At 47.0% G+C, this 117569-nt stretch overlaps 3 protein-coding genes across 3 annotated transcripts; 2 read left to right on the top strand and 1 right to left on the bottom strand.

Moving 5' to 3' along the window:
* Positions 1–1574: 1574 nt before the first annotated feature.
* UBE2O (ubiquitin conjugating enzyme E2 O) lies at positions 1575–54848 on the top strand. Its single transcript, XM_044299715.1, has 18 exons — positions 1575–1993; positions 9707–9766; positions 12682–12792; positions 16825–16922; positions 17024–17087; positions 18199–18342; positions 18488–18597; positions 23590–23740; positions 26942–27399; positions 28647–28801; positions 28901–29013; positions 29168–29296; positions 37158–37247; positions 37850–38534; positions 40886–41022; positions 41366–41569; positions 52914–52971; positions 53364–54848. The coding sequence occupies exons 1-18, from the start codon at positions 1625–1627 to the stop codon at positions 54065–54067; spliced, it is 3840 nt and encodes a 1279-aa protein (XP_044155650.1). The 5' UTR covers positions 1575–1624; the 3' UTR covers positions 54068–54848.
* Positions 54849–63223: 8375 nt separating this feature from the next.
* Positions 63224–91488, bottom strand: SPHK1 (sphingosine kinase 1). The gene is made up of 5 exons (XM_044299716.1): positions 90938–91488; positions 73303–73449; positions 68594–68688; positions 68388–68503; positions 63224–65148 (listed from the first exon to the last, which is right to left on the bottom strand). Exons 1-5 carry the CDS (start codon positions 91332–91334, stop codon positions 64392–64394), a joined length of 1512 nt encoding a protein of 503 aa, XP_044155651.1. The 5' UTR covers positions 91335–91488; the 3' UTR covers positions 63224–64391.
* A 7150-nt stretch (positions 91489–98638) lies between these two features.
* On the top strand, positions 98639–116729 carry LOC122940903 (trichohyalin-like). The gene is made up of 4 exons (XM_044297803.1): positions 98639–98712; positions 98794–99067; positions 106300–106481; positions 115947–116729. Exons 1-4 carry the CDS (start codon positions 98679–98681, stop codon positions 116249–116251), a joined length of 795 nt encoding a protein of 264 aa, XP_044153738.1. The 5' UTR covers positions 98639–98678; the 3' UTR covers positions 116252–116729.
* The last annotated feature ends 840 nt before the right edge of the window (positions 116730–117569 follow it).

The following is a 117569-nucleotide window of genomic DNA, read 5'->3' on the forward strand; positions in this document are numbered from 1 at the left end:
ACAAAACAAGTAGTACTCGCCCGGAAAATACACAGTTGTATAACCCCTTTAAAGAAGAGCTGTCACCCCTCCAGACATGTCTGTTTTAGTAACTACTTGCATCCCCCATGTAATAACATTGTGGAGCGGCTATTATTATGACTCTGTGTTGTGCCATTGCTTTATTATTCCTGCTATAAATTATGAATAAATTCCTAGCAGTTTGCAGTGAAGGTCCAGATGGGTGTTACCAGTTGATGGTGTGTCCCTGCACAGGCTGACACTATCCAATCAGTGCTGGAAGTGGCAGACTTTGCAGGGACACCGCCCACCCCCTTCCCCTAAAGGGGTTAACCTAATAAAACCAGGAGAAAACGTGCTGAAAAAAAAAAAAAAAAGAACACTAATTCACCTCTCCAATCCACTGCCGATCCGACACAGACTCTCTGGTGGTCCTCCAAAGACCGAGGAGACTGGTGAAGACTCTGGGCTGGATCGGTGAGTTGAATATTGCTTTTTTACGTTATTTTATAGCATTCCCTGCTGTTTTTATACTTTTGGTGACCTGAAATGTTATATGTGATGGTACTACCAGTCTATGTTCTATCCCAGCTTTAGGGCTTGTTCACGCGACCGTATGTACTTTGCAGTCCGCAAAACACGGATCCACAAAAAATACGGATGACGTCCGTGTGAATTCCGTATTTTGCAGAACAGAACAGCCGGCCCCTAATCGATCAGTCCTATCCTTGTCCGTAATGCAGGCAATAATAGGACATGTTCTATTATTTTGCGGAACGGACATATGGAAACGGAATATGGTCGGAATATGGTTTTGCATATGGTCCGCAAAAAAAAAAACAGAACGGACACGGAAAGAAAATAAGTTCATGTGCATGAGACTTTGTACTAGGCCTTCAGGAAGGATTATTTCAGTGTCCAAATATAAAGCTTGGTGACAACTAGAGATGAGCGAATTTCATATTTTGAATTTCGTTCACACTTCGTTTGTTGTTAAAAGGCGAATTGCGTTATGGATCCCGTTACCACGGACCATAACGCAATTCTATGACGGAATGCATAACGGAAAGCCTTTAGAGGCATTCCGTTATTCATTCCGTCATAATAGAAGTCTATGGGCCGCAAAACGGATCCGTACCATTTCCGTTCTGCAGGCAGGGGAGTCCTCTCCTGATCCCAAGTCACATAACGGAAATGGATCCGTTATGCATGCCATAGACTTCTATTATGACAGAAGTCTCTAAAGGCTTTCCGTTATGCATTCCGTCATAGAATTGCGTTATAGTCCGTGGTAACGGAATCCATAACGCAATTCTGCTTTCACCACCAAACGAAATGTGAACAAATTTCATGAGCGGAAATTCGCTCCTCTCTAGTGACAACTATGACAGTGTGCTGTCCTGTATGGAGGACTGGCTGTAGGATTGCGCATGCGCACAGAGGGCGCCCTTTGTTCCGAGCAGATGGTTCCCTGGTTACACTACCCAGGTTACCCCAGCAACAGCATCCCTGCGCCTTAGTAACGACGTTCGGCGCGGTGACGTCACTTCGCCCTTCCGCCGTTCTCTCCTTAGTAACCGCCCAGGCCGGCGGCAGCTTCTCTGTTCTCTTCCGGACAACAACAATGGCGGATACCGCGGAGCCCTTATCCCCGGTGACGGGCGCGTCCCCTGCGTTGTCCGGGACCGACGGCTTCCAGCGGCTCCTCTTCTCCCATGACTTGGTGTTCGGTACCTACAGAGGTCAGAGCCGGTTCGGCCTAGTGAGGCTCATCCATGGGGAGGACTCGGAGAGCGAAGAAGAGGATGTGGAAGCAGAGGAGGCCGGCGGGGGTCGGCGCAAAGGAGGCGGCGGCGGCGGAGGAGGGGGAGACCAGGGGAGCCCCGGCTCGGAGACCGTCGGAGAGGCCAGCAGGTTCGGGCCTCTGAAGAGGGGCTACGTGCGGGTGCAGTGGTATCCAGAGGGCATCAGACAGGACGTGAAGGAGACCAAGGTAATCGGCAGCGCGATCTGATCGCAAACGACCAGTCCTAGCGATGGGATTCCTGCTGTAATAGGTTGTAAATTATATAGGCCCCCTCTCTATGGGGAGTGATCAGTCATCCCCCCGAGGGTCTACACCCCCACGTCATTCAGTCTGTGTCCCCTCCGTGTCATCTCTTCCACATTAACCCCTGGCACGCTGCAGCCCTCGGGGGACACTTGGCGGGGCTTTCAGAGGCAATTAGCAGGGAGGATGAATCCCTGGGGGTGGCCACTGAATGTCAGCCTCTGGCTTGTGAATCTTGTATGATCTCCAATAAACGTAGGGGCAGGTGACGTACGGAGACGCCACGAGGTCACCACCCCGTCCCGTATGGCTGCAGCAGTGACAGATGGAGGAGACGCGCCTTGTGCTATGCAGACCTCCACTGGATGGCGGTGAGATGGTTAACAGCCTGGGTGGGGGATGCCGGTACATTGCAGTGTATACAAGTCAAGCGGGTGAGCGGTGTATCAACAAGGAATTGTCTCCCGTCACCCGAGATCATGGGGTTTTCGTGAATTTTTATTTTTTTTCATTAATATTTTATAGTCTCCTGGCATCTCCGCTCAGATTGTCTTACAAGACCACCCCAGTCTTGTGCCAGGGGATGTGGTCCGCCCTCTTAAAGGGGTTGTATTAAAAAAACTAAAAACATGGCTCTAGCCTGCATCATTGTTGGGGGGGGGGGGGGGTCTCCTCCATTTCTGAGATCACTGGTGTAGGGGACAGTCACACGTGTCATTGCAGAAACTGGGGGGGGAGAGAGAGAGAATTAAAGGTGTTGTCCAGATTTAGAAAAACATGTCTGCTTTCATCCAAAAACAGCACCACCCGTATCTACAGGTGGTGTGTGGTATTGCAGCTTTGCTCCATTGGTTCGCCTTCACTCGGCTGGTCCTGTTCTGCAGGTAGGTGTGGGTCCGAGAGGTGGGACCTGCACCTACATGTCCACAAGGTACAATTGTCCTAGCCGTGGGATGCCAAGGTGTGAGATTGGCATAACGCTTTCCTAGGCAGTGCGAAGAGCTCTCATAGACTGCAGTAGTATACCGTTGTCGTCTATGGTGTAAGCCGGGGATGCCCAACCTGCGTCCCTCCAGCTAAAACTCCCAGCATACCCGGACAGCCTACAGCTATCAGCCGAGCATGGTGGGAGTTGTAGTTTTACAACAGCTAGAGTGCCGCAGGTTGAGCATCTCTGGTGTAAGCAATCGATGATTGCAGGTTCACGGGACTAAAAATGAAAGTAAACAATGTTTTAAAATAAAAAAAAAGCACAAAAAAATGCATATAAACTCTAAAAAATAGACATAATTCGTACGGAAGCTTCTGAAAATGTTACATAGTTTATAAGGCCGAAAAAAGACATTTGTCCATCCAGTTCGGCCTGTCATCCTGCAGGTTGATCCAGAGGAAGGCAAAAAAACTGTGAGGTAGAAGCCAATTTTCCTCACTTTGGAGTCGGGAAGGAATTTTTTCCTCTAATCAGGCAATCAGAATAACTCCCTGGATCAACGACCCCTCTCTAGTAGCTATAGCCTGTAATATTATTACACTCCAGAAATACATCCAGGCCCCTCTTGAATTCCTTTATTGTACTCACCATCACCACCTCCTCAGGCAGAGAGTTCCATAGTCTCACTGCTCTTACCGTAAAGAATCCTCTGTTTGTGTACAAACCTTCCTTCCTCCAGACGCAGAGGATGTCCCCTCGTCACAGTCCTGGGGATAAATAGATGATGGGAGAGATCTCTGTACTGACCCCTGATATATTTATACATATTAATTAGATCTCCTCTGTCGTCTTTTTTCTAAAGTGAATAACCCTAATTTTGATAATCTTTCAGGGTACTGTAGTTGCCCCATTCCAGTTATTACTTTAGTTGCCCTCCTCTGGACCTTCTCCAGCTCTGCTATGTCTGCCTTGTTTACAGGAGCCCAGAACTGTACACAGTACTCCATGTGTGGTCTGACTAGCGATTTGTAAAGTGGTAGGACTATGTTTCTCATCACGGGCATCTATGCCCCTTTTGATGCAACCCATTATCTTATTGGCCTTGGCAGCAGCTGCCTGACACTAGTTTTTGCAGCTTAGTTTGCTGTTTATTAAAATTCCTAGATCCTTTTCCATGTCAGTGTTACCGAGTGTTTTACCATTTAGTATGTACGGGTGACTTGCATTTTTACTTCCCATGTGCATAACTTTACATTTGTCAGTGTTAAACCTCATCTGCCACTTATCTGCCCAAGCCTCCAATCTATCCAGATCCCTCTGTAGTAGTATACTGTCCTCTTCAGTGTAAATTACTTTACACAGTTTAGTGTCATCTGCGAAAATTGATATTTTACTGTGCAAGCCTTCTACAAGATCATTAATAAATATATTGAAGAGAATAGGGCCCAATACTGACCCCTGAGGTACCCCACTAGTGACAGTGACCCAATCTGAGTGTGTACCGTTAATAACCACCCTCTGTTTTCTATCATTGAGCCAGTTACTTACCCACTTACAGACGTTTTCTCCCAGTCCGAGCATTCTCATTTTATATACTAACCTTTTATGTGGTACAGTGTCAAATGCTTTGGAGAAGTCCAGATACACGACATCCATTGATTCGCCGCTGTCAAGTCTAGAACTTACCTCCTCATAGAAACTGATTAAATTAGTCTGACATGACCGATCCCTTGTGAAGCCATGCTGATATGGCGTTATTTGCTTATTTCCGTTAGGATGCTCTAACATAGCATCTCTCAGAAAACCTTCAAACAGTTTACCCACAACAGATGTTAAACTTACCGGCCTATAGTTTCCAGGCTCTGTTTTTGGAGCCTTCTTGAATATTGGCACCACATTTGCCATGCGCCAATCCTGTGGGACATTCCCTGTCAATATAGAATCTGCAAATATCAGAAATAAGGGTCTGGCTATGACATTACTTAATTCCCTTAGGATACGGGGGTGTATGCCATCTGGCCCTGGTGATTTGTCTATTTTAATCTTTTTAAGTCGCTGATGTACTTCTTCCTGGGTCAGACAGGACACTTTTAATGGGGAATTAACTTTTACGTTCTGCATGTCATCTGACAGTTTATTTTCCTCAGTGAATACATTGGAGAAAAAAATATTTAACAGCTTTGCTTTCTCCTCGTCGCTCTCTGCGACTCCCCCCTCATTACTCTTTAACGGGCCGACACCTTCAGATTTATACTTTTTACCATTTATATAATTGAAGAACATTTTAGGGTTAGTTTTGCTCTCTTTGGCAATTAATCTCTTGGTCTCTAGTTTGGCCGTGTTTATGGCCAAACTATTAAATTATGAAAGTATTTATCTCATCTGGTAAACGCTGCACTGGAAATATAATCAAAATGCTCAAATTGATGTTTGTTTGTTTTTTCACCTTGTCCCTACAAAAAATTGAACACAAAAGTGACCAAAAAGTGATTTGTGCCCCAAATGTTACCAATTAAAACTACACTGTTTTGCGGTACGCGATTGGGGGGGGGGGGGGGGGGGAAGTTAAATCGGTCCTTTTTAAAAAAAAAAAAAAAAAAATTACCACTTGACCCGCAAAAACAAGTCCTCCTACCGCTATGTCGTGGCTTTAGGAAGGCAAGAAGCTAAAAAAAAATATTTTGCAGCAACTTTAAAAAGGGTTAATATCTGGAACAACTCTCATCACGGGTTTATATTACATCTGTTATTCTGCGGACTGGCGGTTTTATTTCTCTTTCGAGTGCATGGTGCGTCCTTGTAGGCTGCACTACTGACGTGCTAGCGTGAGGGTATATACCCGGAGACTGGATGTCGAGTCATTTTCAGCTCTCTGTTCTGGAGCCTGCAGGTAACCGCAGAAATCAATGGCCTCTCCGCAATGCTTTCTTTATCCCACAGTGACATTGCACGAGCCGTAACGCTTTATGCTGCAGCTAAGACGGCCGACCACAAGGGGCCTCTGGCCGTGGTCCCCTGCAATCCCATTCTGCACCTACCCCAATATAAATATACTTAAACTAGGGGTGACCCCCCAAAGAGTTAAACTGGTGGGTCCTAAGTGCGTCCTCTGATTGGTTGGGAGCTGCCGTCACGTGTCTCGAGTGTCGCTTTTACGCTCTATTAAATGGTAGTCTACCCGCAGCATCTTGACCTCCTGGTTGGTCGCTGCTGATTAACTCTTGAATGGCTGCCCATGTCTAATGCACCAGCGCCCCTCTGGTGCCTCTCAAGAGGAAATTAATTCAAAATGGGTACTTCTATTGAATAGTGGGACGCGCAGCTGGCCGGTAGAGTAATCTAGCGCCAATTCAGTCACCAGATCGTCGGAGAATGTGCTGTTATGTATGACCGGGGAGCGCTACCAGTCACTTTCGTGAATATCACGTGCCGTCAATCATTGCACGTCTAGGTGCACTGTCGGTTACCCAACAATCGACAACGCCGCGCTTGATTATAAAATGGTGCCATGTGTTCATCACACCCCGAGGGATGGCTAGGACGTCCCTGTATATGCGTTCCAACATTCAAAAATACCCGAGCACCGGCCGGAGCAGGGAGATACTGACACGTTTAGGCTCGGTGCACATTATGACGGAGCCTTATATTTGGCTATACTCTGGAAAAGCTCTTAACATAGATCAAATGTATATATTGTGCATCTGTAATGCTCCGTCTCTCCAGTAGAGGTCAGTAGTGTCCCTTTGGCCTTCACTGCCCCAGGGTACATGTGCGCCTACCCGATTTTTAGCTGTATATGACTGGGTCACAGCAAAAAAGTGTACGGTATGGCACATCGTGTTTTTTTTGTTTTTTTTTTGTTAGTTTTTTTTGTACATTGGAAGCCTATGGACGAGTAAGCCTACCCAGAAGCATACTTCCGAACACATACTGCTGATGAAAAACTCAGATGTAATGTACAGAGCCTTAGGGCTAGCTTTAAAGGGGTTTAGAAAAACATGTTCAAACGGTTTTCCTCAGGATAGGTCCTCAATATCTGATCGGTGGGGGTCGGACTCCTGGCTCCCCCACCGAAAGCTACTAAGCTCAGCGCCGTACATTGTATAGTGGCTGTACTTGGTATTGCAGCCCCGGCCCATTCACTTGAATGAGACTGAGCCGAATGTGACATCACCGATGCTGATCGGGGGAGGGAGTCGGACCCCCACAGATCAGATATTGATGCCCTATCCCGAGAATTAGCCATCCGTATCAAACTCTGGGTGGAAAGCGGCTACGACATGAGTCTTGCTCAGGAGGACCTGGCACATCTGTGTATTCCCTTAATTCCAATCAGATTTGTCTAGTGCTTCAACCCACCTGTGGTGGCGCTGCAGGGGGTATTGAACCCATGGCATCTGGTACTCTATGATGCGGGGGGGGGGGGGGGGGGTGTGTCTCATACTCTATGATGCGGGGGGGGGGGGGTGTCTCATACTCTATGATGCGGGGGGGGGGGGTGTCTCATACTCTATGATGCGGCGGGGGGGGTCTCATACTCTATGATGCGCGCGGGGGGGTCTCATACTCTATGATGCGCGCGGGGGGGTCTCATACTCTATGATGCGCGCGGGGGGGTCTCATACTCTATGATGCGCGCGGGGGGGTCTCATACTCTATGATGCAGGGGGGGGGGGGTCTCATACTCTGATACGCTACTCATCAGAGCGCCATCTTTGTATCAATTGCGCCCACTATGGTGAGGTTACCGTGTACAACATTAGGTCGTGTGCACACACAGGGGACAGTATATACTGTATTCCGGCAGCGTTTGGGAAAGCGGCGGTTGCGCCGTTAACCCTTTGTGCTGGTGCACGTGTATATAGTGCAATGATGGGAGTTTTCTTTGTGGTTCTCCAGCGAGTGCAGGGAGGATTGGCTCATGTGATGCAGTGTCTGCATTGTATCCTAGGAGTGTTCTGGCAGGACGCCCATGTGTGCAACTCCTGCCGCGCTAGTACTTTCCCACCAGAGGAATACAATCTATTACTAACGCAGTCAGCAGCTCTAGAGAGGACCGGCCAGAGGATGACAACAGCTTTTGTTATCGGCCATAATAGTACCCTCTGATTTGTGTAGGACGTCATGGGCTACAATAGTGGAGGCCTGCATCGTATTGTCAGGCTGTGCTCTGTCCAGAGAGGTTACTATATAGCAGCACGGGAGAAGACCCCCACCCTCCCGGGGGACAATATGTGCAGAAGGCGCGCGCATCTGCCATGTATCCTGCACAGGCGCAATACACGGAGCTCCCTGGTGACATTGGGCATAACTATAGATTAACCTAAAAGATGTAGAATCTGCACCCAATATAAGGTTAGTCATCAGGCACCGATATGTGTGCGGATCAGAACCTCTCTCTGGACCCAGGAGGTATACCAGTGAAGAAACCGGGCAGCCTCAAGTTGTTAAATGACTGCTTCGGCTCTGCTACATGTATGTGCGTCACTACCCATGTAGAGAACATCACCTCGCGTCATATCTTAATGGGGTATTCCGATTTCAGACTGAGGTTGGAGCACTCTTCTTTTGCAGTGGCCGAGTGGGCTCTGCTACACTGTATCCGCAGCTCCCAGAGGGTAGCGCAGCCTGCTCTGCTATTTTTGCAACGCCGTCCACTTCTGGCCACCACATTATGATGGATCTTACGATAAATGAGATGGAATAACCCTTTCTGTAGTGGAAAGTCTGTCTATGGGGATACAGGATGTTAACCAAAATGTGGTTAGGAGTAGGAATTGGTATAAAATAAGGAACAAAAAAAAAAGATTACTTGCCCCTCAAATCCCCCATGATGACATCACCTACATCAGTCACATGACTGCTGAGTGTCCTCAGTGGTCACATGCCGTAAATGCAAGCCTCACTGCTGAGGCCAGTAATTGGCTGCTGTGGTCACATGAATGGTGTATGTGACCTCATTGCTGCAGGACTTTCGGGGACCCCCGAAGCAGCAGGGGATTTACGGGGTACGTAATGGCTATTTTCATTTCCTGACCATTTCTTAAAATCCAGGACAACCCGTTTAGGTCATAATAATAAACTACAGCTTGTAAGGGTCTACCCCCACCGATCACAAGATCAGGGGTCCCCAATTTGTGCTCATGAATATTCACTACCACTCAGTTCAGTCGCTATGGGACTGATGGAGATCGGTGAGAACAACGCTCGACTCTCCGTGTCGGTCCCTTAGACTTTGAATGGAGCGGTAGTGTGCAGACGTGACCGTGGCTGCCTGGGAACAAGGACCCCCCATTCTTGTGTGATCAGTGGCACCCTCCCCCCTCTTTAAAGGTTGTCCAGTTTAATGATCTGGCCTTCAGTATCAGCTTGTTGGGTTGAAGGGCCAGCGACGCTCATGAGAGCGCTTCATCCCATTCAGTGCTGACTTGCACACCATTTACATTGTGGCAGCAGTGCAGGTTAGTTACAGCTGTTCCTCCAGTTCACTAGAATGGGAGAGGAGACAGTAATTACCCCGTACCGCCTCTACAATGGAGACTGCACGCAGGCGAACACGGAAGAGGATGAGAGTCGTGGTCTCTTTCAAGCATCTAATTTTCATGATTGAGGATAAGTCAGCAATATCATGAAACCGAACAACCTCTAATTGTCATCCTTGGGACTATAATACACAGCTACGTATCTGAATAATCATTTTTCTTTTTTTCTTTTTTCTATCCTAGTTAAAACTGGAGGACAGGTCTCTGGTGCCCAGGGATGTCGTGCGTCGCATGAGCTCAAAGGTAACTACTGGTGCATGGTCACAACTGGATTTTCTCATTATATGGCCCCATGCACACGGACGTTGTGCGTTTTGCAGTCCGCAATTTGCGGAACGGCACGGACAGCCATTGATATAACTGCCTATTCTTGTCTGCAAAATGGACAAGAATAGGACAGGTTATATATTTTTATGTAGGTTATATATTTTTTGTGGACCACGGAACCTAGTAACGGATGCGGACAGCACACGGATTGCTGTCTGCATCTTTTGCGCCCCCATTAGAGTGAATGGGTCCACATCCAAGCCGCGGACCAAAACAACTGTCGTGTGCATGAGGCCTATATCTGTTCCCATGTAAGATATACGTCTGGTGTCCTCCCAACAGAAGACTGCAGTCTATTCCACTGTTTAGGCATACACAGTGGCGACTCTAGGAACAATATATAGGGGGGGCACAAAGATACCACAGTCAAAAATGGGGGGGCACAAACAAAATAAGTATATATCAATAAGATTACAAAATACGAGAGAATTGCGATATGCAGGGATACAGTTATAATAAAGCAATTTACTTACAAAAGAAGCTATTCAGTCGTCTGCAGTGCCGTCCTCTGCTTGCTTCCACGGATTCTTTCCCCTTCTTTCTGTCTCTCGTCAGTGCACAGGCGCACTGTTATGGTGGATCTGTGGAAGACACACTGTTATGGGGGCATCTGTGGATGACACATTATGCCTCTCATTAGCCCTCATTATGCCTCTCATATCAGCCCTTATGCCTCATTAGCCCCCATATCAGCCCTTATGCCTCATTAGCCCCCATATCAGCCCTTATGCCTCATTAGCCTCCATATCAGCCCTTATGCCTCATTAGCCCCCATTATGCCTCTTATTAGCCCCATTATGCCTCTTATTAGCCCCATATGCCTCCTATTAGCCCCCATATGCCTCCTATTAGCCCCATATGCCTCCTATTAGCCCCCATATGCCTCCAATTAGCCCCATATGCCTCCAATTAACCCCCATATGCCTCCAATTAACCCCCATATGCCTCCAATTAAGCCCCATATGCCTCATATTAGCCCCATATGCCTCATATTAGCCCCCATATGCCTCCTATTAGCCCCCATATGCCTCCTATTAGCCCCATATGCCTCATATTAGCCCCATATGCCTCCAATTAGCCCCCATATGCCTCCAATTAGCCCCCATATGCCTCCAATTAGCCCCCATATGCCTCCAATTAGCCCCCATATGCCTCCAATTAGCCCCCATATGCCTCCAATTAGCCCCCATATGCCTCCAATTAGCCCCCATATGCCTCCAATTAGCCCCCATATGCCTCCAATTAGCCCCCATATGCCTCCAATTAGCCCCATTATGCCTCCAATTAGCCCCATTATGCCTCCAATTAGCCCCATTATGCCTCCAATTAGCCCCATTATGCCTCCAATTAGCCCCATTATGCCTCATATTAGCCCCATTATGCCTCATATTAGCCCCCATATGCCTCATATTAGCCCCATGTGCCTCCTATTAGCCCCATGTGCCTCCTATTAGCCCCATATGCCTCCAATTAGCCCCCAATTATGCCTCCAATTAGCCCCCAATTATGCCTCCAATTAGCCCCCAAATATGCCTCCAATTAGCCCCCAAATATGCCTCCAATTAGCCCCCAAATATGCCTCCAATTAGCCCCCAAATATGCCTCCAATTAGCCCCCATATGCCTCCAAATGCCCCCATATGCTTCCAATTAGCCCCCAAATATGCCTCCAAATGCCCCATATGCCTCCAATTAGCCCCCATAATGCCCCCAGCAGCCACATTTTCTATAAAATAAAAAATAAAAACACTTACCTCTCCTGCTCCTGGACGGACGCCGCCTGCCATTTTCTCCTCAGTCGACTGTGCTCTAAACTGGCGCGCACAGCGTGAGGTCACAGAGCGACCTTACGCTGTGCGCAGCCCTGCACAGCCGACAGCCGAGGACCAGGAAGTGGTGAGTACAGAGCGTTCACCACTTCCTGGTCCTTCGGTACTAATGAGCGCTTCCATAATGGAAGCGCTCATTAGTATTCACTCTGGGGAATCAGCGGGGGGGCACCCGGGGGGGCAAGGGACAACATAGGGGGGGCAATTGCCCCCCCTCGCCCCCCTCTAGCGACGCCACTAGGCATACAGTGGGATACATTGCCTATACAGATCCCAAGGGAGGAACAGGGCTGGAGAATTGGGTGAGGGTGACAAATGGCGCCATTCATGGGGGCAGGGGCAGCTGTGGTCACCCCAGAGGTGCACAGAGGAGAATTTCATCCTGATGACCTCCAGTCCTGTGCTGCCCATGCTATCTCCAGCGATGTGGCCGTAGTATTCCCTCCCCCCAGAATCTCTACTAATCATTTATAGACAGAATAGCTTCCCCTGGCTGAGGCCTCGTGAACAGGACTGTATCCATTTAGTGATCCACCAATAACGGATCCGCTAAATACAGAAGCAGTCCGTGTGTCGTCTGCGTTTTATTTACAGACCCAATGTCTTCAATGGGTCAGTGATCCATGCGCTTTCTGCATCCGCACGTCCGTTCTGCTAATGAATAGAACAAGTCCTATTCTTGGCCACCCATGGTCAGTGAGTTTGCAAAAAATGCAGATGCAACACGGACCACAAAACGTATATGGTTGTGTGCATGAGGCCTAACACAACTCAGTCCCTCCATTGGCCAGTGTGGTCTACTACAATACCCCGTAAACCTTTTATATACTACATATACCAGCCAGCCAATAGGACATTCTTTTGGCCTCTGACTGGCGATGGACGGCTATAGATACATTAGAATGTATGGTGGGACCTCTCCTGGCATGCACGCCAAATGTAACAAGAAAAAGAAAATTTTAATGCAACTTTAGAAGTGTTTCTTGATGTGTTTTGATTGCAGGATAGTCAGTGTGGCACGGTCATTGATGTGAACATAAACTGCATGGTGAAAATCGTGGGGACCAACTGCTTCCTGAATCCGATCAACAGCAAGGACCTGCAGCACATATGGGTAAGCCTGGAACTTACATTCCATGCCTAGGTATAAACTTATCAAAGGGAAGCTCATTGGACGGCCTATGTAGCGCATATCCGAATATAACATCTGAATGCAGTGATCCATCTGGGACTCTTCAAGGTAACATCTTCTACCTGGGGATTAACGGAACTAGTAGTAGGAAGCACAAATCAGTGGACTGCAGAATAGGAATCTGTCACCAAGAAAGCCGACCATGGCTCACCTGATCCAAACTGACTGTATAATAGGAATTATGATACAGTCACTTTCTATCTAATTGCAGTGTGCTCAATAGCCTCGCAATCATAAATTGGGTCAGGGGTGCTGCGGTCGGCCCGAGAGATCCAGCCAACACATGGAACGTGTTTTTCGGGCCGATCATGGTTGTGTGAATCAGCCCTAATATGTGTCATTTATACATTTAAATCTCTATTTCTGATTTCACTGGGAGGTGTTACCAGTGATAGCGTTCTCTGTATACACACTTAAAGGGGTTCTCCAGGAATAAAAAATAAAATTAAAATACTTAAATATTATTTTATAATAAATATATTCACAAATACCTTTTTCATTGGCTTGTTTTGTCTAGGGAGCAATCATTAGGAGAAATAAAATGGCTGCCGTCCTATTAGTACATAGAAAAACCTGTCCTAATCTCACAGTAGAACAAGTTACTACAGAACTGAGGTAAAGAGCTGCCTCATCCTCCTCTCTGCTCTGCTCGTCAAGAATCATGATCCTGGATACAGGTGAATCTCTGTGGGAATGGAGACGATGGAGACATGAGAGGAGGGTGAGGTGTGGCTAATGAGCAGCAGCACTTGTTTACAGTCTCCATTACCACAGCCTGTCCTGTCCGTCCTCTCTGTACTTCATGTCTCCTCATGAACTAAATTCCCCAGAGATTCAGCCAAAGACTTTATCATCTGTGTTCAGGATCATAATCCCTGACAAGTAGAGAGGAGGATGAGGCAGCTCTTTACCTCAGTGTTATAAAGTAACTTGTCCTCATGTGTGATCAGGACAGGTTTTGTGTGAACTAATGGGACGGCGGCCATTTTGTTTCCCCTGATGATTGCTCTCTTGACAAAACGAGCTATTATAACTAATGAAAGGTATTTGAGAATATATTTATAATAAAGTAATATTTAAGTATTTTCATTTTCTTAATTCAGAGCTGAACCTGGACATAACCCCTTCTTCACCCATTCATTTCATGCTCCCCCCTTGCCCTGTGCTGCACCACGTAGGGCGAGGGCTGTTTTGTTTACATTTTTACACTGCTAGGCGGAGACTTCCATCTTGCAATGATCCCGGTGACATCACTGGCACTAATGGGTGGTCTATAGCGTTGTTCTAGCCTGTTTTACGCAGGGCAAGGGGGAGCATGAAATGAACCCAGACAACCCCTTTACATACAGCAGGCGATTGTTGGGAGGGAAGTGTCCCTGCAATCGCCTGCTCATTACTGGAGGTGACTGCTGCTTTAGATGCAGAGATCTCCTCCAGAGTATGGGGATGAGCGATCACGAATACCATTTGCTCGTCCCCATACTGACTAGTTGTTTGCCAGCAGCAGATCTTGATTAGACAGCACAATCTGCCGGCGGGAAACTATCATTTTTAAACCGGTTTAAAAATCTGATTATAATCAGCGGCAGTATTACACTGCCAGGTCATTGCTAATGAGCGTTACTAGGAATGCTTAGGATGCCAGATCATCGCTAATATCTGCCAGTCTAATACAGCCTTTATCACTGATAACACCTGCCATCTGAACAGTGAAGTCAGAAAAAGCAGAGATTTAAAGTGTACCTAAACTTTCAAATAAATTTATGAAAACCTATTTTTTATAAAAAAAAAAAATCCTAGCGAAATGGCTAACTGCCTGTAGCGCTTTGCAATCCATACACTGCTTAGGCTACTTTCACATTAGCGTTTTCAATTCCGTCATAGGATCTCAATGGGGACAAAACTGAACGAAACGGAATGCACCAGAATGCATTTCATTCCGTTTGGTTGCGTCCCCATCCGAGATGTGGTGCGGTTCAAGACGGATCCGTCCTGACCCACAATGTAAGTCAATTGGGATGGATCAGTTTTCTGACACAATAGAAAACGGATCCGTCCCCCATTGACTTTGGGCTCATGCACGCGACCGTATGTCCTCCGAGACATGTGGGCCATATGTCACGGAGCGCACAGCATCATAGGTTACTATGATGCTGTGCGCATCGGGCCACCCACGGGGCTATTGTCCTGCATTTATAAGATCATATGAGTGCGGGACAATAGCCCCGCGGGCAGCCCGATGTACACAGTATCAGTAATCTATGATGCTGTGTACTGCCGTGCGCACGATTTATGCCGCTCCAGGACATATGGCCCGCTCACGGACTGTATGTCTCGGAGGGCATACGATAAAAAAGGAAAATGTCAGTCCTGTGTCCCATAACACGGACACTTATCTGCGCTGCTGGTTCCGGTGTAGTGTGGTGGGTATTCACACTGAAAGTCAGGTAGTTAAAGGTTTGAAACCGCGCTGCTAATGGTTCAGTCAGGATGCTGCACAAGTGACAGAAATAGGGTATTAGCCTTCGTCCTCCTCTCTCAAGGATTCGATCCTCCTCAGACCGCCTCCTCTGTAGGATTAAATGACCAGCATATAGTGAAGTACCCTCTTAGTTGTTATTAAAAAGGTTTTATTCTACTCACAGACAATGGTAGATCATAGGCATATCACATATAGTAAAAACAACTCGATCTCCTGCACGATTTGGGTTTCGCTCTCTGGCTTCCTCAGGGGCGACAACTGCGCATGTCCACAGCTGGGCCCTTTAAATAGCCCAGTCTCCCATTATCAGACCGTGGGAATCACCTCCAATCAAAAATGTCTTAAATACATGTTAAAATACAATACTCATAACATATCCTTAATAGGAACATTCATCTTGCTATAAAACAATATCAGCCATACACCAAACTGTATCAAAAATCAATTAGAGAATATTTTAAATATACAGTATACTCTTCTCGCGTAGCTATGCCGCAGCTTTATCGTATATACAACCTTATCACCAATTTAACTTATCCCCTTACTCAACCGCATTTCTATATTAGCATGCTTCCTTTTTCCACATTTTTATGTCCGCAAAAACTTTTAATTCACAGTATTCTTACTTCTCCTATACACTTCACCACATGCTCACCTGGTTACATCTCCACCCACTGTTGGTCGGAGGGCATACGGTCGTGTGCATGAGCCCTTTCAATGGTGTTAATGACGGATCCGTCATGGCTATAGAAGACATAATACAACCGGATCCGTTCATGACGGATACATGCGGTTGTATTATGGTAACGGAAGCGTTTTTGCAGATCCATGACGGATCTGCAAAAACCGCTGATGTGAAAGTAGCCTCATATGTCCGCGGTGTATGGGAGTTCACATTCCACTGTGGGACCCAGAAGGCAATGTGCACGTCTATAGCCTGGCACAGATGTGCTATGCCAGGCTTTCGTGAAGCAGGCACAGGCTGGAGCAGCGATGTGCTATGCTGAATTCCTGCGCTGCTCGCTCCTCTTTGCTAGAAGCCTTGCATGTTGCAGGGTCTAGCAGAGCGAGGACATTGCTTACTGTGCCGCACAGCGGAGTCTGTACTCCCATACGCAGTGGTGTATGGATTGTAAAGCGGTATAGGCCCCTGAACTTCACATACCTATTTCACAAGAGAACGTAAAGAAAAAAAGGTATATTAGAAAAATAAATTTTAGGCAGGTTAGAATAGGTTTTAATAAACTTTTTTTAAATGTATAAATTCCAGGTTTTACTGAATCTTTTCCCACAGAACTGTGCATCACTCTGCTCAGCTCCTCCTGCTCTATAACATGCTGCCTGCAAATCGCACTGCATTTTGCGGTGACAGGTCCTCTGTAAGCTTATAGTCCTGTAAATAATTGCTTTTATGTACTGCACGTGGAACCTCCGCAGTCATCTGCTTCACCATCTACTCTTTCTCTTTAAAGCCCATCATGTACGGAGATTACATTGCATACGACTGCTGGCTGGGAAAAGTTTATGACCTTAAAAACCAAGTTATCCTGAAGCTGTCTAATGGAGCCAGGTAGGTGTATCGGGGTGCGGAGCATGCCAGCTTCTGGTGCAGCACTTGTCATGGTCCCTGCTATATTTCCTACTCACAAGACTCCTGTCATTCTCTTGCAGGTGCTCTATGAGCACAGAAGATGCTTCTAAGCTGTATGATGTCTGCCCCCATGCCAGCGACTCGGTAATTAACAGAGCGTAGTCTTCACGTTTACTATACTGCCTTTTGTTGTGAGTGTTCAATAATCCTTTAAATTTGTAGTAAAGGTGGAACCCCTCTGTGAGCCTGAGTGGAGGACCCCTGTGTGTCAGCTGTCGGCATCTATTCCTGAACTGGTTCATGCTCACCGCTGTGTTTCTCAGCATATGGACATCCAGTCATAGTCCATAGAAAATCGGCGTTGTTGTTCTAAATACTGGTGTTTTTCTGATGCCCACCTGCATGCCAGCTGTCAGTGACTCCTTGTTTGAGCGTCCATGCAGTCACCAGTTATTATGGATACCTGCAATCATTTTGTGCAGTACAGATGACCCACTCATGATAGACCGGAAATGGCAAGACTGCGCCCACGTCTTGGCACTAAAGGCAGTGGATTCAGGGGGGGGGGGGGGGGGGTTACCAGTCCCTGCATTCCAATTTTCGGCCTTCAGATAAATAAGGCTTTGCAACTTATTGGGGCTTTTTTTTTTTTTTTGCAAAACATTTTGATGCACTTTTACACCTCTTACTCCAGTTTTGAAATGTTGGTTTGGTTAGCCTGTCGAGCTGACGTACATCTGCATGGAGTTTGTATGTTCTCCCCATGTTTATGTGGGTTTCCCCTCGGGTACTCAGGTTTCCTCCCAAACACCTACTGATAGGGACCTTGGATTGTGAGTGCCATTGGGGACAGTATGAGAATAGCATTAGAGACTATGTCTGCGTTAGGGCTCATTCACACGGCCGTTGGACGGCAGTCTGCTGTGTGCATGAGCCCTTATATAAGTGAGTGTTAAAAAAAAAAAGGTACATTTATTAACTGTGACTTTATAAAAAGTTTCAAAAACTGTTGCAATATTACTCCAGTAAAGGGGGTGGTGTAGACAGTGGAGGAACATCTCAAGACATAAGTGTTAGCCTTAAAGGTGGAACCGAATTTATGAAACATTGTGTTAAATTTGGCGCAGATCATGGCACCATGGACTCGCTCGTGATAAATGTCCTCCAGCGCTTGCATGAAATACTTAGGCACCTGGATACCAAGATTCAAGAAACCTATGACTTTACGCTCATATCACTCTTTGTTCTTTCATAGGGTCTGTTTTTTGATGACTCTTACGGCTTCTACCCAGGCCAAGTGCTCATTGGTCCTTCCAAAGTTTTTTCAAGCGTTCAGTGGCTTTCTGGCATGAAGCCGGTCCTGAGCGCCAAGAGCAAATTCCGTGTGGGCGTTGAAGAGGTAAGGAATGCTTCCATTCCCCACCACCATCCCTTAAAAGCTCTGTGCTGCATGCTGTGCTCCTGAATCACTTACTAATGCGCACCTTCACATCACATCCGCCATACATTCATCTTCTCACTATATCCTGTTGTGCTCTGTCCAGGTGCAAGTAACAGAACTGAGAGTAACCTGGCTTACAAAGGGCTTTTGTCTTGGGGGTACAGATTCTATGGACCCACCACCGTCTGTCATAACACAAGAAAACTTGCACAAGTGAGTAAGCCACTGCTCTGCCGTACAGGTGGAATAATCCCACTAATACCTCACCGGTTTATGATGATCACATATATGTGACCAGTTATTACATGTGTATTTGCTTGTTCATAGTACTGCTAGCATATAGTTTATTGCTGCAGTCCATGTGCCTTCAGTCCATGCTCTCCCAATAACGTGCCATGTATGGCATTAACACCTTGATTTCTTGCCCTGAATCTTTGCGTTTCATCATTCACCTTCTCTCCTAACTCTTATATAATTTGTCTTTAATCTGTTTGTCTGCATGGATTTAGTAACTGCCTTCTGTGTAAAGGGGTATTCCTGGCTCATAAAGTGATGGCGTAGCACTGGCATATGCCTTCACTTTATCATTGATGGGATGCAACACCTAAACCCCCAGCAAGCATGATGATGAAGGGGCTGCAGTCCAGACTGAGTGCTACTGCCCCTTTATTGTTCTCCCAGCTGCACATTTTAGCCACCCGCCTGAACAGGAAACTACAGCATGGCCCCTTCACATGAATGGGTGTCCAGGGCACAGACTTCATCAGTTCTGCTGATCTTTCATTACCAGGATCAGAGTTTGGACTCCACCAATTATAAAGTGATGGCATATTTTCTAAATGTTATTCTCTTACTGGATGGGTATACCCCTTTAAAGGATATCTACTACCAGGACTGTGGAGTCCTTAAGCCAAAGTTCTGACTCCGACGACTTCTTCTTCATAAATGGACGATAATTTAGTAATAGCATTTCCTGTTGTGAAATGGTAACATCAAGCTTTTTCTTGAACTATATATTTTTTGGAGTACAATTTCTGAAACTCGAATTTTTTTGTAAGTTGGAAAAAAATTAAAATAAAAAATAATATATACTAGCAGAAGGACGCGGCTTTGCATGGGTATATTTCATTTATTTCATTTAATATTTCTGTGTGTCATTAAAAGATATATTGACAGTGTCCCCCATAACACAGTGAACTCCACAGCCCCTCACCTCTTAACACTGACCCCACCCCCCACACTGCCCCACCTCCTAAAAATGGGACCTTCACAGCAGCCCACCCCTTTAACAGTGAATTTCACAGCACCCTACTCCCTTGACATTGACCTCCTCAGGGTCCCCACCCCCTAACAGTGACCTATAAAGCCCTTTAACACTGACCTCCATAGGGGACCGTCCCCTTATCTGTGACCTCCATTGTTCCCTGCCCCCTTAAGAGACCTCCACAGCACCTGTCCCTTTAACAGTAACCTCCACAGCAGCCTGCCTCCTTTACAGTAAAATCCACAGTGCCCGCCCCTTTAACAGTGACGTACACAGCAGCTGCCCCTTTAATAGTGGCCCCTGCCCCCTTAACAGCGCCCTGCCCCCTTAAAACTAGGGTTATACGACGACATGTGTTGCATGACATTTTGTCGCACTGAATGTCTCGCAACAATTTTTATAATGATAGGCTATGGCAGGGATGCTCAACCTGTGGCCCTCCAGCTGTTGAGAAACTACAACTCCCAACATGCCCTAATAGCTGTAGGTTTCCAGGCATGCTGGGAGTTGTAGTTTTGTAACAGCTGGAGGTCCGCAGGTTGGGCATCTCTGGGCTATGGTGTCGCACTGCGATGGATTTTTCTGTGAATGTCGTGTCAGTCGCAGCATGTCGCGGTGCAACACCATAGACTATCATTATAAAAATTGTCGTGCAACATCAATGGCCCTGATTCTGTAGTTTACAGAAACACCCCATATGTGGTCCTAAACTGCTGTACAGGCACACGGCAGGGCACAGAAGGAAAGGAATGCCATATGGTTTTTGGAAGGCAGATTTTGCTGGACTGATATATTTATTTATTTATTTTATTACACCATGTCCCATTTGAAGCCCCCCTGATGCACCCCTAGAGTAGAAACTCCAAAAAAGGGACCCCAAATTAGAAACTACAGGATAGGGTGGCAGTTTTGTTGGTACTATTTTAGGGTACATATGATTTTTGGTTGCTCTATATTACACTTTTTGTGAGGCAAGGTAACAAGAAATGGCTCTTTTGGCACCGTTTTTATTTTATTTACAACATTCATCTGACAGGTTAGATCATGTGGTATTTTTATAGAGCAGGTTGTCACGGATGCGACAATACCAAATATGACTTTTTTGGGGGTTATTTGTTTCAGTTTTACATAACAAAGCATAAAAAAAAAAAACAGGCATTAACCCAGGGTGCCTGCTGATTCAGCAGGCACCCAGTTCTGATCATCGCCCACCGCGCGACGGGGAATCGAAAATACACAGGGCGTACAGGTACGCCCTGTGTCCTTAAGCACAGGTTAACAGTGCCCGCCTCTTTAACAGTACACCTCCACAGTGCCCGCCCCTTCAACAGTGTAGTTGTGCCGCCATACGTCTTATGACTGAATATTTAAGGACCTGCAAACTGCTAAAACCTGTAATCAGTGGTTATGGCAACCTGAAGTACCTGCAAGCTTCTATTGGCTAATAAGGGACATGTGACTGTGTAAATGGCAGTTTGGATTCAAGGCTTGTATTGGCTAATGCAGGTCATTTTGGGGGAAAATATCAGGAACGGTACGTCCTAGAGAGCTGAGACCCGGTCTAAAACCTTCCCTGATGCCTGATGTACCTGTGTACCAAATTTGGTGAATATCGGTCAAGTCGTTTGGTCGCGCATAAAGAACGTCTAGAGTTAGACAGACAAAATTTATATATAGATAGATAGATATTGTATGAGACTAGCATTGCACGGGTATATTTCATTTTATGTTTCCTTGTGTCGTAAAAAGATATCAACAGTTTCCCTCATAACGGTGACCTCCACAGTGCCTGCCCCTTTAGCATTGACCACCCCTTTAACAGTGACCTTCATAGTGGCCACCCATTTAACAGTGACTTTTACAGTGACCGCCCCTTTAAAGGGAACCTGTCACCGGGATTCTGTGTATAGAGCTGAGGACATGGGTTACTAGATGGCCGCTAGCACATCTGCAATACCCAGTCCCCATAGCTCTGTGTGCTTTTATTGAGTAAAAAAAAAAACGATTTGATACATATGCAAATTAACCTGAGATGAGTCCTGTCCCTGACTCATCTCACATACAGGACTCATCTCAGGTTAATTTGCATATGTATCAAATCGTTGTTGTTTTTTTACTCAATAAAAGCACACAGAGCTATGGGGACAAGTATTGCGGATATGCTAGCGGCCATCTAGCAACCCATGTCCTCAGCTCTATACACAAAATCCTGGTGACAGGTTCCCTTTTAATGACGGTGACTTTCACAGCGACCGCCCGCTTTTAATGACGGTGACTTTCACAGCGACCGCCCCTTTAGGCAGTAAAGAAAAATGGCTAGGTTGTTATGGAAACCTGGAGTAAAACTGTTTATGGCAGTTCGGATTTGAGGAGAAAGGCTTGCTGCTTCTATTTGCTAATGCATACATTTTTGGGAATATCTCAGGAACGGTGCGTGCTAGAGAGTCGTTTGGTCGCGCATAAAGAACGTCCAGACAGACGTCTAGACAGACAGACAAACTCATTTTTATATATATGAGATGAGAGATATATTATATGTCCTAGAAATGCAGAGAATCCTGTGCAAGTCTCAATGGAATTAAAAAAGGATTTGAGAGGTGGAGCTGCTATATTCAGTGCTCACTATGAAATAGTTGTCTGTGAATTTTCACTTTTCGGCACTTTTCACTGGTGTCGCAGCCTGCCTCCATTATGGAAGGATTCATACGCATCTTCTGACTGCAGCTCTGCGCACTGGCTCCCCTGTGTCTGTATTCCCGTTTGTGGCTTGTCTACTTCCTCTCCACCATGATCATCTGCTCCACTGCAGCCAATAACTGGATTCAGCTGTGATTTGTCCGAGAGAGACCTTACTATCGAAGCCAGTTGTTGGCTGCAGACCATCATGTCCATGCCGGGGAATAATTAAATAAGCCATGGACCGGAAGATGGACACATGGGAGCCGTCAAACAGGACTGGAGCTGCTGGTAGCAGGTAAGTATGAATTTTTCCATAGTGGAGGCAGGCTGTGGCTGCTGTGAAATGTTATTTATTCCCATACAACCCCTTTAACGCCATCTCCTTGTTCTGAGATGACTGCAGGAAAGCCCAGTAGTGAACATCCTCCTCTGGTCTTTAGCGGATGACTTACTACTGAGCATGTGCAAAACAGTTTTAGGCATTGTAACTAAGCACTTTAGAGCAGCATGAAGAGACCGTGCATAAAGCCTGTATTAAACAGACAGATCAGCAAGCGATTGTTGGGGCAGGGGAGGCGTTACTTCCCGGCAATCGCCTGCTCGCTAGCGGAGGAGACAGCTGACATTACATGCAGTGATTTCCTCCACAACGTGGGAAGGAGTGATCACTATGCCATCGCTCGTCTAGTGGTTTGCCAGTGGCAGATCGTAATTGGACTGCACAATCTGCCGCCGGCAAACGATAACTTTTAAGCATGCTTAAAAATCAGAACTGCCCGATGAACGAGCTCGTTCATTGGGCAATCGGCGGCAGTGTTACACTGCAAGATGATCACTAATAAGTGTTCATGCGATTATTGGCCGAAATATCGGCCAGTGTAATACTGCTTTAAGGGACAGAAGAGGGGAGAACTGATCATCAACAGTAGGACACAATGCTCATCACTGTTCTGGATAAATAATCTGGATAAACTTTCATATGAAAGTTAATAAATTGCTCAATATTAATAACAGATAATATTTTTCAAGCTGGAGTCTTCACATTTCTACCAACTCAGACTCCACCCAAAACTAGCTTTGACTCTGATGCCACAGCCCTGCCTACTACTGGGAAAGTCTGTTCAGATTAGAAGTTAATCCACTAAAAGATAGACTGCTGTGACCTTCCTATAGTCACGATGTTACATGTCGTTAAATAAGTGGGTATCCTTGTAATTTGTCAGAATCATAGGTTGTATGATCTTTGTTTTCTCCTACGTCAGGGTGAAGAGGCTCGGTTCGTTTGACCACATTCAGCGGCAGCTTGGAGAACGTTGTCTGTACATCATCCCAACCATGTTGGAACCCAATAAAATCTTATGTGAAACCTTGGAGAAGAGGTGTCTACTTGGGGAGGTGACTAGTTCTCGAAAGGTATGTAATGATTTAGGGGCTCATAAAGTGAGAAGGGGTTCCTGCACAAATCCAAATATTATATAGTACAAGGTATTTGCATGTCACATGCTGAGATGTTTTAATATATTAGATTTATACAAAATGCTTTCCACTGCTTCCACCCCTTTACCCTGGGTTCAGACCTGAGCGTTCTGAAACGAGCGCTCTGTATGCGCGATTGTACCGGCGTTTACAATCGCGCATACAGAGACAAGCGAACACACATTGTAGCGCGTTCCCGCTGAAGTCTAAGTACGGGAACGCGCGACAAACGCCCCAAAAAAGCTCAAGAACTTGTTTGAGCGTCGGGCGTTTTACAACGCGATCGTACGCGCTGTAAAACGCCCAGGTGAGAACCATTCCCATAGGGAAGCATTGGTTTCTCCTTGTTGAGCGTTTTACAGCGAGTAGGAACGCGCTGTAAAACGCTCAGGTGTGAACTTAGGGTAAGGGTATCTGCCGTACACGTATGGCAGATGTCCTGACTTAAAAGATGGCTCCCGCTTGGTTAGCTAAGTGGGAGCTGTGGCTGGTCGCTGCTGGGGTCTTTCTGTTTTACACAGCAGACACCCAGAAGAAGTGTCCATGAGCGGCAATAAATCTGGTCACTGGCATTTAACCCAGTGGATGCCGTGGTCAATTGTGACCATGGCATCTGAATGGTAAAACCCCTGGAAAACTGTGTTCCTGGGTCCAAATAGCGCTGACAACAAGGGAGCTGTTAAGCTGTTATGGGCAGCCTCAGGCTTCTGTAGGTTCCACTGTAACAGGCCTTGAAGTTCCCGTAAAATCCTGCCATAGAAACTCTGACTCTCTCCCATAAACTGCAGTGATTAAATCATTGCAGTCTATGGGAGAGAGCAATCACACAATCTTATTAAAGTTAGTGTTAAGAAGAGAAAAAAAGAAAACAAAAAAATCGAAATCGTCCCCCCCTTTCACCATATTAAAAATAAACATAATTAGCATTGTCAAAATTTTTTTACAAAAATGGAGTGGCTCTACTACTCCGTAGGATGGAGAGGTGCTCAATATCTAGGTGTGAACTCCAAACACCAGAAAGTAAAGAATTTCAAATAATATTGGAGATATGGCACTCAATATCTGGGAATTTTGCTCAAAACAAGTCGCTTTATTGATGCAATAAAATACTTAAAATGTCATACAAAGTACGTAATTTGTACAGAAATTAAATAACATAATGATAAAAAGTCACAATTGACAATATAAAAAATCACTTATAGTGTATATATAAACACACATCTGACAGCAAATGGATACTTGTCTGTAATCTGATTGAATGGGTCCAGAGAGTTAAATTCTCAGCACTAGAGCACTGAATGTGTTATTGCTCAATAGTTTTCAATGAGAAATTGATCGAATGTCACCATTAATTCGGTATAAAATAATCACCGATTATCATTATTGTAGTGCAGTCGCAGGATTTTCGGATTTAATAGTAGAAGTTATTCCGAATATGCATATATCACAGTTCATGGAACTTAACGGATTACAGTTCAGAACTGTAATCCGTTAAGTTCCATGAACTGTGATATATGCATATTCGGAATAACTTCTACTATTAAATCCGAAAATCCTGCGACTGCACTACAATAATGATAATCGGTGATTATTTTATACCGAATTAATGGTGACATTCGATCAATTTCTCATTGAAAACTATTGAGCAATAACACATTCAGTGCTCTAGTGCTGAGAATTTAACTCTCTGGACCCATTCAATCAGATTACAGACAAGTATCCATTTGCTGTCAGATGTGTGTTTATATATACACTATAAGTGATTTTTTATATTGTCAATTGTGACTTTTTATCATTGTTATTTAATTTCTGTACAAATTACGTACTTTGTATGACATTTTAAGTATTTTATTGCATCAATAAAGCGACTTGTTTTGAGCAAAATTCCCAGATATTGAGTGCCATATCTCCAATATTATTTGAAATAATTAGCATTGTCGCCTCCCAAAATGCCTGAACTATTAAAATATAAATGTATTTATCCTTTACAGTGAATACCCCAACAGGAAAAAAATAAAATAAAAGGCCAATACTCTTTTCATCGCTTTACCTCCCAAAAATAAAATCAATCACACTCCAAAACAGGATCAATAAAAACTACAGATGGCCCTGCAAAAAGTGAGCACGAGCTCTTAATTCTGTTCAGACAGCTGATGTATCACTAACCCCCCCCCCCCCCCCCCCCCCCCCCCTTTTCCAACCTGTGCCGGACTGTTACATCTCTTCAAGTACGTAGTAAGCGAGATGGGCTCAGGGGCTGTACCCGCACCATCACTTGCGGGGGGCCAACTGTATTTTATATAGCTGGCTATACGGTCTCGCTGCCAAGGTCAGAGTTGATTCTGATCCCTGAAGTTTAACCCCTTAGATGAAGCAGTAATCACTGCCAGTGGCATCTAAGTCGTTAGAGAGGGAAGGGGCCCTGCCCCTCTGTGATGCGTTCTTGGAGTGCTATGTCATTGTGACAATTTGTACAATAACTGACCCAATACATTGCAGTATGGAAGCATTTAAGTGTTTTATGAGCAATCAGAGGGTCGCATGTTTAAGTCTACTTTGGGACATAGGGAATAAAGTTAAAAAAATATCAGAATAATGAAAGGAAATGTAACTTTAAAAAGCGCAAAAAAAAGCACAAATTGTAAATTCAAAAAACTGCGTTTTATTTATTTATACGTTTAAAAAATGTACTAAAAATGTAAAAAGTAATCTGTAACCCAAAATGGCAACTCAGCCCGTAAGAAACAGGCCCACCTACAGCTCATTTGATTGGAAAAATAAAAATGTGCTGGGTATTTCAATGCAGAAATACAAAAATAAAAAATAATAATAAAAAAAAAGGATTGAGGATAGGTCATCAGTATACACCCACTGCACAGCCCCTTTAAAGCAAGCACAAAGGGTGGCAGATAAGTTGCTGAACCAGAGGAGAAAGGCTTGTGCAGTATATAACCAGTCCTGTCGGAAGTACCTCACTGGAGAGGCCCATTTCACTGGTTTACATTGAAATCAATGGGAAATCTGAGCAGAGCAGTTTGCATTACTAGCTCCCAGGGTTCATGTAGGCTTTTGTATGGGATTTAATGTCTGTCATATGGTGCTGTCTGAAGCCTAATCATATGTATTCCTTGTGTTCAGCAATCCGAAAAGCCGCGGGAGAAGCAAATTGTAAAGATTATCTCATGTACACAGGAGCCCACCAACCCTGCAGTGCTATTTAGGAGTAACTCTATTACTGCTCCACTGAGTGAGAAAGATGTCCTACAAGATGACGGAGGCCACGACCATGATGAGGAACTGAGGAAAGGACCAGATCCGGAACAGTGTTCTGCACAGGATCAGTTGCTTGGCAATGTCCGTGAGATGTTCCAGGATTTGCCACTTCAGCCTGGAGAGCAGGACACAGAGGATGAGGCGGCAGAAGACACTGATGACACTAGTTCTGTGACTTCTTCAGCAAGCTCTACGACCTCCTCAAAAAGTGGCAGCGGGCCCGGCCGTAAGAAGAGTATTCCTTTGTCCATAAGAAACCTGAAGAGAAAGCACAAAAAGAAAAAGAAGAGCAAGGTGTACAGAGAATTTAAGACAGGGGACAGGTTTGTAAGTGGGGAGACCCCATTTGTTGCACATAGATGACTGCCCTTAATCTAGGGCTGCACGGCGACACTGCTCGACGGCAGTCGTGGCCAGGATCTAAATGAATGGGATCGCCGTGACTATCTTAAATTTCTGTGAGATCACCACTACTCGTCAATCCTGGCCGCGACTGCTGTTTAGTGACCAGTGCCTCTGCAGTGAGCTGCTTCACAGCGCCTCCCCTCTGCGCTGAGCGGCATCTGTAGTTATCTCCTGGTTGGATGCTACAGCTGTCAGAGCTGAGGGGGAGGGTTGTAAAGCTTCGCCTACAGTGCCGTCGCAGGAGCGGAATCTGGTAGATCGGTGATCAATAGCATTGTATTGTAGAAGTGTGCAGAAGAGATAGCTGTCAGTCACTGGCAACTCCTCCCTCCTGTACCAATAGCTGTTCACAGGAGAAGGAAAAAAGCTAAGATATAAATGTATAAATTGTAAGTTTTATTGGCTCTTTTCCCAGAAAACTATATATCGATCTGCTCAGCTCCTTTTGCTCTATGACATGGTGCTGTCACATTGCACTGCATTTTGTGGTGACGGGTCCTCCTTTAATTTGAGTTTTGGGAAGATGCGTACACACAAACTGCTCAGAAAGGATGAAAGCGTATGTATGTTCTAGCTTATTTGCTCCCCCTCCCAGCACATTGGCCTGTGTGACCGCAGTAAAGTATAACTCTGCATGATGGTAACACTAGCTCAGGCAAGATGAAATCTGCAATCCGAAAAAAAAAAAAAATTGGAAAAATAGAATATGAATATGGTTTTAAAAGGGGTTTTCTGAGAATTTTACTGATGACCTATCAAGTATCTGATCAGTGGGGGTCTGACACCCGTAACCCCCGCTGATCAGCTGTTTGAAAAGACACTGGTGCTCGCAGTAGTGCTGCGGCCTTCTTCCTGCTCACCAAGCACAGTGCAGTCCATTTGATAGTGACTGTGATTGGAGTCACAGCTCAGCCCCATTCACTTCAATGGCTGAGCTGTGTCTAGGCCATGTGACCGATGAACGTGACGTCACATGGCCTAGACTAAGCTGAGAGAAGGCCGCGGCACAACTGCGAGAGCCGGTTCCTTCTCAAACAGCTGATCAGCAGAGAGGATATGTCATCAGTAGAAATGTCTCAGACAACCCCTTTAATTACTAAATAAATAATAGACATATAGAGATATATAATGGATTTACTAACCCTGGTGCACTTTCTCCCTTCAGGGTGGCTGTTGAAGTCATCACCACCGTGTCAACAGCAGATGTCATGTGGCAAGATGGAACTGTAGAAACCAGCATTCGGTCTAATGAGCTGATCCCTATTCAGCATTTAGATAACCACGAGTTCTGTCCAGGAGATTTTGTGGTGGATAAAAGAGGTCAGTGATCTAGAAGAGTGAAACGGCTTGCTCTTTCCAGTGCTGACCTGTTATGGCCATAACATTTTGTCTCCTTAATGATCCTTCGCTTTCTTGCAGTGCATGCGTTGCAGGATCCTAGCATCTACGGTGTGGTACAGTCCGGAGATCACACAGGCCGTACATGCGTCGTCAAATGGATCAAGTTGAATCTTGAAGGCGATGATATTGAGGTGAGGGGTCGTTCAGTAGTCCTAAGTGTATATTAGACTAGCAAACGTATGTATTATGAATGTGTAATAGGAAATATCTGTAGACCTTCGGTGACGCCCCTAAAATGGATGCCTGTTCTCTACTTGCTGTAAAAATGAAAACTTGATATTTTAGGTTGTGGGTGAAGAAGATGATGTGAGCGTCTATGACGTTGCTGACCATCCAGACTTTCGCTTCCGAGCCACAGATATCGTGATGCGTATCGTGAGCTCAGACCCTGATGCTCCTACTGATGGCAGTCAGGTAACAGACTATATTGCTGCCTTGCTTTATGTAAATAAATTACCAATTTTTTTATTTTTGGAGTGGCAATTGATGGCTGGCTGCTGCATATGCAGATACATAGCAGCCAGCCTTTAGTCACCAGTGAGCAGGGTGGGGGAGCAATACAGCAGACACAGAACTACGAATCTTTTTTTTTTTTTTTATGATATAATGGCACAAATTGTGCTTAATATTGCCCTGTAATACAGAGGACAATGTACGTGACAGTTCTGCTTTAATTAACAATATTAAAGGGGTATTCTGTTTTAAGTTCGGTTTCTTTTTAGAGGGTTTTCCAACTAGTAGTTACTGAGAACCGATCCTATCTGATTGTTGGGGGTCAGGGAAAGCAGGTACCTGAACTAATAAAGAGAATAGAGCTGGAAACACAGTGCCAAGGGTCTTCATCTCGAGCACTTTGGGAAAAGGGGAGCTGGATTTGGTCAGTGGTAAAAGATAGGGAATGTTCACTAGTTTCTTCCACGTTGGTGGCACATCGCTATGGTATGCCATTAGTTAGGTGTGGATTCCACCTCTCCAGAAAGGGCCCCAAAAAGGAGATTTTTGTATAACTTACCAGTAAAATCTCATTCTCGCCCATATTCATTGGGGGACACGGGAACCGTGGGTATAGCTATGTCCTCTAGGAGGCGTTGACACTAGTAAAAGCTGTTAGCTCCTTCCCTGACAGCTATATGGAACACCAACCATGCCAAAAGACCCAACAGGGTGCATACCAGCACTGCCACAACTGTGGTCGAACAACAATACTGGGTGGGTGCTGTGTCCCCCAATGAAGAGCGAGAAAGAGATTTTACTGGTAAGTTATACAAAAATCTCCTTTTCTCGCCCATATTCTTTGGGGGACACAGGAACCGTGGGACGTCCAAAAGCAGTCCACAGGGAGGGAAAAACCACAGACCCATGGAAGCGTACCTGCCGGCATCAAAGAAACTGCCGCCTGCAAGACCATGCGGCCCAAAGCAGCGCCCGCTGATGCACAAGTATGCACCTGGTAAAAATCGTGTGAATGTGTGTAAGAAGGACCAGTAGACGCCTTACACAACTGTGCAGCCGAGCGCGATTCCTCCGAGCCCAAGAAGTGCCCACCGCACTGGTGAAGTGAGCCGTGACACCTAAGGGCAGAACCCTGCTCCGGGTGCGGTATGGTTCAGCACTTGCAGACTGATCCATCGTGCAATTGCCAACTTGGAGGCCGCCAATCCATTGCGAGGACCCTCCGGAGGACAAAAAGGGGTGCCGTACGCCAGAAGGGACTGGAGGCCGCCAATAATGATCAGAGCCGTGACAACGTCCAATGATGTAACTCCCTTCTGTAGGGTGTGAAGGAAGGACAATTTTCATTGATATGAAAGTCAGAGACCACCTTTTGGGAGAAAGAAGGAATGGGCCGGAGAACCGCCTTATCCTTGTGAAGACCCGGGAAGGGTTCTCTGCAAGAGAGCACCCACAACTCTGACACCTGTTTGATGGATGTGATAGTTACCAGAAAAACTACTAGGACAGGAGTCGGAGTGAGATCTCCCGCAAGGGCTCAAGGGGAGAAGACAGGAGCGCTGAGAGAACAATTTTCAGATCCCAAGGCGGTAGAGGACGGTACTGAAGAACCGTATGTGCCACTCCCAGAAGGAAAGTTTTCATGGGCACCAGGGGAGCCAGAAGACGCTGGAAAAGCTGTGTCCACCAGGACAGAAACGCCTACACCTGACCCATCAAGGAACTAAGGGCTAAACCAAGGTCCAACGAGAGGACTGCGGGGAGAGAAAAAACTGAGAGAGGGGATGTCCCGGACTTACAGAAGCCCAGTAAGGACCTCCAGGTCCTACAATAGATCCTGGGCGTTGCAGGCTTTCTGGCCTGAATCATAGAGCAGAGACTTCTGCCGAAAACCCTCTCCACATCAGAATGGCAGTTTCAATAGCCATGCAGTCAAACCAAAAGACCCTAATGCTGATGTAAGACCGGACCCTGTGAAGGAAGGTCGTCTCTGACTGGCAGTGACCAAGGGACGTCTCCTAGAAGAACGAGGTCGGCGTACCACGCATGACGGCCGATCCGGAGCGACTAGGACAGTGATGGCGAACCTATGGCACAGGTGCCAGAGGCGGCACTCAGAGCCCTCTCTGTGGGCACTTGCACCCTGGAAAAGTCTATGGCGTACCAATATGCCTTATGCCTCCTGCACATGAACGTGTGCACCCTGTGGCCGTGCTGCTGGCCGCAATGCATGAACACCGACCATGGGGCAGCCGCAGTGGATCGCGGACCCATTCACTTTAATGGGTCCACGATCTGCAAAAAGATAGGACATGTTCTATCTATTTTCAGAACGGTAGTACAGGATGAAACCCCATGGAAGCACTCCGTAGGGTTCCGTTCTGTGCTTCCGTTCCGCATCTCCGGATTTGCGGACCCATTAAAGTGAATGCGCCCGCATCCGTGATGCAGAATGCACACCGAACGGTGCCCATGTATTGCGGATCCGCAAATGCGGTCTGCAATATGGCAACGGGACGCCTACACTACATGTGCAGAAGGCCTTAGACTTTTCCTGCCATTTATCAGCGCAGGCGCACTATGAACACCACAGGCAGCGCACTGAGTGTAAACAGGCTTTTATAGCGAAAAGTACATGGAAGATATACTATATTGGACAGTAGTATTCAGGGGAAATTCCCATGTTGGCACTTTGTGATAAATATGTGGGTTTTGGGGTGCAGTTTGGGCGCTCGGTCTCTAAAAGGTTCGCCATCACTGGACTAGGAGTTGTCAGAATCCCCTCCATTTTAATCTTCCATGGAACCCTGGGTAGGAGGGGGAAGGGGGAAAACACGTAAAGGAGGGAGGACTCCCACCAAGGAGATGTCAGGGCGTCCACACAGCATGCGTCCGGATCTCTTGTCCGGGAGAGAAGGTGGCTGCTGTGGTGTGGATATCGCTAGCACACCTGGGACCATGGAATGATTCCCTGTAGAAGGAGGGATGTGGTGGGCGCGACAGCCTACCGGTCTGGACCGGAGCATATCTGGAAATGGGAGCCACAAAACGAATACACCGTGCAATGCAGATGAGGGAAGAGTGGAACGTAGGAGCAACCAAGGCTTGTGGGGTGGCTATTAACCATGAGCCAGAGGGGGAAAGACAGGAGAAGAATAGGCTAGGTCTAAGCCCATTCCCCGTCTGAGACCGGCAATATACAGAAGTAGCCAGGAATTAAGTGACTGTTATGAAAAAAACTCTGCCAGGTAAGGGGAGTCACATTGTATTGCTGCCCCATAGCCCAGCAGAGGAGGGGGCCACCGAATTCAGTGCTAGAAGAGTCCACCACTGACGAAAGAGCTGTTCAGTAAGAACCAAGTATGTAGTGGTCATCTGAAGATGTTTAGTTATTCCCCCGCTAGTAGATCACTTGTGGAAGGGGGTAATGCAACAGAAAGCACGGTGATGTGCAACACTCTGCCTATGGAAGGATAGCACGACAGTCGGAACAGTGTTCAATGGTAGTGTAATTACCCTACCTAAAGAAGGTGAAAGCATACGGCAAGTATTTAAGCCAGTGGTAGGGAGAATACTCCACATATGAAGGAGGGGGAATGCCCACTGCAATTATTGCACCTAAATAAGGCGGTAATGCATACAGTACGCAATGTAACCAGTGATAATGTCATCGTGCCACCAACGGAAGGGGCTAATGCATACGGCAGCTACTGAACCCAATGTTATTGTATAAGGCAAGTACTGTAACCCGAAGTAGTGCAGTTACTCCGCCAAGGAAGGGGGTAATGCATATGGCAAGTACTGCTGGCCACGGTAGACGCAATCTAGGGAGATTGCTTTGGACTAGTGTCGTGGTCCAAATCGGTGATTTCACCCCCCCCACCTTGAACGGATCCTCTCCTGTGAGGGAGGGTGTGTCTGAGCATGACTCGGAGGAAGGGTGGGGGTGCAGAGATATTCGCTTGTGCGTAGGGATACCCCTCAGAATCTCGCCCCTGGCAGTTGTGAACTGCGCAGGTGGGGACTTATCAACCAAACTAGCCAGGGGGTGGAATGGGAACTTCTAGAGGCCTCTCCACCGGATTGCGAAGGTGGCACATTATCAACCAAACGACCCCGGAGGGTGGATTGGGAGTTCCAGCGGTCCCCCACTCGATTGCACAGGTGGAAAAAATATCAACCAAATTACCCAGGAGGGAGGATTGGGAATGTCAGAGGTCGTTTATTGAATTGCGCAGGTGGAGAATTATCAACCAAACGGATTGGAAATCCTGCAGAGGTCCTTCACTGGATTGGTTGATAATTCTCCACCTGCGCAATCCAGTGAAGGACCTCTGCAGGATTTCCAATCCGTCCTCCGGGGCCATTTGGTTGATAATTCTCCACCTTCGCAAATCCCGTGGAGGACAGCTGAAGTATTCCCAATCCACCCTCCGGGTCAGTTGGTTGTTAATTCTCCACCTGCGCAAACGACCCGGAGGGTGGATTGGGAATACTTCAGCTGTCCTCCACGGGATTTGCGAAGGTGGAGAATTATCAACCAAACTGCCCCGGAGGGCGCATTGGGAACTAAGCGAGGTCCTCCTTATCCGAGATAGGACACGGGCCCAGTCTGCGACCACACAGACAGGGTGGTTTTGTGGTGAGGAGGGGGACCCGTATGGACGCACATTCTTTTTATTTTATTTTATTTTTTTACTTATTTTTAAACTAGGAAGCCGGCCTCAATGACAAGAGAAAGGAAGGGGTTGAAATCCTCCACATTATGCATAGTGTACTGGAGGTAGAGCCCCAAATAAAGGTGCTGGCCTAAAGAATGGTGGCTGGCCAGAAAGGGTTAAGGCTACATGCACACGACCGTATTTTGTTTGTGTCCGATCCGTTTTTTTTTTTTTTGCGGATAGGATGCGGACCCATTCATTTCAATGGGTCCGCAAAAAACAAGGACAGCACACAGTGTGCTGTCCGCATTAGTATGTCCGTTCCGTTGCTCCGCAAAAAAAATAGTGCATGTCCTATTTTTTTCTAGTTTGCGGACAAGGATAGGCATTATTACAATGGATCCGCAATTTTTTTTGCGGAACCGCAATTTGCGGACCGCAAAACACACACGGTCGTGTGCATGTAGCCTTAGGCAGTGTTGAGGACCGGTGGGCAGAGCTCAGCAGGTGTCTGGGGGGGAGGGGGAAGTGCACCCCCCCCATCCCCCAGCCCAGGGACGAAGGCTGCTCCCCAGCAGGCCGCTACGCGGCTATCTAAGAGAGTGCCCCCCCCTCCCTGCGCACAGCCGATCAGGAGGCACCAAATGCTGCACCGGGCAGTTACCACGGGCCAGGAACACTGATGCGGTGCACGGCCGATCGCGCTGTGGTTAACACCTTCCGGAGCGGCGCGCAGGCGTCCGCTCCCGAAAGGAATGGATCATGTGGTAGGTGTCTGAGTGGGAGCCTCATCCGCTCCCCCTCTGCATGTCTGACCGAGCGCCCCGGACAACAGCAGTGCACTCGGTCCCCGTAGTATAACAGGATTGTGCAGAGCGGGAGCCTCCTCTGGAGCATAACCACTTCTGCCATTTACCCCCTATGGAGAGTCCCCCTGCCTTGTAAGGGGGGATATAACGATTCCACCAGAACAGAGTCTGAACCTGCGGCAAGAGAGATTGTTCAGACTTATGGACGAGCCCCGTGGGAGTGCTAATCATTGGCCCTCATTGTAGAGCGGGCCCCTGAGGAATAGGCTGGCCCTGCTTGATAATGAACGAGGGAGGGAGGGGGTTAATACTTACCTAGTCCCGTGTACTCGCCTCATCTTCTGTCCTGCTGCCATCTTCACCTTCCTCTGTTCCAGCAGGGTTACCCCTTCAGCTACTGGCACCGTAGTGGCAGGAAGCTGGAAGAGGCACTTGGGTGAGTGACCCTTCTGCTGGCGGGATGCAGGGGAGCGAGGCTGCCCTGGTCCACCTTGTCGCCTTGTGGGGGACGAGGCAGCGTGGCAGACCAACGCTGGTGTTCTACCCTGGGAGAACAGGGAGGTGAGGCGTCCACTGTTTTCCAACCTGAAAAAGAAGGAAAATAAAATAAAAAATCTTCAGGAGATCCCCAATAAATATGGGCGAGAAAAGTGAAAAAGTGCACTGCGCAAGCATGGCCACCCTCCATTCACCTGTATGAGCGTTCCAGAAATAGCTGTGCTCTTTTGGATATTTTCAGCAGTCCCATAGAGGTGAATGGAGTGGTGGCTGTTCATGCTCTTTACATTAATTTCTATGGGAGTTCTTTAAAATAGACGAGCGTACTCGCTCAGCTATTTTCGCAACTCTCTTTGAAGTGAATGAAGAGTACTCCTGCTTATGCCCTGCGCTCCTTCATTCACTTTGGGGACTCAATCTAGAGTTAGGTGCGGGTCCCACCTCTGGGAACTGCTCCTGTGTGACATTGGTGGCATGTCCTAGTGCAGTGATAGGCAAACTGCGGCTCTCCAGCTGTTGCAAAACTCCAACTCCTACCATGCCCTGCTGTAGGCAACAGCTGGAGAGCCGCAGTTTGCCTATCACTGTCTAGTGACATGACACAACGTGTAAGATAAGTCAGCAGACAGATGAGGATAACCGTCTGCAGCCAGCTTTATTCCTCCAAACTGAAGTTTGTGCCCAGAGACATAAACTGCCCCTAGTAAAGAAAGGAAAAACAGAATTGCTTTAGGATCTACTATAGGGTTTGTCCAGTATATATGTCCTGAAGGCTTGGAGTGCTTTAAAATAATAAAATTACAAATGATCCCCCATTTAAGCTGCCACCCTTTTGGGTTGCCACTGGTCTGTTTAATTCTGGACGTGATCATGTGCCGACTGCTGCAGTCAGTGATGTCGCCACGTGACCAGTTCCTGTAAGTAAACATGGACTGGAGCTGCGGTGGGTTAAATGGGTATTTATTATACTAAAGCACCCCTGGCCGTTAGGAGGAGAAAACCAAATGTATACTGGACAACCCCTTTAAAGAGAATCTGCAATCTGGTTTCGGGGCTGCTAAGCCATCAGCTTGTCATTATGCAGCTGGGGTTTAGCCATTTTGGCATTATATAGAACTTGTCTATTACCAGCTCAGGCATGTAAATTGCACAAATGAAGCCATAATAGATCAGTAAAAATGTATTGGGAAATCACAGTAAATTAGTAAGGGCCTTGTATTAAAGGTGTTATCCAAACCTGTAGCCCTCCGCCACAATGCCCTGGCCTCTCATACAGAGAATGCTCTACCTGGTCCCGATGCCCATGTCCTTCTGGATCCATCTCCCAGGTGTGCAGATCACATTGGCTGCACCCCACGCCCCCAGTAAAATGCATTGAGAGGACTCCTCTACATTATATGTGTGAGCTCAAGAGTCCTCTCAATGCATTTTACTGCTGGTTCATCAGGGCACAGAACGCAAGTGAGTATGAAGATAAAAATAACGGACTCGGCGTCACTTACATTGTTCACCACTTACTCTAGTGTGGGGGGTTGTTTCAGCGCCAACAGATTCGCTTTTAATGAGAATATCCACTTTGTCACCAATTCTGATGTCCGTAACTAAAGTTGCTATCTGGTGTGGTTGAAGCCATTGAGGTGAAGATGAATAGCTGCGGTGGGGAGTCAGATGCCCTGTTCCTGGTCTCTGAGCCACCCACAGCTGTATACGGGCTATTGGGGCTGCCATTGGGCTCTTGCTCTACCTTGAGGGAGGTCCCATGTATTGACACCTGGCTTGTGCTGTCTAGAGCTTACTGCAGCGTTCGAGTCCTGTCAAACTTTTATTACCTTTTTTATTCTTTTTCTCTTCCAGCCCACAGTGGGACAAGTTGCCCGTGTAGACGTTAGTAGTAAAGTAGAAGTGATTTGGGCAGATGATACCAGGAGCATTGACCTTCCACAGGTAAGAATTGTCTGATCATCTTTCTTGGGTTGCGTGGTGGACAGGTGGGCTGCACCCCTGTGATCAAATCTGGTCTTCTAGTTTTCATTTTTCTATGCAGCTCTGGGCTACAGATAATGATATGAAGTTTTAAAGACATAGCTGCCTAGACAGGGTGCTCAATCTCCTTTACGGGTTTCTGTCACCAGAATTAACCCTATTAAACTGGCTGAAATTGGCGATGTGCTAATGTCAGCAGACCCTAACTCTACTATTCTTATGCTTATTGATGCCCCCCCCCCCCCCCCCACCTTACTGCACAATTTGAACTTTGATATGCAAATTAGCCTCTAGGGGAGGGTGGGGGGGTGGGGGGGGGGTGCGTTGCTCCTGCTCCTTGAGGATCCGTTTCTCCCACCTCAAGTCGCGCACATCGCTAATGTCAGCCGGTTTACTAAGGTTAATTCTGGTCCTGTATGGAGACTTACCAGAAGGTTGGCAATGCTCCTCTTCCAAGAGGTGGCACTAGTGAGCTGGTTCTCTTCCTTTGGGAGATACCGCTCTGCAAAGACTTAGCTGGAAATAATTACCAGACATCTCATTACTTTTATGTTCTTCTTCAGCATCTGTACAATGTAGAGTCTGAGCTGGAGGAGTCTTTCTATGACTCGGTGGACAACAGCTCTAGCGGCGCTTCCTCTGACGAGTGGGAAGATGACAGCGACAGCTGGGAGACTGACAACAACTTTACTGAAGACGAGCACACCCGTATTGGTGTCGAAGGAGCAGAGGAAACCCCAAATCCAAGTGCATCTGCGGAGCAGGCTCCACAGACTGAGGTAGATGACACGGAACAATGTGCTGCTGCGTCCTCTTTAGGGGTTTCTGGGCTTGTCACCAGAGTTAACATGATGGAAGGGATGGTGAAGAGCTTCAATGAGTTTAAGGAAACTGTTAAGATACTTGAAAGCTTGAAAAATATGACTGTGGAGCAGCTATTGACAGGATCTCCAACCTCACCCATTGCTGAGCCTGAGAAATTCACTAGAGAAAAAAAGTTCCTGGATGGTATCAAGAAGTTGCAGGAAAATCTGAAGAAGACGCTTGACAATGTGGCCATTGCAGAGGAGGACAAGATGGAATCTGCACCAGAGGTGGAGAAAGAAGATAAAGCTGAAGCCCAGACTCCGGTCCGCTCTGAATGGCTCAGTGACACACCTGTCCTCTGCCAGCAGTGTGGTGGCAAACCTGGAGTCATATTCACAAGTGCTAAAGGAGAGGTGTTCTCTGTGCTGGAAAGTGCACCAGGTAAGGAGATTGTGAAGGTGGGATTTCTATCTATCATCCATGACCATACTGCTATCTGCTAGTCCACTGTAGTGTATAAAGACACGAATAACATGTTGCATTCTCGAATTTTGGAGTTCAGATAGTCATAGTAGCTCCTCTGAATAGTTTAGAGGTCCTTTACTAGGGTTTGCAAGGGTTAACAATCCTAAATGGCCATTGTAGGTCTATAGGGAGTGAGTAGGAACATTACACATTCTGTATGACCATAGGTTTCTAGACATCCCACACAGCCAGGCAACGACCATGCAGTGGTTTCGGTAAGGTGCTGTAAATGTATTTTATAGGGGAGCCACCCCTGACACCCCGCTGATCAGCCGTTTGGCTTTAGCGCTGGAAGCAGACGGCTCCATTACTTTGTAGATGACTGAGCTCGTTCTGCTCCCATTGAAGCCAAAGTGAGCAGCGCCGCAGTGACCAGGTCAGTGCACTACCAAGTAGACTGAGCTGTCTGCTTCCGGCACCAGAGCTATTGCCAAAGAGCTGATCGGCGGGAGCACTGAACCTTGGATGGGCTTTCCTATGACTGCAAAGCGAGATATTAGCGTGCCATGCATTGGCTAGGCTGACGTAAAGCACCTGGCCTCTGGGATACACTTTCTAGAGTGAGATTGACACTTTGGAGCTATAATCTGCATTACGCTGGTGACCAAATCTGTAGTGCAGGGATGGCCAACCTGAGGATCTCCAGCTGTTGCAAATCTACAGCTCCCAGACTGCCCACCCCAGGGCATGGTGGGAGTTGTAGTTTTACAACAGCTGGAGAGCCGCAGGTTGGCCATCCCTGCTGTAGTGCCATGCTAAAACCTGGTTCTAGGAGGATCTGAAGCAGGTTATGATTTTGTCCCTCTTACAATTGCCTTCTAGATATTGACACATGAAATGACCTTTCCTAAAATGTTGCCTTTCCTGAAGAGAACAGCAACGAGGGTCCAGCCCAACCTAGTGTTTTGTGACATGTTTATTTGATTCCTCCGCAGTTTTTATTACGCTACTACAGTTCTCATTGCTCAGAGAATGTCAGTGGGATCCCTGAGATCAAACTGGTTTGTTCCCAGCTTCTGATGGAGAGCATGGTGCACATTACTTAATCGTAAAAGCACATTACCCCCTTAAAGGTTTTTGTTCACAGTATTCTTCTCGGGATAGGGCTTCGTTACCTGATCTGTGGGAGTTTAACTCCTGGCATCCCCGCTGATCAGCTATTTAAAGGGGCTGCAGTGCTCTTTCTCTGCTTGTGATGTCCCATCCATCAGTCACATGGCATTTGTGCTGCTCAGTCCAATTCTAGTGGATGTGATTCAGTTGCAATACCAAGCACAGCCACTATACAGTAAATGGCGCTGTGTAGGGCCTGGTAATGTACAAGGGAAAATCCTTTTTAATATAGGTGACTTGGCGTGGCATGAAAGCGTGTGGCTAAGCAGATGGCAAAGAACTCGAGTGTCATATGTTATAATGATTGTATGCATTATGATTCAGGGATCGTTTAGTTAATGGGAACTCAAAGACGATGTAGAATATACAGACGAGGCACATTTTGGGTCACCATACACCTTTATATAGCGGTTGGTCGAATGCTCTTTCAGCCAACAACTATTCCACCCTTCCTTCACATAAGTATGCACTCATCCGAGTGTGCTCTGTTGAGAGATGGGAATAAGCTGCTGCCGGGACCAGGGTTGGACTGGCGATAGACTCTACGGGGAAATTTCAAGGTGGGTCAATGCCCAGGGAGTCGGCTGAGCCCTCCTCAAGGCTGCTAGCCAAGTGCATAACAATCTGATGCTCTCAGCATTAATTAATTAATACTAGTAGTATCCGGTCCTTATGCACCTGGCCAACAGCCGCAGGTGCCCTCTTGAATTCAACTAGATCATGCTCCTCAGTATGGTGATAGGGCAGTGGTATTTGGTTGTGCTGCACTGCGGTATTTTTGGCCCCACCCACTACTGTTAACCCTGCCTACTTGTGGCTTGTATTGACCCTGCCTACTTGTGTTGCCACCTTCTCTGTTTGGAGTCTCCTACAACTTGGGGCCACTTTTATATTTTTTCCAGGGCCACTTTAAGTTCCGAGTCCAGCTCCTCTTATCCCCTATGACGGCTAATGCATCCAACATGTTGAAATCCATGTGGCATAATGGTGTGTTTGGCTGGCATTCATTTGATGCGTACTGCTAGCCGTGGCCTCTTTCAGTAGCAGGACCTTGAGACTGAAAACGTAATTTCTACAGGTGTTTCTCCTGGTTATGGGGACTTGATTACAGTCTAGATTATAACCCCTATCATCTCTCCTCCTACTCTTCCTAGAGAGCCACGCTTTCAAGAAGCTGGAGTTCCAGGCACCGGAAGCAAAGAAGTTTTTCAGCACTGTACGCAAGGAAATGGCTCTACTCGCCACATCCCTGCCTGATGGGATCATGGTGAAGACCTTTGAAGACAGAATGGTACGTCCTGCCCGGATACTGCCTGTCCTCTTAACCTGTGTGATTTTATTACTCTAATTTCCTCAAGGATTATTATTGGACATTTGGTGTCATTCAAAGTATAGAATTGCTGTAAGGCTACTTTCACACTTGCAGGTTAGTGCACTGAGGGTGGACCCAAGCCACTCTGTGCACCCTTGCTCCTTCCTCTTGCAGCCTCTCTCTCTTCTTGATTGACAGGGCCAGGTTCCCGCATAGTCATCTCAACTGGTAACAGACTCCCTTTGACCCTTTCATCATGTCTGTAGTCAGTAGGTTGTTTTTACTGCTTCGCGGTCACTGTGCTCTGTGTCTTTCTTTTTAGGACCTTTTTTCTGCCTTCATAAAAGGTCCTACACGCACTCCGTATGAGGACGGCCTGTTCTTGTTTGACATCCAGCTGCCCAACATCTATCCCGCCGTTCCTCCACTTTTCCGATACCTGTCCCAGTGTAGTGGAAGGCTGAATCCGAACCTCTATGACAATGGGAAAGTTTGTGTCAGTCTGCTGGGCACCTGGATTGGAAAGGTAAATTGCTCTATATATAGAATTGTTATACCATTGCCAGAGTCATATTAAGAGTTTTCTGGATTGTAGATGCTGGTGACCTGTCCTTAGGAAAATGTCCTCAATATCAGATCGATTCGGAAGGGGTCTGACACTTTGGTAAGGGTCAATCAGCTGCTGGCCCTGGAAATCTACACGGTGAACAGAGACAGTACCAATGGGTTCTGCCATGTTCCTGCAGTATTTACTCGAATGGGTACAGTAAGCTGGCACAGTGCCTTCTGGCTCTGCCTACTGTGTTTTTGATCGCTCCAACAGCTGATCAGTGTGGTGCAGGGTGTCACACCCCTTCCCCCGGATCTGATATTGAGGATGTATCTTAAGAATAGATCATCAGTATCCAGAACCCAGACAATATCTTTAATCTTAAGTAAGTAGATCCATTCTACTGGAAAATATGAGGTTAATTCAGACTTGTCTCAGCTTTTTCCCTATGAAACGAAATAGTAGTGTACAGAATGGTAAGGGTATCTGTCACGAGGCACCGATGGACAGCACAAGTTTGAGTGTTCCTGATTATGTTTGTGCAGGTGGAAGTGACCTGATCGGTTGAGACGGCTCTATTAGACTCATTAGCACAGGGTACGAAGTTCGATGGCCCCCTGAACAGGTCTGAGCCCTAACAGTCAAGCCTCTTTCACACTGGCGTCGCGTGTGAGGGCCGGACAAGATGCTGGTGCGTTGCTGGAAAATGCATGATTTTTCCACGCAAGTGCAAAGCATTTTAATGCGTTTTGCACGCACATGAGAAAAATCAGCATGTTTGGTACCCAGAACCGTTGTTGTGTAGATTTTTATTATTTTCCCTTATAACATGGTTATAAGGGAAAATAATAGCATTCTTAATACAGAATGCTAAGTAAAATGTCCATTGGAGGGGTTAAAAATAATAAACAAATTTTAACTCAACCCATCCACTTGATAGCGTAGCGCAGGCATGCTCAACCTGCGGCCATCCAGCTGTTGTAAAACTGCAACTCCCACCATGCCCTTCTGTAGGCTGTCCGGGAATGATGGGAGTTGTAGTTTTGCAACAGCTGGAGGGCCGCAGATTGAGCATGCCTGGCGTAGCGGATCTCCTTTTTCTTTCTTCAGGACCTGGCTAAAGGACCTTTTTGATGACGTCACTGCGCTCATCACATGGTCCATCACCATGGTGATGGACCATGTGATGAGCGCAGTGATGTCACCACAGGTCCTTTTCATTAAAAAAGAAAGAAGACAAGCCAGGCTGAGCGTTCAAGTGGATTAAGGTGAGTTTATTAATTATTTTTTAACCCCCTCCATCATTATTTTACTAAGCATTCTGTATTAAGAATGCTATTTTCTCATACTTTTTTTTTCCATTGGGGACACAGACCATGGGTATAGCTTAGAGGTATTAGTAGGAAGGACACTATTCAAACATAAAAGAGCTCCTCCTCCTCGGGCTATACCCCCAGGCTCCACCAGGAGGAACTCAGTCTTTGCTTAGTGTCTGGTGAAGGAGGTTGACACTTTTTTGATTTGTCTGCCTTTTTGTTATTTTCTTCTAGATGGGGACGCAGGTCGGCATAGCGCCTTCCTGGTCCCCCATGGAGTGCCCGCCGCTGTCTGTTGGACGCTGCCTGGCTGCCTCCTCTTTTCCCCCCCAAGAAGTCAAGTGGATCCGGGCTCGACCTGTTAGCTCCGGCTTCCCACCAGCCCCTGGGTCACCTGCTGTTGCCCTCCATCCAGAGCACTGTACTCAGATGTCTGAGTGGACATCCAGGACGCCTATCTGCATGTCCCGATCGCAGAATCTCACCAACAATTCCTGCGCTTCGCCATTTATGGTCGACACTATCAGTTTGTCGCCCTTCCTTTCGGGTTAGCGACCGCCCCTCAGGTCTTTACCAAGATCCTGGCACCGCTTATGGCGCTTCTTCGTACCAGGGGCATTCCTTTGCTGCTCTATCTGGACGATATCCTGATAAAGGCCCCCTCGCTTCCGCAGGCCGAGGACAACGTTTGGATCACTGTTCAGACTCTGGAACAGTTCGGCTGGTTGATCAATTTCCCAAAGTCCTCTCTCCTCCCGTCCCAGGAGCTCTCCTTCCTGGGGATGATTTTGGATACCTTGACTGCCAGAGTATTCCTGCCAGTCTCCAAGTCCTCCCAGATCCAGGGGGCAGTGTTGCACCTGCTGCGCTCCCCGCGCCTCTCCATACGGGAGTGCATGCGGGTCCTGGGTCTTATGGTAGCCTCTTTGAGGTCGTTCCATATGCCCAGTTTCACACTCGTTTGTTGCAACAGGAGATCCTTTCCCTCTGGGACAAGATCTCTCTGGGTCTGGACGATCGCATCCTTGGTGGCTGTCCCCCATGAATCTGAGGTCGGGAAGATCCTTCCTCCCGTTCTCCTGGACGATCGTCACCACCGATGCCAGCCTCCTCGCACTGTTCAGGGGGTTTCGTCGGCGGCGGAATCTCGACTTCCGATCGCCCTCAGCTCCAGAATGTTGATTTCTCGTGCATGGCATTGGGGGACACAGCACCATGGGTATATGTCCAACTACCACTAGGAGGCACTAGACACAAAAAGTGTTGGCTCCTCCCAGGTGGGCTATACCCTCTCCACAGGCACGAGGCTATTCAGTTTTAGTCTAGTGTCCGTAGGAGGCAGACCTGTTCTGCTGTTTTTTATTTTTATTCTTTTCTTTTTTCTCTCTTCCGCAGGTCTCGGTGTTCTCCACCGTTATACCTGCTGCAGGCTGGGGCTCCATCGTGTTCCACTTTAGTTGCCCCCCTGCGGGCGCGTACTTCGGTACCATCGCCGGTCACCCAGTCCCCACGGACTGCATCCGCAGTGGCTTGCCGGCATTCCCACGGTTTCCGTGTTGAGTCTGCCGAAGGGGTGACCCTGCTGCGCCCGAAGACATCGGATGGTGAGTATATCTGATGGTGAGTATACTCCCCTGTCCCTGTGTCCCTGCCCCAGGGTTAGGTTCCCTCCTGTGGCCAGGGGGATGGGATCCACCTTAGCTGGGGGTCCTGGGGAGCCTCCATCTTCCCCCTAGCCAACCCCCCCTTTTTTCTGGGGGGGGGGGTTATATTCTTGTTTCCCCTCCCTTCTCTTCCCCCTTGGTTGGTCTTTTCTCTCCTCCCTGGCCACACAGTCTTCTCCCTGGCTTCTCCGCTACTTTAGTCCCCGGCTTCTGCCGGGACTAGGCCTCATCTTCTGTGGCCCGTTCCCGGCTCCCAGGTGCTCCGTTTGCCCTGATCCACCTGTCCCTAGGTGTCGCTTCTCCCCCCCTACCCTCCTCACCTATTTTTATGATTCGGTGGGCCCTCTGTCGGCCGCGGTTCGCCCCGCCCCCCTCGCTCCATTCCCGGCCGCCTTAATAAATCGAGGCCCCGGCTTTTGGGCCTGCTAGGCCGCAATCTTCCCGGCCCCTCCTCCTTGCTTCCCGGGCTTTTCTGAGCCCCGCCCGGCCCTTGGGAGGGGCTATCTCTTCACCCTTTCCTGGGCTAACGTGTTTTTTCTGCTGAAGGGGGTGGTTAACCCCTTCCCTCCCCTCAATTGCTTCATGTCCCCTGCAGCCCTACTGACCACCTCTTTTGGGGGGACAAGCTGCTGCAGCGCCTCTTTGGGGGAACAGGGCGTCCGGGTCAGGATAGACAGCCTCTGCTGGCTGCTTTTTGAGCATCTCCTCTCCCAGCCTCTCCTCGGTCGCCACGTGTTTTCACGTGCGTCCGCTGTCTGCACCTCTCTGGGTCTAACAATGGCTGCCGTGCGGTCAGCCTGTCCCTGCTGGGTGCAGTACCTCTTCCCAGATCCTTTCCCCGAACAATCCCTTTGTGTCGGTCCCCCATGAATGGGCTCCCTCCGTGTCAATGCCATGGGAACCTTGACCGCCTCTCCCTGGCGGTGTCGCTGGCCGCTACCAATCCAAATTGCGGCCACCTCTGCCCTCCCAGGGTCCTCCCTGCAGATGGGGCACGCTCAGTTAGGGGTACCTGCACCCGGGTTCGGCTAGGGGTAGCTCACGGTACTCCCTCGGGTGGTCTCAACGGGGTACCACCCCTCCTCGGCATCCTCGGATCCCCCCCCAGGACAGGCCTGAGGCTGGTGACGAATCCTTCCTGTCACCCCATCCGTTGCCTCTGGGGACACCTCTGCGCCGATTCCCTCGGAACAGAGCATCAGGCGGTCTTCCTCCATACAGAAGCCCTCTGGGAGGTCAAGACGAATGTGGACGGAGGAACCTTTCCTACCCAGGGTTGGTATCCCCTCTAGTGGATTTTCGGATGGTGCTCCCCTGACCGCACAGGTATTCAACCGCACAGGTAAGGCAGCCGTCCCCGTGTTTAGCATACTGAGTCACCTACGCGGTGTCTCTGATACGTACGCCTTCTCCTTAACAGGGGGATTCCTGCACCACTGCCATAGGCTGTCCCTGACAAGCCTTCCTGGTTCCCCTATACCAGGGGCTATCCTCTACACATTTGAGAGTGTTTCCACAGGGTCCCCATCCTGGTGGTGGTGTTCGCCACTCTACCTCATTACAGGGGGTTCCTGTTCTGGGCAAGCGGTTAGCTCGGCTATCGCCTCCTGTAGGTTGGGGAGTTAAGAGCAATTGTACAGCTGCCTTGCCCCTTTTCATAGGTAGTGTACCTACACCTACTCCAGATGCTGAAGCCATTACTCCTGGCTGGCTCTGGGGTGTTCCATACAGCACTATTTCTCCCCTCCGGGCGAGATGTACAGGCCACTTCGATTGCCGTTGCAATTGCACCTGTCTGTTCCCAGCCACTTTGCTCCCGTCATAGGTAGAGTATCTACGCCATCTCCTGATGCTGTAGCCAATTCCCCTGGCTGGCGCTATGGTGTTCCGTGCGGCACTATTTCTCCCTTTCTGGCGAGATTTACAGGCCGCCTTTAATTGCCGTTGAAATTGCACCTGTCTATTCCCAGCCATTTTGCTCCCTTCATAGGTAGAGTACCTACGCCATCTCCGGTGCTGTGGCCGATACCCCTGGCGGGCTCTATTGTCTTCCAGGCGGCAACATTTCTCCCTACGGGCGAGATATAGAGGCCACTTTCTATTGCCATAGAGTTGCCCCTGTCCGGTTCAGTTACACCTGTCTGTTCCCTGCCACCTTGATCCCTTAACAGGTAGAGTACCTGCACCATCTCCGGATGTGGTAGCCGTTCCTCCTGTCCGGCTTTATGGTGTACCATGTGGCATTTTCTCTCCCTTACAGGACGAGATTTTGAGGCCTCCTCCAGTTGCCGTGGCCATTGCACCTACCTCATCATAGTGTGCACCAAACAGCCATCTTACTTCCTTCATAGGTAGAGTTCCTGAACCGTCTTTGATGCTGCAGCCGTTACACCTGTCTGGCTTCTATGGTGTACTATGCGGCCCTGTTTCTGTTGCCATTGCACCTACCTGATTGTAGTGTGCACCTGTCTTGTTCTTTGTGGTACCGTGCGGCCCTATGGGTTCCATTGTTAACGCAGTTGCTGTTGCACCTCTCTGGGTCTGGGGTGCACCATGCGGCCACATTGCTTCGATCTTAAATGAAGTTCCTCTTCACAGCCATATTTCTACTTTACAGGTTGTGTACCTGTACCCTCCGAATGCTGTCGCATCCCCAGATGCTGTGGCTATGTTTCAACTCTCCTTGGTCGGCAACATGCAGCCACTTTACCTTTATTTTAGGCGTGTGTTTGTAGTACCCCAAGTGCTGGGCCCTATGGTGCGATCTGTGGCCCAGACAGTTTCTTTCTTACTAGGTGTTTTCTGCCCACGGGTTCTAATCTGTGCTGCAGATGTTGGTTCCATCCGTTTGGTTCTTCCATACGTCTGCCACTCCGTTACTGTCGTCCTCATTGGTCTCCTTGTGCCGCTCAAGGCACTGTCAGCACCAGGTCACCCTTGTTCAGCATGTGCATGGTTACCATATCTGGCAGGGGTGGGTCAGCCCATCCCCCACCTTATCGGTCTAGTGCTGCTTCTGGTAGCTCCAGTATATGACTGATCTGTCTGGTCCGGCGGGTGGTCCTCATTCAACCTCCTACTCCATGGCCAGGTGGTTGTTGGCCTTTGTGCTAGAGTTGCTCTTGCTTTCTCTTTAAGGTCCTACGGTATGCTGTGCTCCGCGTTACCCCATGTTATAGGGGAGTACTCACATTGTTTCCTATTGCTGAGCGGGCCATTCCTGGTGTAGTACAAGGATCTCCACTGGATCTTCTACCTTGTTTGGACATGTAGCTGGTGAGCATCGGCCGCGGCAGCGGTTTTCGGTCATCGCTGGATGTCCGCCTCACGGTATCCTTCTGGGTCCACTGCTTTTTTTTTTTTCGTCGCTGGACGTCCTCCCTGACGGGTCAAGGACAGGACCACTGAGCGCCACACATCTGTCTGAATTTTCAGCTGATTGCTCTGGTATCGGTCAGGGCCCCGTAGTTCCTTCTGGGTCCAGGTGTTTTCGGTTTTCCCTTGTATTTTATGCTTGGTTGCACTACATGGCGGAGGGACGTTCCCCTTGGACCTTGCCGTCGTCTGTACCTATCAGGTACTTTCTCCCCCCTGCGAGTTTTCTGTATGCCGGTCGCAGCTGGTTTCTACATTTCTATGTAGGCTACCCCGGTTTTTTCATGGCGACTTCTGCATTCCTTATGCATATCGATGTCTGTCGTTTTGTGGTACCTCCGAGCTGCTGTACTTGCCCTCTCTGGGACAATGTTTACGGTTTGCTGGTCAATGTTTTTGGTGCGGCTAGTTGTCCATGGCCAATGTCCCTTCCCCTATGGCGGTTTCTTTTCGCCTTTCCTGGATATGCTGGCTTGCGTTGTCTTCCGGTGGTTCAGCTCCTGGTTCCTTGTGACCCCATCTGGGTACTCCTTTCTGGAGTCCCTGTCCCTGTTCATTTGAGGTCCTCTTGGGATTTGTCTTTTTTTCCATCCTCCCACGTCAAGTACCTGGTATTGAGTGGTTTGGTGCTACGGTTTGCAATTCCACCGTATGGTCTCCTTCGGGAGGGACCTCCTCCTGTTGTAGACCCCTTCCTCCTTAGGCTGTTTGGAGTGCTCTTCTTCTACTCCCATGTCTGTCAGTCCAGTGTGTTCCTGCCAAGGTTGCCTGGGCCTGTCTCTGGTTCCTTTTTTCCATGATACTTCACATGCCCAGAGTTTCCTCTGGTCTTGCGCTTTACAGTGCTATCTTGTTTTCGGAGGCTTGTGCCTCGTTTCCTGTTTTTGGGGACGCAGGAGCGATCGTTCTTTGTTCCTGGCTTTTACCTACAACCCCCTCCTTCTCCAAGGGTTGGCAGTTTCCTCTAGCAGCCTTGGGTTTTCGCCTTTACATGGGGCGCTTGGCTTCTTCACCTGGCCTTGCGGTGAGGGGAGTCCTTCTCCCTTCACATGTGAGCCTTGCTATGGCTTCCCTCACTCGTTTGGTTTCCAGTGCTTCCCTGTTTCTTTTCTCCCCTGGCCTTTCAGGGGATGGCCACAGGTTTATGGGTCTGAGACCATGTAGGGCGTTTGGTCGATCCAACACGCAGTGCTGTCCTAATTTTTTTCTCCAGCCCTTGGCTGCGCTTGGTGTTCCCTTTTGCCACCTTCTTGCATTTGGGATTTTCTTCCAGACATTTGTCCTGGGGTGCTGGCAGTCTTCCCTGCTTCTTCTGAGGTTTCTTCCTTGTTATGAGACCTCTTGCCCATTCCGTGTTTTTTCCTGTTGGGTCACATGGTCACATTCTCCTGCACCTGTATGCCCAGCCGGTGGCACGTCTCTTCTTTTCCCACCCTCAGGGACTGCTTTGGGACGTCCCATGGTGCTGTGTCCCCCAATGCCATGCACGTGAAAATTGGATTTTTTGTACTCACCGTAAAATCCTTTTCTCGTAGTAGGCATTGGGGGACACAGATCCCACCCTATGTTTTTACTTCCGCTTCTCCGGGCTGGTCTCTTGATCTTTCCCGGTACGGGAGTTGTTGGTTCATTGCTTTTCTTCTCTCTCCTACTGCTTTTGGTACAAACTGAATAGCCTCGTGCCTGTGGAGAGGGTATAGCCCACCTGGGAGGAGCCAACACTTTTTGTGTCTAGTGCCTCCTAGTGGTAGTTGGACATATACCCATGGTGCTGTGTCCCCCAATGCCTACTACGAGAAAAGGATTTTACGGTGAGTACAAAAAATCCAATTTTTCCACTCCCTCTCCCATTGGACCCCTCTCCTTGCGGGCCTCCCGGTGAGGATTCAGTCGGACAATGCCACGGTTGTGGCTTACATCAACCATCAAGGCGGGACCCGCAGCCGGATGGTGATGCAGGAGGTGTAGAGAATTCAGATGTGGGCGGAGTCGCACGTTTCGGTGTTGTCAGCAGTATACATTCCAGGAGTAGACAACTGGACAGCGGACTTTCTAAGCCGCAACAAGGTGGATCCAGGCAAGTGGTCTCTGCATCCAGATGTATTCGAAGAAGTCCGGATGGGGCCGTCCGGATGTGGACTTGATGGCGTCCAGGCTCAACAACAAGCTCCTGGTGTTCCTGGCTCGCGGCCGGGATCCGAAGGCGTACGGGGTGGACGCGCTGGTGTCTCCATGGCAGGTCTTCAGCCTCCTCTGTCTTCCCTCTGCTTCCTCTGCTACCGAAGGTTCTACGCAAGATTGAGGCGGAAGGGATTCCGACCGTTCTCATCGCCCCAGAGTGGCCTCGCCATGCATGGTTCTCAGACGTGGCTCGGGTGCTGGCGGACGCCCCATGGCCTCTTCCCGACAGAAAGGATCTACTGTCTCAGGGCCCGCTCTTCCATCGGAATTTACGGTCTCTTCGTTTAATGGCGTTGCTGTTGAAACCGCCATCCTGAAGAAGAGAGGGTTCTCGGATTCAGTGATTAGAACCATGATCAGTGCGAGGAAGCCAGCTTCCTCCCAGATTTACTATCGTACCTGGAAGGCCTTCCTGACTTTTTGTGAGAACTCGGGGTTCCCTCCCCTTCGTTTTTCCATCCCGATGGTGCTCTCATTTCTTCAGTCCGGGCTTGAGATGGGACTGTCGCTGAGTTCCCTGAAAGGTCAGGTTTTGGCTCTGGCCGTCTTTCTTCAGAAGTCCCTTGCTCTTAAGGGTCCTATGAGGACTTTTCTTCAGGGGGTGGCACATTCGGTTCCCCCGTATGTTCCCCCTTTGCCTCCTTGGGATCTCAATTTGGTCCTGCGCGCTCTGCAGACGGCCCCCTTCGAGCCTCTGAGAGAGGTCGCTCTGACTTTTCTCACCTGGAAAGTGGTCTTCCTTGTGGCCATAACTTCCATCAGGCGGGTGTCTGAGCTGGCCGCACTTTCCTGCCAGGAGCCTTTTTCTGGTTTTTCACCAGGATAAGGTGGTGCTCCGCCCGGTTCCCTCCTTTTTGCCCAAGGTAGTCTCTCCCTTCCACCTTAACGAGGATCTTGTCCTGCCTTCCCTTTGTCCTTCTCCGGCAAACTCCAAGGAACGCGCTCTACATTCCCTGGATGTCGTCCGGGCCCTGAGGGTGTATCTGACTGCTACCGCCTCCGTCCGCTGGTAAGGTTCCCGTGGCTTGGATTACCGCTCACTCCACTAGGGCGGTGGGAGCTTCCTGGGCAAGGCGCAATCGTGCCTCTGCGTCTCAGCTGTGTAAGGCGGCCACCTGGTCATCCTTGCATACCTTTTACGAAGTTTTATCAGTTGCATTTGCTGGCTTTGGCTGATGCTGTCTTTGCCGCAGGGTTTTGCAGGCTGTGGTTCCTGTTTGACGTTCCTCCTGGCGGTGCTGATATTTTTTTCCCACCCCATGGACTGCTTTAGGACGTCCCATGGTCTGTGTCCCCCAATGGAAAAGACGAGAAAAAGATTTTACAGGTGAGTTTTACAAAAAATCTCCTTTTCTCGTACTTTTTTTTCCAAAGTACGAGAAAAGGAGATTTTTTGTAAAACTCACGTGTAAAATCTTTTTCTCGTCTTTTCCATTGGGGGGACACAGCTCCCACTCATTCTGCCTATTGCAGGAGGGGTTTTCAGTTCAGTTCTGTTGTGGTTGGGCCTCATGGGCTTGGTCTGATGGCTTCCATTATTTTTTCTTCTCTTTCTCCTACTGCTTTTGCAACGCCTGAGTTACTCCTGGTGGAGCCTGGGGGTATAGCCTGAGGAGGAGCTCTTTTATGTTTGCATAGTGTCCCTCCTACTAATACCTCTAAGCTATACCCATGGTCTGTGTCCCCCAATGGAAAAGACGAGAAAGAGATTTTACAGGTGAGTTTCACAAAAAATCTCCTTATTTTCCCTTATAACCATGTTATAAGGGAAAATAATAATGATCAGGTCCCCATCCCGATTGTCTCTTAGCAACCGTGCGATTTTCACGCAGCCCGAAAATCACTGCTCATGTGCACAGCCCTATTGGAGTGAATGGGTCCGGATTCAGTGCGGGTGCAATGCGTTCACCTCATGCATTGCACCCGCACGGAATTCTCGCCCACGTGAAAGGGGCCTAAGGTTTTTAGGGTTGCAGACAGAAAGGAGCCCTCACTCCCTCTGCTTGTCGTGTAATCATATGATGACTTGGTGACCGTACTGATCACGTGATTGGTTTAAAAGCTGCACATAACAAGTAGAGCAGGTGCAAATGCCCTAAAAGTATACCCCCAGCGTTGTAAAGAGACTTGTGTGTATGCTTTATTTTCAGTAGTGATAAAATCTTGGTAAACCCCTTTTAAATAGAATTCAATACTTATATCAGTATCTGATCTGTGGGGGTCCGACACCTGGGACCCCCGCCGATCAGCTGTTTGAGAAGACACCATTGCTCACTGTGAACACCACAGCACTGTACATTGAATAGCAGCTGTACTTGGTATCACAGCTCAGCCCCATTCACTTGAACAGGGCCGAGCTGCACCTAGACCACGTGACCGATGAACGTGTCCGGTCTCCCAGGAGCACCACCGCCTTCTCAAACAGCTGATCGGCGGGGTTCCTGGGTGTCAGACCCCCACCTATCAGATACTATGAGCTGTGCGCTGCGATTGGCCAGCACTGCAGCAAGGGACACGCCTCCTACAAAAAATCAGTCAGAGGGAGCGCAGACACTGGAGCCTATACCGGGCGAACGGAGCGGCGCCCAGGCATACTAGTAAGTGCAGGGGGACCCCTGGGCGCCGCTCTGCCCACTGATCTAGTTAGTTTTTAGTTTATACAGTAGTGAAAGGTCCTCTTTAAGCAGATTGGGCATATTTTCACTATAAATTGCACACATTGCTTTATCTGGTTTATTTCTGAAATATAGCAAAATGTTAATACGGCCTCTAATCATTGTACAGGGAACAGAGAGATGGACAAGCAAGTCTAGTCTTCTTCAGGTTCTAATCTCCATTCAAGGTGAGTTTTCTTAAAGGGAATTTGTCATTTTAATTTTCCACATCCCTTCTTGATACTTCCTGTTCTGTAGAGATAACTTCTCAGCAGTCATCTCATTATCACAGGCAGGATTAAGGTGACTGAATACACCTATATATTGTTAATACAGGGTTCACAATAGGTGACGGCCACAGTTATTCTACTCCCTCTCCACTGGTCACAGAGCATGCCCACAACACTTTCCTGTAAAGTCAATTACTGCAATATGGCTGCCCCCATAATCGCATTTAGAAAATAAATAAATCTCGTTTTAAATACCCAAAAATATAGGTAATACATTAAAGCTTTTAGGATTTAGAGGCAGACATGATTGATTAATATACTTTTTTTTTTTTTTTTTTTTGCGCACCCAGGTCTCATCTTAGTAAATGAGCCGTACTATAACGAGGCCGGCTTTGATAGTGATCGGGGGCTGCAAGAAGGCTATGAGAATAGCCGCTGCTACAATGAGATGGCCCTTATCAGGGTGGTTCAGTCAATGACGCAGATGTTGAGAAGACCCGTGGAAGTCTTCCAGCAGGAGATCTTAGAGCACTTTCAAAGCAATGGCTGGCGCATAGCTCACAGGATAGAAACTTGGCTTGAAACCAACTCAGTGTTAGAAAAGAGTGGCGAGTTGTCGAATGGCCAGGAACACCCCTGTATAGTACCGTACAGTCCCACTGAACCTGAAAGCACGCCAGAGCCGACATTTAATTCGAAGGAGTTGGACGATTCTGGATGTGGAGCCTCTACGGTTTCTCCTGGGGAATCTTCACGTTGTTCTGACTTGGAGAATCTAGGGAAGGGCGTGGTGAGCGCTACCAGCAGCCCTGTGGAAGAGGCCCGAGGAGCAACTGGAGGGGCGCAGCCAAGCGTGAAACCAAAGAAACGCAGAAAGAGCTACCGTAGCTTTCTGCCTGACAAACATGGCTACCCCGACATTGGCTTCCCCTTGTTTCCCCTATCCAAGGGCTTCATCAAAAGCATCCAGGGTGTCCTCGGGCAATACAAGGCTGCACTCTTGGAAGCCGGCATCATGGAGCCCCGTGCAGGCAGACTAACTTTACCATTGTAGAGGTGAAGGACTCGGCGGGCAGGCTTTTTCCCCTGCCTCCTCCACACACTTCGTCACATACATTCATTCTTAACCGCCATTCTTCTCACTGCCAAGCAAGACCCAAGTAAAAGGTGTGGGGGCGTAATGTAGGACTCCAAAACTTCTGGGGTCTCCTGTACAAGTCGAGACCACATAAGATTGTATCCTTATTAATAATGGCTGAAATGTTGCTGTATGCTCTGCTGTTCTCTTCATTTTACTCTGTCCGGTTTATCTGCTCCTGGCATAACGCCTCGGGGCTGCCTTGCTGCTATGGGGCAGAGAATAGTACCGTTATTGCTCGTGGAAGATCGTTCTCCTCCGCAGCAACCCTGAACCTACACGGGTTGTGTGGACAGAAGACCTTTACCTCCTCGTCTGTTACTACACTATCATATCGAAAGTCCCGTACACTATTGAATGTGAGGTGGTATTTAGGTAAGAGACCTCTTCAGGAATAGTGTCTGAGCGAAAAAGGTAGGGCTGGAACCATCATTACTTATCACAAGCCAGTGCTTTACGGTAGGGGCCAAGACACCGACCACCAAATAGATGACCGGTAGGGTGGACTGGCCTTAGGTCTTACATAGTCTTGTAAGCTTGCCATAATAAGGCAATTTATTTGCATCCATATGTATTTTCACCCCATTCAAAGATTTTTTTTTTTAATACATATTATAGGTTTGACAACTAATCTGTCTTAAAGGGCTTCTGTCAGCAGATTTGTACCTATGACACTGGCTGACCTGTTACATGTGGACTTGGCAGCTGAGGGCATCTGTGTTGGTCCCATGTTCATATGTGCCCGCATTGCTGAGAAAAAGGATGTTTTAATATATGCAAATTAACCTCTAAGAGCAACGGGGGAGTTGCCATTACACCTAGAGGCTCTGCTCTCTCTGCAACTGTCGCACCCTCTCTGCTATGATTGACAAGACCAGGCAGAGAAAACCTCACTCTTTTCCCTGTCAATCAAAGTGCAGAGGATGCAGCAGTTGTAGAGAGCTGAACCTCTAGGTGTAACAGCAACACCCCCATTGCTCCTAGAGGCTTGGGCTACTTTCACACTAGCGTTTTCGCTTTCCGTTTGTGAGATCCGTTCAGGGCTCTCACAAGCAGTCCAAAACGGATCCGTTTTGCCCATATGCATTCTGAATGGAAAAGGATCCGCTCAGAATGCATCAGTTTGCCTCCGTTCAGTCTCCATTCCGCTCTGGAGGCGGACACCAAAACGCTGCTTGCAGAGGAGCCAAACGGCACACAATGTAAGTCAATGGGGACGGATCAGTTTTCTCTGACACAATCTGGCACAATAGAAAACTGATCTGTTCCCCATTAACTTTCAGTGGTGGTCATGACTGATGCGTCATGGCTATAGAAGACATAATACAACTGGATCTGTTCATGACTGATGCATGCGGTGTATTATTGTAACGGAAGCATTTTTGCAGACCCATGACGGATCCGCAAAAAACGCTAGTGTGAAAGTAGCCTAATTTGCATATATTAAAACTTCATTTTCCTTAGCAATGCGGGCACATATGAACATGGGACCAACACAGATGCCTTCAGCTGCCAAGTGCACATGTAACAGGTCAGCCAGTGTCATAGGTGCAAATCTGCTGACAGATGCACTTTAATGCAGTAATCTGATATGACACAGACCACCCAGTACTAACAAGACCACTTGCCCAAAGCCGCAGAGGTTTCAGACTAGTGAATGGTTAACAGGAGACTTTTGGCTTGTCCGCCTGTTCCTTCGCTAAGATTATTGATGGGGACAGGGCCGTTTAATATTTCAGGAGCCCATGCTTTGTCACAGCCGGTCGAGGAGGCCATTACATGAAATTGGAAAGAATGAAGGATTTAATGGAGAGGATGGGATCAGGGTTTGTCGCGGCATACCTGCAATTTACAATAAAGCACTGCCATGAAGACGAGACCACGCAGGCCAAAGCGTACTTCCTTAACCCTTGCCTGCCTTTAGTATGATCTGCCTTACATCTTGGCATGTTTACATTAATACCCCTCTCCCCAATGTGACGTTTGGTTCTGGGGCCACCATCCATCTGGATTCTATCTGTATGTACCATTCAAGGGTCAAAATAAAGCACTACTACCATGCATAGAGGAGAGAGCATGAGTGATGAACGGGCCTTTTAGACATAAGCTGCGGGATGTTCTATAAACCATGTATAGACTGCACTGTATTTATGTTCATTTTTTTGGGGGGGGGGGGGGGGGGGTCTTTTTAGACATTTTTCAACCCCCTACATCCCTGAGATCCTACAGACACCTCTAATTTAACCCATTCAACTCCTCTGGGCAATTCACTTTTCTGTCTGTGACTCCAGAAATGAATGTGTTGGGTGGGATATTTATATTCTCTTTAAACCATGGACTCACATATATTCAATTAGCTCCATAGATGTAGCGGGGGCCCGATCTCGGGGGTGGGGAGGGGGGGGGTCACGGAATGTGAAGAATGAACCTATACGCCCTGCTTCTGACAGATGTACAGTATTTAATTGCTGACAGCGGATAATTCAGAACCAAATGCTGTAAAATTCTGAGTGCTGGTGCTTCTGATAAGTGTGTATAGTGCCGTGAGACTTTCTTTTTTATTTTTTTTTATAATTTTTTTTTTTTGCTAATTTAATGTTAAAAATTATTCTGCCGGATTGTTTAATTAAAGATGCCTCTGCTTAATGATTGTGCCAGTCCTCTTCTTCTTCTGTGCAGTACATACATTGAATGCCGGTGAACACACTCCAGGATTACTTTTAACATTCGGGATCGGACATATGGGAGGAAATGAAGGGGAAATGTTCAGTCCCAATCATTGCTGTTCGATAGGGGGTTAAATGATCGTTATTACAATCGTTCGTCCCCATATAGTAGGGATGCTCAACCTGCGGCTCTCCGACTGTTGTAAAACTACAACTAGGGATGAGCGAATCTACTTCGGATGAAACCTCCAAAGTCGGTTCGCTTAAAACTTTGTTCCAATACTGTACGGAGCAGGAGCTGCGTAGAGTGTTAGAATGTATTGGCTCTGAGCCTAAATAATTGCTTCGCAAAGCAATTTCCCGAACTCTGGTTCGGTTCTAAGTGGTACCGTGGAACTGAACTCTAGTTCGGGAAATTTTATTTTTACAGTACAAATTAATTTATGAAGTTATTACCCGAAGTCTCGCGAGCTCCTGCTCCGTACGGTATTGGAACAAAGTTTTATGCTAATAGACGTCGGATGTTTTATCCGAAGTCGATTCGCTCATCCCTAACTACAACCATGCCCTGTTGATGGCTGTAGACTGTATAGTCCTGCTGGGAGTTGTAGTTTTGCAACAGCTAGAGGGCCGCAGCTTGAGCACCCTGCCATATAGTGTCACTGTTTGCAGATGGATGTGTTGCTGACAGATTTTTGGTGCCATTTGTTTGCCAGGTAATTGGCGGCATGTTTAGGCTGCCTGTAATACAATGTGGCTCCAGCAGTGGGATCCGCATGTGGCTGACCAGTAATTGCCGAGCCGCTGCTGTAACTTGACCGGCATCTGTACATGCGGTTTGTTGCATGTAGAAGTACAACCCAGCATTTAGTGGTAAACCGTATGCAGATACCACTGCTGGGGCCCCATCGAGGCAGCCTACAGATCCAGTCACACAGCAGGCCTTACAGCAGAATTTTTGCGCCGAACACACGCCAGCGGCTGCATCCTTTTCTGCCTCCCATTCATTTCAATGGGATTCAGCGCTGAAGATTGCAGAGCAGTGGCTTAAAGCCTTGGCCGTGCCAAGAAGACATATACAGGTCCTTCTCAAAAAATTAGCATATTGTGATAAAGTTCATTATTTTCTGTAATGTACTGATAAACATTAGACTTTCATATATTTTAGATTCATTACACACCAACTGAAGTAGTTCAAGCCTTTTATTGTTTTAATATTGATGATTTTGGCATACAGCTCATGAAAACCCAAATTTCCTATCTCAAAAAATTAGCATATTTCATCCGACCAATAAAAGAAAAGTGTTTTTAATACAAAAAAAGTCAACCTTTCAAATAATTATGTTCAGTTATGCACTCAATACATGGTCGGGAATCCTTTTGCAGAAATCACTGCTTCAATGCGGCGTGGCATGGAGGCAATCAGCCTGTGGCACTGCTGAGGTGTTATGGAGGCCCAGGATGCTTCGATAGCGGCCTTAAGCTCATCCAGAGTGTTGGGTCTTGCGTCTCTCAACTTTCTCTTCCCAATATCCCACAGATTCTCTATGGGGTTCAGGTCAGGAGAGTTGTCAGGCCAATTGAGCACAGTAATACCATGGTCAGTAAACCAGTTACCAGTGGTTTTGGCACTGTGAGCAGGTGCCAGGTTGTGCTGAAAAATGAAATCTTCATCTCCATAAAGCTTTTCAGCAGATGGAAGCATGAAGTGCTCCAAAATCTCCTGATAGCTAGCTGCATTGACCCTGCCCTTGATAAAACACAGTGGACCAACACCAGCAGCTGACATGGCACCCCAGACCATCACTGACTGTGGGTACTTGACACTGGACTTTAGGCATTTTGGCATTTCCCTCTCCCCAGTCTTCCTCCAGACTCTGGCACCTTGATTTCCGAATGACATGCAAAATTTGCTTTCATCCGAAAAAAGTACTTTGGACCACTGAGAAACAGCCCAGTGCTGCTTCTCTGTAGCCAAGGTCAGGCACTTCTGCCGCTGTTTCTGGTTAAAAAGTGGCTTGACCTGGGGAATGCGGCACTTGTAGCACACGCCTGTACACGATGGCTCTGGATGTTTCTACTCCAGACTCTCAAGGTCTGGAATCGGTCCTTCTCCACAATCTTCCTCAGGGTCCGGTCACCTCTTCTCGTTGTGCAGCGTTTTCTGCCACACTTTTTCCTTCCCACAGACTTCCCACTGAGGTGCCTTGATACAGCACTCTGGGAACAGCCTATTCGTTCAGAAATTTCTTTCTGTGTCTTACCCTCTTGCTTGAGGGTGTCAATGATGGCCTTCTGGACAACAGTCAGGTCGGCAGTCTTACCCATGATTGCGGTTTTGAGTAATGAACCAGGCTGGGAGTTTTTAAAAGCCTCAGGAATCTTTTGCAGGTGTTTAGAGTTAATTAGTTGATTCAGATGATTAGGCTAATAGCTCATTTAGAGAACCTTTTCATGATATGCTAATTTTTTGAGATAGGAATTTTGGGTTTTCATGAGCTGTATGCCAAAATCATCAATATTAAAACAATAAAAGGCTTGAACTACTTCAGTTGGTGTGTAATGAATCTAAAATATATAAAAGACTAATGTTTATCAGTACATTACAGAAAATAATGAACTTTATCACAATATGCTAATTTTTTTAGAAGGACCTGTATACTATAAGCCATTGCGCCATGATCCTCCCATTGAGGTGTATAGGCAACAGCCAGGTTTTTGGTGAAATTTCGGGCTGGCTGTGCGCCAGAATTGTGCTTTAAAAGCTGCTGTGTGAACATGACCTTAAAGCTACCTGCACACATCAAATTGCAGTTACCCTTATATAGGCCGGTTATCGGGAAAGTGTAACACGTTTGGTCATTATATAATTATGCTTCTGATCCTTGGCCCTTGTGAAAAGGTATATGCACCGCTGCTGATCTGACAGTGGGCATGGAAAGACACTGCTGCGGTCGGATTGCCATCGTGCACCGTTCTCATTAATAGAATAGACGCTGTGCACCGCACTGGACTTTAGATGGTCCCCTCACGTTCAGTAGTAACTTTCCACACCCAGTGTCGGAGCGACCGGGAGAGTACACCTGGACAATCCCTTTAACTTAGGAAAGTGAGGATACTAGAGAATCGCTAAACAAGCACTTCCCAGGAAACCCCAGAGCCAGAACTACAACTGATAGAAAATCCCAGTTTTCATCTACAGTTTCATCTCCTGAATTTGTATTCCTCTAGATCAGATCCCAAATCATTTCTTACTACTCAGTGATACAGGGAGAGGACTAACCTCCAATTTGCTATTCAATCGGCATAATGCAAGTCTCCATCTGCACTGTGGTGGGGGTCTGACTCTCGGCCCCCCTAGCTGTCAGCTGTTAAAAGGGGCTACAGCACTGGCTCGGACTCTACGGCTTCTGTTTTCAGGTCTGTAACGTCATGTCCATCAGTCACATGGTCTTTGTGCAGCTCAATCTCATTAAGGGCTCATTCAGACAGCCGTACTGTTTTACAGTTCACAAATTGCAGATCTGCAAAACACGGATACCGGCCGCGTGCGTTCCGCATCTTGCGGACCGTACATGGCCGGCCCTATGATAGAAATGACTGTTCTTGTTCGCATAGAATAGAACATGCTCTGTCTTTTGCGGGGCCGTGGAATGGAACAACGGATGCAGACAGCGCATGGTGTGCTGTCTGCATCTTTTGCGGCCTTGTTGAAATGAATGGGTCTGCATCCGTTCCGCACCCATTCATATGGTCATCTGAATGAGCCCTAAAGTGAATGGAACGTCCACATCCGCTATACAGCAGGATATGATGGAGACCACAGGTCTTTCCCCAGCTCTGCAGTCCCTTCAAACTGCTGCTCAGTTGGGGTGCTGCAAGTCGGACCCCAACCAATCTGATACTGATGACCAATCCTGAAGACGGGTCATCATTATTTTAAAGTGGCACTGTTTTGATCGGTGGGGGTCACTTGCCGATCGCTGGAACGAGGAGAGAGAAGCGCTCGCATATCATGGTGTCTCCTCGCTGCAGGAGACTGAATCAAGATGGGCCATAGACTTGAGTCTGTCGTGCGTCTCTCAAATTTCCAAGACCCAACCACAGCTCGACTGACCCAAACTCAATGTAGAATAATCATCTATGATACCTTGAGTTTTAGCCAGACCTTGGGTCTACTGCCCTGTGCACACATGATGTGGAGAGTACGAGACAGAATCACTATGATACAGTGAGTTCGGGTCAGTCTAGGACATGCGGACACCACATGGAAGGTATTGTGTGAAACTGGCCTAAATGTCCACCTTCTAGGAAGGGGCTGTGGGTCAAGTCTGTGGAACCTGAGTTTCTTTCATGGACGGATACAAAGGTTTATCCTTGGTAGTTTTTAATGCTGTAAATTACATTTCATGGAATTTACTGCATCTTTTACAGTTATATAGAAGTGGCAACATTCAGTAATGAAGCTGGTCTCTGTTCCTTCCATTGCTGGAAGTGGACCTACATTCCTAATTGTAAAATATATGCAAATCAATGACTTTACCTCCAAAAGTTATTTACTAGTGTGACCTTTCATTAACCACTAAGAATAAAATGGAAAGGGTCTGGAGATAGTAAAATGTACATATCTCCTAGTGTAAGCCTCTTGACGCCAGGTTTTATTAAAACTGTGGTATAAGCGTGCGGATAATCTCTTGCGTTCATTTGTGTGCTGTAACCTGTTTTTTGGCATGCCTGGTTGTGGTAACCTAAATTAGCCGTGGTTCACACACTACAGATTCAAAGCATATTTTTATGCTGACTATTATCGGTTCCAAATGAGATAAAGGGTAGAAAACATGCTGTTATAATGGCCTTTCACTTGTAGCGTCCACGCCAGCGTAGTTGCTTGTGGGTTTGTATTTGTGCCGTTGTGTTCCATGGCGGTTCATGTTGCCACTGATCCATGTTTCCCGGTTACTTGTGGTCCGGTTTTGTATTGCGAGGGGTAATCTTTCCCTTGCTGTGTGTTTCTACATCTGTAGGACTAATTAGTTCGTCAAGTCTGCTGTATAGTTCTGTGTCATTTTGGTGGATGTGTCTTGAGTGTTGTGACCTGCCCTGGTTGAGCAATCATGTCTTGCTTTGGTCCATTTGGTGTCTGTTTGTACCATAGATCTGTTCTATGCATTCTATGAACTGTTTGCTTGACCTGGTCATGGATTGTATGTGCTCTGCTAGAGTCAGTATGAAGCTTTTCTGTCTGTGTGCCACTTCAGTCCATATTCCTGTAGGGACAGTGCTACAGAGCATCTTGTGCCTTATTCCAATGTCTTTACCACTGCCGTATCCGCTATGTATAACTTTTACGCTGGCGAAAGATGCACCTAATTTATCATTGGGCATTAGCCTTGTCATAAAATAGGCGCATCTTTGGTAGTTATTGCCCCTGCTGGGAAATCTAAGACAGCCTCATCGTTTTTCGGCAACTTTTATGCCTTTTTCCTGGTGTAAAATTTGTAAATTTGCCGAGGCTGGCTCCTTTGTGTTGAACATGGCGTAAAAAATGCTTCTGTGACAAACATTGTCACACGGGCGTTTAAAAAGCCGCAATAAAAGGGTTCTGCAACAATAAAGAGGCGTAAAACTGTTCCTAAATGACCCCCGCCCCCCCCCCCCCCCTTGTGCATTCTGTGTCTGCTCACCAGTATGCCTTCGTCTTACCAAACGTGAACGGGTTCCTGCTAGTCGACTGTGTTTTGTGCTTTGCCTGTGTCTAGTGTCCACCTGTCTCTCTGACCGCAGTAGCTCAGCTGCCATGTACACTGGGACAATCCCAGGAGGTAGCAGTCTGGTCGCTAACCCTCAGCGAAGTCCACATCTCTGTACAGGGGTTAAAGGGTAATTACTGAGGAGGGGCTAGAATAATGCCTTTAGGGTTTGGTTACTTGGCACAATGGTTCCACAACTGTTTTCTGTGTGCATGACTGAGAGTCCTGCAGTGAAATTATAGGCCTAATCCAATCTTGCAATGCACTACAATTATCAACATTGCTCATTATGAAAACCCAGTACTGGGCTCCTGCACGTGTTCCCATATGTCACTGGTGCATGGGTGGTGTGGCAGATGGAGGAGGTTGTCTCTCCTCTTTGCCATTCTAGATTCATCTGTGACAGGGATGCTCAACCTGCGGCCCTCCAGCTGTTACAAAACTACAACTCCCAGCATGCCCTAATAGCTGTAGGCTGACCAGGCATGCTGGGAGTTGTAGAGGGCCACGGGTAGGGAATCCCTGATCTTTGAAGTTTACTGGATGGAAAAAGAGGCTAATAACTAGAAATGATCAGTCTACGTTGACATTTTGTACATTACACTTGCAGGAGTTAGGCTTTACTGTAATAGCTCCTAAAAACAGATGAGAACTAGTTTTAAATAATGTCATTTTATTTTTTTCATATAAATTGTAATTTAAGTTCTAATGCTATAAAAAATACTCTCAGCCTCAAGTTTCATTCAGCAGCAACAATCTAAACAAAATCTGCCTACTGTATGTTACGTGTGGATTTCCCCTGATCTCGCCCTTTGCAATGCAATCTTCAGAAACAGTTGACATGTTGCAGATTGCAGCAGTCCCATAGAAGTGTATGCAGTGGTGGTCGTGCATGCACATCACCGCTCTGGTCTCGTGGGGCAGCTTCTCCACAATCTCCGTCATTGTGTTTTTACATTGCTGTGTTATTACAGATGTGCTAAAGTTCCCCTTTAAAAGTCAGCAAGTGCAAGCAGCCATGCGCTGTCTTCTCATAGTACAAATTATCACCTACTCACAGCTATTTTCCCCTCATTCTCACTATAATTACTTGGGTCTGTGGGTGGCAATGACCTTATAATGTAGAAAACTCTGTCCTATTCGTTACTGCATTCTTTTTATAGAAGCTTCTGTCCTAAAAGGGTTTTTAGGGAGGGAGAGTTTTCTTTCTAAAGGACCAGAATGGGTTAAAAATGTTTTACTCGCCTCCACCGATCACCCGTTGCAGCTGTTCCCAGGATGTCTGTCTCTCTGCTGCTCTCCACTTCCTGGTCACAGCTCCACAAACAGGAAGGGGCTGGAACCTGCCCACTCAGCCAATCACATCCTGAGGTGGGTCACCAAAGATGTCAATGATTGGCTGGGTGGACATTTCCAGATACTGATTGTGTGTCAAGCATGGAACAGGAACTAGAGAGCAGAGGAGACTGGAGGAATAAGGGGTAGCAATGCTTCTTTTTTTTTTTTATCTTTTATTCCACCAACCCCTGTAAGCTGGCCCTACATATTAGTATTTAGGCCAAACCATAACACAACCTTATTATGTAAAGGAGCCTCCCAACTCAGATGAAGATCAGGCTGTTGGGTTTCAACATGCTCCATCCTTTTGTTCTCAGTAGATAAGCTGCCACCAGTGGAGTCTGACAGAAGCTCTCTCCCTGCAAGCATGTATGTGCTGGTTGAGGTAGCAATCAGCTGAAAGAGGGTTTGGTCGACAGCTGTCTCATGGGTATGGCCAACTTTATGGTTGCACATTCCTGATGTTATTGGTAAAGAAGGTGTGTGTTATAGCTGGGGTCCCAACGATAATACATGTCCCAAACCTCTGTGAATTTGCCCTTGGATTGAACTGCATTTAATGACCTCCCCATCCACTGTCATAATACCAGTGCTTTCAGATGGCTCTATCCTAAATGCCACCACGGGCACATGGATCAGGTGAGGTATCTCTTGGTCGAGATGAGTTCCTTTCTCCATTGCTATAAATAATTTAATAAGAGATGTCCGTGAGATTCTGGAGGTGGCATAGAACAAGTGAATATTACCTTCTCCAGAACCCTTCACCATTGGAGCTGTAAAGTGTTCAGCCCCTAGATGAGACTGATAGAGAGCAAGGACAAGAACAAACTGGTCTTCCACTGTGTGCCAATGACTTGGAACAGGTTGGTCCAATGGTACCACCAACGAGTCTTCCAATACTTGTGGCTCTGTACTGTCTGCTGAGGAACACTTCATGTCGGAGGTAGTGTCTCTCGTCTCACACGAGGAGATGGCTGGGAGGTATGAAAGTCGTCCTCTGTAGGTTCGCAGCGCAGTCAGGCGAACAAAAGTGCCAACTGAGAAACGTGCATAACCCATAAACCTATACTTCTCACTTTCTATGTCAACATCTGAAATAAAGCCCCATGCCAAGCTAAGGAAGGAGAAGATCCTCTGCTGGGAGGAGGTGGTTAGAGAGACAATGTCCAGAGGCACAGGGTGACCCTTACACAATATGAAAGCACAATTGGTCAGGAGTTTGGTTCCCGTCACTTGCTGGTGTCTGAAAAACAAAAGAATAAAATGAACGCTTGTGTGGTATCATTTTTAGTCAGGTGATAATGCGTTCCCATCTGGGGCATTTATGGCATATCGATAGGATATGTCAAATATCTGGCAGGTGCAGGTCCCACTTGTATTTTAAGAATGGATCCCTGAAGTGAATGGAGAGCAAAATGCTCACGTGCAGCCACCCTCCATTCACCATTGTGGGACTTCTGAAAATAGCCAAGTGCTGGGTTCACATCACCGTGTAGCTTTCCGTTCTTCTGATCCTTTTTTTTTTATACTGAAAAAAGTCCTGCATGCAGTATTGTCAGCTGATTTACAGCTATCTCTGTATACTATACACAGTCATGGAGCGAAGGCTGTCCATTACTGATAGCTGTCAATCACTGATAGGACCGCCCCTAGACTTCAGACATAGCTGTCAATCACTGATAGGACCGCCCCCTAGACTTCAGACATAGCTGTCAATCACTGATAGGACCGCCCCCTAGACATCAGAGATAGCTGTCAATCACTGATAGGACCGCCCCCTAGACATCAGAGATAGCTGTCAATCACTGATAGGACCGCCCCCTAGATTTCAGAGATAGCTGTCAACCACTGATAGGACCGCTCCCTGGACTTCAGAGATAGCTGTCAACCACTGATAGGACCGCTCCCTGGACTTCAGAGATAGCTGTCAATCACTGATAGGACCGCCCCCTAGACAGAGATAGCTGTTAGGACCGCCCCCTAGATTTCAGAGATAGCTGTCAATCACTGATAGGACCGCCCCCTGGACTTCAAAACCCAGAATGAGCAGGAATTTAAATGAATAACGTACAAGTTTTACTGAATTTTTTCCTATAAAACTACATATCAGTCTGCTCAGCTCCTCCTGCTCTACAATATGCTTCCTGCAGCCCAGACACCATGTTCAACACGACGGGTTCCCTTTAAACCTGTGGCAGAGCAGGGAGTCATCGTTTTACTGCCCTACCATTCTCTGTCTTGTAGGCCACAGGTGGCTTTTAGCCCATGCCCTACTAGACACCAGGACAATGAAAGGGACAGCAGTGGATGTTACCGCATTGCATGTCTTCACAGCGCAGGAGAGGCCTTGGGATCAGGACAAGGTGAGTTTAAGTTTTCTTATTGACTGGGGAACAAAGGGGAGAGTATTTTTTATTTTGGGGGGGGGGGGGGGGCACAAATTGAGTTCTTACTATTTTAGGCCTCTTTGTGCCTCCTCACAATAAAGGGAGTCATTATTACTTTGTAGAGGGTACACAGGTGGACGTTCCTACCCTGTTGCGGCAGGGGGCATTATTACTGTCTCAGGGCTAAAACTGTGATTAAATGTACTGCAAGATACCCTATGGAATCTGTATGCCCCCATGCCCAACCATATCTCATCCTATATCCAGAGGCGTCCAAGGTCCTAGAGCCTCCTTTCTATTGTACAGTTTTCCCAAATAATTTTGTAATCACTTCCATCTATTATCATTACATCTTGTAATATATACATGTATAGGATGATGCACCTTCAATCACCTTATACCGTTATATATTATAATGGCCTCCCACGTGCCTGCTTCCAGCCATAAGCGTTCACAGACTGCTATGTGTCCAGGACTCGGCCGTCCCATCTGTTATCAGCCCCTTGTAGACCTCTCGGGGAGGATTCAGACCAGCGTTAGTGCTAGTAGGAGTCACAATGGATATTGATGTCATCTATAGTAAAAGCCTGGAAAACCCCTTTAACCCTTAGGATACCGGATTTTTTTTTTTGCGTTTTCATTTTTCTTCCCCATCTTCCTTGCGCCATAACTTTATTATATTTCCGTTCACATATCCGTATGAGGGTTTATTTTTTGCGGGACAAGTTGTACTTTCTAATGCCACCATTTATTATGGCATACAATGTAGTGGGAAGCGGTAAAGAAATTTCAAATGGGGTGAAATTGGAAACGCAACAATTCCTCCACTGTTTTTACGGGTTTTGTTTCTACGGCGTTCCGTTTGCAGAAAAACTGACCCATGCCCTTTATTCTCTGGGTCCGTACGATTACAACGATACCCCATTTTTATAGGTTGTTTATGTCCAAATAATGTAAAAATAAATGTAAACTTTGAAGAAAAAAAAAATTTACACCATATTCAAACTTTTTTATAGTTATATCTACTGAGCTGTGTGGGGGCTCATTATTTGCAGGACAATCTGTCTTTTTATTATACAGAAATGGGGGCGATTTAAACTTTCATATTTTTTATATATTTAACAGGTTTTTTTTTTTACTTCTTTGATATGCTTTTTTTTGGGGGGGGCCAAAAGAGTCAAGCGGAAATGTGGGAATTTGATATGCTTTTGAAGCTCGTATTTGAGCGTACAAAATCAAATTTTTATTTTTTTTATTCTGAACAATCATGGATTTTTAGACTCGCCGGCCAGGACACCTGCTGCACATGTGAGTGGGCCCCATGTTTGCCCATCGCTGTACACGTGCGGAGTTGGTAGCAAAAGGGTTAATGTTTTTAATTGTTGTTTCTTTTTCCTAATATGATTGTTTTGCATGTAACGAATATTCATGAATGGCCTATTAAAGGTGTGACCTATTTAGGTGCATATTACCTGACTATCATTACGCATTAATAAGGGGGAGTGTCCTCCGAAACGTCGCATGGATGGAGCAGGAAAGCCAGCGTTCTCTAAATGCTGTACTATGAAGTATGAATTGAAGTCAGAGGGCTGAATAAAGAAATGACGGCACTTTAAGAGTACCTCGTGGTCACGAGCAGTATATTGATGCTCACTTTAATATAAAAAATTTACTTTTTGATTGCCGAGCTGCGTTTATTATACACTGTGTGAACAAATGCTAAACGCTGCCCATGAAAATTATTTAGGAGACATGGTCACCTGGTCCAAAACCATTTTTATTTTATTTATTTTTTCCCCTTTTTGCATTCTGGCAGTCATAACTTTTAAATATTTTCTGCAACGTACCATAGCTGTTTTTAACTAACAGAAGCAGCGCCACAGGTTGTGGATGGTATTGCAGATCAGCCTAAGTTACTTCAATGGAGTTGAGCTGCAATACCAGGCACAATTCATGGCTAGGTGTGGCGCTGTTCCTGGAAGAAACCTACTGCGGGCATAGTGCATTATGGGTAACCTGACTCTAAAAACGACCCTTTCATTCTTGGAGACTCTGCTGAAAAAAAGCTAAAAAAAATTGTGGGGAGGAGCCTTACCCAGAATAATGATTGATAGATGCCGCCAGCGCATTCCCCGAACCGCCTGGCAGAATAGAGAGTGGTTTCTTAATGGTCTTCGCCCAATCTGGTCGCTCCATTAACCCATTAATAACCTGCAACCGAAAAAAAAAAGCCTTTAGACGAACAAATTGGTTAACTGGAAGGGTATTCCTAGTGGAGAAGTCCCTTTTTGAGTTAGTTACCTCAAACATGAGTCCATCGCCTGACATCACGACTATGGCATCCCAGGCCGACAAGTCCCGCTCCCGCACCAGTTCACGTGCTTGATTGGGTCTCTCTGTGGGGAAGGGGGGACATAAGCATGTTATGCCAGCACTAGGCCTGGTACATGAGGGGTAGCTAGAAAGAAGTCCACCATACAAGTATGTCTATATTTTGGGCCCCTGGAACAAGAAAATTGGGGAAAATTGGCTTGTACCTCAAATTTTTTTTTTTTTGCCTTTCTCTGGATCAACTTGCAGGATAACAGGCCGAACTGGATGGACATGTGTCTTTTTTTTCGGCCTTATATATTCCTCCAGAGTTTTGATGCCCAGGGTTGTACATCACCACCACCTTCATCTACCAAATTCTTCTGTGAATCCTAGAAACCACTCAGGTGTCCTCCCATCTCACATCACACCCGGGTTTATAGCGCTGAGTCCCATAAATCAAGTACAAGATGTTGATCTATCGCTTGTAACATATTCATCAAAGCTGGTGAAATGGAATCGGTGCAAGCACATTCCATCGCTGTAATAGAGGAAGCGAGGGGGCCCTAGTTCTGGGGTATTGCATTTAGGGAGGGGCGTTTTAGCTCCGAGTCTCCTCTTTTCTTTCAGTTCCAAGAGCTGCCGAATTGTGAGGGTCGTGTACACCCTCTATAGACACTGCCAGTCTCAGAGTGGGGCCAGTCAGAGGGCAATGATATTGGCATGTGGTGGCCTCTTCCTTGGCCTGTGATGTCTCGTACCTTGTCAGATGGTCTTTGGGGACCTCAGTCGCATTCAAGAAAATAGGGTTGAGCTGCAATACCAAGCACAACCACTATACTATGGATGGCGCTGTGCTTGGAATACTATGATGAGTGCTCACAGAGCGCCGAGCCCTTTAGCCGATTGGCGGGGTCCTGCTGATCTCATATTGATGGACATCAACGTGAAAATCCTGGAAAACCACTTTAAGGATCAGGCATGTTCTCAGAAGAGGTGTCTAGCATCGGCTTGCTCTCCTCTCACCATTCACTATATATACACATGCTTGGCCGAGCATGCATATGTACGGGAGGATCGGGAGAGATACAGTAGCTGTGGACCAAACCAGCTTTGCAGGGGTAGCAGGGGAGGCGGCTGCTTTGGGACCCGACCTGAGAAGGGGCCCACCCAGAAGAAAGACTATAAGATTTTATTGTCAGGCCCCCTCAACAGTATTATACAATGACATTATATACCGTACAGTAAAAGTATATAAAATGACATTATATACCATACAGTGACATAACATACACTATATATATACACGTGTAGGAAACAGACGGAGAGGCTGCTGGGCCTGGTCTGAGAGAGCGATCTTGACTAGACACAGAAGTTGGGGTTGCACAGGAGTAGGTGGGTGCAAAGAAGTTGCTGGGGGGCCCCATTCAAAGGTTTGCTGTGGGGCCCAGTCTTTTCTAGTTACACCACTGCAGCATTCGGCAGACAGTTATCTTACATGTATGGCCTTAATACTGTGTAGAAACTGATGGAGTACACAGGGGAGTACCTAGCCTTTCTGCTGCCGGAGGCGAAAAATGAAACGCCCCCCCCCCCCCCCATGCCAATTTACTAACCTACCCCTTTGCCACAATGAAAGCGCTCATTGCCCATGGCCCTTCCGCTGCCCCCCTCTATCTGGTGCTGCCTGAGGTGATTGCCTCACCTGGCCTCATTGGTGGTGCACCCGTGGGCGTACATTACAATCCAACTTCCCCGGAGACCAGAAAGTTGCGGATACAAGCCTTGGCCGTGTGTACAGTGGTGCAATACTACTTTCGCTCGGCCTCCAGCGGTATAATATTGTTCGTAGCTACACAGAACAGCTGAAAAAGGAGCTCTAGAAATCAGGCAATGTCAGCTGAATTGGTCAGTGTGAAAACGGCTAAATTGATAATAAAGAAGAAATACTAATGTACTCGGGCGGAACAGTGGAACGGTGCTGAGCAGGACGACAGGTTAATCAGTGATGAAACAGGTTTAATAAACCCCTAATAAGGAGCAATGTTAATCCACTGATCGCACGGCTGCTTTACACATTTATACACTTATTATTTTGGTGTGGCTAGAGGACAGCCTGATTACCATCTATATACAGTAACACTATTTTCAGGGTCTAGGGATGAGTAAAAGGTTATTCAAACCTAAAAGAGGGTGATCCCACAAAAAAATATTCTACAGTTTTTAAACCAGCACCTGGATCTGAATACTTTTGTAATTCCATGTAATTAAACATTTTGTACAGCCAGTGAGTTATTCACTGAAATGTATCTGTATAGCGCCACCTGCTGTTTTTTTTCCCCTTATTCTTTGTCCTGCTCACTGAGAAGGCCGCACATGCTCAGTTTCATCCTTCAACTGCCTCCTGAGCTGTGATAGGGAGAACATGGACACGCCTCCTGGGCTGTGATAGGGAGAACATGGACACGCCTCCTGAGCTGCAGCAGAAAAGACACTCCCCTTGATTTAAATCTTACAGATCTGAATGGGGAGATCTCTGGATCCATGTGAGGTACAGGGCTTGTCATGTACTGTATTATGTCTGATTTTTATTTTTTACATTAGTCATGGGATAAACCCTTTTTAGCATTTATCAACCTACTCACTGTACAGGCCATAAATGTTATATTAGTAAATGTCTGACCGCTGGGAACCATTGCACGAACAAAACGGGGAACATCTGTTCCCCTCTGCTGTAAGAGCGCAGCTAGGAGGGTAAATGGAGCAGTGCTGACCATGCACCCTGATGCGGTACTCATGCTTGACCACTGCAGCCCTTATACTGCTCCTAGTTGCAATCTTGTGGGTGGGGGGCCACAGCTATGGCAGTTGTTGGACTTCTAATACAGAAGGGAAGGACGTTCTTCTATGCTGCTGCAGCAGGCTTGAGCGAATCGAACTTCGGATCATAGATCCCAAGTTAATTCGGTCAAAAACTTCCCTTTTAATGCTGTTTCCGTACAGCATTGAAATGTATTGGCTCCGTGGAGCCAAACTTTGTCTCGCCCAAAGTCTTGCAAAACTTCAGTGACTTACCGTACTACGGTATTCATTTTAAAAAAGGAATCTGAAGGGGGCTTTGATACCGAGGTACCAGCCAGTACCAAAACCGGATTCGGATTCCTATTTTAAAATCTAATGATAGAAATACCGTAGTTATTCACAGAAGTCTCGCGCGACAAAGTTTGGCTCCACTGAGGCAATACATTTTAAATGCTGCACAGAAACAGCATTAAAAACAAAGTTTTTGAACAAATCGACTTCGGGTCTATGATGCGAAGCGCGATTCACTCAAGCCTATGCTGCAGCCACCAGAGGGCGATGTCTGAACCAATACTCTTCTTTGGTAGAATATCAGATTGTCTGCCGCCAAATGGGTAGCGCCGTAAGGACCTTGTGATCTGACAGGGTCATGTGATGTTGGAAGCCTCGACTCTAAACTCACCATGCGACTCACCTCCAACACTATGATTAGGGTTACTTACTGTATTATTATTTTTATAGTACATTACTAATCTTTATTATCACAGCTAATTGTATGTTGATATTTCCCCTCTGCTACATCCTATGGCTGCTTCAAACCCGCTTGACTTTGGCGTGTCACGTGACATCACAAGGTCCTTACGGCACAAAGGATTTACAAAGTACCCTGCCAAATGACAGGGATTCATAGGATGACTCTGATATTGCAAATCTTCAAGTGAATGGGGCCATACCCCAGGCAAAACCCATGGACAAGAGTGGCGCCGTTTCTGGGGAGAAATAAGCAAGCCTTTTTTTCTTTTAGCATGTGTCTCCTCTCATGACAGGTCTGTTTTAGTAACTCCTTGTATTCCCCATGTAATAGCAAATCTGGAGCATCTATTCTTATGACTGTATGTTGTGCCATTCCTTTATTATTCCTGCTGGAAGTTATGAAGGAATTTCTGGTAGTCTGATTGAAGGTCCAGCTGAGTGTTACCAGTTGGGTGTGTGTCCCTGCACAGTCCGATACTGGCAGCACTGATTGGATAATGTCAGACTGTGCAGGGACACCCCCCACCAAAACTAGTAACACCCAGCTGGACCTTCATTCTAAACTGCTAGCAATTCCTTCATTACCTCTAGCAGGAATAATAGAGGCATGGCAAATCATAGAGTCATAAGAAGAGATGCTCCAGAATTGGTATTACATGGGAGATGCAAATAGTTACAAAAAAAAAAAAAAAAAAAGTCCACAAAACACAGATACTGGCCGTGTGCATCCCGCATTTTCCCTTCCGCAGGTATTGTGGTATGTTTCAAATGCACATAAGGCTTTGGACGGCACACCGTGTGCTGTCCTCATCTTTTGCAGCCCCATTGAAATGAATGGGTCGACATTCAATCCGCAAACAGAAACTACGCTATGTGTATGAGGCCTTAGTCAGTGTGTAACGGAGTCCAGTTTAGGGGCACGGGTTGTTCATTTGGTTGTGATGACCGATAATGAGTGGAAAGAGACTGTTAGTCGTCCTCATTGCTGACCTCCCTGTCAGGGTCAGTATACATACAGTACATGGTACCTGGCTGCACAGAGGCAAAGTATAACCTCAAGGTCCCTTCCCCAGTTGCAGGTCAAGGTCCAAAAATACAGTGATTTAACCCATGAGTCACTCACCTGAGCCCTGTAGGCACCTTACCTGTGACCAGCAGAGTGAAGTGGGCATTGGTCTCTGTTAACATGGGCATCACATGGGTCTCAAAGAGACTCAACGCTTTTCCAGTTCCTCCCTGGGGATTCAGCAGCACCAGAAAACGTGCTGGGGAGGGCAGAAGGAGCGGGTGACCTGTGTTAGGAGACACGTACACGATCAGTTATCGAGGGCGTGATCACTGACATCAGGAGCGTTCTACAGTTTTTTGTGCCACTTTATTTTGTAAAATACGCAATGAAATTTGTGCATTTTTGGTGGCGTTTATGTGAAAATGCCTGAAAAAAAAAAAAAAATGTGCGGTGCACTAGTTGCAGAGAGAGCAGAGCCTCTAGGAGTAACGGCAACGCCCCCGTTGCTCCTGGAGCCCCATTTGCATATATTAAGACATCATTTTTCTCAGTAATGCGGGCACATATGAACATAGGACCAACACAGATGTCTTCAGCTGCCAAGTGCACATGTAACAGGTCAGCCAGTGTCATAGGTACAAAACTGCTGACAGATGCCCTTTTAAAATCTCATCCACTTTGCTGTAAAATGCTGCAGACATGTCATACTAAATCCACAAATGCTAATCCACCAGAGTATCAGCTTCATGTGTTCATACCCCAAGAGTGCGCTCACACGTGGAGTAAATGATGCCGATTCGATTTTAAGAAATTTCATCCACGCTCTGCTAAAAAAAAAACATATAAAGGGTGGATCGTCACCACGGATTTTACCCTTTGCAATAGAGAGTATGAAATCCGTGGCCATTTCCACGGCAGAAACCTCACGTAAGGGCTCACGCACACAAGCGTATTTTTTGTCCGCAATTTTTGCGGGTTGGATGCAGACCCATTCACTTCAATGGGGATTCATAAGATGCAGACAGCGCACCGTGTGTTGTCCGCATCTGTATGTCCGTTCTGTGCCATCCTTAAAAATATAGAACATGTCCTATTATTGTCCGCATTACAGACAAGGATAGGACTGTTCTATTAGGGGCCGGACGAACCGTTCTGCAAACGCGGAACGCACAGGGCTGGTATTCATGCTTTGCAAATCCGCAATTTGCAGACTGCAAAACAGGCTAAAAAAAGTCCTATTATTGTCCCCATTACGGACAATATTAGGGGCCGGCTGTACCATTCTGTAAAATACAGACGTCATGCGTATTTTTTGCGTACCGCAAAATACATACAGTCGTGTGCATGAGCCCTAAAAGGGTGATATAGCTTTACAGCTCATAAGGCTATTAGTATAAGATGAAAGGATAAGAGGGTTATGGATAACTTGAACTAGATGCTTTCTTTCAATTTTGGTACTTTTGTTTAGCGGAGTTCAATAAACCAGGCAATGAACTAGAGAGTCATCGCCAACCCAAATGGACATGGTCAAGTGGGAGGAGCCAGATAAATTATCATGATATAATATAAAATATATATATATATATATATATATTATATTATATCTTGGATGCTGGATCGTCTCCACAGCCGCGCTGGCACACCGTTACTTTTTCTGCTGTGCTGCCGATAAATTACATTATATATACACACACACACATACACAGTACAGACCAAAAGTTTGGACACACCTTCTCATTCAAAGAATTTTCTTTATTTTTATGACTATGAAAATTGTAGAGTCACACTGAAGGCATCAAAACTATGAATTAACACATGTGGAATTATATACATAACAAAAAAAGTGTGAAACAACTGAAAATATGTCATATTCTAGGTTCTTCAAAGTAGCCACCTTTTGCTTTGATTACTGCTTTGCACACTCTTGGCAATCTCTTGATGAGCTTCAAGAGGTAGTCACCTGAAATGGTTTTCACTTCACAGGTGTGCCCTGTCAGGTTTAATAAGTGGGATTTCTTGCCTTATAAATGGGGTTGGGACCATCAGTTGCCTTGTGGAGAAGTCAGGTGGATACACATTTGATAGTCCTACTGAATAGACTGTTAGAATTTGTATTATGGCAAGAAAAAAGCAGCTAAGTAAAGAAAAACGAGTGGCCATCATTACTTTAAGAAATGAAGGTCAGTCAGTCCGAAAAATTGGGAAAACTTTGAAAGTGTCCCCAAGTGCAGTCACAAAAACCATCAAGCGCTACAAAGAAACTGGCTCACATGCAGACCGCCCCAGGAAAGGAAGACCAAGAGTCACCTCTGCTGCGGAGGATAAGTTCATCCGAGTCACCAGCCTCAGAAATCGCAGGTTAACAGCAGCGCTCAGATTAGAGACCAGGTCAATGCCACACAGAGTTCTAGCAGCAGACACATCTCTAGAACAAATGTTAAGAGGAGACTGTGTGAATCAGGCCTTCATGGTAGAATATCTGCTAGGAAACCACTGCTAAGGACAGGCAACAAGCAGAAGAGACTTGTTTGGGCTAAAGAACACAAGGAATGGACATTAGACCAGTGGAAATCTGTGCTTTGGTCTGAGGAGCCCAAATTTGAGATCTTTGGTTCCAACCACCGTGTCTTTGTGCGACGCAGAAAAGGTGAACGGATGGACTCTACATGCCTGGTTCCCACCGTGAAGCATGGAGGAGGAGGTGTGATGGTGTGGGGGTGCTTTGCTGGTGACACTGTTGGGGATTTATTCAAAATTGAAGGCATACTGAACCAGCATGGCTACCACAGCATCTTGCAGCGGCATGCTATTCCATCCGGTTTGCGTTTAGTTGGACCATCATTTATTTTTCAACAGGACAATGACCCCAAACACACCTCCAGGCTGTGTAAGGGCTATTTGACCATGAAGGAAAGTGATGGGGTGCTGCGCCAGATGACCTGGCCTCCACAGTCACCGGACCTGAACCCAATCGAGATGGTTTGGGATGAGCTGGACCGCAGAGTGAAGGCAAAAGGGCCAACAAGTGCTAAGCATCTCTGGCAACTCCTTCAAGACTGTTGGAAGACCATTTCAGGTGACTACCTCTTGAAGCTCATCAAGAGAATGCCAAGAGTGTGCAAAGCAGTAATCAAAGCAAAAGGTGGCTACTTTGAAGAACCTAGAATATGACATATTTTCAGTTGTTTCACACTTTTTTGTTATGTATATAATTCCACGTGTTAATTCATAGTTTTGATGCCTTCAGTGTGAATCTACAATTTTCATAGTCATGAAAATAAAGAAAACTCTTTGAATGAGAAGGCGTGTCCAAACTTTTGGTCTGTAATATATATTGCAAACAGTATATATTGTATATATTGGTACGGTACAAGTAAACATTCAGCAGTGAAAGGGTTAATAAGGTTTGGGGTTACGCTAGGTTTACGTTTCCTTATCAGCCACACACAGCTTGGTTCTCGACACCATCTGCTCAGCCCCTGCAAACCTAATTGGGGAGCCCCTACTATCAGCTCTTCAAAAGCACTTCCACCCAAATTATCTTCCCACCCAGATGTAATCAGCGGGCATGTATACACACTGCGTACAAGTGCTTCTGTCATGTGGGGGAAGGGAGGTGACAACTGCTCTGCTATACCGCGGTTGTCACAAAGCGTCCCATTCTGCAGTTGGATTCCATGGGACAGAATAGGTTTTATGTGTTTCTTCCAGGGTGTTTTTTTTTTTTTTTAGCCATCACACAGGTCTCCAAACTTGTAGCTCTTCTGCTAATCCCTCATTTCCTTTTGCATTGAGGCTATGGGGACATGACCAAAATACCTAAAGTGGTGAATGCTCCCTCAAGGTACAGAACTGGACCATTTCCCAAAACTAATTAAAATGTCTACAATAAGGAGCAGTGTTGCGGAAAAGCAATGCCTTTTTCTATAAGGCTGCATTATGTTGAGGAGGAGGAGGAGGAGGAGGAGGAGGAGGAGGAGGAGGAGGAGGAGGAGGAGAGGCGAGGTTTAGAGCAGAGTTCCTGGAGTGGGGAAAATGACACCAAGTCACAAGAAGAGAGCCCAAAGAAATTACAGACCAGGAGCATTTCAGATATCCTTTCATGTGTAATGTCTGACATGTCAGATGTTCTCATTGGTGGAGGTCCAAGTATTGGGAGTCCATTGAGTGCTAGGAGGAAAGGGTTGAGGCACCAGCTTTACCTTTCCCAAACTTTACCTTTCCCAAACTGGAGGGGCACAGATCTCTGACAGCTAACAAGTTGTAAAGTTCTCAGCTCATGGGAGGTCCACACCAAGAAACTGATATTGCTCAACGAAAACATGACAAAAATGCGAGAAATGTCTGAAGATCCCCTTACCTTTTTTAAACGGGATAAAAATGGAGTTCCTCCTATCTAGTAGTCCCCAGGATATATTTCTTGCTCGCCAACCAGGACGTTGGCCAAGAAAATGGTGGACAATAACTAGTGGCCATACGCGTTAGGCTTAGGTTGGCTGAACCTGCCAGTTTTGGTGGGACCTGCTTACCATATATGAATACTCGTCCAACGCTCATTCATTATAGGTCTTGGAAAAAAGAACTGGTAAACTTCTCACCCGCCAAAAGAGGCCATCAGAGATGTATAGTTGTGGCTGATCCTCAATTCAAAAGACATGCATGCTTGGCCAAACCAACTTAAAATTGTTACACCAGAGACGGAGAACATTTCTTCAAGCTTTGCTTTGAGGCCAAAAGTGGTATTCTAGCTATCGAATGTCATAGGGCATGAGGATGGTCCCAAAGTAAAGTTCAAATGGGATCTGCTTTAGGTCCAGCTTTGGCAGCACCAGGTAGTCCCCACCTTCTGCTAGCTATCCTCCGTCCACATACGCACCTACCCCATCTTTTTTTTTTATAATCAGCAAAACACTGGTAAACACTGCGCTACCTGAACACCCAGCTAGACTGGTCGGATTAGGATCATGTTGTATATGTTAATACTTCTAGCGCCATTTAATCTGAGAGGATTTTTATTTCAGTTGAGCTAAGATTATTGGACATCCTAACCTGCCTCAGACCTAGTTCGCACGTAGGAAAACTTCCTCAGTTTACCCCAAAGATGCCATCTGTTCTTACCTACGTGATGCCTCTATGATGAGTCTACTTGATTGACCCTGTCTACCTACGTTAGGCCGCAACCAAAGAAAAAACAAACACTCATATTGGAAAAATGCCATACGTATTCACCAAGGAATCCACAGCAGAAGTCCCAGGATGACCCTTGGATATCAGCGCTGGATTTGTAGAATGAATGCCGCAGATCTGACTGTAGATTGATTGGGGCTAATCCATGGTCATGCACCCGTCTGCAATTTTGGCTCAATTTCCGGCGCTTTTCAATGTACTTTTGAAATCCAAGCAGCTTTTTTTGTTCCACTTGGATTTCCCATTAAAAACAGGAGTCGGATTTTGGTGTGGAATGCATACAAAATAAAGGCTGACTGAGCTAGGAGAGGATTCACACATCGGTATTTTGGGCCATTTGCAGCACTTTTACATTTTTCATGGCATTTTGTGTAAAAAAAATAAAAAAAATGAAAAAAGCCAGCTCAAGATGTTAGCTGAAGGTCTATGGCAACCATGAAATGCAGCACAAAAAACCCCAAGCGAAGTTTGTGTGTGCATAGGTGGACTGTTCATAGCCCCTACAGGGAAATTTCCCACTGGGCCACTACCCGGACAGGTCGCCACAGCCCTCCTCATGGCCGCCAGCTGGGTACATGTCATGGTCTTACCTTCTTACTGTTCTCCTTCGTTTGACATGTGCTGGCGGCCATCTTGGTTTCTGGGTTTCTTGTAGCCTCCCACCCTGCGGCTTCTCCTTCCCACTGGGAGGAGCTGGATGCCTAGCTCATATATATAGGAGGTCTGTGGCTTCAGTTCCTTGCTTGGTCCTCCTGTGTTCACATGCTTCTAAGACTGCTGCTGCTTCTGGTTCCTGATCCTGGCCTCGTCTGACTACCCCGTTGGTTCCTGATCCTGGCTTCGTCTGACTACCCTGCTGGTTCCTGATCCAGGCTTCGTCTGACTACCCTTCTGGTTCCTGACCTCTGTCTACGCAAGACCCTGCTTCGGTTTAGCCATCCGTTTGGACTTTTGCTTACAGCTTGATTTCAATAAAGCCTTCTTATTTCCACTTATCTCTTGTTGTACGTCTGGTTCATGGTTCCATGACATTAGGACCAAGCCCTGAATTCTGACGGTACAGGGCCATCCTCGCTACCTACGCTGGTTGCCAGACTTGATCAGCAGGATCACCTGTTGGGTCGGTTCGCTGTGGCGTTGCAAACCCTGCTTGAACGCACGGCTCATTTAGCTTCCGTTGCCGATGGGTCGGTTGTCGCTCCTGGGCCCGCTCCTACTGCCGCTCCGGTTGTTGCGCCAGAGTCTACCCCGACACCTGTTGCTGCGCCTGCGGTGTCTCGGGGTATGACCGGTTCTGCCCCCCTTCCACAGCGCTTTGGGGGAGAGCCAACTCAGTGCCGAGGTTTCCTTAACCAGGTGGGCATTTATTTTGAGTTGCTGCCACATGCCTTTCCTACTGAGAGATCAAAGGTGGGCTTCTTGATCTCGCTGCTCTCGGACAAGGCCTTGGCCTGGGCCAGCCCTTTATGGGAGAACAACAATCCGGTGGTTGCCGAGTTTTCCGGTTTTGTTGCTTCTCTTCGGAAGGTATTCGATGTGCCGGCTCGTGCTGCCTCTGCTGCGAAGCTCCTTATGTCCATCAGACAGGGTTCACGATCCGTAGCTGAATACGCCATTGAGTTTCGTACCCTGGCAGCAGAGGTGGGCTGGAATAATGAGGCTCTGGTCGCTGCTTTCTCTCATGGTCTCTCGGATGCCTTGAAGGATGAGGTTGCAGCTAAGGACCTACCAGTGGAGCTCGAGTCTCTTATTTCTTTCCTGATTTTGATTGACACCAGACTCAGGGAGAGACCTTCCTTTAAGGAGAGCCTGCGGAGGTCTTCTAACAGATTGGCGCCTATGTTTGCTGTCCCACCCGTGCCTCCCTCTCCTCCCACGCCTCCTGGGGATGACTTGTCTGGGGGTGAACCCATGCAGCTGGGGTTTGCTCGCCTGTCCGAGGGGGAGAGGGTACTCCGGAGACGCAAGGGCCGATGCATGTACTGTGGTCTCGGTGGGCATTTTCGGTTGGCATGTCCGAACCGTCCGGGAAACGCTCGCACCTGAGATCCTGTCGGGGGCAGATCTTGGGTGGAGTCTCCTCGTCCCCGGTTTCCCGTGTTGACAAACCACTGATCACTGTTGTCCTCTCCTGGGTCGGGGGCTCGGTGACGACCCAGGCGTTGGTGGACTCTGGTGCTGGTGGTTTGTTCATTGATAGTGTGTTCGCTGCCGCCAATTCCATTCCTCTGCAGCCTCGAGGTTCCCCACTGGCTCTTGAGGCGATAGACGGCAGACCCCTTCTGCTGCCACACGTGACTCATGAGACCCTTCCAGTGGGGATAGCCATTGGTGCCGTTCACAGAGAGTCGGTCTGTCTCCAGGTGATTTCGTCTCCACACTACTCGGTGGTCTTGGGGTACCCCTGGCTCCAGAAGCATAATCCGACTTTCGATTGGAGATCGGCAGAGATACTCTCGTGGTCACCGCAGTGTGGGGCTAGTTGCATCCATGGGCCTGTCAAGTTGCTGTGTACTTCCTCGGACTCTCTGTTGCCTCCTGAATACGAGGAGTACCGGGATGTATTCGATAAGGTGCGCGCGGTTGCCCTACCTCCGCACCGCCCATACGATTGTGCCATAGAGTTACAATCTGGTGTCGTTCCTCCTCGTGGCAAAGTCTATCCACTGTCGGTAGCGGAGAATGAGGCCATGGAGGAGTACGTGAGGGAGGCGCTTTCACGCGGACACATTCGCAAATCCTCGTCCCCGGCAGGGGCTGGATTTTTCTTTGTGAAAAAGAAGGGCGGTGAGTTGAGGCCTTGCATCGATTACAGGGGTCTCAATCGCATCACGATCAAGAACGCTTACCCGATACCCTTGATTTCCGAGCTGTTCGATCGCCTCAAAGGGGCCACGGTCTTTACCAAACTCGACCTGAGGGCGGCATATAACCTGGTAAGGATCAAGGCGGGCGATGAGTGGAAGACCGCGTTTAACACCAGGACCGGTCATTATGAATCCTTGGTTATGCCCTTTGGGTTGTGCAATGCGCCCGCAGTCTTCCAGGAATTCATCAACGATGTTTTCCGTGACCTGTTGCAGCAGTGTGTGGTGGTCTATTTGGATGACATCTTGGTATATTCTGAATCCATGGAGGCCCACATTATGGATGTCAGACGAGTGTTGCAACGGTTACGAGAGAACAGGCTGTTCGGTAAGCTTGAGAAATGCGAATTTCACCGATCCCAGGTAACCTTCTTAGGTTACATCATTTCCGCTGAGGGGTTCTCCATGGATCCTGAGAAGGTTTCGGCTGTCTTACAGTGGCCCCAGCCCAGTGGTCTCCGTGCCCTGCAGCGCTTTTTGGGCTTCGCCAATTATTATCGGAAGTTCATCAGGGACTTTTCCATGCTAGCCAAGCCTCTCACGGATCTGACCAGGAAGGGCAGTAATTTCCAGGTCTGGCCGCTCGAGGCCATCCGAGCTTTTGAGGCTCTAAAGTCCGCCTTTGTGTCGGCTCCGATTCTGTCGCATCCCAACCCTGGGTTGCCCTTTGTCCTCGAGGTGGACGCGTCTGAGACGGGAGTAGGCGCCCTTCTGTCTCAGCGTAGAACACCAGAGGGTCCTCTGCTTCCTTGTGGGTTTTACTCCCGGAAACTGTCTTCCGCGGAGTGCAACTATCAGATTGGTGACAGGGAGTTATTGGCCATCGTGCAGGCCCTTAAAGAATGGAGGCACTTGCTCGAGGGTTCGGTGGTTCCGGTTCTCATCCTGACGGACCACAAGAATCTGACCTACCTTTCTGAGGCCAAGAGATTGACACCACGTCAGGCCAGATGGGCTCTGTTCTTGTCACGTTTTAATTACATGGTCTCCTACCTACCCGGTTCCAAGAAAATCAGAGCGGATGCCTTATCACGGCAGTACTCCGAGCTGTCCGGGGAGGAGTCGATTCCGACTTCGGTCATACCTCCGAATCAGATCCTGGCCGCCATTCGCACCAGCCTGACCTCTCCCCTGGGTGAGCAGATTTTGGCGGCTCAATCTGGTGCTCCCTCTGGGAGACCCAACGGCAGGTGTTTTGTGCCTGAGGAGTTGCGCACTCGGTTGTTGCGAACCTACCATAACTCCAAGGCCGCGGGGCATCCCGGAAAGAATCAGCTGTCCTGGGCTGTTTCACGTCTGTTCTGGTGGCCTTCTCTACGTTCCGACATCGCCGCATATGTAGCGGCATGCTCCGTTTGTGCCCAGAGTAAGTCCCCTCGGCACCTTCCGTTGGGCCTTTTGCAACCCATAGCCACCGGGGAGCGCCCATGGTCACACCTGGGGATGGATTTCATTGTGGACCTCCCTGCATCCCGAGGCCATACGGTCATTCTCATGATTGTGGATCGGTTTTCCAAAATGTGCCACTGTGTTCCTCTCAAGAAGTTACCCTCTGCACAAGAGTTGGCCACGATTTTCGCCAGGGAGGTCTTCCGGTTGCACGGTTTGCCCAAGGAGATTGTGTCGGATCGGGGGAGTCAGTTTGTGTCCAGGTTCTGGCGCGCCTTTTGCTCCCAGTTGGGGATTCATCTCTCTTTCTCCTCGGCCTACCACCCTCAGTCCAATGGGGCCGCAGAACGATCCAATCAGGCCTTGGAGCAATTCCTTCGTTGCTATGTCTCCGATCACCAAGACAATTGGGTTGACCTCCTGCCTTGGGCTGAGTTTGCCAGGAACACGGCGGTGAACTCTTCCTCTGGGACGTCTCCCTTCATGGCCAATTATGGGTTCCAACCTGCCGTGTTACCGGAGGTATTCTCTCCCCAGGATATTCCGGCTGTGGAGGATCACCTTTCCGTCCTACGTGCTTCTTGGGTACAGATCCAGAGGTCCCTTGAGGTCTCTGCGATCAGCCTGGAGTCTCTGGCGCTGCGCAGACGAGCGCCCGCTCCTTCCTACCAGGTCGGAGACCGTGTATGGTTGTCCACCCGCAACCTCAACCTTCGAGTGCCCACTCCCAAGCTGGCGCCTCGCTTTGTTGGTCCCTTCCGAGTGCTTCGCAGGGTAAACCCGGTAGCCTATGCCCTTGCGCTTCCTCCTGGCATGCGGATCTCCAACGTGTTTCATGTCTCCCTGTTGAAGCCATTGGTGTGTAATCGTTTCACTTCCTCGGTTCCTCGGCCCCGTCCGGTCCAAGTGGGCAATCGTGAGGAATATGAGGTGAGCAATATCCTGGACTCACGCCTGGTCCGCGGTCGGTTGCAGTTTTTGGTCCATTGGCGTGGTTATGGTCGAGAGGAGCGTTCCTGGGTTCCCTCCGCAGATGTCCATGCTCCTGCTTTGCTCCGAGCCTTCCACGCACGCTTCCCTCAGAAACCGTTCCTTACTCCGCGGAGGAGGGGCCCTTGAGGGGGAGGTACTGTCATGGTCTTACCTTCTTACTGTTCTCCTTCGTTTGACATGTGCCGGCGGCCATCTTGGTTTCTGGGTTTCTTGTAGCCTCCCACCCTGCGGCTTCTCCTTCCCACTGGGAGGAGCTGGATGCCTAGCTCATATATATAGGAGGTCTGTGGCTTCAGTTCCTTGCTTGGTCCTCCTGTGTTCACATGCTTCTAAGACTGCTGCTGCTTCTGGTTCCTGATCCTGGCCTCGTCTGACTACCCCGTTGGTTCCTGATCCTGGCTTCGTCTGACTACCCTGCTGGTTCCTGATCCAGGCTTCGTCTGACTACCCTTCTGGTTCCTGACCTCTGTCTACGCAAGACCCTGCTTCGGTTTAGCCATCCGTTTGGACTTTTGCTTACAGCTTGATTTCAATAAAGCCTTCTTATTTCCACTTATCTCTTGTTGTACGTCTGGTTCATGGTTCCATGACAGTACATAACAATCTGATGCTCTCAGCATTAATTAATGCTAGGAGCTTTAGGTACTTATGCATCTGGCCAACTGGGGCATTGGAGGTGTGGCTGACTCCATTGGTCGTGCACTCCCGACTAACCTGTCTGTCCCATGGGCTGATTTTAATAAGTACAAGTATAAGGCCTCATGCACACGGCCGTTGCCGTTCACTTGAATGGGTCCGCAATCCGGAGCTTCAGCGAGGAACGGAGGCACGGAACCCCACGGAAGCACTACAGAGTGCTTCCGTGGTGTTTGTCCATGCCTCAGGACCGCAAAAAAAAAAAAAAAAAAATAGAACATGTTCTATTTTTTTTGCGGTGCGGACAGATCACGGACCCATTCAAGTTGAATGGGTCTCGATCTGTTCCGGCCACCGCATGGACATTGCGGTCCCCAATGCACGCCTAAGGCCTCTTGCACTTTTTTCTTTCGGTTTACGTTCTGTTTTTTGCGTTCCGTATACGGAACCATTCATTTCAATGGATCCGCAAAAAAAACGCTATGTACTCCATATGCCTTCTGTTTCAATGTTTCTGTTTTTCCCTTCAAAGATAGAACATGTCCTATTATTGTCCTCACAACGGACAAGGATAGTACTGTTCTATCAGGGGCCAGCTGTTCCGTTCCGCAAAAAACGGAATGCACACGGACGTCATCCGTATTTTTTGCTGATCCGTTTTTTGCGGACCACAAAATATTGAAAAAGCCATATGGTCGTGTGGAAGAGGCCTAAAGCTGTAGCCTGCTCTCCCCGAATTATTGGAGGCCACTTGGCACCAGGAGAAGTAAAATACAGAGTGGGCTCAGCATGCATGTGGAACCTGCATCCCCTAAATTCAATGAAGGCCGGTACGGCACCAGCGGAGGTAGTATTTAGTGTAGGTTCCTGTCCTAAAGAGATCGCCTTGACGCTGGCGGGCAGGCACAAATAATTTTGTACAAAAAGTATTTGCCAAGAATCTCACATTTATAACGTAGCATTAGCATAATTTCTATAGTGAGTACGGCACGATTGTATTTACTCTATTATTTGTTTGCAGGGTGCTGTGTTTGTTTTTGCTTTTGCGCTTTCAGCCATGCTGGGATGTGCTGACTAACCCCAATTTCTGTCTTTTCAGGAGAGGATTCACACATCAGTATTTTGTGCCATTTTCACCACTTTTAAATTTTTTTATGACATTTAACAAAAAAAAAAAGAAGCTCAAGAGGTTGTTAGCTGAAGGTCTATGGTAACTATGAAGTGCAGGGGGGAAAAAACAAAACTAAATTTGTGTGTGCATAGGCCCTCTTCATGGCCGATGGCTTGGTACATAATCATCTGATGCTCTCAGAATTTATTAATGCTAGGAGTTTCATCTGGCCAACGGTCACAGGTGCCCTCCTGAACTCAACTGTATCACGGTCCTTAGGATGGTGATACAGTTGAATACTGTGGCGGGGGTGGCACCAGGCTCGGACTGGCCCACAGGGGTACAGGGGAATCCCCCGGTGGGCCCCTGAGCAAAGTGGGGCCCTAGTCTGCCACCCCCTGCACAAGTGGCACATAACACATTAGATTTACTGCACTACATACCTATATTCAATGTACAGCACCTCAACCAGCTTATGTTCATATAAAAAACTTGTTAGATTATTATATTTGAATGTATCCGTACGGTGGGCCCCCAAAATTAATTTTACTGGTGGGCCCTAGGTACCCCAGTCCGGCACTGGGTGGCACTGAGGTATTTGGTTCTGCTGGGGCGGTATTCTGTGCTGCACTGCTGTATCCCAGGCCCTGCCTTCTTCTGTTGTTCCTTTCTACTTGTTTTGGCCCTGCCTACTTGTGTCAGTTTGAACCCACTTACAACATGGGGCCACTTTAATGGTCCATTCACACATACGCAAAATGGGTCCGCAACTTTGCAGAACAGGTGCGGACCCATTCATTTTCAATGGGGCCGGAATGTGCTGTCTGCATCCGCATTTGCGGATCAGCACTTCCGGATCCGCAGATATATAGAACATGTCCTATTCTTGTCCGCAATTGCGGGCAAGAAAAGGCATTTTCTATGAGAGTGCCGGCGATCCTCAAAACACGGGTGAAGGCGGATCCTCAAAACACGGACACCGGCTATTTGCGGATCAGCAAAACGCATATGGACCTTTGAATGGACCCTAAAGGGTTTTTTTCATCTCAGACAAGAGTGGTATATTGCTAGGATATGTCCCCATTGTCTGATAGGTGCGGGTCCAACCGTACACAGAGAACGGAGCCCCGAAAGTTGTGGAGGGGGCACTGCGGCCCCCTAGATATGACTCAGAGCGGTGGCTGTGCAAGCGCAGTGCGCTTCCATTCACTACAATGGGGTGAGTACTTGGTGGTGGCTGGACTCCGGAAAACCCGGGGGTTCTCCGGCCACCACCTTCCCCTGCTTCATGCTCAGTGTAGGTGCGGGTCCCAGAGGTGGGAACCACACCTATCAGACAATGGGGGAAAACACTAAAGGCAGTAGTGCAACAATCGCAGCACATAACATTTCTGTGGAGCCCTGGCCTAAATAGGATCCAGCTTTTGGATGAAACTGGACAACCCCCCCAGATCAAGCCGCCATGAAGAACGATGAAGTCGTTTTTGTCTATAATTAAGGCCGGTTACCGGTCGAAACATGTCAGACTTTTTTTTTACTATGTGCATTTTTTTTTAAGGTGAATGATGGAATAAAGAATATTTGAGATTTTACTCTCTGGATCCATCTTTGTATTCGTTGTCTGGTTTCTTCCTGAAACCGATAACCACTTTATGGCTGGGCAGACGAGATGGGCCAAATGGTTCTTATCTGCCGACACATTCTATGTTTCTATGTTTCTATGTTCACAAGTGACTGATTAGCTGCGGATTTTCTGCTTCTAATCTGCAGCAGAACAAAAGCGCACCAAAGGGTGCGTTCACATGCTGCGTTTTTTTTTGTTGCAGAAAAGCTTCAGCTTAATTTTTGCGCTGAAAAGGGAGAAGTCTGCAACATCAATTGACATCCTGCAGACTTAAAATCCACACACCGGTCAGTTTCTGCTGCAGATTTTTTCTGCCACATATGGCCCCATGCACACGGCCGTTGTTCACAGCCGTGTGCGGGCCGTGGAACCGCGGCCTGGATCCCTCCTGAGAGCAGGAGCGCACGGCGTCACTGGTTGCTATGACGCCGTGCGCCCCCTGCTGCCGGCACAGTACAGTAATACACTGGTATAGATCGTACCAGTGTATTACTGTACTGTGCCGGCAGCAGGGAGCGCACGGCGTCATAGCAACCAGTGACGCCGTGCGCTCCTGCTCTCAGGAGGGATCCAGGCCGCGGTTCCACGGCCCGCACACGGCTGTGAACAACGGCCGTGTGCATGGGGCCTATGACTGAGAATTCACTTTGCTGGTACTGTACGGCGCTGCAGATTTGCCACACGAAAATCCATAGCTAATAATTCACGTGTGAACCCAGACTAAAAGGTACTTTCACACTAGCGTTATTCTTTTCCGGCACTGAGTTCCATCCTAGGGGCTCAATACCGGAAAAGAACCTATCAGTTTTATCCTAATGCATCTGGATGCAATGCGTTTTTCACTGAAGCCCCATTCACTCCTATGGGGCCAGGGCTGCGTGAAAAAGGCTGAATATAGAACATGCTACGTTTTTCACGCAACACACAACTGATGCATGGAAAAACAACGCTCATGTACACAGACACATTGAAACTAATGGGTCAGGATTCAGTGCGGATGCTATGCATTTACGTCACGCATTGCACCCGTGCGGAAAACTCACTCGTGTGAAAGAGGCCTTAGGCTGTATTCACACGTCCGCAATGTGTTTTGCGGATACACGGAGACACGGATCCGCAAAACACGGAAAGCGGCAATGTGCTTTCCGCATTTTGCGGACCGCACATTGCCGACATAATAGAATATGCCTGTTCTTGTCCGCAATTGCGGACAAGAATAGGACATGTTCTATTTTTTTGCGGAAACTGAAGCACGGATGCGGAAGTGCGGATCCGCAAATGTGGATGCGGACAGCACATTCTGTCCCCATAGAGAATGAATGGGTCCGCACCCTTTCCGCAAAATTGCGGAAAGGATGCGGACCCATTTTGCGGACGTGTGAATGGAGCCTAAGGCTACCTGTACACGGGTGCGGATCCACACAAATTTCCGTACAGATTATTATGCGTTTCTGCAGCATAATTTCTAATTGTGGATTTTGGTGCAGATTAGGTGTGGTTTTGCTGCAGATCTCACCCTTCCATTGAAAAGGGTGAGATCAGCAGCTAAAACCGCAAACAGAACTGACATGCTGGAAATCCGCACGGAAAAATCCGCAAAGTGTAGATGAGATTTGTCAGATTTCAGTCACTGTGCTAGTACTGTGTTATGCCGCAGTTTTTCCGCACGGGAATCCGCATGTATTCTGCAACGTGTGGTGGCCTTAGGCTACCTTCACATGGTGCGGACTACGTGCGTTTTTCCCCCGTGGGAAAAACGCATCGTAACACAGTACTAGCAAAGTGACTGAAATCGGACAAATTTCATCTACACTTTGCTTTTTATATGAGCAGCATGTCAATTGTTTGTGCGATTCTGCACCGTCTGTAGAAGGTTTTCCCCATAGACTTAGGGCACGTGCACACGATTGTATGTATTTTGCGATCCGCAAAAAATACGGATGACGTCCATGTGCATTCCGTATTTTGCGGAACAGAACGGCTGGCCCCTAATAGAACAGTACTATCCTTGTCCGTAATGCGGACAATGATAGGACATGTTTTATTTTTTTTGCGGAACGAACATAAGGACACAGAATGCACATGGAGTAATTTCAGGTTTTTTTTGCCGCCCCATTGAAGTGAATGGTTCAGCATACGGGCTACAAAAAAAACAGAACGGACACGGAAACAAAATACGTTCATGTAGATGATCCCTTAAATGGGGTTGTTAAACAAAAAATCCACAAAATGAAAAACACACACCAAAAAAATAAATTAATAAATAAAATCACCCAAAGCACGATAAATGGGGTGGATAAGTGTGTGGTTTTGTGGGCCGTTTTGGTGCGGATTTTCTGCACGTGACCGTATGCGTTTTGTGGATCCCAGCCGTGACACCATTTTGTCTTTAACTTCAATAGAAATGCCCTATCCTTTGTCTGCAAAACGGACAAGAATGAGAGATGTTCTATCTTTTTTTGCGGGGCCGCGGAACAGACGTGCGGACAGAAAACGGTGTGCTGTCCGCATCTTTTGCGGCCTAATTGAAACAAAATGGGTCCATATGAGATCCGGACCATACATACAGTCGTGTGCATGAGTCCTATGGGTCAATTTGCCTGAATCACTGTGCGCAAATTTTAAAATAGAAGAAAACCGTGACGCGGCTTCTTCTTTATGTAGAAAGCTATAAAGGAGCGAGAAGATCCTGTACACACAGCGCCTGGAGTCTGTACAGTGGAAGCGTTCATTGTGCTGGAATGTGCTCCGACCTGTCACACCCGTCTGTGCGTCGCCCACCTGTTACGTGTCACACCCGATACGTGCTACCTGAAAGCAGGTCACTGATTCACCAGTGTGCAAACATAAAGCATTCGCGGCGACACACGCTCATCCATCATTACAGTAAACACAGGGCGTCTCAAGTTAAAACAGTTTGGCAGAGGGTGACCCTGTTTTAGACACAAGCTGCGGGGGGAGGGAAAAACTTATTTGACCATTTCGCCAACGTGGCGGCCATCTTAAATGCCACCATCTCACTGAGTAACCCATTAAACTGGCAGACAATATTACCAGAAAACGGCAGGCTTTGTGTTAACGGAGCTGTATTTGTTCTCGCTGTACAGGCGCTGTGAAGGATGCCTTTATCCCAAGCAGAACATATTGGGGGTCATTTACAAACATTTTCATGCCAGTTTTTGGCGTAAAAATGTCACCCCGCCCCCTTTTTGTGACTTTTTGAACGCCGATATTTTGTCGCCCCGGGCGTTTTTTTGGTTTTTTTTTGCTCTGCGTTCGACACTTAGGAGTGTTGAGGGAGGTAGGGGATTGGCAGGTGTTGGGCTGAAGCTTTGGCCCCTGGAAACAGGCGCAAATGTTGGCGAAACACTACTCCAGCCGGTCTGCTGAAGGTGCGCCTAATTTGTGACGAGATGTACGCCTCATCATGAATTAGGCACATTTAACGCCAGCCAGTGCAAAAGGGGAAGCAATGACCGGCGTAAAAATCCGGTCTTTGTAAACGACCCCCGTTGAGTTGTCCTCATTTCTGAAAAGCGAAGCAGGCGTTTCATCACAGAGGAGTTCTACTAACGACACCGAAACCAAGCCAGAGGTGGTCAGGGGGCATTCACACAAACTTTTTTCGGCCCGCATCTTTTGTGGATTGAACGCGCACCCATTCATTTCAATAGGGCCGCAAAAGATGTAGACAGAAATGTCACTAATCTACAGACGGAGCCGTGCTGGGACCACTGATAACCAGGCCTACTCCAGAGTGTCACCCATACCAACCAATCAGATTTCAGCTTTCATTTACCAAAGGGCAGCTGGAATTTGAGAGACGGATCCTGATTGGTTGCTGCACTTGGAGGTGCCTTATAGACCCACAAATCCCTTTTTGGATAGAGGAGTCAACTACAAGAGTAGAGGATACAAAGTAGACGGCTGGCATAACGTACATCTAGATAGAAGGATGTCTTACCTTGCTCATCAGACAGCTGGCATATCTTCTGTGCCCAGGTCTTCGCCAGTCTCATGTTCTGCTCTCTGGCCCTCGACGCCTCCGTCCGGAATGTCCTGGAAATTCGCTGTCGGTAAGTGGCGGTCCCCAGCATCCCTCGAAGAGGAAAAAATACGGCTGTGAAGTAGCCGCCTATGTCTCTGGAGTCTTTACCCCTGAAGGCGCGACAACTAATGCAGTCGGAAAGATGGAAGGAGGCGCGTGAGGACCCAGAGGAGGTGGCGGAGAGGCTCTGGATGAACAGCTGTGTCCTGGTCAGGAGCAAGGACAGGGCATTGCCATCTTCGGGCACCTGGGAGAAGGTGTCACAGAGGAGGACGTCAGTTGGGACGGTGGATAAGTCATGGGCTTCAGCCATCTTTGGACAATGAAAAAAAACTGCAGAAAAATAAGTAAAAAGTATATAGGGTTCAAAGGGTGAGCAGCAAAGAGGGACGAGGGAAAGGCACCAGAGGAGAAAGTGGCATAGCAATGGAAGAGGCAGACGAGGAGGAAAGCGAGCACAGCCTGCTCCTCCGCCTGGCAGTTCACATTTGACTCCTGGGTGCCTCTGAGTTTGTAGCAGCCTGCACCCTCTGCTTCCCTCTAGTGGTGACATTGCAGACTGCACCCAATAATACTCACCTGCACAGCACCGACTATCGCACGGAGGTGATCATTTAAAAGGGGCAACTCTAGGAACAATATATGGGATGGGGGGGAGGGGCACATAAGATACCACAGTCAAAAATGTAGGGGGGCACTAATAATTTTCACCACTTAATCATACTACTGATAAAAAATGAAATAAGTATAAGTAAGATTACAAAATACGAGAGTATTGCGGTAAATTAATTCCCCAAGCCGCATTCTTTTTTGCCTCTGCAGGCCCTTGCTATGCTGAAATACACAGGCAGCCAATGGCAGTGCTGCCCTCTCCCTCCCAGTCAATAGCAGCTGAGGTGGGCGGGGGAAGATTCACTTGGCTGCCGAGGAGCCCGTAGTGAAGCAGGTGGGCAGCACTTTCAGTTTGGCAAAACTGACAGATCGCTGCTGTACTAGCGGCGGCGGCCATTGTTTTAAAGGGGAATCAGCGGGCAGTGGCGTAGCGTGGGTTGCCAGCACCCAGGGCAAGCCAAGTATTGTGCCCCCCCCCCACCTGTGGCCACGCCCCTTTTACAGATAATGTAGATGTCACTTGCAGTCCTATGTAACACCACAGATAACACAGTGATAACTCTCTAAGTACAGATAATGTAGTAGATGGGTGTGAGGCCCAGAATTCAGAACACGCACAGTGTGACCTCAAGTCTGGGGCCAGGATGCGGCAGGGTGGGCCAAATTCTATACACCCCCTACTGTGAAACTGATATTTGGATGGACATCACATAAGTTGCTACGAAATATACAGGAGAATACAGCAGCACATACCTCTTACATCCAGTGACGTCTCCTGTCATGTAGACTTTCCTTCATTCAGAGTCTTCATTCGGAGATTCGACCGCCATGACACCTTCTTTCAGCAGCTTCTCGTCTCTGCAGTTTCACAGATTTTTTTTTTTAGATTCCTCGCTTTACTATCATCCTCCCCTTCCTGGTGCCTGAACACTGGTCATCCTGCTGCTACCTCCAATACCTGATCTAGTTACCATTCATATAGTGCCCCCATAATAATATGCTCCCAAGCTGTCCTTAATGGTAATAGTGTTCCCTACAGCAGGGTTCCTCACCTCCAGTCTTCAGGGACCACCTACCGCTCATGTGCTCAGGATTTCCTTAGTATTGAGCAGATGATACAATTAGTGTCAGTGCATCAGGACTTACCTCAGGCATTCATTCTGTGGGATACTCTCAAATCATGACCGGCAGGTGGGCCCTGAGGACTGGAGGTGAGGAACACTGCTCCACAGTACCCCCAATAGTATCCCCATTAATATGTGCTTAATAACAATGCCCCCAGCAGTAACAAGACCCCTCTATAAGATACCCCTATAAGAGCTTGCAGTAGTAATAAAGTCCCCTATACAGTCTGCAGTAGTTATAATACCTCCTATAGAGGTCCAAGTATTTATAAAGACCCACTGCAGTGCCCCCTGTAGTTACAATCACCCTCTGTAGTGCCACTAGATAAAAGACCTAAGCTCTGTATTATTTTAATATATAGTGGCCCCTCTGTATTATTATTGTAATAATAGCCCATATCCATCCATATATGATTGCCTCCTTTGTATAAAGTCCCCCACCCCATAGTACCCCCAGTCCATGGCCCCCATCCTTTCCATATATGATTGCCTCCTTTTATAATGTCCCCCACCCCCATAGTACCCCCAGTCCATGGTCCTCATCCTTTCCATATATGATTGCCTCCTTTGTATAAAGTCCCCCACCCCCATAGTACCCCCAGTCCATGGCCCCTCATCCTTTCCATATATGATTGCCTCCTTTTATAATGTCCCCCACCCCCATAGTGCCCCCAGTCCATGGTCCTCATCCTTTCCATATATGATTGCCTCCTTTGTATAAAGTCCCCCACCCCCATAGTACCCCCAGTCCATGGCCCCTCATCCTTTCCATATATGATTGCCTCCTTTTATAATGTCCCCCACCCCCATAGTGCCCCCAGTCCATGGTCCTCATCCTTTCCATATATGATTGCCTCCTTTGTATAAAGTCCCCCACCCCCATAGTACCCCCAGTCCATGGCCCCTCATCCTTTCCATATATGATTGCCTCCTTTTATAATGTGCCCCACACCCATAGTTCTATTGACTACCTTAAAGATGTCTATAATGTATGTCTTGACTATGTAGCCATATGTTTTGTACTATATTTATTGTATAGGTCTGACAATGGATATTCTTTTGGTCAACGAAGCATGACATAATGATGTTAAAAAAGACTGAAAACTGATAATAAAGAGATATCTGATTTTAAAAAAAGAATACCCCTTTAAGGGGGCTGCCACACGTTCATGTATTTTACGTAGTTTTTGAAGGCAAAACCAGGACTGGATTAACAAAATTGGAGGAGTAGTATCTGTCCTTTAGGCTACATTCACACAAACGTATTTTGTTTCCGTGTCCGTTCCGTTTTTTTTTTGTTGCAGATTAGATCAGGATCCATTCATTTCAATAGGTCCACAAAAAAAGTGAGTTTTCTGCGCAGGTGCAATGCGTGACGTGAACCCATAGCACCCGCACTGAATCCGGACCCATTCATTTCAGTGGGTCTGTGGACATGAATTATTTTTTTCACTAGGTGATGCAGGTAGGCAGTATAGGGTGAGGATTAGGGAAAGGCCCCGTATCAGACCATCACCACCCTGCCTACAATATTGCCCTACTACGTATTGTGGAATAGTTACGACCGTTCTGTCTACATTATTTTTGATTCAATAATACAGTCCTGATCAAAAGTTTAAGACCACTTGGAAAAAGGCAAAAAATCCTATTTAGCATGGCTGGATCTTAACAAGGTTCCAAGTAGAGCTTCAACATGCAACAAGAAGAAATGGGAGTGAGACAAAACATTTTTTGAGCATTCAATTTAATGAAAAAAATTAATAAACTGAAACAGGCTGTTTTTCAGCTGATCAAAAGTTTAGGACCACACCTCCCAAAAAAAAACTAAACCCCCCCAAAACATAAATCCAACTTCCAAACATGAACTCAGTAATGAGTAGCTCCGCCGTTATTGTTTATCACTTAAAAAATTTGTTTCAGCATGCTTGATGCAAGTGTTTCCATGAGGTGAGTGGGAACATTTCTCCAAGTGGTGAAGACGGCCGCACGAAGGCCCTCTACTGTCTGGAACTGTTGCCCATTTTTGTAAACTTCCCTTGCCATCCATCCCCAAAGGTTCTCAATTGGATTTAGATCAGGGGAACACGCAGGATGGGCCAAAAGACCGATGTTATTCTCCTGGAAGAAGTCCCTTGTCCTGCGGGCATTGTGTACTGTAGCGTTGTCCTGTTGAAAAACCCAGTCGTTACCACACAAACGAGGGCCTCAGTCATGAGGAATGCTCTCTGCAACATCTGGACATAGCCACCGGCCGTTTGACGCCCTGCACTTCCTGAAGCTCCATTGTTCCACTGAAGCACCCCAGACCATTATGGCGCCCCCTCCACTGTGGCGCGTAGAAAACATCTCAGGTGGGATCTGCTTGTCATGCCAGTAATGTTGGAAACCATCAAGGTTACATTTTTTCTCATCAGAGAATAAAACTTTCTTCCACCTTTGAATGTCCCATGTTTGGTGCTCTCTTGCAAAGTCCAAATGAGCAGTTCTGTGGCGTTCAAGGAGACGAGGTCTTTGAAGACGTTTTTTGTTTTTGAAGCCCTTCAGTCTCAGATGCCGTCTGATGGTTATGGGGCTGCAGTGAGAACCAGTAAGGGCCTTAATTTGGGTCGAGGATCGACAGCCAATTGGATGCTCCGGCTCAGTGCTGAGGACATTTTTTTGGGTCTTCCACTTTACTTTTTTGTTCCATAAGGCTACATGCACACGACCGTGCCGTTTTTTGCAGTCCGCAAAAAACGGAAGCCGCCCTTGTGCCTTTCGCAAATTGCGGAACGGAATGGGCAGCCATTGATATAACTGCCTATTCTTGTCCGTTTTGCGGACAAGAATAGGACATGTTAGATTTTTTTTTAAGTGAATGGGTCCGCATCCGAGCTGCCAAAACGGCGGCTCGGATGCGGACCCAAACAACGGCCGTGTGCATGAGGCCTAACCCTCAGGATCATTTAAGAAATTCCAAATGACTGTCTTACTGCATCCCACCTCAGCAGCGATGGCGCGCTGTGAGAGACCCTGCCTATGCAGTTCAACAACCCGAAAAGGGAGAGTTTTTTTGCCTTTGCCATCACAACGTGTGACTACCTGACAGAAAATGACAATGAATCCACATCTTTGCACAGATTTGGCCTTTTAAAGGCATGTGGTCCTAAAATTTGGATCAGCTGAACAACAGCCTGTTTCAGTTTATTCGTTGTTTTCATTAAATTGAAAGCTCAAAAAATGTTTTGTCTGACTCCCATTTCTTCTTGTTGCATGTTGAAGCTCTACTTGGAAACTAGTTAAGATCCAGCCATGCTAAATATGATTTTTTTGCCATTTTTCAAGTGGTCTTAAACTTTTGATCAGGACTGTATATACATTTTTTTTGTTATACTTTGTTTTTGGGTAATTTTAGCGTTTATGAATAAAGGCTATGTTTTAATTAGCAGAAACAAATGAAAAGAGAGCTCATATTACCAAAAATATAAATTTTATTACAATAAGTTAAAAATAACAGAAAAAAAAGAAGGGTAAATTAGTACATAAGATGCCGTAAAACAAGGTGATGGGAGCGGAGAAAAAACAGCACCACCCTGGGAGGAAGGAGCACACGGTTGTAACAAATAGAAAGATGTAATATGCATGATATCTAGCATGGGGGTAAGCGATCTTGGGTACAGTGCCCAACCCATGCAAAAAGTGAATGGAGAAATAGAACCATACAGTATCAGGTAAAGCACGGTCAGCTCATGCACCCCCAATAGAAGTAGATACAAACGTATAAGGATAGAAATGTGTATCATAAGGGGCAAAGTGCCGGTGGACAACAATTGACCACACAATCAGCGGGGGGCAATGGGAGACCAGAGCTTACCTGAATAAACCGTGTGCAGAGAAACCCAGGGTGGCGCTACCCCAACGCGCGTTTCGGCGTGCCTTCGTCAGGGGGGCACGACGAAGGCACGCCGAAACGCGCGTTGGGGTAGCGCCACCCTGGGTTTCTCTGCACACGGTTTATTCAGGTAAGCTCTGGTCTCCCATTGCCCCCCGCTGATTGTGTGGTCAATTGTTGTCCACCGGCACTTTGCCCCTTATGATACACATTTCTATCCTTATACGTTTGTATCTACTTCTATTGGGGGTGCATGAGCTGACCGTGCTTTACCTGATACTGTATGGTTCTATTTCTCCATTCACTTTTTGCATGGGTTGGGCACTGTACCCAAGATCGCTTACCCCCATGCTAGATATCATGCATATTACATCTTTCTATTTGTTACAACCGTGTGCTCCTTCCTCCCAGGGTGGTGCTGTTTTTTCTCCGCTCCCATCACCTTGTTTTACGGCATCTTATGTACTAATTTACCCTTCTTTTTTTTCTGTTATTTTTAACTTATTGTAATAAAATTTATATTTTTGGTAATATGAGCTCTCTTTTCATTTGTTTCTGCTATTTCACTCGGGAGCTTTTACCGAGTTACACTTTAGGTGTATCCCCTGTGGCTATTCAGGGTGGGCACTGTCTCTTACCCGCCTTGGGGATACCCTGGGTCATTTTTGTTTGTCTATGTTTTAATTAGGGTGGTACTCTGTGAATACATCCTCTGGACAGGTCATCAGTATCTGATGGGTGGGGGGCCGACACCTTGGACGGCTGCTGAACAGGTGTTTGAAAAAAGGTGAGCACCGCAGCCTCCTCACACCTTACCAAACAAAGCGCCATCCTTTGGATAGTGGCCGTGCTTGGTATTGCAGCTAAGCCCTATTCACTGGAATTGTATTATTATTATTATTTATTATTAAAGCGACATTCCTTCCATAGCGCTGTACATATGATAGGGGTGCACATACATAATACAGACAATTGCACTAATCATAAACAAGATGAGTTACAAACTGGTACAGAAGGAGAGAGGGCCCTGCCCGTGAGGGCTTACAATCTACATGATGGGACTGAACTGCGTCTAGGCCACGTGACCAATAAACGTAACATCAGTGAACTAGGAAAAAGGCGCAGCATTGTGGCCCCTTCAAACAGCTGATCAGTTGGGGTCCCAGGTGTTGGACCCCCACCTGTCAGATATGGATGACATAGCCTGAGGATAGCTGATCACAGGGAAAACTCTTTTAAAAAGAAAAACAAAAAAGAAAGAAGATGGAATAAAAAATGAATAAAACAGGCAGGTGGCTCAGTGGTTAGCACTGGTGCCTTGCAGCGCTGGTCCAGGGTTCGAATCCGACCAAGGACAACATCTGCATGGAGTTTGTATGTTCTCCCCATGTTTGCGTGGGTTTCCTCCCACCCTCCAAAGACATACTGATGGGGACCTTAGATTGTGAGTCCCACTGGGAACCACCTGATGCTATAGTCTGTAAAGCGCTGCGGAATATGTCAGCAGCGCTATATAAGTGCATTAAAGGGGGAAAAAAGTGTATACTCTCAAATGGTACCAACAAAAACTAAGGTATGTGCAATGAAAACAAGCTCCATCGACTGAAAAATAAAAATGTTACGGCTTTCCAAATATGGCGACACCAAGCAAATTTCAAAAATTTGCAAAATAGAACAGAAACGATATAAATGAGGTATCGCCGTAATCGTAGTGACCCGCAGAATAAAGTTACTGTGTCACCGTGAGCACTGTAAAATCAAAGCTCAATAAAACAGTGGCGGTGTATGGCATTTCAAATGTCACAAATTGACTACAGCAGGAAGGGGTTAATAGTATAAAATAATATACAGGGTGGAGTTATGCTTCAGATAAGCAGCAGCAGGGTCACAAACACCATGGGGCCCCTGAGCTCTCCAAGGCATGGGGGCCGCAGGACTTCGGGCTTTCCTGCGTCTGCTCTCCAGCGCCCCCAGAGGCCGCCGCGGACGTTACACCGTAGAGGCGGATTCGCTTCCTGTGCAGCCATAGAGGGGAGCGGAGGTCAGACGGATGGAGCCTCAGGGACCGGTGCAGAGCAGCGCAGGTGAGAGGGCGTAGAGAAGCGGGTGACATCCCGGCTCACGGGCACTGATGTAACGCGTCTCTGCCGTTCTCTCCCCTGCAGTTCGGGCGGATTTCGGGGCGTACTCTCCGCCCGGCTCCACTCGGAAGCGGCACATCCGTTTCGCGGCGCACCATGACATCCTCCTGCTGCGGGAGGTCATCCACCACAACCCGTTCTGGGTGCGGGAGTTCGGCCAGGTGTGGGCGGCGGTGGCCGAGAGGATGACCAGCGCCCTGCAGAGCGAGGGCTTCGAGGTGGACGGCAGGAGGTGCCGGGAGAGGACGGCGCTGCTGCTGGACTACTACAAGCGGCAGAACTACGCCATGCTGCGCAGGTATCGCTGCTACTACTGCTCCCATCATTGCCTGTACTGACATCGCTGCTACTACTACTACTCCCATCACTGCCTGTACTCGCCTCACCGCTGCTACTACTACTCCCATCACTGCCTGTACTGACATCGCTGCTGCTGCTACTACTACTCCCATCACTGCCTGTACTCGCCTCACCACTGCTACTACTACTCCCATCACTTTCTGTACTGACATCGCTGCTACTACTCCCATCACTACCTGTACTGACATTGCTGCTACTACTACTCCCATCACTGTCTGTACTGACATTGCTGCTGCTACTACTACTCCCATCACTGTCTGTACTGACATTGCTACTACTACTCCCATCACTGTCTGTACTGACATTGCTGCTGCTACTACTACTCCCATCACTGTCTGTACTGACATTGCTGCTGCTGCTGCTGCTACTCATATCACTGTCTGTACTGACATCGCTGTTGCTGCTACTACTACTCCCATCACTGTCTGTACTGACATTGCCACTGCTGCTACTACTACTCCCATCACTGTCTGTATAAAATGACATTGAAGGGGGAAGTTATCATTATGGGAGACTTCAATCTTCCAGATATAAACTGGAAAACCAAAAAAAATAGTTCTGCCAGGAGTACAGATATTCTAAATTCCCTACTGGGGTTATCTCTACAGCAAGTAGTTGAGGAGCCATTTTAGATTTAGTATTCACAAATGGGAATTTGGTATCTGATATTACTGTGGGGGAAAGCTTGGGATATAGTGATCACCAGTCAGTGTGGTTTACTATAAGTACAGTGACTGAGTCACACCACACAAAAACAAAAGTTTTAGATTTTAGAAAAACTGACTAAAATATGATTAGTGGTATACGAGTCCCTATCAGACTGGAACAGTTTCAATGGAGTCCAGGAGAAATGGGACTACTTAAAGTGTCCCTATGGAAGGCAACAGATAATTGCATTAGGCTAGTCAGTAAGAGCAAAAAAAGGAAGAGACCACTGTGGTACTCAGCAGAAGTGGCCAAAATCATTAAAAACACAAAGATAGCATTTAGTAATTTAAAAAAATAAAAACACGAGAATGACAGACACATTTATAAGATTAGGCAGAGAGAGGCCAAGCAAGTTATAAGAGCTTCTAAAGCACAGGCAGAAGAGACATTAGCTCAGTCAGGGAAAAAAGGCGATAAGGCATTCGTCAGATACATAAATGAAAAAAGGAAACTAAAACAAGGAATTACCAAATTAAAAACAAAAGAAGGAAAGTATATGGAAGAAGATAAAGAACTAGCTGACTGCCTCAATGAATACCTCTGTTCCTTTTTACAAAGGAAAGTAAATGGAAAAGGACCTCAGTTAGGAAAGAAGACTAATGAATCTTTTGATGCATGTGTCTTTACAGAGGAAGAGGTTCTAAGTCAGCTGTCTAAAATTAATACAAATCAGTCACAGGGGCCTGATGGGATACACCCAAAGCTATTAAAAGAGCTCAGCGGTGAACTAGCAAAACCATTAACAGATTTATTTAACCAATCACTGGCAGCAGGAGTCGTCCCAGAAGATTGGAAATTGGAAATGTTGTGCCCATTCACAAGAAAGGTAGTAGGGAGGAATCGGGCAACTATAGGCCAGTAAGCCTGACATCAATAGTGGGGAAATTAATGGATACCATACTTAAGGAGAGGATTGTGAAACATCTAAAATCCCATGGATTGAAAGATGAAAAACAGCATGGGTTTACTTCAGGGAGATCATGTCAAACAAATCTTATAGATTTTTTTTGATTGGGTGACTAAAATAATAGATGGCGGAGGTGCAGTAGACATCACTTATCTAGACTTTAGTAAGGCTTTGATACTGTCCCACATAGAAGGCTTATAAATAAAGTGCAGTCTTTGGGCTTGGACTCCCATATTGTGGAATGGATTAGGCAGTGGCTGAGGGACAGACAACAGAGGGTTGTAGTCCATGGAGTATATTCAGACCAAGGTCTTATTTATTTATTTATTTTTTTAAATCTCTTTGGCCTCTTTCACACGGGCGTGAGTTTTTTTGCCCGGATAAGAGCTGGGTGCGTTGCGGGAAAATGCGCGATTTTTTTCTGCGCAAGTGCAAAACATTGTCATGCGTTGCACTCGCGTGAGAAAAATCGCGCATGTTTGGTACCCAAACCCGAACTTCTTCATAGAAGTTCGGGCTTGGGATTGATGTTCTGAAGATTGTATTATTTTCCCTTATAACATGGTTATAAGGGAAAATAATAGCATTCTGAATACAGAATGCATAGTAAACCAGCGCTAGAGGGGTTAAAAAAATAAATACAATTTTTTAACTCACCTTAGTCCACTTGATCGCGAAGCCCGGCATCTCCTTGTGTCTCCGCTGCTGATGAACAGGACCTGGGGTGAGCTGCTCCATTAAATACAGGTTAAGGACCTTCGATGACGTCACTCCGGTCATCACATGGTACGTCACATGATCTTTTACCATGGTGATTCACCATGGTAAAAGACCATGTGATGACCGGAGTGACGTCATCGAAGGTCCTTAAGCTCTATTTAATGGAGTAGCTCACCCCAGGTCCTGTTCATCAGCAGCGGAGACACAAGGAGATGCCAGCTTCGCGAGCAAGTGGACTAAGGTGAGTTAAATTTTTTTTTTTTTTTAACCCCTCTAGCGCTGGTTTACTATGCATTCTGTATTCAGAATGCTATTATTTTCCCTTATAACCATGTTATAAGGGAAAATAATAATGACCGGGTCTCCATCCCGATGGTCTCCTAGCAACCATGCGTGCAAATCGCACGGCATCCGTACTTGCTTGCGGATGCCATCCGATTTTCACACACCCCATTCACTTCTATGGGGCCTGCGTCACGTCAAAATCGGAAAATATAGAGCATGCTGCGATTTCAACTGAACGCACAAGTGATGCGTTAAAAACATCGCTCATGTGCACAGCCCCATAGAAATGAATGGGTCAGGATTTAGTGCGGGTGCCATACGTTCGCCGCACGGATCGCACCCGCACGGAAAACTCGCCCGTGTGAAAGGGGCCTTTATTGGATTGAGAAATCAGTTGTACAGCATTGGGTATCAAAACAATACAATACATGAAAATTTGCATCAAAGCATATTTGTGCAGGCAGTTTTGAGAATAAGATTTCTCAATACCCAGACCAAGGTCTTGTTACCAGTGGGGTACCTCAGGGATCTGTTCTGGGACCCATATTGCTTAATATCTTTATCAGCGAAATTGCAGAAGGCCTCAATGGTAAGGTGTGTCCTTTTGCTGATGACACAAAGATTTGTAACAGGGTTGATGTTCCTGGAGGGATACACCAAATAGAAAAGGATTTAGGAAAACTAGAGGAATGGTCAAAAATCTGGCAACTAAAATGTAATGTTGATAAGTGCAAGATAATGCGCCTGGGGCGTAAAAACCCAAGAGCAGAATATAAAATCAGTGATACAGTCCTGACCTCAGTATCTGAGGAAAGGGATTTAGGGGTCATTATTTCAGAAGACTTAAAGGTAGGAAGACAATGTAATAGAGCAGCAGGAGATGCTAGCAGAATGCTTGGGTGTATAGGGAGAGGCATTACCAGTAGAAAGAGGCAGGTGCTCATGCCGCTCTACAGAGCACTAGTGAGACCTCATTTGGAGTATTGTGCTCAGTACTGGAGGCCATATCTCCAGAAGGATATTGATACTTTGGAGAGAGTTCAGAGAAGAGCTACTAAACTGGTCCATGGATTGCAGGATAAAACTTACCAGGAAAGAATAAAGGACCTTAACATGTATAGCTTGGAAGAAAGACGAGACAGAGGGGATATGATAGAAACTGCTAAATACATAAAGGGAATCAACAAGGTAAAAGAGGAGAGAATATTTAAAAGAAGAAAAACTGCTACAAGAGGACATAGTTTTAAATTAGAGGGGCAAAGGTTTAAAAGTAATATCAGGAAGTATTACTTTACTGAGAGAGTAGTGGATGCATGGAATAGCCTTCCTGCAGAAGTGGTAGCTGCAAATACAGTGGAGGAGTTTAAGCATGCATGGGATAGCATAAGGCCATCCTTCATATAGATAGGGCCAGGGGCTATCCATAGTATTCAGTATATTGGGCAGACCTAGATGGGCCAAATGGTTCTTATCTGCCGACACATTCTATGTTTCTATGTACTGACATCACTGCTACTACTACTCCCATCACTGTCTGTACGACATCGCTGCTACTACTATCCCACACTGCTGTACTGACATCGCTGCATACTACTACATCCCATACACTGGTACTGTACTGACGTCGCTGACTAGACTTAACCCATCAACTGTGTCTCACTGTGACATCGCTCTACTACTACTCCCATCACTGTCTGTACTGACATGCGCTGCTGCTTACTACTACTACCATCACGGTCTGTACTGACATCGCTGCTACTACTACTCCCATCACTGTCTGTACTGACATCGCTGCTACTACTACTCCCATCACTGTCTGTACTGACATCGCTGCTACTACTACTCCCATCACTGTCTGTACTGACATCACTGCTGCTGCTGCTGCTACTACTACTCCCATCACTGTCTGTACTGACATCACTGCTGCTGCTGCTACTACTCCCATCACTACTGGGACTACCACTGCCTATACTGACATCGCTGCTGCTGCTACTGCCATCCCTACCTGTACTGACATTGCTGCTGCTACTACTACTCCCATCACTACCTGTACTGACATCACTGCTGCTGCTACTACTACTCCCATCACTACCTGTACTGACATCACTGCTGCTGCTACTACTACTCCCATCACTACCTGTACTGACATCGCTGCTGCTGCTACTACTACTCCCATCACTACCTGTACTGACATTGCTGCTACTACTACTCCCATCACTACCTGTACTGACATCACTGCTGCTGCTGCTGCTACTACTCCCATCACTACCTGTACTGACATTGCTGCTACTACTACTCCCATCACTACCTGTACTGACATCACTGCTCCTGCTGCTACTACTCCCATCACTACCTGTACGATCATCACTGCTGCTACTATTCCCATCACTGCATTTAACATCATCACTAGTTGTACTCCCATCGTTACTGCTACTACTCCCATCAGTGCATGTACTTAGTACTGGTGTTCCCATCAACGCCACTGCTCCCATCTGTGCAAATTCTCCCTTTAATGATCTTTCTCCCATCACTACCGGTTCACTTTCCACTGGTTCTCCCATCAGGGCCTGCAGATACTCACTCCCTCCACCGCTGTTACCCCCACTACTGCTGGTTCCTCTCCATACTGTCATGACTCCCAGTGCTCCCATCACTACTGGTGCTCCTTCTCTTAGTACTTTCCTCACTGCTGTCACTCCCAGTACTCCCATCACTACTGGTGCTCCTTCTCTTAGTACTTTTCCTCCAGGGTAGATATGATTTAAATCATAGTTTTCTACATAAAGACTAATTCTTGCTGGTATAACTTATAATATGCAAGAAGATGAAGATTTTTAGAATAACCACTTTTCATATTAGTTTGATTAGATTGATTCTGCATTCATAGGTTTGTAGGATTAAGGTCTTTTTCTCAACTCTGTTCACGTTATAACATTTTTGCTGTGAAGACGAGGCATGTGATCTCTGCTGAGTCTAATTCAGTTTTGAGAACTGCAAAAGTAAACCAAGCATCTGTGATAATATCTTGTAGGCAGAGAAACTGCCCAATAATCTTACAAAAACCTCTGGAAGAGCATGACATTGTGAATGGATTAATGGAATGGAAATTATATATATATATATTTTTTTTTTTAAATCATTGATTTTTATCCACCCTGCTTTCCTCACTACGGTAACTCCCAGTGCTCCCATCACTGCTGGTGCTTTTCCTCTGGTACTCGCATCACTGCTGTTACTCCCAACATCCTCTCATGCCTGCTTTCTCTTCACTCCTGCTGCTGGTACTACAGCTGGCTCCTGCAGACTCCTGCTCTCCTCCTTTCTGCGCCCTGTGTCCTTCCTGCACTTCTCGTCCTCCCGTCTCCTCCTTGTTACTGTTCACATTTATTCATTAACAGCCGCCATACCAGATGACTAGAGTCAGAGAGGATGTAGTGACAGGTCCCATCTCTCCAGGTTGTTGGGGGTCCTGCAGCTGCACTGCCGCTTCTGCTCCACATAAAATTCTGTACATGGAGGAGGGAGGGGGAGAAGCGGTGCTGGAACAGAATTCTGTCAATATTTTTTTTGGCTTTAGTTTTAACTGCCTTCATGGTGCGCGGAATTATTAGCTTATTCTGCAGGTCCATACAGTTATATAGATGCCAAATTTTTATATATATATAATGAAAAAAACTTTTTTTTAAATATGCTGCTATATTCTGATTTCCATTATTTCATCATTTATTTTATTTTTCTATTATTTTTAAGGAGGCAGGGTGACAAAAAAACAGCAATGCCATTCACCTTGCGGGATGAATTACTCAAAGCTTTTTGTAATCTCCCTAGGTAGAGGCATACACAGATCTCCCAGGGCAGTGATGGCTAACCTCCGGCACTCCAGTTGTGGTGAAACTAGCCCTCCCAGCATGCTCCATTCATTTCTATGGAGTTTTCAGAACAGCCAAACAAGTGTACATCTTGGGAGTTGTAGTTTTACCACAGCTGGAATGCCGAAGGTTAGCCATCACATTCCTAGGACCTCACTCAGTTTCCCAGTACACGCACGACAGGTACTCCCACACGACACAAAGTGGAATAGGCGCTTCATTAATATAGCGCTCATTCCGGAAACCATATTCCTCAATGTAATCACACCAGACATTCATAAATCTGCCGCTTCCCACTAGCCACCACTAGGGGGAGCTCAGTGCATAGGAGTTTATACAATTACCATTTATTGTAATGGAAGATGAAATAATCTCTTTGCAATGAGCTCCCCCTAGTGGCAGCTGCTTGAAAGTGGACTGTTTTATCATGGGGGGAAAAGGAGTTCAGTGTCAGACACAGCCCAGGTGGTCTTCCTCCATTGGAGGTACACAACTGGCCCTATGGGACCTGATTATGTGATTGCTCTGTATCGCAGTGTATTGTTCTCTCTGTTGGAGTTCCTCTTTATGCATCTGTATCTGTACCCATCCTGTCTGCATCCCGCTACATGCCCTGCGTACCTATTGCATTGTATAGGACGGCCATGAACTGCTTTGCCTGACATGGAAACCTCTACGCAGGGGTGGCACAGAGGCCATGTACATGGAGAAGGAGGATTTGCTGCAGAAAATTCTGGAGCTGGAGTCTGAGAAACGGGAAGTCGGCTCTGATCCACGGCATAGGGACCCCAGGGATACCATGTCCATCACCGTCACCGAGGAGACCCTGCGCAGAGCACAGGAGGAGGCTTCTGTCCCACTTGGTCTGTACACTGTAACGTAAAACTGATTTAAAGGGGGAGTACAGGTCTACAAAAACATGGCTGCTCCTATCTGAGACAGCGCTGCACTGGCCACAGGTTGTGTATTACAGCTCAGCCACGTTCACTTTAATGGACTACCAAAGACAACCTGTGGGAAGGTGTGGCACTGTTTGTGGAAGCCTGCTTGCCATATTTTTCTAAACCTGTACTAGCCCTTTAAATATTGTGTTAATATATAAGTGTAACCTTCAAATCAAGAGAAGAAAACCTTTTAAAGGGGTATTCTCATCTCGGACAATGAGGGCGTATCGCTAGGATATGCCCCCATTGTCTGATAGGTGGGATCCGCACCTATATCGCGAACAGCGCCTCGCAAGAGGGTGGCTGGAGGACTCCGGTCCGGCGCTTTCCCCATAGAAGTGAATGGGAGCAAGAACGGAGCCCCGAAAGTGGTGGAGGGTGCACTGTGCATGCATAGCCGCCCTCCATTTATTTTCTATGGGGCGTCCGAACATAGCCGAGTGCTGGCTCAGCTATTTCCATCGAGCCCATAGAAGTGAATAGGAGCAATGGCCGGGCATGCGCTGTGCGCTCCCATTCACGTCTATGGGGAGAGGGTTTGGTGGTGGCCGGACCGGAGTCCTCCATCCACCACTTTGCTGGACTCCGTTCCAAATATAGGTGCAGGTCCCACCGCTGGGACAAACACCTATCAGACAATGGGGGGCATGTCCTAGCGATATGCCCTCATTGTCTGAGAGGTGAATACCACTTTAATGTCCAGAATCCTATAATTCAGCGCTGCAGGATCTGTAGAAGTAGGCCACCTTCACGAGAAACAAGTTAAAATTTTCAGATCCGCACTGCCGATATCGGGAACATAAAAATCCAAAAAAAGCAAGTTTCTGCTCCACACCATCACACAAAAGATGCATAAAAGCCAGATGTCCCGCAAGCCCGACCCAGGTTTCGCCTCTGTTTTTCAAGGGCATCTTTGAAAAGGAGAAGTGAAACCTGGGTCGGGCTTGCCGGGACATCTGGCGTTTATGATATGCGTGATTTCATACATCTTTTGTGTGGAGCAGAAACTTGCTTTTTTGGATTAGGATGTTCCTGATATCGGCAGCGCGGATCTGAAAATTAGAACATATAAAAACTTGTGACCACACTTGTGAAACAGGAGTGCATACTACATTGGACGTCTTCAGAGAACACTTGCTTTGTTTATACTACTTCATATAGTTTTCAGTATTTTTTTTTTTTGGGGTAGTACAAGACTACAAGAACAGCGCCACCCCTGTCTATGGGTCATGTCCGGTATTGCAGTTCATCAGCATTGATGTGTATGTTCTAGAGCAGTGTTTCCCAACCAGCGTGCCTCCAGGTGTTGCAAAACTCCAACTCCCAGCATGCCTGCACAGCCAAAGGCTGTCCGGGCATGTTGGGAGTTGTAGTTTTGCAACAGCTGGAGGCATGCTGGTTGGGAAACACTGTTCTAGAGTACCACGCGCATCCTGTGGACAGATTTGGTGCTGTTTTTGGAAGAAGCCATGTTAAAGGGTTTGTCCCATTTGGACATTTATTGCATATGCTGTGAATGGAGAGCGCGTCGCTCGTGTGCGGTTTTCTCCATTCACTCATATGGGAGCTTCGAAATTAACCAAACTTTGGCTCGCCAGGGCTCCTTTCTTAAGATGGGATCCACCTCTGGGACACGCTCCTGTCAGACATTTATGGCATATGGGAGTACCTCTTTATGTTTAAGACTTGGCAATGCACAGATCCTCATGGGAGGACCTTCCTTCCTCCTCCCCATATCTCCAGCGTGACCATGGACGCAGTCTGTGAGAAACTTAGCAGGTACCCTCATCAAACCCAGCACCTAAAGGACAGTTAGAACCATCCTAGAGCTGTGGCCTTAAAGGGGTTAAGCCAAACAAAGCTAGAACCAGCCCTGTACCTCACATGGATGCAGAGACCCCTGCCCCACCCCATGCACTGCTGCATGCTGCAGTTGCTCTGCTAGATTTATTTCAAGCTGGCAGTTCAGGGGGTGTGTCCTTTCTCAGGTTGGTGTGTCCTCTGCTGTAGCTCTCTCCCTCTCACAGCTCAGGGGTGTGTCCTTTCTACTGCAGCTATCTCCCTGTCACACCAGGGGGCATGTCTTCTCCACTGCAGCTCTCTTAGCACAGCTCAGGAGGCATGCTGTTTTGGTTGCATCTCTCTTCTTATCACAGCTCAGGGGGCGTGTTCTTTCTGCTGCAGCTCTCTATCACAGCTCAGATATGTGTTCTTCCTGCAGCGGCTCTCTCCCAGTAACTGTCACAGCTTCTAACAGTAGATAGGGCTGGTGGCAGTTGAAGGTTGGACCACAAGTAGCCGGACGTGCACATTACTGAACAGTTTAAACACCAGGGGGCGCCATTATAATGAAATAAAGTGAATATCTCCCAACTGGAGAATTTTTGTAATAGAAAGTAAATGACAACAGTAACTCACATTTTAGATTTAATGGTGGCACAACCCCTTTAACCGTACCTCTGTCCCAGAATCTTAGCAGCTGATGGGAGTCGGAGTAAGCTCTCCAGGCTGTGGTTCCTAACGAGCCATAAGGCGATCTGGGGTTCGCCAACTATTATACGGAGAACACAAACGATGCACTCACATAGAAGTCAGTAGTGCATGCTGGGAGTTGTAGTTTCACAGCAGCTGGGGTGGTGGAGGTGGACACCCACTCATCTGCGAGGAAAAAAAGAGGGAGCTACATAGGAAGGAAAGGTGTGGAGGAGACATAACACTCACGTCTGGGTATGTTTGTAAAAAAAAAAAAATTCTTGTATGTAATCTGCCTGATATTCAGTTGTTGAAGCTCAAAGTCCAGTTGGCAATCGATTTGTAGGCTTTTCCAGCGCAGTGCTCTCCCTTTTATTGGCTTATACAGTTGGGATCAAAATAATAGCAGTGTGTTTAAAAAAAAGTGAATAAAGCTCAAAATCCATCTAATAGCTTTTATTTCCATACACACAAATGCATTGGGAACACTACACATTCTATTCCAAATCAAAACATGAAGAACAATATATCAAATTTGTGTTGTTCCTCTAAAAATTTTTAAGAAAAGTGAATATTAGACTGTTCAAAACAAAAGCAGTGTTTGTATTTTTCTTTACAAACTCAAACATTCACTATATAAACTGAAAAAGGTTTGAAGATTTTGCTTTCCTTTGAATCACTTTAACTCAGGCATGTCCAAACTGCGGCCCTCCAGCTGTTGCAAAACTACAACTCCCAGCATGCCCTAATAGCTGTAAGCTATCCAGGCATGCTGGGAGTTGTAGTTTTGCAACAGCTGGAGGGCCACAGTTCGGACATGCCTGACTTAACTAATATTTAGTTGTATAACCGCTGTTTCTGAGAACTGCTGGACATCTGTGTTGCACGGAGTCAACCAACTTCTGGCCCCTGCGAACAGGTATTCCAGCCCAGGATGATTGGACTACAGTCCACAGTTCTTCTCTGAGGTTTTGCCTCAGAAACTGTATTTTTTCTGTCACCCCACAAGTTTTCTATTGGATTAAGATTCGGGGATTGGGCTGACCACTCCATAACGTCAATCTTGTTGGTCTGGAACCAAGATGTTACACGTTTACTGGTGTGTTTGGGGTCGTTGTCTTGTTGGAACATGCATTTCCTCTTCAGCATAAGGCAGCATGACCTCTTCAAGTATCCTGATGTATTCAAACTGATCCATGATCCCTGGTATGCGATAAATAGGCCCAACTCCTTAGTATGAGACACATCCCCATATCATGATGCTTGCGCCACCATGCTTCACTGTCTTCACAGGGTACTGTGGCTTGAATTCAGTGTTTGGGGGTCATCTGACAAACTGTCTCCGGCCACTAGACCCAAAAAGGACAATCTTACTTTCATCAGTCCACAAAATGTCTCTTTAGGCCAGTCAATGTGCTCTATGGCAAATTGTAACCTCTTCAGCACATGTCTACTTTTCAACAGTGGCACTTTGCGGGGGCTTCTTGCAGATATCTTGGCTTCACATAGGCGTCTTCTAATTGTAACAGTACTCACAGGAAACTTCAGACCTTCTTTGATCTTCCTGGAGCTGATTGTTGGCTGAGTCCTTGCCATTTTGGCTATTCTTCTATGCATTCGAATCGTAGTTTTTCCTTCTTCCACGTCTTTCAGGTTTTGGTTGCCATTTAAAAGCATTTGTGATCATTTTAGCTGAGCAGCCTATCATTTTCTGCACTTCTTTATATGTTTTCCCCTCTCCAATCAACTTTTTAATCAAGGTAGCTGTTCTTCTGAACAATGTCTCGAACGACCCATTTTCCTCAGAATTTCAGAGAAATGCACTGTAACCAGCATGTACAACATTTGCTGCCTTCCTTCCTTAAATGAGGAATAATTGCCACCTGTTTTTCAAAGAATGAATGACCTCACTCATTGAACTCCATACTGCTATTATTCTGAACATGCCCCTTTCAATTAGTGATGCAGTTACACAGAATCAGCAGCATGCATGTCATGACTGTTGGGTCTGTTGGATTTCTATTACTCTACTACACCTGCTAGTAAATTATTTGCCATGTAGAAATATAATTTCTACCAAAAACAGTGATTGATCAGGTTAGTGATGTCTGACTGCTATTATTTTGAACACAACTGTATATTCACGGACTCTAAAGTTCACATCCAGGGACGGATTGGCCATAGACCTTACAGGGAAATTTCCCGGTGGGCCGATGCCCAGGGGACCGGCCAGTGAAAGTTTTTGGGGATATATTTTGTGCTGCTGGCAGTATTTTGTGATAGACTGTGGTATTTGGCTCTGTTTGGGCAGTATAATGTGCCACAATACAGTATTGCTGGCTCTGCCTTCCATCAATTTGGACCCAAGTACGAAATGGGGCCACTTTAAGTTCCTAGTCCGCCCCTGTTCATGTCTGTGGAGGGGACGTGTGCAGATAAGTACTGCCCTAACTTGTATGTATAATATTCACAAATAAATGGCCAGCTACTTAAACAAAACTACCTTCAATAAAAGATATAATGCTTTAATATAAACACATCCTATAAAATACATGACACCATTTTAAAACACCCTGACCTTATATGGCCAGTTTAAAAATCCTCTACAATAGTGCCGAGCTCGAGCACCATTACAGCAAAGTAAAATATACCAGTGTTCCTTATTTGTCTGGTGTTTAATGAACAGACATATATTGAATTGTATTTATATGGCGTCCTCGTCTCGTATTAGCGCAGTTGTTGTCCTGCGTTTTTCCAGTTTATGCAGTGTGAACACGCAACAAGTCAAATAGTACGTGGTAAATCTGTTGGTCCACGATGCAATGTATTTGCACGGTCTATTATATAAAACTTCCCGATATCTGGCAGCAAGTTATTTGACGTATAATAAATCTGCATACCCCAGTCTTTATTTGAGCCGTAGGTGTGAGAATTTTCCTTCAGCGACTAATACATACTTGTAGCTGTTCGCTGGCCCTTATCTCCACCTGTTTGGCTTCAATTCCCTGTGTCTGTGCCGGCACCTGAATATGGGATGCGTGGGCTTGGAATCCGCGAAGGTGAATAAGAACCGTGGCTTGTGATTGATTCATTCCGGTATAAAAATTCTATGCTCGAGATATTCTTTAGTTAGTCCGCAATGGCGCTTTTTGGGAAACCCTGGTTAAATATCCGCCAGGTGTGTTTCGAAACCCAAAAATGGTTTCTTCCTCATCCTGTTGTTCGCACAGCCCGCATCATCGTCTTCTTTCAGGACCTGCAAAAGGACCTTTGAGCTCGGTGACGTCAGCGCAGGTCCTGCTGAATGAAGATAGAAGACTTCTATCTTCATTCAGCAGGACCTGTGCTGACGTCGCCACACTCACCACGTGGTGAGCGTGATTACATCATCAAAGGTCCTGAAAGACGACAATGCCGGCTGCGCAAACAGGATAAGGTGAGTTAATATATATATATATTTTAACCCCTTAAGCCACATTTTAGTAAGCATTCTGTATTAAGAATGCTATTATTTTCCCTTAGCTTATAAGGGAAAATAATAAGATCTACAGAGCACCTAACCCAAACCCTCCGCCGCTGTTTCTCGCCGTTGGCCGGCGCATGCGTAGTAGCTACTGCCCCATTGTGGGCAAGGCATCGCAGTAGCTACTACGCATGCGCCAGCCAACGGCGAGAAACAGCGGCGAGGAGGCGGACCAGAGACACCCACAATGGGCATCGCAGTGCGCATGCCCCGGCCAAGCAATGGATAGCGCAGGCGCGGGATCCGGCTGCAGAGAAGGACGACGCAAAGGAAGAGCGGGGCGGGCAGAGGAAGAGGCTGGGGCGGGGATATGACGAAAAGAGGCAGAACAGCCTGGGCTCCAACGAGGTGAACCCCTCCCTGGGCACTTGCGAGCCCTATTTTACATATGAATAAAAGTCAGTTTTTGCCTTGGGGAACTTCAGAAGCAAACATCAAAGGTACCATTAGAATCATAGACTGCTATGCTAGAGCGCTATGTAAGCGGTCTATTAGGTCACAATCTGGTGACAGACTCCCTTTAAGTCATTATCGCCCGGTGGCTCTCACTTGTTTTGAACAACTTGTCCTCAGGCACAAGATCTGCACCTCCAGGACCGATACCAGTTTGCTTACAGAGCACATAGGTCGGCGGAGGATGCTGCTTCACTTGCCCGTCACACCTGGAGCACAGAGACCGCTATGTGCGGATGCTGCTCATTGATTACAGCTTTAACACTATCCCTCCCAACAAGTTGACAACCAAACTGAACAACTTGGGTCTCAGCTCAGACCTGTGCAACTGGATACTGGATTGTCTTACAAGAAGACCACAAATCGTATGCATGGGCGAGCACTCCTCTTCATCCTTAGCACTAAACACTGGGGTACCGCAAGGTTGTGTTGAGCCCTCTCCTTTACTCCCTCTTCACAAATGGCTGCAAACCTATTCACCATACCAATCTTACGACCGTGATAGGCCTAATCTCCAACAATGATGAAAGAGGTTGAGAACCTAGAGAGATGGAGGAAGAACAACAACCTCATACTCGATACCAAGAAAACGAAGGAGCTGATTCTGGATTTTAGGAAGAAGAAACGAAAGGGACACCATCCCATTAGCATTAATGGTGGAAACATGGAGATAGTTCAAAGTTTCAGATTCTTGAGAGTTCATATTAGTCAGGACCTGTCATGGGTAAAAAACACAACAGAAATTACCAACAAAGGTCTTCAGAGGCTTTATTTTCTGAGGAGTCTGAAGAAAGCACAACTCCCAAAACAGCTGCACCATAGAATCTGTCACATACTGCATTACAGTGTGGTACTCCGGCTGCTCTTCTGAGGACAAGAAGACCCTCAAGCGCATCATCAGAATGGCTGGCAGAATCACTGGATGACATCTTCACTGCTCGCTGCAGCAACAGGGCAAAGATTATCTGCGGGGATCCAACCGGCCACAGCCTTCTCATTCCCCTACCCTCTGGTAGGCGTCTTAGAGCCCAACATGCCCGCACCACTAGGCTGAAGAACAGCTTTTACCCCAAAGCAATCAGTCTCCTAAATGCTCGGAGATGATTGCCCCTTCCTAGGATAGAAACTACCACAGACTGAAAGTGACTGCTGCATTCATGACCCCATGATGATCTCTTGTCTGCAGTGGTGTCTGAATCAGTGTGTGTGTGTGTGTGTGTGTGTGTGTATATATGTATATATATATATATATATATATATATATATATATATATATATATATATATATATATATATATATATATATATTCATAAGCACTTCCTACTTTGCTCTTGCGCTATATATATATATATATATATATATATATATATATATATTATTCCTCAATTTCAATGTCAGTTCTTGTTCCTCTGTCCATGGCATCTAGGATTGCTCCAAAAGACATTTCATTGTATTACATTGTATTGTACAGTGACAATAAAGGCATCTTATGTATTAGTAGCTGAAGGAAAATTCTCACACCTACAGCTCAAATAAAGACTGGGGTAAGCAGATTTATTATTATACGTCAAATAACTTGCTGCCAGATATCAGGAAGTTTTATAAAATAGACCGTGCAAATACATTGCAGCGTGGACCAACAGATTTACCAGGACGCCGTATAAAGGCTGCATACAATTCTAGGTATGTCTGTTCATTAAACACCAGACAAATAAGGAACACTGGTATATTTTACTTTGCTGTAATGGTGCTCGAGTTCGGCACTATTGTAGAGGATTTTCAAACTGGCCATATAAGGTCAGGGTGTTTTAAAATCGTGTCATGTATTTTATAGGATGTGTTTATATTAAAGCATTATATCTTTTATTGAAGGTAGTTTTGTTTGAGTAGTTGGCCATTTATTTATTGTGCATACAATTCAGCTAGGTGGTATAGCGGGCCAAGGTGAGCGCTCTTATCATATGTGTTCTGTATGTATAATATGTCCCACGTGGACGGACTCTGAGGGTCGGATACCACCTGCGGATATTGTGTGTGATGTTCACAGGCGTTATCCGGGCACCCAGCCCATGTTTAATAAGCCTCTCTGGAGTGTACCTTGGGGTGAGATAGGTCATCAATATTTGTTCGGTGGAGGGTCTGACTATTGGCTGCAAGAGCTGTGGCCTCCACCTTGGTTGTGACATCACATCCACCCATCAGTCATGTGGCGTTTCTGTAACTCAATCCTGTTCAAGTGAATGGAACTGAGCTGCAATACCATACAATGGATGCCGCTGTGCTTGGTATGCTATGAAGTACCGCAGCCCCTTCCAGCAGCTGATCAGTGTGGGTGCCGGGAGTTGGACCCCCACCAATCGTATAGTATGATTGACCTATCCTGAGGATTTAAGTCCCAGTGAGCCCCCTTAACAACTTGCAGTTATAATTCATGGCTTGTATTTACATGGATTGAGTCTAGGAGGGAACGCCCTTTTAATGGGGTTGTCCGGGATTTTTATATTGATGGCCCTTCAGTATCTGATCGGTGAGGGCCCAACACCTATCAGCTGAAGAGACCGCGGCACTCACCAAGGCTTTGCAGGCCAGTGACATCACAGTACATAGGCTATGTCACCAATGTATGTGCAGCTCAAGCAAATGGGCCTGAGCCGCAGTACCAAGCACAGCCACTATAGAATGGACGGCGCTGTGCTTGATAAGCTATGAGGAGGCTGTAGCACTCACCGGAGCAATGTGGTCTCTTCAAACAGCTGGTCGTCAGGGGTGTCGGGAGTCAGACCCCCACCGATCAGATATTGATGGCCTATCCTGAGGACACGCCATCAATATAAAATAAAAAATTGAGAACCCCTTTAACATTCTGATTTGTAAGGAATATGCACTGTTAGTTAACGTTACATTTTTATTAACTTGTCGCCTAATTGCCTTCCAGTTGCAGAGTCCAAACAAGAAGATAACATGGGCGAGAGACCGGCCCGGAAGCAGGAATGTGAGGGCTGCTGCAGCGCCTATGCCCGCATCCTGCAGCACCTGGAGAGGAGGGCAGAAGCAGAGCAACGGCTGCGAGAAGAGGAGCTGACACTGCGGCGCGAGGAGCTGCAGCTGCAGAGAGAGCGCGCCGCCCTGGAGAGAGAGCGGCAGGAGGCTGAGCGCAAGGAGAGGGAGCGACGGTTCGAGCTAGAAAGAGAGGAGAGGCAAGTCATACTGGAGATATTGAGAGAGAAGATGATCAAGTGACAGCGGGTGCGGGGCAGTCACACCTAGTACAGAAATACACAAAGAAAGTGAATGGAAGATCCACAGAGACAGACAGGACAGATCTTTGTAAGGTCACACATAGGGAAGGCAAATCACTACTGAAAAGGGAAGACGTGGGAGGGGGGGAGCGGAGGAGGGGACATCCCGAATAGTGACAGGACGGGAGCATCCACACAAGAGGAAAGGAGTGCTGCGAGGTGCAGTCCTGGGGCCCAGAGGTAAGAGAGGCATTGATCGCTATCAGTGGTCGGGCTGGGATATAACTCTTTCACTGCTGCAGCGGTGCACTCATCACAGTCCGCAGCACCCCATTTAGTGATTTGCGTAGGGACATTGTACCCGCCCTGGCACCGGGTTTGAGGCGATTGTTCTGGAATAGTCCAGAAAGTGTAAATAGTGTACATACGGTATAGTATGTGTAGCGCCATTTTAATAAAGCCATGACTTTGATGATTAATCGTCTCCTTCTCAGTTCAGGCACAAAATGGGGGGGTACAGCGGGCTCGCACAGCGCCAATGCCGGAAACTGATCCTGATGAGAGGTACTACGGAAACGTAATATTTCTCCTCTCAAAATGCAGGAACAGAGCTGCACGATGTAAATTTTACGTGTTACGTCCAAACTCATCGACGTAACCACCTGTGATCACGTACGTATATTGAACTAGAGGACCACTGCACTCTTCAGGATCCGGCGATGGGTCAGGGGGTGCATACCTCTGCCACCACCTCCATTGCCCAGGAGGACGTATTGTGTGTCCATAGGATGTTTAGTAACTACAAAAATATTTCTACCTAGCAACCGCAACATACGTGTAATGTTACAGCAGGCGCTAAACGTGGCAGTGTATTAACAGATACACGTAGATATGCTCTGGTCTTACCAGGTAGGAATGTAAAAACCCCATTACTGTAATGATATCATCGGGACATCCAGACCCCAAGATGTTATTGTTGACATGGCAGTGATGACCCCATCTGACACCAGGACTTAAGTTTCAGGAACAGCTGCTGGGTGTCGGTCACCCCAGAGGTGACGCGGAGGTATACAAGCCGGCCTGTGTGCGTGTTGTAAATGAGACGAAAACAAGGAGAGAGGTGGATGTGGCTTAAAGGGGAGCCCCTCGTCAGGTTGGGGCCCCAGTATCTGCCTCCATTTTGTTATATGTGCTGTTAACATGTTTCTAGAGACACCCACGGAAGAACCGTAAAGGCTCATGCACACAACTGTGTGTGTGTGTGTACTAACCTTGTCTGCAATACGGACGCGGAGATCACACGGTGTGCTGTCAGCATC

This window comes from Bufo gargarizans, chromosome 6, assembly GCF_014858855.1.
Source record: "Bufo gargarizans isolate SCDJY-AF-19 chromosome 6, ASM1485885v1, whole genome shotgun sequence".
Lineage (NCBI taxonomy): Eukaryota > Metazoa > Chordata > Amphibia > Anura > Bufonidae > Bufo > Bufo gargarizans.

Coding starts and splice junctions, on each gene's coding strand:
- UBE2O (XM_044299715.1), top strand. CDS start 1,625: ATGGCGGATACCGCGGAGCCCTTATCCCCGGTGACGGGCGCGTCCCCT. Junction 9,767..12,681: donor TGCGTCGCATGAGCTCAAAG/GTAACTACTGGT, acceptor TTTTGATTGCAG/GATAGTCAGTGTGGCACGGT. Junction 27,400..28,646: donor GAATTTAAGACAGGGGACAG/GTTTGTAAGTGG, acceptor TTCTCCCTTCAG/GGTGGCTGTTGAAGTCATCA.
- SPHK1 (XM_044299716.1), bottom strand. CDS start 91,334: ATGGCTGAAGCCCATGACTTATCCACCGTCCCAACTGACGTCCTCCTC. Junction 68,689..73,302: donor CTTCACTCTGCTGGTCACAG/GTAAGGTGCCTA, acceptor CCTTCCCCACAG/AGAGACCCAATCAAGCACGT. Junction 68,504..68,593: donor GCGATGGACTCATGTTTGAG/GTAACTAACTCA, acceptor TTTCGGTTGCAG/GTTATTAATGGGTTAATGGA.
- LOC122940903 (XM_044297803.1), top strand. CDS start 98,679: ATGGAGCCTCAGGGACCGGTGCAGAGCAGCGCAG. Junction 98,713..98,793: donor ACCGGTGCAGAGCAGCGCAG/GTGAGAGGGCGT, acceptor TCTCCCCTGCAG/TTCGGGCGGATTTCGGGGCG. Junction 99,068..106,299: donor AACTACGCCATGCTGCGCAG/GTATCGCTGCTA, acceptor ACCTCTACGCAG/GGGTGGCACAGAGGCCATGT.